The sequence below is a fragment of the Bolinopsis microptera genome, chromosome 3, assembly GCF_026151205.1.
Source record: "Bolinopsis microptera isolate Bmic1 chromosome 3, MBARI_Bmic_1.0, whole genome shotgun sequence".
Taxonomy (NCBI): Eukaryota; Metazoa; Ctenophora; class Tentaculata; order Lobata; family Bolinopsidae; genus Bolinopsis; species Bolinopsis microptera.
This window is the reverse complement of record NC_087074.1, coordinates 19,203,723-19,347,901: the sequence shown is the minus strand read 5'-3', so window position 1 is coordinate 19,347,901 and position 144,179 is coordinate 19,203,723. Positions and strand designations below refer to the sequence as shown.

Here is a 144,179-nt window from a genome sequence, read left to right as displayed (position 1 = left end):
AAGAGCAACTACCTAAACGTGCAGAAGTGAACACATAAAATACTAGCAATCCTTTAAATTCGCAATGAATAAATTTGTTCAATGTCATAAAATTCTTAAAACCACATCTACGTGACCAGTAAATAATTTAATCAGTCTATAGACTACTGTATAAAATTCTCAATATAAACTTTTAAACAATAATAAATTAATTAAAAGCACACAACAACCTTTGGTGTGTAAAAATGATTAAACAACCTCATTTTGACACAAAATATCTTTCATAATATTATAGTATATGCTATAATATTAAAACTGTTTAGTTGAGTTCAGGTAACAGAATTTAACTGTAATAGCACCTTTGCTGTGTTATCTATTGTTGAGATGTAGCCATATTTTCGTCAGGTCTAGCATTGAACCCGGCTCATGAAATATATACTTCGTCCGGTCTAACATTGAACCCGGCTCACTAATCATAGGGGTGGTGTAGTATAGTAGTTGGAATATGATCAACTTTTTATAGTTTTATCTCTATTCGAAGGAATTCTTCTGCATCCTTTGTTATTCTTCTGCATCCTTTGTTAACAGTATCTACCACGCCCTTGACTGTAAACTAGGTGGTTACGTTAGCATGCGCCACAACGCTATTAGAGATTCTATCTTTTTGCTGGAAGATGCTGCAGTGTTTACAGGAAACACTGACATAGACGTAGAAGGAGCGAGCGAGCGAGCGAGATGGCTAGTGACCGCAAACTTTGGAGGGAGATGATACGTCACAAACGGGAGTTCATTGGTGCAGGCCACTCGAATGATTGAGGAGACCTAATCAAGTACAAGTAAGTATTGTTTCTATTAACTTTGCAGTTTTGGAATCTGATCTAGAACATGCAAGTCTCTTCTTTTTCGCCTCACATAGGACAGGCACTGGTGTTTGATCTGCAAATGATAGTGACGCTTTTTTTTAATAACAGTGTCCCGTGATAAGGTACATTGCAGTTATATTTTTCTGCCTCTTGTTACTGAGTGTAGTGTCCAAGTTTCTGATGATGGTGGCATGTTTTTTACCCATTATCATCTTAGTGTGCCATTTTAGACCTATCTTCCTGATCCAGTCTGGTAACATTACTGTTGATCAGGTGTTTGATTTGAGATTGTCAATGAAACAAGAAAGTTTTCAATGAAACAAGAAAGTTTTCAATGAAACAAGAAACAATCCTCATGAAAATGATTTTATAGTTTGTAGTTGTTTCTGTTTCTGACAGTGTCTACCACGCCATTTCCCATTGATCATTGATTGTAAATTAGGTGGATACGTTTCCATGCACCACAATTCCATAAAAGATACTGCAGTTTCTCTTTAGGAAGCAAAGTGTAAGGATGGAAGGATAGAACCTGCACTCCTGCCAGTCCAACCAACTTCATTCTCCAGGAAGACCAACACCCAGGATGAAGCCCGTCTTGATGTAGCAGCTGTTGGACTGTATGCACCCTTCAAACGTCAGGGTCACTCATCCTAATTGCTACTCAAATACGTTTAGGCCACTAGATAAAATCTACAGTGCGCATGAGAAAGAGAAGAAAGATCTCTATGAAGAAGAGTACTTCAGTCAGAGAAAGGGTCCTTTGTCCCACTAGTCTTTACAACATCTGGAGGTATGGGACCACTCTGCACTGTGATCGTAGATAGTATCTCTGAGATGATAGCTGACCATAATAAAGAAGTTAAGAGCCAGGTCAAAAATCACATCAGAACGCGATTCAGGTTTGATCTGCTACGAAGCACACTCATAGCACTCAGGGGAATCAGAGGATGATGCATCCTTCAACCCATCCCTCAGAAGATGAGCTATGAGGTCTCCTAAGTTTGTTTATGTAAATTTTATAGATAATTTATTGTAGCTTTTATATTATGTAAAATTTTACGGATGAAATGATCCCAGGGGAGACTCCCAACCCACCGCTTCGACGGGTAGTTTATACATCTTTCACAAACAAGAGCCACTTTGGTCTACTTGCTGTGAGGTGTCTCAGCTACATGGGTTGGGGGTCACAAGATGTCACCCAGAAGACAGAAGTGTTTGTATACAATATACATATGTGGACTATGAGAATCGGAATACTAGCTTGGAAGTTGGAATATCGCTTGTATTGTAAGTATAAGTAAGTCACGCGACGTGATAGTAGAGTGTAGAGTGAGTAGTCATAATTCACGAAACTGTGATGAAATGGAGCTACCTTAAGGCCAATAAATTTGGTTCACAATAAATTTGGTTACAAAAATTTTGGTTACCATAATTTTAGCCACACATTTTTAGTCTACATTAATTTTAGTCACATTTTTCAACTTTTCGAGACCATTTTCCATTCCATTTATTTTATTTTTCCATTATTTAGCTACTTTTTTCCCAGATTTTGCACATGATCATCAGTCATACTTTAAATTCATACTTTAAAGTTTAACGGCAGGCATGTTGATTAAATGATTTGTTGCATAAAGCAATTTATATTATTTGTAAACATAAAAGCAATGGATTGCATGTGTAATAGACAATAGTCTAAGTATTTCAGCAACTTAGCAACGGTGATGTCATTATATTAATTATAAACAATGTAAGCTCAATGATATTCATGTCATATATGCTCTACTGAAATTTTGGTCTACTTTCAAATTAGTCGCTGAAAAATTTCGCCTCAATAAATTTGGTTGACTAAATTCATGGTAGACTAAATTTGTCGTTCTTAAGGTATCTGGTACATTCTTATATCCATAACTTCAGGGGGGGGGGGGGGGGGGGGGGAATCATGAGTATTTTTGAGAGTCCCGACGAAGATGGCCAAATTCTCAAAAATTATTTTTGAGTACTTTTGAGAAAAGGCGAAAAACTCATTTTCAAAAATTGATTCTCATCTCAATTGGACCACATTGCACTGATATGAAGAATGATTTGGTATATCACTATTTTTGAGTGGACAATTTTTGAGAAAATTAAAAATCCATGCTGAATTTCTCTTTTTGAGACATTTTTGAGTATTCCCGGCGAAAATGGTAAAATTCTCAGATTCAAAAATTCTCAAAAATACTCATGATCCCCCACTTCACCCAACATGAAAATCATTCACCATTTTGCACCATTTTTATTTTTATTTCGAAATATCAAATTGAAATATTATATGTGTATTCTGGTAAGTTATACGACAATACCAAGAGCTCGGTTTCCATCTACCTACTCACCAAGTTCACTATAAGCTTTCTCTCCATTTTCACTAAAAGTTACCAGTTTTGATGTTCCAGTTTTTGAGTACCATGGTCATCATGCTTGTCATGTCTCTCAGTAAAAGTGGAAATGCCTCATACAAGTATTATCCTTTGATATGTGGAGTGCAAGTGTCATGACTATTGACTATAATGATCTATATTCTATAATTATACACGCAGACTAGGTCGGTGGAACTTTTAAAACTTTAAAACTTTAAATAATATAACTGCTGTATTAAAAAGATTACCTTTAGTAGGTAATGAGTGAATCAGTCCCAGAAAATGTGACTAAATCATCGTTTACCCCTAAATATTCAGGTATGTTTTCTGTTTAATAATGTTAACAACCTTCTGACAGATTTAGTTTAACAGAATAATGTGATTTAATAATATCAAACTAACAATATAATTTATTTAGAAGACCACATAATAACTGAATATCACTTCAATATCTGTTGCAATGATAAGTAAAAAGTTCTGATAACAAATAAGTGCAGTATAGAAACATTTCCAATTTTCCGAATTTTCCATCATGCACATATAATTTATTGTTCATGTGAATGTTAATTAATATGTCATGGATATTGAATATTGATGTTACATTTATCGAGAAATGTGTATTGTGATCATAATGTCACGTTGTTATTCGTCGTTATTACTAAGTGTTTGCTTATTTATTGCAATTAGAGAATATGGTGTTGATAAGTTGAGGTTATCTTTTTGTTTCTGCGGAACTTTAAACATATTCTAGTATAATCAAGATTATAAACTCAAAGGATCAGGATTATGTCTGCTGTAATTAGGACTTATTAACCAAGTTAATTTTTCAGACAAGACTGCTGAACAGTCATTTTCTGAGAGAGCATTATTTGGTAAGTCAAAGACTTAGCACTTGCCTAAGCATGCCCAGTAAAACTAATTATTCTATAAAAATGCACATATTTTTTGTGTTACACAGCTTGTATTTAAATTAACCCAGTCAGCTTAATCTGTCGACAACGCTGATAACAGCGTGATAAGAGCTTTTGTTGGTTCTGGCCAACTTTGCAACATCATGTATTATGACAACTCTTTTCGGATAACCTTTTATTTATTTCAGTTTTTAATATTTGCTATGATACAACAGAATCTGAACTGAAAGAGTTATTCCTCAGATTTGGACCTGCCAAAGTCAAGTATGATATTTACTGAATTTCATTGCTGACCGTCTACAATTTTCTTATCTATCGAAAAAGCCATGATTTAACATTATACCTATTCTCAATTAACATCAGTACCAAGTTAACTGTAATTGGCTGTCATGCAGGTTAATGATGACAGAGCACTCCAGCAAGAACAGAGGACACGCATTTGTTGAATATCACGACCCTTCCCACGCCAAAGAGGCCGTTAAACATCTCAATGGGTTCTCTTTACAAGACACTAAGATAAAAGTTCAGTTTAACACAAAGCAACCTCCTTGGTACGCCGGAAATCACAACAATAATCGAAGTAAGTTAAGTAAGTTAAGTAAGTTAAGTAAGTTAAGTAAGTTAAGTAAGTTAAGTAAGTTAAGTAAGTTAAGTAAGTTAAGTAAGTTAAGTAAGTTAAGTAAGTTAAGTAAGTTAAGTAAGTTAAGTAAGTTAAGTAAGTTAAGTAAGTTAAGTAAGTTAAGTAAGTTAAGTAAGTTAAGTAAGTTAAGTAAGTTAAGTAAGTTAAGTAAGTTAAGTAAGTTAAGTAAGTTAAGTGAGTTAAGTGAGTTAAGTAAGTTAAGTAAGTTAAGTAAGTTATGTAAGTTAAGTAAGTTAAGTAAGTTAAGTAAGTTAAGTAAGTTAAGTAAGTTAAGTAAGTTAAGTAAGTTAAGTAAGTTGCCATTTTGAAATGACCTCACAGCTCCAGCGTGTCTAAAAGTATTTTTACATAACTTACCTTCAAGTGATTCGCTATTCATCCCAAAAATGTGTTAAAAGGCGAACTTTTTATAACTTTATATAAGGCGTTTTTCATGTTATTTATACGTCATCAACTCTGCGTCATAGCGTGTAAAATATATGGCATATTAGCACACCCAACAACACTTTACATACCTCACGATTCAACTATTCGGATATCTTAATTTTCCTACATGACTTTTATGGCTTAGCTTCATTAAAAAGTCTAAAAAACTTGATTTGTTTTTAAAAACGTGATTTGTATTAAAGAGTGGTTTCTTTATCTAATATCTATGTATTTAATCAAAGTCTGTCTAGTCACTACATTGACTAGTCACTACACTGTCTACATAAGCATAAATTAAAAATGCAAGTTATTTGTTTAAATGTCTATCCCTGATACGCTAGATTTTTGTGGTTAATATACTTAATTATCACATTGTTATGTTATGAGGTGGTGCATTTTTGTTACTCATGACATCGAATTACGAATTTTATTGGTCATCAACTAATCACTGTTACTTGTCAAGAATTATGCTGCGTCTCCCTTATAAATATAGTAGTCTATGGTGAAGTCTATAAATGAACTACGAAACTATGTCAAGGAGTGCAAGTGTATTTGGTACATAATGCTATTCTTAGAATCCTGACCAGCACCAAACTCTAGCTACATAGATTTAGTTAGCACCTGTGGCCAGCTAGTAACTAATATTATGACGTCCGTCAATTTTGCTTACTTCTTCTTTCATAGATACATAAAAGGTCGGTACCTTTGACGCGACAGTAGAAACATACCCAAAGAAGACACATTCAAGCCATTCAAGCGTGTCCTAGTACGGAAAAAACAACACTTAGTGAACTTAAATACTTTGCTAGCCAGCAAATTATCATACTAAATACCTAACATACACATCACAATATTGACTGTCACGCACATTTTTTGTAAGATGCCATAAGTCAAACTTTAGTACATCTAAAGCGGTATTTTCTTGTTGTAGCTGGAAGATATGTGATGAGACGTGGTCCAATTCCTTCTATTTTTGCGCTGAATCTTTCAAAAGATCTCTTTACTTTGACAAAGCCTTTAAAGATATTTATCAAAGATAAATCTATTAGTATTAATTTAGTAGACTGTGGTGTTAATCGCTGCTTACCTCACGGTTGAGTGGCTAGGCTTTACAGTTTACATTAGAGTCAAAGTTTTATATTATGTATCCGTGTAAGTCAGTCAGTCAGTTAATATTATTTTTTTATTTATATCATATTGAATTATGTCCAATCTCATTTTGTTTTAAAAACAACTTTTACCAAAAAAATCACCGTCGTCGATCAATTTGTAATTGTCTTATTCAATACATTTAAGTTGATGTTTTCTTCTCCTTTTCTAACGGTTAATAATTTCTACAGATAAGAACGACAATCCTCCATCAAACTCAGTTTATGGTTAGTTTACTTTTCAATCATTTAAATTTAATAATGTTATTGGAAAAATAATATTATTACTGTATAACGCATATATTTAAACGTAATATTTAAAAATGAATACAAGTTCAAACAAAAAACTCGAATATGCGAAGAAAAAAAAATTAATTTATATTCTATTTTATATTCGATATTACGATTCTATTTTATATTCATCCATTGCTGTACTTAGTAAAATTTGAAAAGTATTTAATAAAAAAAAAATGTTCAGTTCGCAACTTAGACAACTCAATAAGTACAGAGGACTTAGAAGGACAGTTTGCACGATTTAATCCTCTTAAAACCAGGTAAATTAATTAACAAATTGTGAATTAATGTGCGTTTATTTTAAGCGACACCCTTAATCCTTATCATCCTAACGAACGGACTTGTTTTGCTATTTAGTCTCGTTACTTTTGTCTTCGTAGTTCGTATATTATAAATATCCGTTCAGCAGTAATGACTAATGAAAACTCTTTGTTATTGATATATGTTCTGGCAGATGACCATACTTTACTGTTCAGCAGTAATGACTAATGAAAACTCTTTGTTATTGATATATGTTCTGGCAGATGACCATACTTTACTGTTCAGTGGTAATTACATTAGTGGTAATTATACTAGGTAATTATACTAATATACTAGTGGTAATTACTAGTGGTAATTATATTAAAAGCAATGAGTTTTAAACGCTTTATTAAGTTACAAATATACGAAAATATGTGACGCAACACTCTCGACATAGGTGATCACATAGCATTCCTAATTTTCGCGTCATTCTATATTAAATCACTTTCATATCCCTTATATATTTATGCTCGGAGGGTCCCAGGACTCTATTATTATTATCATTCGTTTATTTCAGTTTGGTAATCGATCACGTGACGAAGCGAAACAAAGGTTATGCTTTTGTAGATTTCCATTCCATCGAGGACGCAGCTAACGCGATAAAACACACTAATGGGGCCATGTTCTTTGGAAGGCAGCTACACGTGGAGTTCAGTAATCGTTCTTCCAATCTAGATTGTAAGTGTTAAATTTCCACCGCGACCGTTCGACCTTACCGGTTACTTTGTAATTGTGGCCGTTTATTGAATTGTTTATTTATCTTTTATAAACGGATTTGAGTGTTGCTGCTTTTGCCTTTCCGAATTCCATTATCGCTTCAAGATGCTGAGTGTAGGCCACCTCCGTAAGTTTTGGTTGATCTTATCTATAATTTGAATGTTATATCATCGGCTGACAATAACAGCAAGAATTGGTCTTCTAGTCAAACATGGAATAATTAACTAATTGAATAAAATATTCGATTGATTTGTCTTGTAATAAGTAAGCAGCGATTAGTATTTAGTTGTCATGTATGTTAAAATATATAATAGTGGGTATAATGCCCTCAAATCTGGAACTATTTTTACAGGATTGCCGCGATCGTGGTACCAGCCCAGCTATAAAATTGTAGCTGACAGTTATTGAAGCTAGACAAAATACTTTCCAACACTTCACACTGCTGTTTTCACAGTCGTGTTGTTTTCATCACTGCAATTTTAAAATTTCCTATGACAAAAAATGTGGTTGGATACTTCATGGAAAGTATTAACCGTTATCGGCGATTAGAGTGAGATAATTGCCTCGTTGGGTAAAATACGATACAACAAGTGTTTAAAAGAAGGTGCCGTATTTGTACCACAGCACAAAAGAAGGTGCCGTATTTGTACCACAGCACAAAAGAAGGTGCCGTATTTGTACCACAGCACAAGTTAAACAAGGTACTGAAGCTCGGAGGCCAGGCTCCGTGTAGACCAACTTACTTACTTACTTACTTAGGTGCTAAATCTAAATTTTATAAACTTTAAAAAACCAATAAGTTACATTCCAGCGAGTCACACACAACTCCCAATAACGTAGCTAACTTAGCCTTGGTGTATAAAGATAAATAATTGTAATTGAAATATGAATCTGAATTTTTATTGTGTATGTGGAGAGTTGCTGTTCAGTACGATAATTATATCCAAGAAATCCTAAAAAAGTGGGCGATAAAGTTTCAGAAATGAGAAATTCTCAGCTTCAATAACATGCGAATATTTGTTTGTATCAAAAGAAGTTGATTTGTGTCAACTTGCCACCACCGCGCCGACCGGTATAGTAAAGCAATTGTATAAATTATGATCTAAAACTGCAACTGCTTTGAAGTTTGAATGTTCTCTTCCAATTTGAGATACGAAATGAATCTGTCAAATCTAATAATTGAAAAATATTAAGATAAAAAACGCATGGTCTGGGCGGCTGAATGAAATAATAATAATAATAAATTGAATTATAAACACTGCTTTTAAGTTGAAAAACTTTTACTCAGCTGTGTGAGAATAACTACAAAAGAACAAACTGAGATAAGTGCCACAAAAACTCTATCCTAAATTAACAGCCTTCCCGGCAATACACGATTTAATAATTTGTTATTTCAGCTCGAAAGTCGGAATCAATCAGCTCGCTGAACAGTGATTTTGACGACCTGGAATTGATTAAACTGCGTCAAGATCGTGAACGTCTTGAAGAAGAACTTTTCGAAAAGAAGGGAGAACTTGAGGATGCAAAAGCCGCACAGGTAATGTTAATAGGACCAAATAAGGTGTGGGGATAAAGGCCCACTGTGATCTTGTTATGTTCCATCCGGGTATGATCCAATTATCTTATCAGAGGTTGTGTGCAGATGTTTACAATTTAAATTTTACGTGAGATTTTGCGCAATTTCATCAAGGTGACCCTTCAATAAGTACTTTCGCATGACTTTAGTAATTTATAGAATAAAGGCGCTTATTTTGGCACTTGTTGTGCTTCTTACTTTTATGTTCAAGCGTTGAATTCACGATAAAATATCTTATTGGGGGTCATAAAACGCCACGCGCGGCGACATTTATGTGACGTAATGTTTAAAGCTTACGCTAAGTTTGTCCTAAAACTCTCGATTTTATCACGCGCAGCGCTGCAACTTGTCCGATGGCTGTCCTTTTCTCTGCATATTTCTTCTCTCCAAACCGCGTGTGGAGTAATATTCAGCCATAACAACTCTATGTTACCTTCTTATCTCCTCCAAACAGTGCGAAGATTCGATCCAAGATGTCAGAGAACACATTTGGAGACTCCAAGATGACATAGCTCGCATTAAGTATGTAAAATATTCAGGATTTGCATTTTAATTGCCTCGGAATGTTTTGATGAATGCATGAAACTACACATTGCTCGACTTGGTCGAAGCCATATTCGACCTGAATTTTACTGTGCAGGTTAACGGAGGACTATCCGCCAACCAAACTAAGATCAAGGTCGCAAGACAAACGGAAAAAGAAGCGCCGGTCGGACGAAGGTGATCTGTATTATTCAGACGAACGAGAAAACACGCCGGGAGTAGAAAGATCCTACACTCCTACCAGTTTTGGAAGTAGACGATCTCATCATCGTGGCAGCATTTCCTCTAACAGCGTACGTTAAATTCTCTGCAACACGAGACAGTGGTTTAAAATGTTACCATTTCACACTTTATTTAAAGTCCTCTGGCTGATATGCACATATTTTTTGATACTTTACACCATTTTGGTACATTGCCAGTCTGTGCACAGTTTGCTGCTGCATGAAACCTTTCATTTTTTATAGTCGCAAGGTGACGATGGGTACCTGGAACACCGTGTTTTCGTCGGGGGTCTCAATCACACCACCACCCCTGAAACCTTTAAAGGGTTCTTTTCTAAGTTTGGTAAAATCAGCAGCTACTTTCTGAAGTGGGATAAGATTTCAGGACGGAACAAGTATGTGAACTGTCTCGTTTATGTCTTTACTTGTATGCTATTTTTATTTCTCTACGCCCTGTAATCAATGTTTACTGATCACTGATGACTGCTCTATATTATGGCGGGATACTATCAGCGGGATACTATCATCTTCAATGAAATAACATATTTGGTGAATTAATAAATATCTTCAGGGGATTTGGCTTCGTGTCCTACGACACAGCAGACCAAATGGAGAGTCTACTAGCAACGCACAAAGATAACAATGTCTGCATAGATAATCATGTGGTCAACATAAAGCGGGTCTTCCCCGAGTCGGTTCGTAAAATTAATTTGGGTACTTTAATACTGTAGGATGAACAGTTATGAAATGCTGCAAAAATGAGACAAACTGAAGAAAACCAGACTCAATATTCTGTCAAAGATAATCAGTTTAAGTCTATGACGAATAACAATAATTATTGGGTTTCTGGCCTGGTGGCAGGCTCAAAACGCGATATAACATATCGATCATTTGTTACGTTCATCTTCAGTTCCTTTGAGAGTAGCGAACAAAATGAAGGATTGTCAGACTAACGTGATCGTTTCGATAACTTAAATAAAAACACTTAAATTATGAATTACATGCCTCCTTAGTACGTTTCGCCATTCCCTCTGAACATACCTCCAATGCTATGTCGGTCAGCTCCCCACTTCACGGATCCTCCTTCCTACTGTGACGAACGGAACCCTCTGCCTGATGATCCGAAAATAGTGGAGTTCTTCTATAACCTGGGAATTCACGTGAGTCCTCATTTCTTTGCTCGAGCTTCTCAATTTATAACTAGACAATAGACATAACTCTACAATATTAAGTATGTGTTTATTGTATTTCAACTGAGCGTTTACTTCAGCACTACAATCTTCTCCGTATAAACGTCTACCACTGGAACCTGTTATTCCCTGGTAACATGTTTAGTAACTCTAAAATGGATTCAGCTCCTCCCACCCGACAACCTTCCCCCGCTCCTCCGCCCTTCCCCGCTCCTCCAGTTAGTCTTACTCTTCTTAAACCTATTTATTGGTTACCTTTTAAAAATATATGTCTGGTTAGACCTCAAGAAATGACTTCGTTATTTTCTAATGATTTGATCAAACTTACAATGTTTCTATAATCTATGTAGGTATTTCGTCAGGCGATGCCAGTGTTTTCGAATTTGGAGCAGCAGCACCGGCCAGCAAGTCACATGGGTCCGATGATGCCGGCCCATCTCCAGAACCACAGGAACATGTATCCTCAACAAAACAACTATCCTCGGCACAACACTCCTGTATTTCACGACATGATAAACATACCCAATAAGTTCTACAAGTAATACATTTTATAATTTCGGCTAAGCGGGGATAAATAAATTTTCCTTATTTTCATTTCTACCATCATAGCATCCAAATTCTACCCATAAATTAAAATTTGATAGTTTTTAGAATTTTCACGCCACCTACCGACTAGTTCATCCTCAAGAACAACCCACAAGACATCACGGGCTTCCACTCCACAGCACTCAACCGCAGCTGCAGTAATTATACCACCTACCAAAACCGTACCCTATCAACCACCTTCAAAAACCGATAAAGATTTGATTAAGAAACTTCTTATCTTCCAAAATTTGATGATGCAGAGGTTTGTTAGATACAGCATCTCTTTACAGAAGCAGGATTTAGCTGAGCATCTTCAATTTTCATTTCATTATCATTTCAATATCATGTGCACATTCGCCGTAAGATCGTTGAGATAGACCTTTGATTAGATATGATATTATGATTTATAACTTTTGATTAAGTTACTGAGCAACCTTGTGAGTCAAGAAGATGAGCCACATATATTTGCAAAGAATGTTTGTGCAAATCGACGTACGGAATTACTGGCTCATCATTCATAAGTTAACTCACCGAAACTAATTATATCATGATCATTGTTGGTTTAAATACTGGTTATTGTGAGGGATAATATAATGATTCAATTTCAGTAACAATAATCGCGGAGGACACCAATTCACAAACAACTCTAATAACAACAAATCGAGAGGGATTGCGAACAACTTCCATAACAACAATAACAACTATTTGAACAACTTCCACCATAACAACAACTTCCACCATAACAACAACAACAGGTGTTTGTCAAATTTTGGGCAAAATGATTTAAATCAACCGCACATTAAAATCAATTTAATCAACTCATGTTAGTTAATATTGCTGATAAAAATCAAGATGTGAGTAAATACCCCGTTGGAAAGTGATTAATGACTGTCCTTTCAGCCACCACAATACACACAACACGAACGTACGGTCTCCTTTGGAGGGTTTGCAGCAGCCAATAAGACTCCAGCAACATGATAGGAGAAATCATGTCGACCATACTAGACCTCCTTCAAACAAGGTTCTAATCATTTTAATTAGATAATTTATTCCTGGAGATGAAATTAAGACACTAATTCGCCAAGCTTAAAGTCTGTCCTTCGTAGGTTTTTTCTATAGGTTTAACGATACTATATCTCAGAGTGGTCCTGAAAAAGTAACTAACGGAGCCCCAGTTTCCTTCTCCCCAACTCATTTCTCCCCTCAATCAACGTTACAAGCTTTCTCACCGGAAATATTCTCTCCGAGCAAGGTAACGAACAGTCCGGCTCACTCCTCGCCTCCCCAGCAGCACGCTCCGACCCACCTCGCTCCCCCTGTTTCCCAACTACCCAACTCTATTGAGGAGAGCCAAAATAACAGCAGTTATGGAAGTCACGAGGATACGCTTACCTACGAGGTGCTTGACGTTTCTTTTTTATGGAACCTTCATTGAAGTTGTTCGATTGAAGCTCCGATCGGCGTAAAACGTTATCAAATTTGAAATTTGACTTGATCAAGTTTTAAATTAACTCCCCACGTGATATAACTGACTGACAATTCCCTCAGCCCAACGATCAGGTGGAACAGGGTTATACCCCAGGATACCAACCTCCCATCCCCTCCTCTCCCTCGCTTCATAAATCTCCAGCTCATCCTCTACCAGTCCAGGTTTCAACTACTACCACGTGTCTAACCGTACCGGAGATACTTATATTTTGTCTGTGGCAAGTTTTTCTGTAGAATTAAAAACGAGAAAAAGGTTTGTAGTTAAACGTTGGTATCTGAAAGTCTCCTGGTCAAAGATATCGTAACAACTTTAATATGAGTTACACAGATTGCATCTTTAATTGTTTGACAAATCTGTCTGTCAATTTGTTATATTCTACCCACCGTATCTCTGATGTTTTAAACAGAACATTATTTGGTTGTTAGTATAAGTTTCTAATTGTTACAAAAGAATGGCGAGGATTTGAGCGGGTTCTAAAGCCCTCCGGGTGTGTTCATGACACTATTGTTATTGAGCTTGTAGTGAAGAGTTACTTACGAGCGGTAACGTGTAGCTCTCCTAATTGGAGCTTGGAGCGGTATCTTGCTATTTATTTGAACATGTGGTGACTTGACTAAACTGGTGATTTTAAGTTGTCGCTTGCTTTAACTCCGTACATGTGATCGTGTCAGATTATTCGTGAAAGCAACATGATATAATGAACAAAATATATAGAGTTATCCAGACATCGCATATTCGCATACATTATGTCGACTATTGAGTCATCCAAATATAATACAAACCGTTTATAAACTGTTTATGCCATCGGTATCTAATAAATAAGTTGTGCGTAAGACAAGCAACTTTGAGGCAAGGTTGAATTTTACTGAAAGTGATAAATTATTACGTATGTCAAGTTGTGATATCACAGACGATCCCAGTCAAATCCAGAATTTGAAATCGCGAATAACACGTAACATATTTCACATATTTTACTATCCTTGTGCTCGAGAATGAAGAAGAATCATACGTTTATTCACAGATTATGAATATACAGGAATTTATAATTTTCAGAGCGCAGCATCGCCACATCAGCAGCCACTAGTATCCAATCAGCAGTCACAGACAAGTTTGCCCCAGGAGCTAGCTCTATCACCACCTCCCCTGGCTCCTAGACCCCTGGAAAGGTCCCGCTCATCTTCCGGATCTTACAGTGAGGTAACGACTAATATTGTGGTAATATTGTGGTAATATTGTGGTAATATTGTGGTAATATTGTGGTAATATTGTGGTATGATGCTATCCCTGATTGTTAGGTCCTGGTCATCGACTACAGTGGGAACCATTAAAGAGTAAATATGTCACGGTAATAATCTCTAGGGAGATTCTAGAATTAATCGCGATCCTTCGATCCAGCTGACTCAGACTAACTATTTCAGAGTCTGAACGAGAAAAGTAACACGATCCAATATTCTCACTCGGAGAAGGGGGCACAGCCTCAATACACCCACTCTGACAAAGTGACACTGCACCAGAAACCCCCACACATGACCCAAGCTCAGCTCAATATGTACTCTCAGATCCACCAGAATGTCATGCAGCCCTCTCACCGGCACCAGGTCCCACCTCGACTTCAACAGGACAAGTAAGTTTCGCTTTCTGTTGTTGGAGTTTTCCTTTTTATTTCAATTTGTGGTACAATCATGAACACTCCGGTTTGGAAACGTGTCTTTAAATGCAGAGATGAGAGTATATTAATTTATTAAACGTTATCTGAGTTGATTAAATTTGCCGTTGCCCGCCCCGACTAAACAGTTTAAAAATCTCTCAATTAAGTTTTATTATCAGGCACATGAAGCAGCAACCTGATCCAGGACCACAGGCCATCCACCCTAACCCCGGCCATCCCCACATTCCTGAAGAACTCAAAATCCACTTGAGAAACCTCCAGCAGCAAACTGGGCCGGGATTCCATGGACCTGTCCACGGACCTGGGTTTCCTGACTTCCACTCAGCGGACAAGAACCAACGTATCGATAGCAGGTCCCCTCACGGGCTACCTCCTCCTGGGTCTGTCCAGCAACGCTATAAGTTTGAGATGATTTGGTTTACTTTTCAAGCATTTCGTGATGTTCTTGGGAGACGGTCTCTACTCTCTTTGAAGAGACCGTCTCAAGATAGGCCATGAATCTTAAAGAAATCTGCCATGATATTAAAAACCTGAAATTTGTTGTGAAATGTAGAATTTACTGAGCTAAACGGACATCTTTCAGGTACAACCCCATACCATTTCTGAACCCGCAGCTGCTAAATTCGGCAATGAGCTACATCCAGCTGAGACCGGGTCTAATCCCCCAACCTATGCCACAACATCCTCTTCCTCACGCTGCACAGTCCCGGTTAGTCTTATCTATCAGCTGAGTGGGAACTTATCCTAGATTACTTGGTTCTACAAGATGTTTGGCGCTAGTTGGAACCTCTTTTTGCGTCTTTCAATTTGGCTTTGAGGCTTTTTTGCCCCCGTATTTATCAGGTTTGACTTAATACATTTCCCATTTTTAGGTACCACAGCCCACCTCCATCAGACGACGAGAGCGAAGATGACAGCAGACAATGACGAAGTCATAACTTGGGGTGATGACGTTACAATTTGAAGCGATGACGTCACGCTACGACGATGACGTAGTTCCATCATCAATCAGCGCTCTACCAAATGCAGCCAGACTCTTACATCAGCTGCTTTCTTACTTTGTTTGTTGTGTGTGTGTGTGTGTGTGTGCGCGCGTGTTTAATAGATGTTCATTGTTCAAGAAGAGAAATCATTTGACCCACGATTGGAGTGTCTGGTGACAAGATGTGTCGTGTGATCCCAATTTAGCGGATATTGTCAAAATATAAACATCAAGATAAATAGTTCTGTTAGTATGTATTGACAGGGGTCCTTAGTCTGGACAATGCGGCGCAGTTGGGTTTAAAAAAGGTCGTCTACTTGCTTTGGAGTTGACATTTGTTAACTTGATTCTAAATAAATTGATTTGCTTTATAAGTTGATCAAATTTTCATGTGGGATGATTGGTTTTTGGTTTGTAAATTTACTCATTTACATTTGAAACTATAAGTTTGACCATCAAAGTTGGTACCTATGATTTGAAACATTTAGGACGTCGTAAAATAATGGAAAATTAAAGTTAGTGTCAAACAAATTTTTAACTTTATTTATGTTGATGTAAATTATTTTTAGGGTAACTTATATTTTTAGTTTTTCTACTTTAAGCGGGAATCGTACATGTACATGACTTTTCTACCCTCTAGATACAACGACATTGTAATGTGTGTCATATAATATGTTTAGAAACGTTTATAATACATATTGGTTTTGATAGAGCTTTGAAATTTATACGATTTTTAATCTAAAAGGAGGTTTTTTATAGGGAAATCATTTTCAAGATAACTGGCGCCTTTAAAAGAAGCCATGGTTGATGAAAGTTCAATTGCGGTGCAATCAAAAGTGTTGATGATACGATCTGTTGTGGAGATCCAAATATATATATAATGGTTTTACTTTTAACATCTTTTTGGATGTAGTTATTTAAAAGAAGCGCTTTGATTTGAGCATGTGGTCGATCTTCTGCCTAAGTAATAACTTATTACTACTTTAACTTGTGTTGTTGCTTGCCAATAAAATCTATTACTAACGTTAATGTATAATCATCAACTTAAATTGTGCCAATATAACTGGTTTTAATTGTGATTTCTCATATAATGCCAATCCGGTTTGTTCTGTTTATAATACTTAACGGGCATAACAACCCTTCAGTCAATTTCACGATTAGATTTCTAGTTGTACGTTAATAACCTACCAAGACCAATCACCCGTTGATTTCTAGTTAACCATGAACTTAATAAGCCAGCACTGTCTGGGAAGGAAATTCAATTTGAAATCCCAGGAATAGATAAAGTGGGAGTATAATTAACAGATTTTTATCAAATTAGTAATACAAAAATTGTAAGCTAGTGATAGTCTTATCTCGTAACCTTTTTTAATTAATTCCACCAACAACCAGCGACCAGCGTGCGCCGTGCTGTACCCGTTGTAGGTTTACAACCTACCAGGACGTTGTATCACGTTGCGACCCCCACGGTCGTTTCACCCCTTTATCGTCCTGACGATACAGGGGGAGCCGCGCACTTCGTGCGCGGCGGGTCATACAAAGTATGACAACCAGGACGCGCGCAGAGTTGGACTCGATATTTTACGAGTATCACCCGTTTAGTTAATGTACCCGTCTCGTAGTCGTATAATATAAAGTTATAAACCAGACCCGCATTATCATCATATTTACATATTAGGTTTCTGAACTTCAAGTGAATGCTAAAATTTATGCGAGATAAATCATCAAGTTTGAGGATTCCTTGGTTAACGAGGTTTGTCGTGCCACCCTGCTAGCTTATCTAACATTATAACTTTCCTGGTGCAGTGGTAGTTCATGCTAAAAGTAACCAGCCTTGCTCCAGAAAGTTCCATTTTATCGCCTCCGAATACCCCGGACTAGTTAACATAATAATTCTACATTCATTTCATACTCGAACCTCGAAGGTATGTTTCTCTTGTTCCTTTGTGTTATTTACCTGCCTGTATTTGCATCAACTGATAGTGATAAGCAGTACAGTGCACTGCACTTTGGAACCTCTTCGAGCGATCATATTAGTTTCAACTATGACATGGCCCCATTCCGAGATTCTCTGTCCATATGCACGTGGATCAAACGTATCTCCACCTCATCTTCACACCCGATAGTGTTTAACTACTTAACTAGCGTTGACGAGATTTTGATTGCGCCTAATGGCGAATTTAACAGAGTAGTAGCTGATACAGGTTTGGAAAACAGACACAACCTTTTCACAGTACCAGTTGGAAAGTGGTTTAGTTATTGCATAACGTGGTCTGTAGCGTCCAGGACAATAAAGTTATACCTGGACGGTGATTTGGTAGCAACAGACCAGACTACATCGGGAGGAGGCTGACAATGGGAGGGCAGTTATGGTTTGGTGGTCATTATCATTATGGCCGTCATGGATATTCTGGTCATGCGTTAGGAGGAAGCCTTTATCAGTTCAATGTATATTCCAATGTATTGGAGTCGGCTGAAATAAAGAAAATAGCAGAAGGGGGACTATGTTTTCATTTAGAGGAATTTTCCGACACTAGGATCCTTCGATGGGAGGATATTCTGGACAGATCACGGAGTGGGTCTGTGAGTGAGGTAAAAGTGTGTGAGTGGAAAAGGAAACTAGATACTCGGTTGAGAGAGTCACAAGAGAAACTGGCAAGTGTGACTGGAAGGCTGAACGGAACAGAGGCTCAACTTAGTAGGTCGGAGGAGAAAGTGGAGACACTAGCCAATCTTCTTAATTCAACTCAAGAAGAGTTAGAGTCAAGTCAACTGAATTTCACTGAAGCTAAGAAGCAGCTTAATGTAACGAAGGAAAAGCTGGTCACTGCAGAGGAGGAGCTGAAGGGGGTAACATCTGATCTGGAGGAGGTGACTGCTGATCTGGAGGGGGTGACTGCTGAGCTGGAGGAGGTGACTGCTGATATGAACAGGACTGAAACTGCATTGGAAACAGTTACCGGAGATCTAAACTCAGCACAGGCAGAACTAGGAGCTGTAAGTGATGACCTGGAGACTTGCTCCGCCGGCTTAAAAGACATAGGGAGAAAGTTTAAAGAATCTCGAACATTCCACAATGTCACCAGATGGGATGTCCTGTTTACTACCCCATATTTCAACAAGGTCTTCTCGAATGAGCTGTTCCGACAACTCACCAACAGTTGGAAAATGTTGGGTAAGTGATGTTGGGTGTGCAACACTTCTGTCTTCTCTGTTGTTATTGTTACTACATTCTTTGTTTATTTATTTATTTTATAATCAGTTTTTACAAAATTACATTTACTATACGATTTACTGTAAGGTTTTTGCGAAGTGAACTTTAGACTTTGACATTCCCGGTGTTCACTGCATCTAACATTTCAGAAAAGTTCGTGGGCACGAACATGACGGAGGGTGTTATACAACATTTCCGGCATTTCCACCGAGATGAAATGTGCGAAGCCTTCGAACTCATAATGATTGGTAAATTTCGAACAAGCGAGTAGATAAGAATTTGTGATACGTAGGAATATAATATGATACACTTGAACAATCAGTATATCATTTTGTGGTTTTGCTATCAGTATCAGGCTATTATAAAGTACTGTACTAATAATATCTTATGACCATTTAATACTGCCCCCGACCAATATAACACCATATTATTATTTCAGAGCACTTTAAGGATACCGAGATGACAACAGGAATTATGCCATTATGGCTCACTTTATGGAAACTCATTCGAATGGGTGTAAGGAGTGAGGACGACACCGATTCAATACTCATAGACCGGGACGCGCGCGCGCGGACGATCATAGACCGGGGACGACACTGACTCAAAAACCGGGGCGCGCGGGGCCGGGGACGATCCAACTTTTGTTGTTGTTTGCTAAGTACTTTTCACCCAGTTTTTTCGAGCGTACTAAATCACTCTACAGTCGATCTTCGAGATTGTTCTAAAAGGGCCCTCGACAGTTGAAACCAACTTCAATCGATGTATTTTCGGACGCTGATTCCAAATCACCCCCCATGACATAGGGTTAAAATGCTCCCCTGACGAGATATAGGCGAAAAGCTGCCTCGATCACGTGATATGACCGTATAAGGAAGTTAGTCTAATTTCTCGTTAGGGTTAGGGTTTCAGCATATGCTTTTGTTAAGGATTGGGTTAGGGTTAGGGTTGGGATCAGATAATGAGGGTTAGGGTTTCGAATAGTCGTTCAGGACCAGCTAGAGAACGGGTTGAAAAAGTCACGTGACAGTCGAGTGTAGAGTGATTAATTATCATCCCAGTTTTTAGTATGTGTTATGATTTTGATGGTATCAAAGATCTTCAAGGTGGGTGCTACTTGTGATGAACTCTAGAAGGATGGGGTGGTAATACTCGGTCTGGCCGTCTGGAAGCCCATAGAATTCCAGTTCAGAAACCGAGTAAGGAGGTGCGGCTACTGATGAGAAGCCTCCTTAAAGTTTATTTGGGTTAGAAACGACATCTGGGTCCCTACCCTCGCACAAGATTATTCTCAATTTTCTTGTTGTGTTCCACAACTATACTTCTGTATACTTCAGTGATTGGGCTGATGACTCCAGTGAAAGGGCTGGTGACTCTAGTGAAAGTGCTGGTGACGATGAGAAAGACCATAAACCAGGGATTCCTTCGGGAGCATGTAAGATTATATCCAAAGTTTGTTCGCCAATGGGGTGTGTCTGGGTGTCAAAGATCTTCAAGGTGGGTGCTACTTGTGATGAACTCTAGAAGGATGGGGTGGTAATACTCGGTCTGGCCGTCTGGAAGCCCATAGAATTCCAGTTCAGAAACCGAGTAAGGAGGTGCGGCTACTGATGAGAAGCCTCCTTAAAGTTTATTTGGGTTAGAAACGACATCTGGGTCCCTACCCTCGCACAAGATTATTCTCAATTTTCTTGTTGTGTTCCACAACTATTAACATACTAATTATTAAAGTTGATGAGCCTGTAAATTGTATTCATCTTACAAACAGTTTTACATTATTTAGAGGAATAATCACTAATACACTAATAGTAATGGTTCAATACTAACACTTTCTCACGTTATGGTCATGTGAGCTTAGAGTAGTAAAAGGTAATATTGATTACATATTTGATTCTTGAATTTAAGAGTTATGCAGTATTGATTGTTAAACAAATGTACTCAGTTGGAATTTGGGCACCACATATTTCCATGCCATCATCGTACAATTGATGATCTAGACAATTGTGATTATTGGGGTTAATAAAAATATTGCAATATTCACTGTTAAATGTGGTTTAAATTGTTGTGGGAGATGTGGCTTATTATAAAGCATAATCAATAACGGTATCTATATCTTGTGATTGATCGAGAAGCTTTTTTCAAACAATTACTTGTTACATTTATGATTTCAACTGATAACGTTCTTAAATACGCAATATAGTTTCACTGTATTGTATCGAAAGTTAATACTTCAAAATGTATGAAAAATAAATTTAGAGCAACCAAATTTGTCAGTAGCTTTGTTTCCTAAAAATACGTTATGAGTTGCTCGTGGAAAAGACAATTTAATTACGATAAGGTTCCCTTAATCGCAAGGTTCCAGCCACTCCACCTTTTCTTTCCAGTAATGTCCATCCCTAGTTTATCAAAAAGGCCCCCAAGTGATAAGTGTTAATAACTCATGATATGTAAGTCATATTTCTAGATAACCATCACCTTCCATGAACCAAGCCTATAGATCTATATCTATATCTTCAAGTTGATCGGGATGTGATTGAAGGCTATAACGCCGCTACATGAATAACTAAGATTCTGATTGGCTTCAACCACGCCTCAATTTTATGAGCATTTTAATCAGGCAGATTCGGAGTTATAATTTCTATTGCAGACTAAAATACCATAATTTTAGTGATTTGCTCACACATTGGATTTAGGCCCAAAGCCATGTTAAACAATGTTAATGACTTAAATAGTTTCAGTTCGAGTTTATATGATCTTTGTAAGCTTTTTGATTTAGTGCCGAGAAAGACTAAGAGCAAGAATCAAGATGTACAAAATTAGAGGACAGCTGTTCGTTCAGATTCTCCGAGCCAAGAAACTTCACGGCGAGCTGAAGAAGAAGAAAAACAAACCGGACCCGTTTGTTAGGATCACAATAGGAGAGTCGGTTTTGGCTGAAACGAAGGTATTTGTTCGTTATACGTGTCATTGTGTCCAGTGTTAACTTTGCAGATTCAATTATTCTTGCTTTCGCTGGTTACGCGGAAAGTTCTTGGTTCTATATGCTCTCTTAGGTAGTCCAGCGAACGTGGGATCCACGGTGGGACGAGTTCTACTTTTTGGATGTTTGCCACCAGGGGGACACTCTTGATTTACAAGTCTTGGCCGAAACTGAATCAGAAGATACAGATCTTGGGATGCTTAACATTCCCCTAGAGGTAAGCATGCCTCCCAACTTTTCTAATTTAAAAAAAAATACAAACTATTTCGATACTCTCATGGCGTCAGCTAATATTTTATAGACCACAGTATTAGAACTTTAGGATAATATTAAAAATAAATACAAATATTATTACGAAATTTGTCACTCCATTTCAAAATCTAACAAGCACTCTGACTGTTTTCAGAGAGTTTTGGAAGGAGAGGAGGTAGAGGGAGAGTACCATCTGACGATAGGTGGTAGGAAAAGTCCCGGGCTGATATTCTTTAAAGTCATCTTCTTCGGGATGGAGGATCTGGATAAAGCTAGTCTTGTTGAGAACTGCTACTTTGAGCAACGTCCTAATTGCAAGGTTTGCGAGATTTCAATAGAATTTGTGGATTTAGACTATCCAGCAATCCACAATAATCTTGCCATGTTATGCAGCTTTGATATTTGTTGTCAATACATTTTGTGTGTTACTGTTTCTGTTTCTGAGTCTCGTCTGCCGTGGCCCGTGTCTGCGATACATCATTTTTCATTAACAGAACGGTAATTTACATGTTCAAAGTTTAGTGAATTCCAGACCGCACTCTCCAGTTTGATGTAGGCGTGTTGATGATAGACGTGAGCATGATGGCGGAGATCGCAAGTTTATCTAGACACGTTACATAATAAGGGATCGTTCACATATCCTAACCAATCACTCACATACTCTATCCTCTTATTATAGCCCAGGTTTATAGATCAGACAAATTAAGGAATATCTTGACCAAGTTGTCGGACAGGATCTGACAGAGCCTCCGTGGACTGAGCACCTTCATTCTGACGAATCTGAGACACAGCCTCTATTTGAGACATAGCCTCAGTATCAATGACAATATCAGTGTACTCAGGTGGAGCGGTTGTCTGCAGCTGGCTCCCTGAGTACTGTGGAAGAGGCGGTTCGGTGTAACGTGGTGGTGGACGGTAGACAGGTGGAAGAGGCGGTCCGTCCCTCATCATACCATTTTCATAATTCTGATTGATCTGTCTCATGTTGTGTCTCAACGCCTGTCTCCTTTCCCAGGAGTCTGAGCCGGGCTGTCTCACCTCGCTCAGGGCCCCTCTTAGAGCTGTAAGTCTTGCCTCTTGATTCCGCAATCTTCTAGAACCAGAAGGATCAGGCCTCGGGATGTAAGGAGGCAGAGAACTGTGGTAGGAAGGAGGAGCAGATATCACTGATAGCGTCTCATCCAGAACCTCTCCTCCGCCTCTTAAAGCATGATCCTCACCTTCAGCTCCACCATAACAAACTTTCCACAAACCAGTACAGCTCCTCACACCAGTACACCAATCATGCAGAATAATGCAGCAGTTCTGAGCACAGCTGTACACACAAACCAAACCGGACAAGAGCCAGTAACATATGAGATAAGCAAGGGTCAGGGGAGCGCAGATGTAGACAAATATGGTGCAGAAGAAGATGGGATACCCCTCTGATAATATCACGTTCCTGATGGGGTTGTCGAATAGGTAGAACAGGAAGACTGTTATTAAGTTGAATAGCTGAGTCAGACAAACTCGCAGTACAGCTTCTCTCATGTTGAAGTGACCAGATGTGCTGCTGGGTTATAGTCTCATGTAGATAATGCTTCAGTAGAACTGCACAACAAGGTGTAGATTGAAAAGCTAAGAAATGAAAGTGATATAAGAGCAATCTGATATTAATCTGAATCAGCGGTAAAAAACTCATTTATAACGTAGCGATATTGTTCGTGTAAATCATGGTATAAATATCCGCGCAATACTAAAGAAACAAATGTGTAGCTCAACTAAGCTGATAATGTAAGCTTACCATGTACATTTTAAGTGTAACATTACTCAGTTATAAACTGTCAGTATTGAGGTCTGGACTCTGGCGTAACTTTTGTAGTGAACCAGGGTCCTGAATTTACCGTACTATATGCTAATGAAAGCGGTAAAACTAGCTGTTTGTATCAGGGAAGATTAAAGGACTTCTTGGACTCCTCTTGCTATTTAGTAAGACCATTCCTTTCTAGACTAGGTTGATGTATTTTAATTGAAACTCTTTGTAGGTAACTCTGATGGAGAACGATGTGAGTGTATTCGCAGCTCTAGAAGCAGCTACAGAATTTATCTATGTGTCTGGTTTTTGTGTGACCTCCTCAGATCTGGAACAAAGGTCTCAGCAAACAATGAGTAAGAACTTGTTATGTTCGGTAAAACTTCGTACCAGCTAAATTCCGCACTTTATTGCTTTGATAAAGTGAAGTTACATGGAAAATTTATTTCGAACCAACTTATTCTGGTCGAAAGTTGAAGTTTAAACTGGTACGGAGTATGAAGTCAGTTGATTGATCAAAAATTGTCCAAAAAGTAATTTATACTTACAATTATTATTATCTTAATTAAGTTAATAATCCAAACCGAACTAATTTATTTGATTTTTATGGACCAATTAGCGTTCAATTTTTTAGGAGATTTGCTTATTTCAAAAGCTGCGAATGGAATCAGAGTGCTCATACTTGTTAACGAAGATGATGTTGAGAAAGAATCCCTGAATACGCTTTTTGCGTCGAAAGTAAGAGAAAATTTTAAACAGTTAATTTATAATTTCACTGCAAACGGTTGTTTACAATTGACATTAAAACCGATAAAGATTTATATTCGAAAGCTCCAATATTCGGCGTTTTAATAAAATTTGACAAATAAGGACGCATAGTTGCAGTTCAAGCAGAAGGTCAGGTGATAAACTTTGTTTGCAGTCAAACTCATCAAAGCCTCATCCGGTTAAATGCTCTAGAATTAGGTCACAATCTATCATGTGTTCTATTTTTCTAGATTTCAGAGCATGTTTGTGTTGGATGTACGTGTTGGAGGGGTCCAGCTGATCTAATTTGAGCACTGGAGCTGGGCCCCCCAATAGGGGTCCTGCTGGTGTCCTGGGCGGCCCCCGGTCTGTTGTATACTGGGAAGAGTCTCACATTGTTTACATTCCTTGAGATGCCCACACTTCCTGTTGTGTGGTCAGCTCTCCTGCCCAACCTCCTCAATCCTCCTATCCTGCTGAAATAGACTATCGGGTTAACTGCAGCATTCAGAGACACCGACAGCCTGGAGACAAATATGTGGATATATCGAGCTGATTTAGCTCTGACCCAGGCCTGAGGGTTGAGTTTGCAGGCGAAGAGATAGAGATAAAATAGCCAGCAGGGCATGTTAAAGAGGATATAGACTGCTGTCATGATGATCATGGTGATGGAGACGTGGCGTGTTCTGCTTGCAGCTCCCTCTGCCTCCGACTTCTTCAACTTGGTTCCTGGTCTCCGAGTGGTCATCTTCTTGCGGTTCCGGTCCGATCGGACCAGGACAAGAATAGACACGATACAGGACACCACCACGACTACACCCGGTACCAACCAGGGTAGAATTATTGTCGTGTAGGTGATAAATCTCCACACCCATGTGTTTCCTTCCACAAAACTTAATTCAGAGATGCCCCACGCACACTGGCCCAAAAATCCTTCGTAGTGATACCCTTGTGAGCTGAAGAAAAGCGGCAGGCTTGCCAGCACCACATTTATCAAGAAATAAGCCAGCAAAGGATAAAGGTATTTCTTCACATGCACTGTTCTGAAGGGAAAGAGAAGAGTCAGTGCCCTAGCCAGCGCCAGGATAGCGATCTGAAAAACTGACAGTCTGGCGGAGATGTTGAAGACAAATCCGGAGACAGTGCAGAGCGCTTTGTTTGAGAGGAGCATTTCCCTGTTTTGGTTCATCATGCTGAGAGCGGAGGGGAAGGTGGAGACGAGAGTCAGGATATCTGTTATCACGATCAGGAAGTAGAGCAGGGAGGAGACGTGCTCTTTGTTTTGGTAGAAGTAGGGCAGGGTCAGTGGGTTCAGGAATATACCGATAAGGACTGATGTTAGCTCGGTTACTCCGTACACGAAGTCCAGCGTACTCGACATTTTATCAGCTGGAATAAGTGTTAACGTTAGATGATGATAAATCAGGTATTAGTATACAGGGTGACCCAACATATGCTATGCATGTCAGGTGACAAAATCACCATTCTGATCGACCGTATCAGTTCTGAGTTCTCTCTACTGATAAGGAGGGTCATAACTATAATGTTTGATCTGTAACTGTAAGATCAAAGCAAAGATTTATATACTTATAGTACAAAAACTGTATTTATGATACTGCACGCTGCAACGAAACTCTCTGCCGAAGATCAGCTGTGCCAACATCATATTGCTGTCTTTATAGCTTGACTAATTAATCAAGGCCTAAGATATTGCACACCAAAATCGAAAATGAACTGAAACTAAGCTCAAAGTTATGTGATAGCACAGAGCTTGAATCAGGTCTTAAATATTTTGTATTATACTCCATTCAGAGTGGGTAAGTATTGATTAGATATCGTAGGGATTATTTACTCCTGCCTAACGCCGTGAGCGCATGTAATGTGCACAATTCAACACAGCTGGAAAGTCAGCTAGATCATCTGTTTAACATACAGCCTCAGCAGATCAGCTCGTATGAACTTACAAGGCTGATTTGATTAAAGCCACGTACGTCGCGCACGTGTCAAAAAACTGCAATATTTATACGGTGCCCTCGGCCTTCTCAATTTCTTTGAGATTGGTAAAAGATATGTATGAATAGAGTTCAGGAATCCCTTGAATATAATATGTTTTTAAAGACATGGATTTATTCTGATCATTATAGAGGTCCTTATCACGGATCATTGAACGATAATATTGAATAGAACCTACAAACAGACATATGCGATATGATGGTCACGAATGCAACAAACGTAAAGTGAAGTTTCCTCGCGATATTAATAACATTGCCCAACATCATCCAATTTCTATTATAGACTGTTCAGGTCGCACGAAGGGTGCTTAAATCAGCAGAGGTTACGATATTCTAGCGATAGAGATTAATGACTTCTGGTCCTTTATTGTAAGAAAGATGATGCTCCATATCAAACCATCTAAATTTCAGCACAATTTCATCATAAAACACCCGGAGTGAAAAGTGCCACGCGTCTGTGGTATCGAAGTTATACTTGAGTGACGTTTTGTTAAAATATGTTTAATATGTTTAAATATATTAAAAATGTTTGAATATGTTTAAATATGTTTAAATATGTTTAAATATGTTTAGATATGTTTAGATATGTTTAGATATGTTTAAATATGTTTAAATATGTTTAAATATGTTTAATGTTTAAATATGTTTAAATATGTTTAAATATGTTTAAATATGTTTAAATATGTTTAAATATGTTTAAATATGTTTAAATATGTTTAAATATGTTTAAATATGTTTAGATATGTTTAGATATGTTTAAATATGTTTAAATATGTTTAAATATGTTTAAATATGTTTAAATATGTTTAAATATGTTTAAATATGTTTAGATATGTTTAAATATGTTTAGATATGTTTAAATATGTTTAGATATGTTTAAATATGTTTAGATATGTTTAAATATGTTTAGATATGTTTAAATATGTTTAGATATGTTTAGATATGTTTAAATAATAAATATGTTTAAATAATAAATATGTTTAAATAAGTTTAAATATGTTTAAATATGTTTAAATATGTTTAAATATGTTAAAATATGTTTAAATATGTTTAAATATGTTTAAATATGTTTAAATATGTTTAAATATGTTTAAATATGTTAAATATTTGAGGGGGTCCCGGATTAGCATTGCAAATTTTGGAATTTGGCCGCCAAATTTTTTTAAAGGCCTAACTCAAAATTCTGTCCCAAAACTTAAGGTTATGAGACAATTCTACGTTCATTCTGATAATTTCATGAAAAAATATTGAAACCCTATTGAGTTCTATTGTTTTGAGCGAAGTCAGTTTCGCAAATATCGTGAACTGAGATATGGGCGATTTTGTTCATTTTTTGCGATTATTTGAACACAGAATCCACACTTAGGTAGATATTGAGCTGACAATCATAGAGAATGTGTAGTTCAGACTTACCTTTCATATAAAGTTGGTTTCATTCAAAAATATTGATATTTGCCCAATTTATGGGCCAAATTCGATCAAATTAGGTGCGTATGCCCAAATATGGTCTTATGGTTTTTGGCTCATAACTCAGTCATTTTTCGTCCAATCTTGATGAAATTTCATATACGAGTTCAGGAGACCACTAGCTACAAGTAAAGCACCTAAAATCTTGATTTTGGGCATGTTAAGGGTATTTGGCTAAATTGGGCCTAATTTGGACCAAATATGGGCGTGGCTGCCCCGCGGGCACCGTTTGGCGGTTGGGGTCCGGGACCCCCTCAAAAGTTTGGTCACTGGTCCTAGTTTGTTGGTCAACTGGCTATCTCGAAACCAAGTTTCACAAAAAATCAGGGTGAACCCCCCCCCCCCCCCCCCCTTAAATATGTTTAAATATGTTCAAATATGTTTAAATATGTTAAATAGTCTACATGATCTGCAATCGATGGAATCGTTGGAGGGTTAAAAGTGCGTTTATTTCCTCCCCTTTTTGGGCTCAACCCGATTAAATTGAACCTACAAAATTACAGGTAAACTGTGTGAAAGTAACGGAAAAAACGTCGCGTGTAAACCAAATGACGGTCTCGTGTGACGCCCCTGGCAGTTACATAAAGCGTCGTGTCATCAGCTTCTTCGGGAAAAACAGGTAATCTTACTTTTGTTCTGGGATCATTGTTTCAAAACACAAAACGATTTTTGCCATTCCAGCATCTAAATTTAGTGATTACCATTAAATTTAGTGATTATCATTATCGGTAATCTTTCTTCACTCTTATGAGTGGGTCGATCATATATTAGTATATAGTTGGTCACAAAGTGAGACTGAGAGTCGTTGGCGAAGATGGCGAGGATGCCGAATGCGATTTATAAATCCGCATATATAGTCTAGGCCACGTAGATACCACGTGACACCAGCTGTCATGATGTCATGCAAAGATACAAGTGTCAAGTAGCTATTATGATGTTCAGCTACTTTTCCTCGTTACATACCTAACCTTTTAAGTTTCAGGGATTTGAACAACTGCTAATGGCAATGAGTGGATACAAATTGAAAGATTTGACTATTACTATAAAGCATGTAGGGCGTTCATTTTGGATTGCCATGCTTAGAATAGCGATATCAATCAACATTGAGATTGAAAAACAATGTGTGGAAAGTGCCAAAGCTGTTGTTATAAGACAATATAAACGTAAAATTATCATTTCTGAATGTTATCATTATGACCAGGAAATAAGAGGTTAGTTCAGAGGTTTCCTTCGAAGAAATGAATTAAATATAAATGTCAAATTGTGACATTCTATGACCATTGTATTGACCATCCGTGACCACATAATTGATAATATATAACATCAAGTTTCAAAATTAACCTTAAGCTAAAATTGATATAGTCGAACATCGCTACTAAATGGAGGTCATTTCAAAATAAAACTTAACCTTGGTAACCTTTATCTTGGTAACCTTGGTAACCTTTATCCTTGGTAACCTTGGTAACCTTTATCTAGAGCGAGCATATATCGTTTAGAACCCTCATATCAGTAATGAAATGAATAAAAGTGATACTGATATTAGTAAAACTCAACGTGTATAGTATTATAATAGATTACGCTAAAAGCAGTCGGCTTCTTCAGGACTGTGGAACAATTTCAGGCCTCATTTCAACCATGAGGACCTCCTAACTTACACGTATGAATAATGAATTAAAGTTTACAGAGGCTAGTCTTTAACTTACAAAAATGAATGATAATATGTTGTAGTATGCATCAAATCCCACGATAAGAAGCAAGACATTATAAGTATAACTTACAGACATGAATGATATGTTATGCAGTAACTCTTAGAACTAAAAACCGGAGCTGAAAAGCTGAAACATTATGACAAGCCAAAATACTTCCCAGCTCGGTAAACTCCTGTTTAAGAATATTCCCCGCGACAAAGAATCGTTTAGGTCGTGTATGCACATACATGGATGGAATTGGGTGCCGTATTTGCAATGCTCAGTAAAATCGTTTAATTACCTTATATTAGTTGTAGTGCACGTACGGAACGTTCACTAAAAATTTTCTGTATATGCGTTCACTAAAACTCATCTCACGTTCTGAACGTTATGGATAAATTACTAGTAGTGTTCAGTATGCAGTAGCATAAATACAAAAGAGTTTTTAAGATTTCAAAAATTTTATTTTCATGAATTTTTGTTTTTGATAATCACATAACGTTCAATAACGTTCACTACAAAATGACTGGCACGTGCGTTCAATACGTCAATATCCACCGTTCACTACAGCTAAGTTAATTACACTGCGCTCACCGTGTAGCCTTGTGATACAAGTTAAGTATATCATGGACGATATGGAATTATTAGAACGTTTGTCAGCTCGCTCTGTGTATGTGACTGGAGCGCATCAGGAGTTCCATTTTTGGATTACAGAACTTGAAGAAGCCTCAAACTGTGATGAATCAGAGTTCTCAGCAGAACAATTTGAAAAACTAGGGAAACCGACTAAGAAAGTTATGTCAAAGTTATTGTACAGTGTGTACAGAGATATGAAACAATTTGTCAGAGAAGCTGTCAAAATGAAAGAAGATGTGGAGGAGTTGAAGAGCTCTCTTATTCGGTCACAAAATTCGGTGATTAAACTGCAGAGTGAACTTCTTGAGGGCAAATCAAAGCAGTTGGAATCTGTTCAGACCACCGTAAAATCTGCCGTTCAGGAAAGTGTACAAGCTGAGATCAGGTCATACAGTAAAGTTGTTTCGAAGGTCCCGCCGGAAACTGCACTGACAGAACAGAGCTTGAAAAAGGTAGTTCAAAGTGCTGTATCGAAAGAGGATCGCAGTAGGAATTTGGTCGTCTTATTGGTGTGGTATTATTTGTTGTGAGGACAAGATCCTAGACTAATTTAAATTATTTACGACATTGTCATAATACATGAGACACTTTAGTATCACATTTGGGTCACAAAACCATCCATTAAAACCATTACCACCGGCCGATTTAAAAAACATTAAACACTGGTAACCGATAATTTCTCGCAAGGGTTGCTGCAGCGTATTATCAGGACAGACTGAGAGTCAATTATACCATGCCAGATTGGGTCCAATGTTACCAACAATGTTTAAGTGCCCTTATGTTGGCCTGCGTCACGTTTCAAAAGCTGCCTCTTAGTCGCGGATCTAATTGTCAATTATAGTTATGCAGATTTTATTTGCTTTGCACATGAATCCCTCGGTCCATCGGGTCACGATTGTCTTGCCAGTTATACTTATTGTATTTGTAAACTCAGAGTGGCATCGCCTCGACTTCTAGACTGTTTATTATATATAAGAAGAATTAGCGGTTCCTGTACTAAGTTGCGGGAAAAATCTGCAAATTATCAGCTCTCAGTGTCGACGAGTTTTAGTGCATATAATTGCCGGAAATAGTCATAAACATTCGACCCTCGTCCTACTCAGTTACTAGCACAATCTACAACATCATAATACTATTCTTAATAGTGTCAATACATCATATTTTACAGTACTAACGTTTCAGATTGCAAGCTAAAATAGAGGGGAAAACAGCACTGGACGTGAAGCAGCACTTCGAGGAATTGTGGAGGAAACACGGCTCACAACAAGTTGAGGCACTGTTTCATCTGAACGGGTTGGTGAAGTTGACTTGCTTAACCTTTTACGTGTAATCATGCGATCTCTTTGACAATTTATATTTTGTAAGTGTCAGGTAAATGCCGGAACGATATTCTGCATTTAAAGCGAGAAATCTGAAATGAACTTAGCAAAATCCCCTTTTAAAGCAACATTTGGTATTATTTTCGTTTGTTTCGTCAAGTAATAAACCCACAAGTATAATGACTAGGTACCTGAGCCAGTCGCTTAGAAATAATCGCTGTGATAGATATTAACCAAGTCTTATGAGATGCAATGATCCATTACAGCGAATCATTTACGTTTGTTTAAGCAAAATGATTTCGGTAAAATTATATTCAAAGAAATGCTACTGACGATATATTTCGAGTTAATCGTATCCATGACCATTTACGACAATTTATATCCCATTATAATACCCCTTAATGCCCCATACTACCCCATAATGCCCCATAATACCCCATAATATCCCCATTATAATACCCCATAATACCCCATAATACCCCATAATACCCCATAATACCCCATGATATCCCCATAATATCCCCATTATAATACCCCATAATACCCCATAATACCCCATAATGCCCCATAATACCCCATTATAATACCCCATAATACCCCATAATGCCCCATAATACCCCCATTATAATACCCCATAATCCATATAGCACGGAAGTATGAGCTGCATAAAGGATGCAGTTAAAGTGTCCTGCTAGACATGAAAGTCAATTTGACAGTGCACAGTCAGCAGAAAGTTTTATGATCTCGATTGTGGTGCAATACTTAGCGGCATACGACTTGTAAATGTAGTGAAACTGCTTTTAGCGAGTTTTAGCACAAGATATTATAGAGTGTTCAGTACCATTAAATTGCAATATCGCGTCTGATGAGAGAACAGAGAGCAGTCCATGTGATATACTGATTGTACATTGTGAATACCTGGGGACCTCCAGCAAACATTGAGAGTACAATTATTATATGCGGTTGCAGGTTGCAGATACTGGCTTGAGATGAGACATATTGGGTCACGTTCTAGGAAAGCATGGAAATTATTATTTATTTGACAGCTGGTTGCATTCAAAAGTAGTAGGTATTAAATTTAAATGGGCAAAATGTATCGAATTAGCAGGTTTGAAACCTACCTTTTTCCAAAACGGCTAATGACTTACGGCTGTGACTAATGGCTGTGATAGAATGATACACTGCAAAAGGTTTTGAGCACTTAAAATATGCTAATTATCTATATTTCAGGGCATTTTTTGATTTGACTCACAAGTACCACGGACCAGATCAGTGGCACTGTCAGCTATTTAGGAAAGTTTGTGAAAAGTCCATCTTCTTCGTTGACCCTACCAGAAAACAGGTTCATTATGAATACTCTTTATCATAAGTTATCTCGAAACCTTTTCAGTTTAATAAGATTCGTTTTTAAAATGATTTTTCTGTTTGGGAAAAATAACTGTTTTTAAACTCTGAAATTTTTCCTTAGATTTTGACCCGTGAAAGAAATAATTTGTGGGAGAATACACTTCACAAAGCTTATATACACCACATTCGGCGAGCAAAGCGTTTCATCTACTTGGAGACAGCGTGAGTTCCAGTTATATCGCTGATTGGTCTGTTTATCATTAAAATTATCACATCTTTATTTGTAATTTTTAGCTTATATTAATGCATTTAGATTTGTACGATCGACTAGATTTAAATGGTCAATTACAAGTGTATAATAATTGCAACTAGCCACCCCACTGAAAGTGGGCACGTGCATCTTGCACCTGAGAAATATAATATATAACTTACGCAAATCATGTGCTCAACCACTATAACTCTATAAGTATAAGTTAATATTAAACATCTTTATGATGCTGATAAATACAGCTGGGGACAAGTCAAATAAAATGAACAGTTTTAATTAAACAACGTTTACAGATGCTTTGTCAACTGTCACGATAAAGTCCCAGCTCGGTGCTCTGATAATAATCTGGTTCCTCTCGAGATCGCCATGAGAATTGTGGATGCGATAAAAAAGGGGGAAGATTTTGTGGTTTATGTGGTTTCTCCACTTTCCTCAGCCACCCAGAATGAGGGTTCGGATAATGTGTATATCAGAGAACACTTGAAAACAATCAGAAATATGTATAGAGTGATTGGAGAGGCTGTGACCGAAGCGAATTCTGAGAAATCACCCTTTGATTTTCTTGCATTTTTCTGTTTAAACAGAGACTCTGAGAGTGCTCTTCAGAATTACGCCGTTTTTGACGATCAATACTTCCTATTCGGTAATATTAATTATTTAATAAGAAGGATTTTAAGGGGACATACACCAAAACATTTTTTGCCGGGACCCTCAATTTGACTTCATATTATGAAAATATAGATAAAAACAATATGATTTGACACAGTAGTCGCGGGAAATTGGTGTTCGCGGTAAATAGAGGTTTGGATCGTTCAAATTTATGTGTTCAGCATGGATTTGGGCCAATGAAATGGGCACGGTAAATCGGGCACGGTCAACCGGAGTTTCACTATAAATATTTGTACCTCCAGGGAGTGGTGGTATGAGCCCAGTTGATGAGAGTAACGTAGAACTGGGACTTGGAGCCTGTCAGACAAACTGTGATAAACAGAGTGTTTCAACTTTCAGAAAGTCGCTACTTAGGGGCTGTGTTGAACAGGTATCAAATCTCTTTGTGCCTGACTTTATCTTACTGTTCCAAGCTTAACATGCCCTGTGTTTTATATTTCATCGCTTTGTTTTCGTTTAAATTAGAAATGAACTGTTCACTTTATCAGTCTGTCCAGCTATGGGAAGACGCTCCAGATCTACCATCAACGCTCAAAGAAATAAACGAAGAAGCTCTTCAGAATTGGAACAAGCGTGATAGTGACATGGACACTTTCCCGGACAACGTTTTGCTTTCTCCTTACCAGGTAGTTTGTTAAATTAACTGAGTTTTTATAGGACAAAATTTTAACCCTCGGTATCCCATAGTGATAAACATGGCTGTTCACAGTTCAGTATAAAAGAAGCTTCAATATCCAATCTGAAAGATACAACAAAACAAAATACAATCAAAACTTAGTTCTGACAGTTTAATTTCTCACAGGAGAGAAGTGACGGACTTATTTCGCTCTGTACTTACAATGAAGACGCGGACGACATTGACGATAGTGCTGATATGAAGGTTTTAAATTCCGAAGCAGGAGACCATCCGGTAGAAACTGATCTTGCAGCTGAACTGGTCGATACTGAGATTGAGCATATCGGGGCTGAAAACAATGTTCAGCCAGTTGAAAGTGAAGTTGAGCCGGTATATACTGAAATTCAGCCAGTTGAAAATGATGTTCAGCTTGATAAAAATGAGGTTCAGCCAGTTGAAAGTGAAGTTGAGCTTACTAAAAATGAGGTTCAATCACCTAAAAATGAAGTTCAACCGGTTGACAATAATCTTCTAGCCGAATGAGATCCGCAGCCGATGAAAAGTTTATATAATATTATATATACGTACACCAGGTTTCACAGCCCTGATTTAGATACTATAACTGCCACGGAGAACATGATTTATGAATCTGTTACCTTATACTCTACTGTAGTGGAAAAGGTGGTGAAGGATATTATGGCCCTGTATAGCCCTGTTTCTTCAGGACAACTCAACATATTCAGAAAACAACAAAAAACATATGAAACCGTTGCATCAGGATAGATTGGTTCACTAGCTGGGTTTATTGATCACATCATCGGCATTATGATTGGCGAAATGATCTTGGAGCTGCTACTGGAGGAGCAGAATTGACTACAACTTTTCCTGACTGACTTACTTACACTATAACAGAGTTTACTAACATTTAACATATAAGTATGATGCGACAATCACGCGATCTGTCAGCATAGTCAAACCGAAATGTAAACCGACGGAATTAATCGATATAGCTGACGCAACGCGTTCTTTTAAAAAAATGGACCTCATGTCTTTAAATGATGTCAAAAGGTTGGTCGACGTATTTTCATATTAGTCTTTAAAACTAAAAGGAAATGTAATAAAGATAAATGTTGTTTCATTTTTGAACTGAATTCTTGAAACAGCCATGTTACTAACTTCGGATAAAACGTAAAGCTCACATTTGACAGCTCTCCTGATCCCAGAGTTCATAAATTTCCGAGTTGCCTCCCCCTTCCAGCTCTTATAGTTAAGAAGTTATCGATTCCCCTAATCAAGTTTGTATTAAACGATTATAATAAACTAATACATATGATAAACTAATTGATATAATAAACTAGATTATCAAGTTATTCATTAATACAATTTTACGATAACTGATTCGATTTAAGTATACCCTTTATTCCGTACTTTTATTTTCGGCTACTGTCATAACTTAACTATTATCTAATTTGCTTCGTGCTCCTTGATCTTTACTTCCGGAGAAACCTATATCCTTTATTAAAGGAAAAAGTTGAACGTTTATTGTTTATTGTTTATTATTTATTTATTTCATACCCCAAAAGTGGCAAATTTTTCAAGTTTCTACATAAAATTTTGTCTGGTCAGTCACCTTTTATAGGGTATCTGATCATAAAATGTTATCGACTTGTTTCATAAATGTTTTTTTTAAGAGAGGCTGAGCCTTGGTGGCCCACGAGAGGATAAAATGTGGATGCTTTGCCTGCCTCTGAGGTGTGGCAGTATGCCGGAGAAATCAGAGTGTATAATAGAGGATGATGTTATGAAGGGGATGATTCATGATGGTACGCTTAAGTGTCAGCTGGGTGTGGAACAGAGAGATGAGCCAAGACAACATGTGAGTAGTCGCTATGTCACACTGGTCTGGACCAGCTCCTCTGGCACAATTAAGCGTTTGGTGCGGTTTGCGAAATTGACAATAGTGGAGATGTGTTGGTTGTAAAATATGTCATTGACAGAGAGCTAATTGTCCTGGAAATATTGACCTCTTATTTGGGCAATAGCCGGACAAGTGAATTCACTGGTTGTGCCATTGCCAAGCTTGGCCAGCTCATCTGCTAATTTTTCATTTCCCCACAATCCGATGTGTGCAGCTATCCATCGGATCTCTAGAGTGTTAGTGGATCCGAGTGCATTGAGGGAGTCATAACATTCTGTAGTAGTTCTACTTCTCGTTGAAAGTGAGGAGATAGCTTGTATAGAGGAGAGACTGTCAGACCATAATATCATGATATGTGTGTTCATAAATGTTTTTGGAAGTATAGAGAAAGATGTTTGGTCTTACAAGGTCGATATTACGTCGGGAAAAACATCAATATAAAATGTTAATGGACCGCTGCGGTTATCGGTTTTATGCAACGCATCCTTAAAACGTTCAGCTCCGTGAATAAAAGGACTTAGGGCAATTTGGTAATCTAGCTAGGCACACCTGGGGCACACTTGGGGCACACCTGGGGCACAAAATTGAATTTCCTGGGGCACACTTGGGGCAAAAAGTTACTTGGGGCACACTTGGGGCAAATACAGTTGGGGCACACTTGGGGCACATTCGAGGCAAAAAATTACTTGAAGCACATACAGTTTAAGTAAACTAAACATACTTGGGGCACACTTGGGGCACAGCTGGGGCAAAACGTTACTTGGGGCACACTGCACTTGGGACACACTTGTCAATTGGGGCATAGTCAAGTCATTTTTTTGCCTCGACTGTGCCCCAAGTGTGCCCCAAGGGATGATGAAATATCACTCTACAGTCTACACTCGACTGTCACGTGACTTTTTCAACCCGTTCTCTCGCTGGTCCTGAACGACTATTCGAAACCTTAACCCTCTAATCTGATCCCAAAAGCATATTCTGAAACCCTAACCCTAACGAGAAATTAGACTAACTTCCTTATACGGTCATATCACGTGATCGAGACAGTTTTTCGCCAATATCTCGTCACGGGAGCTTTAACCCTATGTCATGGGGAATCCCCATGACATAGGGGATTGGGGGGTGATTCGGAATCAGCGTCCGAAAATACATCGATTGAAGTTGGTTTCAACTGTCGGGGGCCCTTTTAGAACAATCTCGAAGATCTACTGTAGAGTGATTTAGCACGCTCGTGCCCCAAGTGTGCCCAAGTAACTTTTTGCCCCAAGTGTGCCCCAGGAAATTCAATTTTGTGCCCCAAGCATGCCCAAGTGTGCCTCAGCCTAGCTACATTATCAAACTGCCGAGACTTTTCAAATAGGTAGAAGTAGAACTAAGAAGGTACAACTACAAGTAATTTATGTAAACAGATACATATCGCTGTAATTTGTAAATACTTAAATGCTCAGTTGTGCACTTCCTATCTTCCCATGGGCATGACGGGCTGACGGCGTTACAAAATGTATTGTGGGTAAGCGACTATTGAATTGAATAATTACTTGCTGGCACAAACCATATAAACAGCCCATAAATTTGGTTATTTTCGTTGTGAACGATTCTAAAAATATACGATCACACGGCAACTTGCTTGTTTCCTGGGATTTGTGTAAACGTGTCACTGTCTTCAACCCATTAAACCATTAAACCATTATACCAAATTCTCTGTCAGTAATTTGCAAACGAGCTTTTGATTTGTGGTTGGAACGGAATGTGAAATTGTCCGTAAATTTTCCACGGCACATTTTCTCCTGCTCCTAAGTTTGATCCTTGGTCGTGCCCGAGCTCCCACCTTCAAATCATGTTTGTCTTGCGTTATGTTTCGAGTTTCTTGATAATCTCTTTGGGGAAGCAGCACAGTTTAGTAAAAAGAAGCGCAGGAAATGTAGGCTATCATGGTAATTCATCAGATGAAACTTTACACCGATCTAATCTCAACGATACGGCTACGCAGGCTCAAACAAACTCAAAAAACAATTTTTCACCCTCCATGTCAGTTGTAATATTGAACAATACTGTCCAAAACTCTAATTTTATCAGACCAGAATTGCTTTATTATGATGGACAAACTAAAGCCTTGAATCGGACTAATCAGCAATTCAAATCTCGTAGAGATAATTCTTCTTTGAGTAGACAAGACGCATCTTTCGAGTCAATTCAAATATCTGCTGCTGTTGCGTAAGTTTTATGTTTATTAATATTCAATCACATTATTTTTCTGTGCCTTTTCATTGATTACAAAATTGACTCAGAAGTACATACTTGCTTCAAGTACACAATTACATATTATATTCTCAATATCTCATGGATTCGAATCAAGAGAAATTTAACGAACGAAAGTAGGTCATAGAAAAAGTGCCAGCTTTTTTATCAATTGGTACAATTTCAACAATAAAGTCAATTCTGTGCTATTTAAAGTTTAATTATTTTAGCCCCTGCAACAAAATAGTACTAGCAGCGTGCAGCAGCCCCAAAAATATAGATATATTTCAGGGTGTCAGTAACTATATTTCTTATGGTGGTACTAATGTTGATAGTTCGTCGTCGCATCGCCCATTTCGACTGGTATGATACATTCTGTGGCCAGAACACCGACTTCTAATCCACGTATCGAACACGAACTTAAAATAAGTTATTCCTGAATCTTTAGATATGAGTTTGTTTTTTTATTGCTAAGCTAAGTCATGTTTTTAAACACTTTTCCTATCCTGAAGTTTTATGTTTGACCATCATATGTTTTTGAGGACATCAGTTTTCATGTTCGTTTTCAGTTACTGTTTTAAGTTTTGATTTATTTATTTTGTTTGATTCCGACGACAGATGTGATAATTAAATATATAATTTCAGTTCATATTTCCATTTTAATGCTTGTTGTTCTTGAATCAATCCTAATCCTTAATGTCTAAGTGTATAGTATTACAAACCTGTACTGGACCACGCTATGTAGATTTACGTTATGAATCCGTAATCAGTTACGTATCCATCTTCCGTCTTATATCTCACTTTATATTCCTTGGGGACGTAGTCCCTGTCTGTTTCACCGCGCAGCAAGCTCCCTGAAAAGTGAAAATGGGCCCACAAGCACTCGATGATGAGTTCATAAGTCAGTTGTCCAAGTAAATGCTGGATGCTTAACGTATCGGTATATGTCTCCTCATTGGTTGAAAGGAAGAATAAACCAAACCAACTTTGCAATTTGTGTATTCTCACTACCGATATAATTGTTTCCTAGATTAACGAACAATCAACAAACCTACACCTCACCTGGGAGAGCCACAATTTCTATTGAACAATTATATGGTATTGTTAACATTAAATGCTCTTTTCAGCTGATTCTTCGGCAACTTTTCAATCGACCGCTGATCAGAACACTTGCATACGTTTATGCTGATATTAACCGTTTTACAATTGAACGTTGTTTTTATTATATCTATAGCATTAAGATTTAAGATATATGAAAATATTTTCAATTAATCATTACATATTACTAAGCGTTATGTTTTGCCAAAACTATGAGCACTTCTACCTACCAGAAATTGTATACTTTTGAGGATTGAACGTCAGTAAATGTCAAACTTTTCAGACAGTTATTCTACAAAATTATCTTGTTTGATAAAGGAGTCGCATTCACTCCACCGCTCAGCTTCCATTCGCTAGTAGTAAACACTTCTGTTCCGTTTGATATCTTCTTCACAGCTACCCGTAGCAGAGTTCCAACCTGCAAATCATGTTTGTCTTACGGTACATTTCGAGTTTCCTGATCGTTTCCTTAGGGGAGTTGCGCAGTGTTATGAAAAGTAGGACAGGAAATGGAGGCTCAGATGTAACTTTACAGAGATCAAGTCTCGACAAAACGGCCACACAGGCTCGAACCGACTCAAACCACAATCTTTCGCCTTCCATTTCAATTAGATTGAACGATACAATTCAAAATCCTAGTGATGTCAGATCAGAATCGCTTGATGATGGCCAAATCGAATTTTTGAATCGAATAAATCAGCGATCAAGTTCTCGTCAGGTTGCTTCCTTGCTTCCTTCATTCAATTCAATTGAGATATCAGCTGCAGTTGCGTAAGTTCTAGATTTACAAGTATTTTTTGAAATTGCTTCATATATACAATAACACATGTCATTATGATTTTCATTTATGACTCGAATCAAACTCAATTTTGATAAACGAATAAGGTTATACTTATAGAACTAGAAGTATAGCTCAGCTCATTTTGATTTTATAATTACAATTATTAAAATAATTTAGCTAGTTCTAACTGATACTCTACGCTAGCTCTAAGGTATTTCTAAATTTATTGTTTCTAGCAATAAAAGTTAAAACACTGCAGCAGAAAAACAAAAATTAAACATTCATAGAAACTTGAAGTCTAAGTCAATTTGGCAATTCAAGTCTCACTAACCTGAACTAACACAAACGTTGATAAGTTCAAGCTAGAAGAGGGTAAAAAATTATATATTTCAGGGTCTCAGTAACAATATTTCTTATGGTGGTACTAATGTTGGTAGTGCGGCATCACATCGCACATTTTGACTGGTATGATACATTCTGTGACCAGAACAACGATTTATAAGTTATAACAAAGTGTGATAATCTAATTGAATTGCAATAAACGGGTGCCTTGGTGATGTTATCGCCTTGCGTTCATAATGTCAATGATACTCTTGCCACATTTGGACCATCAAAAAAGAATGATTATCGCATATCAGTTTCACACTTTTGTCCACTACTGTAAGTTATTTACTGAAGACCTTTTTCATGATGATTATGCTCAATATTGTGATCGCAGCATCTATAAAGACTTCTGTTTCAAAGCTGAGCAATCCCGACGGGGTTGCTCTTAACGGTACCGGATCTGGTGCTGTATGTCAGTGAGATATCCAAACCATATATGTTGTCTCGCCCACGCCTCGTCGTTCTCTGAAAACAGACAAATCAGAATTCTACATGATATTGAGTCCATAAGTCGATGGTTTACTGATGTTTTAAGATTTGATTTAATTTTTTCTCTTCATGATTATTGATTATTAGTTAGTATAGGGGGATTTGTAGCAATACAATTTGTTAAACTTTTAATTCGAGATCACATATTTCTCAGCGTTTTGTTTCGACCAAATTCTTAATAAGCACTATAGTGGACATTAGTTTTAATATCCACTAGTGAACGTCATAAAATTTCAAATAAATTTTCACGTGACGTAACACGTTGAAGATTATTTGAAACGTATTAATAGTAATACATAACGAATATTTTTGGATTCATGACATTTTAAATGCATGCTGATAGTAACGTGGTTTAACGTGGTTGTAACTTTCATGACGCTATATTGACGTAATAAACATATTTATTTAATATTCATATTTTAATATTTATTTGATGTGTTGCCAAAATGTAGCACTCGTATCCGAAGATTTTTGGTGATCATTTGGCGAAGAATTCCTGTCGAATATTTATTATCACGAGGCTTAACTTTTTTATCTCTGCAGTCTCGACAGATAACTGCAATCATCAACAATTTTAAAAGCTTCTGGCGGGATTTAAACGGATGGCAACTAATACCGTTACACATGTCTCATCTTGGAATCACATTTAAGACTTGACTTGAAGTGAAGACTACGTAACCATAAATAGCAGTATTTATATTATTAAATAACGGCTACTTACATGACAGCAGAAGAGTGCTTTGAAGCAATCTTGGAGTTCTTTAATGGTGGCAAGAAAGATGTATGATTGCAGAGCAAATCCGGTCATCAAAACAACGTTGACGGCTAGCGACATCCGTTTCGAGACCATCAGTTTCTGAGAGATAAGTGTTTATTTTATTTCATTTTTTTACAAATATAAGTTTTTATTGAAAACTGTAGTTTAGCTGTTTGGCCGGGTTTTCTACTTTATCAAACTAAATCAAACTAGCACCGTTCCGACTTTAAAAACTTCATGGCAAAATCAAAAATCAGACTTTTTACTCTTTACTTAAATTTTCTTTTAAATTGAATTTCTAATTTCTATCAAAATTGTATTCACATCATTTGTTGACCAAATTAAAATGTTTAAATTTATATAATACTCACAACTCCAGCTAAGTGAGTAATGATGAAAACAATCACAGGAACATGTGTCCCAGCAATGTTAAGGAATGTTAGAATGATCATTATCGCCAATCTGAAGTCGCTCTTTCTTGAAGGCATTTCCAATCCATGTTCTTGTTCGATGGCTCTCTTCATCCTAAAAGTATCACGACACGTTTTGATCATTGATCACTTTTACAAAGTTAATTACTATAACAAAGATGATCTCTATTTACATAACAGAGTTTAGAGAGGCTTAGCCACGTAAACTCTATTTATATAACAGAATTTAGAGAGGCTTAGCCACGTAAACTCTATTTATATAACAGAATTTAGAGAGACTTAGTCTTAGCCACGTCAATTGTTCGTCTACAGAATACAAATGTCACTGCGCCAACTCAAACAAATTGAACAATTCACCCACGGCATATGTGTAATATAATGCATAATATGCATAATATGCATGGTATGTTTCTTATCCTAATCCCTACCTGATTCTCTGGCGAGACATTCTCAGTATTTCTGCGTACGCAGCAGTAATAATGAGCAGGGGCAGAGCAAAGGTTACGACAAAATACATCGGGAAGAACTTGGATCCTTCAACCTCGATGCCAACCGTGAACGTCACTTTGTCAAATCCAAATTCATCCTGTTATAACGTTTTAAGTGTGCTCATTACATTAAAATTCTAACGTTGACATATTATATTTTATTGATGATTATTATTTTCAGTTTTCATAGAGGTGTTAAACCGAACTCAAAGGAAGTGCATACCTTGATCAATGGATAGGAGCAGAAAGAAAAGGAGAGGACCCAACACAGTACGCTGGCAACTTTGAAGAAGTTTCTCCGCTTGCAGAGTTGTCTGTAGGCTAGTGGGTGCCTTAGAGACATGTATCTGCGGGAACATTTTCAGAGTTATTGTCAGTATAGCTGCAAACAGCGCTTAGAACATTAACTTATTCTGTCCGCACAGATAAAATGGATCTGCGATAAGTGATAACTGCTCCTTGGTACTAGTTTAATTTGTTCCGGGTGAAGCATGACCTTACAGTTACTGGTCAAGACAACATCGCTTCCTAAATGGGCCAGGGTACTTTAAATGACCATTTATTATTTAAATGATCATTTATTGTACAAGTATTTATTTGAGTTATTAAACGGAAAGCTATATAAAACGGTTGATTTTTGGAAATACCTTTCACCAGCCGACAAGACTAGAATCCAAACACAACAGACGTAAAGAGAGTTGTCCAGGTAGCCCGTGATACAGATGAGTTGTCGGGGCAGTACCCATTCTCTTTTCAGGACTGATATGTAGTTTATTGTAATGGTCCACATGCACTCCAGCAGACATACCTTAAGGAGGAATTTTACAAGTTTATAATTTTTAACGTGAGTGCTGAGTAAAATCTGATTAGATTCGAGATTTATGTGAATGGGACCTCTTGAATAGGCGAAACCCTTTATTTGGAAATAATTTAGAACAGTTTCTTGGTAATTGGATTTATTAAATTATTAATCTATCATCTACTATCAAGCTTGATACAACTTACAGCTGAAACTTGTCTGATCAGTAGGATAAGGTTTGTCGTTTTCTTTCTGAAACCGATTATCGCCAGCAGGTTTCCGAAAATCCCCACAATCTGAAGAAAAATAACTTGAATTTAATTATAATGATTATTTAGCTCAGGTCGTACATGTTTAACTTGATGCTTTTAGGTAAAACTATTAATGCTATTAGGTAAGATTGGTAGCACCAACTTGACAGGTTTTAATTATTTCTACAAAATCAATTAATGGCTTTATGCAAATATTTTCTAAAGCACCCCAAAACTTTATTATTTATTATCTAACTTTTAAAACAATCTCGAAATAGTAAAGAAACATCTTAAGAGACTGATAAGTGCCCAAAAAAACATAACAGTTCTCTGAAAAATAAAGGTTTAAAATTATGAGGTAAATAATTTTCTCCACAAAACTCTGTTAGAGGCAGTAGCCCTAAGATCATAAAGATCATAAATATCACGTAATGGTAGGTTTCTTTTATTCAAATCATTTATAATAAACTTTAAAAGATTACTTTGGTGTCGACCAACACGTCCTTTCATGGTAAATAACGCATTAACAGCAAATTGAAGAGCTCTCTGAGCTGGTGATGAGCAGTCACTGCGAAGGACATGTCCAAGCATTTTCCAGCGAGCATATGCCACTCGCTCTGACAACGGTGTTACACCACAGCGTTCATAGAGTGCTTTATTACTGATAATAATGGGATAAGTCATCTTCAATATTTGACGCAGGTGTCTTCTATGACATGCATCAAGTTTGTCAAATAGGTTCTGAGGGGTAGCCCAGCTATTGCAGTTATAGAGCATAACAGATGTAACGTATGCTTCGTATATCTTAATCTTGGTCTTCAGATTAATCTTAGATCCTTGCATCCAAACTTTCTTGTATTTTTCGAATGCAACATTTCCAAGGATTATACGATGCTGTATGTCTTCTTTACTACATAGCTTAGAGCCTAGGGACACACACTTCCTCCAAGGTTCTCTATTTCTTAGAGGTTCTCCTTTTTCGTCCTTCTCACTACTTCCAGCCAGATAACACTTTACAAACTCGGTTTTAGATTCATTTACAAGCAAATTCCATTCTGAGAGAATTTCCTTGCAAATTGGAAGGAGCTGGTGTAACGAATCCTCATCTTCATCAGCAAAGTCCACATCATCAGCATATTCCCATTCTAAAGGAAGGGAGCTTTCAGATATGGGGGGATTTGGGCGTAGATGTATAACAACAACTCTAAGGTGGTAGAGTGCTCCAGCTATGTACATGGTAAACAGCGAGCCAGACAAACAGTCGCCTTGAAAGGCTCCTATTGTGACTTCGAACTCTCCCGATGTCGTCTTTTTGATCTTAATTCTGAGCTTGGTGTTAGCGAGCAGATATCTAACTAGTCTTATGTCATCTTCTGAGCATCCTGCATCTTCGAGTAGCCTGAGGATAGTTGACCGATGTATTGTGTCGAAGGCTGATGACATGTCTATCCCCATTTTACTAAACTCCCAATGTTTCTCCTTGACAACAGAAATAAGAACCCTTTGTGTCCAGACAATATTAGAGCAGCTGTGTCCTGATTTATAGGCATTCTGCCATGGCCCAGTGTAGTCTGCTATCTGTTGTTGAATACGCTGGAGTGTTATCATGGAAAGGATTTTCCTAGTTCCATTGAGAAGGCACAAGGGACGTAGACTCTTAACTGGTCCTTTTGGTTTTCCAGGCTTCTGTAGGGGGGTAAGATATCCCTCAGTGAACGATTGAACGTGCTCTTGTTTTTCAAAGGACTCATTGATAAGTGATGCAAACTTCATGTAGAAAGAAGGAGGTGCATACTTAAGGAATTCGTTAGGGAGGTTGTCAGGACCAACGGCTTTACCGTTCTTTAGTTTCTTGGCTGCTGTCTCAACTTCAAGTGCAGTTATAGGCGTATCTAATGGCTTAGCAGCTCCAACAAAAGGTTCTAGTGGGGGTTCTGGGCCTGTGTAATGTTCCATGAACCAGTTCTTGACTATGTCTGCCTTATCTTCATCATTGAGAGCAAGTTCTTCTGTTTCTGGTAGGAATACTGAAATAGGAGGAGTGTCTTTTGTGCTTGAAATTGCTCTGGTTGCTTCGAACATTCTTCTGGTATCATCAGTGGAGTTGATCGTCTCAGCTAGAAGGTCGGCATGAGCGGTTTCAAGTGTAATAAGGCGCTTTGCAATGTCATTCTTGAGTCTGTTGATTTCCTTACGCAGGATAGTTCTGTCACGCATTTTGTTGTCGTTTAAATGTTGTAGTAATTGGTGTCTCTTTTCTGACATAGAGACAACTTGTGGGTCTGATGTTCTGTGACGTTTGGCTGTGTTTCTTTTCATACCCACTGTTTCAGATGCAGCAATTTTAACCGCCTCGAAAAGGTTGTTAAAACTTTCAGTGACTGACTGGGCAGATGTATCAGTTTCAATCTTCTGAGCAGCATTTTGTTGAAAAGAACTTTGAACATCTTTGCTACAAACCAATGAGTTGGTGTTATACTGCTTGACTGTGTGTTTGGCAGTACTGTAAAGTTTGTAACGTTTACTGAGGTCAAAAGTTGCTTTTACAATTTTGTGATCAGATTGAAGTTTTGCACCAGCGTAAGACCTAGCGTCAACAAGCAGAGGAGTACTTCTAGATCTACATAAAACATAATCAATTTGAGAAAACCAGGGTACAGACTTTTTGGATCTACGGTCTTTAATCCATCCTGTAAAAGTGTTGGTGTGTCTGCTCGCATGTGAAAATGCAGTGTTGGCTGCATAGAGTCCATTAGTGATCATGAAAGCTAGCAACCTTTCGCCATTTTCGTTACGCCGACCAATACTATGTCTTCCCATGTTAGTTTGAAGACCACTTTCAAAATCTGATTTAGTCCGTTTCCCTAGCCTAGCATTAAAATCACCCATGATGAAAAGTTCATGTCTGGCAGGAATTCTGATAGCTTCCTGGAGCTCACAGTAAAACTCATCAGCAATGCGTGGGTTTTGTATAGATTTGACATTAGTTGGACTGTAGCAGTTTATAATACGGGCTTTCAGTGATGGTTTCCCATGACACTTTGATGGTAGAGAAAGGTCCATGTATGCTACTCTGTCACTGATTTGATGGTACGAGACAACATTTGATACAAATTTACTGTTGATAATAAAACCGAGTCCGCCATGCCAAGACAACTTCTGGTTAAACAAAAGAAACCCCAAAACTTTACCAAGCATAATTCCAAAATAAGATAAGACATTAATTACATTCGATTTTATATTTTATTTATTATGCGTCAGCTATAAAAAATTACATGATGACTAAACATCATTGACACTTATATCGACACAGAAATTATCATACCAATTCTTACCTCCCATCACCGAAATTAAAGTGGCAAGCTAAATCAAAATCGTAATACCTGTAGGATGACCATGATAACAAAGAGAAATATAATCTCAGTTTGAGAGTATAGGGATGAGATCCGCTCGTTGGATATAGTGTACATGACCAGAACACGGGTCGTGTACACTCCAGGGCCCTGGGTCGTCATGTTCAGTCCGGTACCTGCCATTTCACTCACAGATCCGCCAGTTGATGTAGCCATCTTGTTAAATAGTAGACTGTTATTTAGCCATCTTGTTAAATAGTATTAAACCGCATTCTACAAGGTGGAAAGGTTGACAACTTGTGCCATTACTGTGATATTAGTTTAATTCGCTTTATTTGCATTTTACTGAGTCTGAACTACTTATACGTTCAAGATATAGTTGAAACATTTAAACAAGTATATTGCCAAGAAATAAAGGAATAGGATATTGCCTTCATGCTTCAGTTAAGCAGGTGGCTGAGTAATTAGCTAGGATATTCAATCTCCTTGATAGATGATAAATGTATTCGTGTTTCTTTTAATCTATTAAAACAGCAAGCCTGTTTCACCTCATATATTCCATAAAATCTTGGGGTACTTCATCATGATATCGTATGACGTATATCATTATCAACAGACGGTTTTACCATTTACAATATTCTACGTAAGTTAAAGTAAATTTAAGAAAATATCGATTATGTGCGTAGAAAACTTCGTACGTGCGGTTTACGATCATTTGCCATCATTTTTATATGTTATTATAGGTTTTATGTCACAAAGAACCTCCAATTGAGAACACAGTTGCCCACATGATAAGCGGTGGGCACTACCCTTAAAAACCCACTAAAACATATTATATAGAAACAAGCTAAAAGCATTACCTCAAAAGAGGATCGCTTACAATCGCCGCACTGTAAGAGTGCAATAAGTGGTGTCCGCTTATTGGTAGGAATGGGGAATAAGACTTGTTGAAAATATCATGAGTACTTCATTGACAGTTGCCATGGACTTCCTTGTAACCAACACGTTTTAAGACGCGACGCACACCAATTCAATTTGGCCAAGTGAGATCTTCTTGGGAGTGAATTAGATTTAGATTATAGCTCAGTGAAACAATTCTAGCGAAGATTATTTAAAAGGTTGCTATAATCAAATAATCTGACCTACCATATTCCTAATTGTTAATTACTTGAATCGAAGCACTTTTGTCAAATTCCGGCCAAGCTGTCCTACTGTCGTACGTCACAACTCACGAATCTCAAATCTGGTGCAACTTAAATTGATTTTTAAATTTAATATATTTGTATACATATAAAATACTCGCTGGCACGACGATGGGGAAGAATTTTATAGCATACCTTTGCAGTTCCGATTCATAGGAATATGATGTTTCGAACCCACTGGCACTAATCAATCATAAAATAATGGAATTTAAAAATGTTTGTGAAAGAATTCAGGATACAGTTGTTTACAATTCCCTAGAAAGAATTCCTGTTAAATGCAAACTTAAAATTTGGAAGCCATCTGGAGTTTATGATAAGGAAAATATCGCACGAGATAATGAAATCGCGAAATATAACGGTTGGAACTGGAAGACTCAAGACACTATACAGCATCTTTGCAGACTTCAGGACGTAATATGTAATAGGCGAGTAACTACTTAAAAATTCCTGCAATAACCGGGTCCTGTTCACTTAGATATTTATAACGTAATTAATGATGCTTAACCCGAGTTCTTCCAGTTTTCTTGTTTATCGTGGTTTGCAACATTTTGATCTTTATTAAAATCTTTATTAAAATGATTTAACTTTTTAACTACTTTAACTTTTAACTACTATACCTTACGAGACATATTTAAAAGGTACAAAAGTCAGTGGTATTTTCAGACTATTATTGTTATTTTTCACGTATTTTCTTTAATTATGACTTTGTCGATTTACTATCAATATAGTAAGTTATAAATATGATACATGACGGTTGGACACGTTCCATTAGAAGTCAGCAAGCTCTGCTACTATAAGTATAATTTCATTTGCCACGGTGGTGAAATTTCGGGAGTAGTAGAGGATAACAAACACCGGCGGTCTTCCATAATTCCGTCTGGAGGATTGGAAGTCAAGTTAAAACAATTATTTTTGTAAAATAGAGAAATAAAAAAATCCCCAAATACCATGATTTAATTTGGGGGAAGAAATACGATGGTTTTCGGCAAAAAATCCCATATTTTCGTTCCCAAATCATTTAGGTCACCGGAATTATGTCGAATATATAAATATTTCTCGTAAGGTATAGACTACAATAGCGTAACGCGGATGGAAAAGCAAAAATCAGTTGCAGTTTGTGACTAAAGAAATGAAAAAGTTGTATATGATAAATAATAGTTCAACTGTATAATCTGAGAATCAGTTTTATGATGACAGAACCAAATATTTAGTCTACAACAAATTTAGTACAATTTTTGACTTAAATTAACCAAATATTAGGCGACTTAATTAACTGGCGTATAAATTAATAGCCAACTACGATTTTGGTAAATTATAAATACGTTAAATTTTGACAAAATTATTTTGATTATGACTTCACATGCTACTAAATGATTATCATCGGAAATCTATGTCTAAACGTTTTTTTAAAGTTTACTAAAATTATTAGGCAAAACTAAAATGTAGGTAACCAAATTTGTGCAGCCAAATTTGAAATTAAAATCACTAATGTTCCTAACGTAATATAATTATTATGGGATATAATAAAACTCTTGAAACTGAAACACACTTCCCCCGCGAACATGAGTAAAACACTAAAACAGGTAACTGAACAATTATTTCAGGAATCTTCCCGGTTATTACCTGATAACCCGGAGATAACACGTGACATATCACACGTGATATAAACCACAATGTTACTCTTCGTGGACATCGTTTGTATACGCAATTTATATCTTGACTTTGAGTGTGCCGGTGCCAACTCGTACGAACGTTAAATAGTTGGACTTTTAGACTCATAATTTAGCCCTACAAAGTCTAATAAAAGGTACAATTTTAATAGGGAGGATCACGTCATTGGAGTGGACCCCAGAAAACTTTCCCGGTAAAATTATGAAATTTGTCTAGCGTTGTAAGCTTAGTCAGCATGTTTTCTTCTACGATGTAACACAAATTTATACTCCCAGACTAAAAAGTTACAATATTTGACAGGTTTATTTAAAGTGTATTTTTAGTTAAATTTCATGAGCACGACTGCTTATACACTGCCTTTGCATCCAACTAAATATGCAACATAAATTGCCTTAAGCCACGTGCTAACCATCGAAATATAAAATCAAATCCTGTCTGGGATGTTTAACTACTACTAGGGCAGGAGACCCAATGATGATTAATCCTTTAAACATCTTGAAAGGCTGATACGGTCCCCACCCCCCAATGGGGACCCCATGTGTAATGTGTATGCTTCTATTAATATTATTACAAATATTTCTTTTTGCAGAATCTGAACTTTTTGTTTGTAATCCAATTTTTCCCACAAATTTTGTCAACGATAAACCAAAAATAATACTTTTTTTTTAAATGTCCCGATTTAAAAAAAATGTACGATTATCTAATTACATTAGATAAGGTCATGTTTTCGGCAAGTATCGGTTCAGGAATCACTCTGAACTGATGTAATTCAAACGGTAAAACGTCAATAATAAAACAATGCAGTAATCTGATTTTAAAGTGTTCGATCAGTTCATTACAAAGACCCACAAAATCATATCAAATAAACTTTCGTTCGGATTGTCAAAAATAAATTTTAAGGAATTTGATTGTTTTATAAATATAAAGTTATCCCACCTTAACTGACACGTAAATAAAAGTAACATTGCATGGTACGTGTTAACTTGGTAACATCATATTTCTGAATAAAATACTGAATTTGGTCACTGGGAAAACCACGCTAGGTCATACGTCCATGCCCGTTTAATTTCATAAGTTGTTCAATATTTATCGGGAATTCGACCGGCATGGTGCGACCTTAGGCTCAACTGATAAAGAGTCTTATATTACACTCTTGTACGATTTCCTAACTCTCATTTGTTAATTATTTTCCTCCTCACTTCGAATTCTACCTAACGTGATTTTGATTGGGTCAGAAACAAGAATAGCATGCTGCAATTTATTGAAACGGTTTGAAATATTAGGTATCCTTGGCAACATACTTTCTTAGACAGTTCACCATTATTATCCGTGATCTCATTTCACCTCTCAAAGGTATTCAGAGACGGAAGCTTTTGTCTTTGAACTAATGAACAAGGGGTGATAAAATCGTTTTGATTAAAATTTAACTCAGATAATAGACTCAGTGCAAGTAAGACGATTTCAGTGGCGTTTACATTTCCTTAATCTCCTTGTTGGTTTGGTCGGGTCCTCAAGGACACTATTGGACGTGATCTTTTCGAGGTAAGTAATCAATCGGTTAACTTTATTTTAAAATAATTTTTAGCGGCAGATGTAGTTGTTGAATGCTGCAGTGTCGAATCTTATCTTAATTTGGTTGATAATCTATTTAACCTTTGGTTACATTGTTATGCTGAACATGTATCCACTGGACTCGTATGTGGATGGTGTGGCACGAACAAGCACGTAAATATCAGGCTTGTCTGAATGTGAGAAAAACAATTTTCTATTTGATCCTTGTTAATTAAATATTAATATTTATACAGTGATCTTTTAGGCAACCTGATTGGTGGTGCGAAAAAGGTTTTGTTAACTGTCAGAGCCGAAAAGATGTCTCGAAATACTTCATTCCCTGCGATAATGGAACCATTCTGGATGGGGTTAGTTGATAATCATTTCGATTTACACCACTACCATTCTTGTCATCTTTGACATTTTGTTAACGCATTTTGCTTACCTTACCGGACTTTATAATTTGAACGAACATTAAATTAACTCTGGAGGCCCTATCGTTCATTTTTAATGTCCGTTCAAATAAAGTCTGTTTGTTTATAGTCCGTTCAAGTCAAAGTCCGTTCAAATTTGTTCCCAAAAATATTCCACCATGAGTATGAACTTATAGTTATTGTCAAGGATATGACTACTTTTTAATTTCGGTCAATATCAATTTCTATCATCGGACTAAATCATACCTTCATTCTAATAATACCCTCGCTTCCCTTGCGGGAAATATCGGCAAATTATCAGCTCTCATGCAGTGTCGATTTCATTTCATAGTTGATAGTGTCGGGTTTAATAGTCAGGTTTCGATATTTAACGTCAACTGTCAAATGCTAAAGTGCAAGAATTTGTCGCACCCCTAAATTGTGATATTTAAGTTAACTCGGAGACTTGAGAAGAGCCTTCTTTAATAATCAGGTTGATAATTTTAAATCGAATTGACAGGAGTTATGTCATAATTTGAGCGGAATATTGATGGCTAGAGCTATCGGTTAATACCACAATATTGCGAGAGCTGCCCAGAATCTGTCGTATCAGAGGTCGTAACCTCCTGGTTCAGGGACAATAGGATTTCGCGATTATTTTGGCCAAAATTCGCGATACCGCGATTTTTAACAAACTATACATTAAACTATACATAAAATTTGTCGCAAATAATGGGAAATTCAGTTCGATGACCATTGATCATGTCAACGGCAACGATTATTATCAGCGTTCACCAGAAAGCATGAATAAAATAACCTAATGCCAATGGTCAGCAGTGACGCAACTAGTAATGATAATTTAACAAAGATAATTTTACGGATTTTATATTCTGTAAAAACATAAGCAAACTGAATATAAAATAAAGTATAAATAAAAGAACAAAATTTCACTTTTAACATAAGATTCACCCTACATAAGGATAAAAGACAAAACCAACGAATATGCAGGCTGCAGCTCATAGTCATATAAAATCTTTGATATGAATGCTTTTTATATTGCTGAGAAGGAAGAAGCTCTGAAAACTTAATCACCATGAAATTACCCGCCGTATGGTTCTATAAAAAGTATGGATCCCACTGATCAACTACCTAACTTAAACTAGGCTACTACTCGGTTCTGGGGAAACCAGACGGTCACTTTAACAATATAGTCACCGGGATTTTAACGTGAAATTGTTCGAAAACATAACCCTAATAGAGTTATGACTATTATATTGGATGCTTCTCTTGAATTGATACACTTTAAAAAATGATTACACCTCGAGACGAATTCAAACTGTCTGGTTATCGTATTAAGTTAAATGTTTGCACTTGCACTTGCAGTAAATGAATCAAATAATTCTGCTGAATTATTGAAATGATGAGTTGAAATCCATGCTAAAGTGCAAAAATTTGTCGCACCCCTAAATTGTGATATTTAAGTTAACTCGGAGACTTGAGAAGAGCCTTCTTTAATAATCAGGTTGATAATTTTAAATCGAATTGACAGGAGTTATGTCATAATTTGAGCGGAATATTGATGGCTAGAGCTATCGGTTAATACCACAATATTGCGAGAGCTGCCCAGAATCTGACGTATCAGGGGTCGTATCCTCCTGGCTTTCCAGGGGGAACTGTTGCCAGGGGGAACTGTTGCCAGGGGGAATTACTGTTCAATTCAGTTGGATGACCATTGATCATGTCAACGGCAACAATTGTTATCAGCGTTCACCAGAAAGCATGAATTAAATAACCTAATGCCAATAACCTAATGCCAATGGTCAGCAGTGACGCAACTAGTAATGATAATTTAACAAAGATAATTTTACGGATTTTATATTCTGTAAAAACATAAGCAAACTGAATATAAAATAAAGTATAAATAAAAGAACAAAATTTCACTTTTAACATAAGATTCACCCTACATAAGGATAAAAGACAAAACCAACGAATATGCAGGCTGCAGCTCATAGTCATATAAAATCTTTGATATGAAGGCTTTTTATATTGCTGAGAAGGAAGAAGCTCTGAAAACTTAATCACCAATAAATTACCCGCCGTATGGTTCTATAAAAAGTATGGATCCCACTGATCAACTACCTAACTTAGACTAGGCAACACAGTAGTGCGCAATAGAAAACTCAGTTCGTGCTCCGAAACGGATTCTTTCACCGTCAGCCAAAACTGTGGCGGGAGAGGCTGTGCAACCTGTCCCCAACTGTTCAACTCCAACGAAGTTATCACTGTCAATGGTTTGGATTTAACTCTGGATTTCCGGTTGACATGTAAGGACAGCAATATAATTTATGTCGCCCAATGCCAAATTTGTAATAAACTTCCCCAGAGCCTAAAAGACGATACCTATTTCGGCCAAACGGTTTCTCCATTTCATATCAGAATGAATGGACACAGAAACAAGTTCAAAATTGATAATGAATTGTCATTTGAGAAGTCGGCACTTTCCATGCATTGTTTTCTAGCGCATAAATCTGATTTCACTATGGGAGTTTTTAAATTAGGTGTAGTAAGAAAAGTCCGACCAACAGCACTTGATAGAGAAGAGAGCATTCTTATTTCAAAATTTAGAACTAATATTTTTGGGTTAAATAGGATTGTAGTTACTCGCTGAATAATCTGTTATGCTCTGTTGTCCATTCTACCTAGCACATTGAGCTCTTTAATAAAGTTTCAGATTAAAATCTGTTTTAAATTTTCAAGTTGTTAACTTTTAAATTGCTTTCATTAGTCTAACCTAATTTTATTTTTATAGGCTAGTGATGTAAATATACGAAGAATTCACCTATATTTGTGCTGTCTTACTATGTGTCCAAACCAAATTAACTTAGACTAGGCTACTACTCGGTTCTGGGGAAACCAGACGGTCACTTAAACAATAGTCACCGGTATTTTAACGTGAAATTGTTCGAAAACATAACCCTAATAGAGTTATGACTATTATATTGGATGCTTCTCTTGAAATGATACACTTTTAAAAATGATTACACCTCGAATTCAAACTGTCTGGTTATCGTATTAAGTTAAATGTTTGCACTTGCAGTAAATGAACCAAATAATTCTGCTGAATTATTGAAATGATGAGTTGAAATCCATATACGAATGAAGTGGGCCACTATTGCACTACTTTGCTATTTTTCTGTCTCACTAGGTGGGGGTACGTGACATATAAATAGGGTGGAACATTTTAATTGGGCGAATGATTGATAGAATTTGTGACCCATCGTATGCAAAAGCTTTCCTCGAATAGTTTTGGCTTCGACAAGAATTGAAAATGCCCACGAATAAAGGTGTTATGAAAGTCAGTTTTTTAATATTTAACGTCAACTGTCAAACATGCTGAAATCCACGCTTAAATCGGGATATTGAAGTTAAATTGGAGACTCGAGAACAGCTCTTTAATAATCGAGATTGCTACCTTTAAGTGGAATTACCTTACTCGGGAATATTATGACTGGGATAAAGTGGTGGTTTTTGGAAAATTCCGCCATATTTTTCCCGGTCATTAATTTTCCCAGTCATAAATTAACCCGCTATAATGTTCCCGAGTAAGGTAAACTAATAGTAATACATTTTGATGCTTGGTGGGTTTTGGAAAATTCCGCCATATTTTTCCCGGTCATTAATTTTCCCAGTCATAAATTAACCCGCTATAATATTCCCGAGTAAGGTAACAGGAGTGGTGACTGATTTCGGAATTTCAGTCGAATAATGATGGCAAATGCAACCGGTTAGTACTATAATATTACAAGAGTAGCCCAGTAATCCCTGACACCTACCAAATTCACCGCATCGTCACTCCCGCCTGACGTGGCATAGCCCAATACAGTCACGGTCACGTGGCACAAACATTTGGTGCTGCTGTCTACTCAGACCGGAAGTAGCCTCATATTTTTAGAAATATGTTGCTGGTTGTTTGTCTTACCCTGCTTTCTCTACTAGGGCCAGCACTGAGCCTCACTGACAAAGAACTTGCAAGTTTTGTTCCTAAGACATCTCCAAGCGGGGCCAAATTACAAAGTCAGCTGTTCGCTGTTGACAACGAAGATGGCTCGGTAACAGTGACTACGAACGGTGTGCCATCACACGCTTTTGGAAGATTTGCCGACCCCGTTCGGGAGAGCTGGAACTCTTACACAATGTTCAAAGAACCCATAATGAGAGCTGAAGGGAAGGAGTTGACCTGTCTACCCTCGGGTCCTATTGGAATTTCAGTGTCAGGAGCCTATATTTACAGCTGGTGGCAGACTGGTAAAGGTTGTTTCTACGCTTCTGAACGTGAGGAGTTTGATGTGTGTAGGGGTACCACAGCTCCGGATAACACCTACCACTACCGCCAATATTCTCCCTGTGTACAGATGCCTGTTTGTGGAGGGGAATCCCCTATATACGGGGTAGCTCTGGACGGGATACCGATATTTGGTCCTATCGCAGAGAATGGTCGACAGCTGACTCGGATAGATCTGGACAAGTGTGGTGGGAGATACGACGACAGCGGGAGGTATAAGTATCACGTGACTATGGACCCTCCTTATTTTCCCTCCTGCTTCAGAGGCGAACTGAGAAAGGATCTAGGCCGACCTGTTGAGGATTTCACTTGCTCCTGTCCTTACGATGACTCCAAGATGGGTACAGTTGGTGGGGAGGTAGTTTGTGATTTTAAGGGGGATGTCAACATGCCAGCAGGGTGCGAAGATAAAATACCTCTTAATGCAACCATCAGTAGAAAATGGGAACAGATTCAAAGGACAATCGGGCTAGCTCCTTGCTGTCCATTTGGTGAGAAATGTGGACTGAGCTGTGAGACGGAGAAAGGAACTAAGGAGATTTGTCAGGTTGAAAAGCGCCAAGTCGGAGTCCTCACCAACCTACCCAAGGAAGTGTCCTGTTGGGAGGGCTGCTATGTGGACTGCTCAAAAACTGACGGTTGTAATTGTAAGAGGAAATGTAGGAGGCAGTGTATGGGAAGGAACGGGAGCAGTGATGGAAGGAAGAAGCGGGAAATTTTCGGGAAAGCAGGGAAGAAGACGGCAATGCGGGATGGTTGCAGTAGTAAAAAGAGGAAAAGTTCCTGATTACAAGACAACGGAACATTAATTAATTTGATAAACAAATGTTAAAAACTTAAGGTCTTATCAAAATGTGTCATCAATTTTCCGATAATAGTATCAAGGTAAATAACTAGTATAGTTGATTCATAAAAAATTAGAATCCAATCAATTTTGATGGATATTATCATAGCTATTATTATATTTAGGAATTGGGGTATCTATAAGTTTATTTAAGTTTTTCACCGAACAGTATGGTTATTGCTTATTGTTTTCAGATTATTAGTCATAAATATAGAGATGTAGAAAAACAATAAACTATTTCAAGCTTGATTTATGAATTAATATGCGTCCCTTGGAAGTTAACAAATAAAAATACCTCAAACGGATATTTTCGAAACATTTTCACATCTGGATAAATTCCACAAAAGCAGGATTTTTCGTTTCATCCTCAAAACAGATGTGGCCAAATTCAGTGACAGTATCATTAAAGGATGAGGGGACCTTAGAAAAAGTTTTTTTCTCGTGCAAATCCTTTTATTACATTAATCGTATAAACCACTTTAGTGAAATCCGCAAAGTTGTATTTCATTCGCGCGCCGAGATATCCCGCCAAAACAATTTGAACCTGTGACGTCAATTATGTGAGTTGCTCTGATCCGCGCATATAGAAATACAGGTAAAATGAGCGTGCGGGCCGACTAAATTACTAATTAAAAATACATTAACAATTTACGATACTAACGAGCCTATAACCAATGGAGAGGAGACTTTTTATGACCGGTTGAAAAAAGAATTATCACCCTACGATAACCATGAGCCGAGATACACCTGAAATAAGATTGAAGTCACACAGAAAGGCATGTAAATTATGTATAGTTATAGCTCCCAACGTAACACCTAGCAACTCCCTGTATCGTACCACAGTTGATATATCAACATGTCATATCAACACAACACGGTCCTAATAAAAATGGATCGGGTAGGTATGAAATGCATGTCTTCAATCCAGTCGGACAAGCACCAAGCACCAAGCTTTTAAGTTCTAACTCACTATGTGACACTACTTATAACGTAAGCAAGATTTGCAACTATCACACCAAGCAATATTATACCAAGCATAGCAGACGAACACATCCACATTCGTTACGCTTTACACTCAAGTCACAGCAAACTAAAACGGTAAATTATAAATGAGTGTACAACTAAAGGCTGGTACACGCCGCATTGTCAAACCGCACGTGCGCACTCAGATAGGACTAGAGGCGCCAAGGGCCAGCTAGTAAAATGTCTTCTACTACATCATACATTCAATCGATTTTTAGATCTTTATTCTTGTATGAAGAAATATGCCGATTTTTAATTGTGTCCATATCGGGTTTCAAACAAGTCAAAACAAAATAGCAGTTTGTGGTTTAGTTAGCGGATGCTACTTATCTTAGCTATTTATAAATAGAAATACCTACTACAACTACAAGAAAGCCTTTCTGAGTTACATTTAACTATCAGTATCAAGGAGAATTATTCGTAACTTAGATCTTGACTAATTCAGTGCAACCAAAGATACCGCTCTCGCAAACGCCAAAGGTAACACGACGCGACGTAATTAAAACAGCACAGAACAAAATGCTGACACAAGCGAAGGGTGCGCGCGCACGTTGGTCTTAACACATAAGTGACGTCACAGCCCAAAATTGCTATCAGCCAATAGGAGCGCGGCGTGATATTGCACGAATTATCGATTTCACAGTCCGGCGTATTTTTTGATTCTACACACTTTCACAGGACTTAAACGCGAATATTTGGAAGTAAATTCTAAGGTCCCCTCATCCTTTAATTTAACCGGGTGATACAGCAACCGACACTGATAAAATTGTAAAACACAATGTAAACAATGTTAACACGAGTTGTGCTAACACAGATATAATGACAATGTTGGAATACTGTAATAAATGGGAGAGGAAGGGTGTCCATGTAGATTGTAGCTGAATGTTGATGAAATAGTTGAACTTTATAAGCTAACCTTGTTCAAATGATTAGTTGCACTTGCTGGACGGGTATTTGTTCATTAATCAAACTTGTAGCTCACCACGGGTCCAGATTAAAACTTAAGGGGGCATACACCAAAACAGTGGTTTATGCCGTCCAGACCAAATGACCTCATAGGCAGTTCAGTGATCTTCTAGCGCACCGTTTCCACACCAAAAAAAATCATTTTGAGAATACCTATTTTTTGTAATCGAGCATTTCCTGGTTAAGAGTGCAATTTTCGGGAAAAAAAGCTTTGCAGATAAAAAATCACATTTTCTCCCATAACTTCAAAGGGAAGCATTTTAGGGTGTTTTGTTGTTCATAACTCATATATAAATGTGTTAGTTGCGGTTATTTTGCACCCTTCAAAAGTCACTAGCACATTCCTATCAAAATTTTAGAAAAATCAGTAAATATTAAAAACGAAAAATGTGCCTAAATTTGTTGTTTGGCTTTGAGGTCCAATAGATCTGAAGATAAATGAGTAAAAACATTTTTGAGGGCATCAAAAACTGCGCCAGAATTCAGAGAACAATTTGATGTCGAGCATCAAATCAATCCGATCTTCCCTGACTGACTTTTTGTTAAGATAAGCCTGAAAAGGACAATTTTAGCTTTTTGACTTTAACAAGAATTTCGCCGCGGTTAAACCACGCACGATCAATTTTCCCTACCATGTACCATTAATTCTTTTGAGTGAAAAGTGTGACTGGAAAAAAAGTGCACCATATTTACATACTATGTTTTTTATAAATAAGTGGGATTCGTGCATGGTAAAAATTGACGATTTATTTGACCAATGCAGCGCCGCGCATCAACAATAAATGAATCCAGAAAATTGCGGAAAATAACTTTGCGAAGGAGGAATTTCACTGCAATTAATTAACACATGGCTAGCGTCGCGCGCAGCATAACAGATGCTTCCTATACACTTAATTATAGGGGAGTGGTCTATATTGCGAAGGAGCAGACTTTTGTCGTCATCGCAGGTCCAACGGGCCACTTTATATATCCAAACCCGATTACTTATTTCCTACGATCTTTTTGCCTTCGGCAAGAGTAGGGAAAAAAATTTATAACACACCAGCCTTTTTAGATACGATATCAAGATTTTACACACACCTTGAAATAGATGTGAATAAACGGCGAGCAAAATTTCAACCCGATACCTCAAGAAATGATTAACTTATAGCGTCTCAACCAAAAAATTATTTTTTCCGAAAATTGCACTCTTAACCAGGAAATACTCGATTACAAAAATAGGTATTCTCAAAATAATTTTTTTTGGTGTGGAAACGGTGCGCTAGAAGGTCACTGAACTGCCTATGAGGTCATTTGGTCTGGACAGGTTTGGTGTATGCCTCCTTAAATGTATGACTGGAGCGACTTTTCTGATCCACAATACCGAACAAATATATGACTACTAAATACTTAAATTAAATGCCCCACGAAAAACCTCACCGAACCTCCACGCGGTGTGGGGTGGGTGGCTCGAACGGGAGGTGCATGGGTGTTTCTAACCTATGCAAAGGAAGGGACTAGCCATCTCTACAACAAAGGAAAGGCTCTAATAGCCTCTACTAACCTTAGAACCGCAGCATAACCACTTTTCCCACAGGCAAATAACACCTTCCGCAGGAAACTATAACACGCTCACAGGCTCCCACATGACGTGTAACCCCAGGATTTGGTTTTGGATCGGACACTCAAAACAACGATAGAGGAGCGGTCTACACGCTCACAGGCTACCATGTCTCGTGTTACCCCAGGATTTAACACGCTCACAGGCTACCAGTACCACGTCTCGTGTAACCCTAGGACTCTAACACTTAACAGACTCTAACACGCTCACAGGCTTCCACGTCTCGTGTACCCTAGGATTTGGTTTTGGATCGGACACTCAAAACAACGATAGAAGAGCGGCCTACAGTGACGTTACAGGAACATTGCATACTCCTAGGAGTTGCACGTAGTAGGCCATGACCTCCCCTGGAAGTCCCTGTCTCTCCGTCGTTAACCCGGCGGGGTTGCACCAGTGGCGGTGGTAACAGAACTTCAAGACATATCTATGTTTAATATATTTATGGTATAAAATTTGGGAGTCTCTCTCTCTCCGGCAGCAGGAGTTGGAGAAAGTCCACCGTAAGGACTAAGGAAGGCTTACTGTCGACGCCGACCAATCAAAAGAAGACTTAAATTAAATATCAAACTGTTTTTATATGGAAACGCCTTCATCATTATTATCGAGTATACCAAACATAGTAGTACCAAGTTATGATTATATATGCAGTAAGTAGAAACACCTTAAAATTTGAATTTGCTCATGATTTATTGTCGTGCCGTACAAGAGTTTTCGTGTTTACTAAATTACAATTTAACCTGACAGTTTAATACATGACAACTGCACCACAAAAATTAAAGCTCCCTTTTCGGAAACAGTTGAATATTAGATTTGTAAACGCACCAAATTGTTGTTCGAATGTTTATATATTCGATATCTTAATGGACCTGGAAGAATATGAATGATTCGTATTCGGAAGGTCCCCTAGTTAGGTATCGTTGGTAAGAGAGTTTGCTTGAAAAATGAGTTACTCATCCTTAAAAGCAAATAAATGTCAAACATTCGGCGACATGAGCGACATGAGCGACATGAGCGTGACGAGAATTAACAATCAGCTTGTTTACCTGTGACTTTTAAATCTCGGCAATGTTATATTAATGAGATCAGTATTTATATTAAAGTTTGCGAGAAATACACTTAAAATAAAATATCATAATTTGACTTCGTGGGATGAAGCACATGATAATGAAGGGTTACACGTGTCTTTGCCGTGATATTTGATTGGATGGTTATTGGTTGACACTTGACTGGGCAAGTTTTACAGACAAGTGCTAAAAGCATGAGACTTTATATCGTTCTTAATTGCTTACCTGTTTTGTATAATGGTGCAATTAAGAGCCAACTTCAGCAAAATTAAAATAAAGATTGATGAAATTTGTAAGTAAAATTATTTTATAAATTTAGGTAAAGTTAGAAAACGGGAGCGAGAACTACTTTTTGGTTTACTTCAAGCTGGTATGTAAAGATGATCACTTCGACTTGAACCTTCCACTAGCAAGCTCATGTTTCTTCCTTGGTGCTTCATTCGGTTGGTAAGATTTAACATTTGCACTTAGTATTATCTGTAAATGCTTACGTCACATCATTAAAAGAGTCGTAAGCGTCTAGTCGCAAATAAAATTCAAAAAATCTGCAAAGATTTATTTGATATTTCTGGTACCATTTACATGAGATCACATTATAAGCGGTATTAATAATATTCATCAAAGAACAGCAGTAGTCTGCTGGGTTAGTTTACCGCAGAATGATTGTACCGGTACAGATCTATTAAACACATTTAATCATGTCAGCTATAGAAACACGTGACTTATATTCATAATGAACTATCCTCACCTCTGTACGGTAAAAATCATTGATTAATTTGCTTGCACACATGCGCTGCACCACTTTAATCTGATTTCACATCAGCCTAATATTGAGGGTTACTATGAATTAATACTATGAATTTACTATGAATTTGTGGGTCTATAACACAACCATTTTCATTCTGACCCCTTAACGCATGCTCCGTGTGAGGTTGCATTTCCTCGATTTCATATTCAAATTGAAAATACTCCCGTCAAGTTATTGGGTAGCCCTAAATCTTGATATTCAAAACGTACAGGAGGATGTTTGCTGGGGATACTATCGGACACGAAAGGAAGAAGGTTCACGGTGGTGGTGTCACTAGTTGGTGCTCTTATCTCCTCCCTCCTCACTGTATTTACTCCTCTCATTGAGATATATTTACTGGGACGGTTCTTCGATGGGGTGTTTTTTGGAGGCTATTACATTCACTCCTTCATCATCTCCATCGAATATTCTAGACCAGGTGAGACTTCTTTGGAGAAAGTTACTTTGACGAAACTTTATTTCGAGGAACTATTTGATGTGGCCTCGAAACATTTTTTTGCAATAACGTTTAATTAGTAATTACCTTTCATAAAAATGAAAATATAACTAGGGGTGGTTTCAAATTTAATGGTGATCATGAAGTCGAACAAATTTAAACTGGAATACATCGAGCTGATAAAGTAAATAGGGTAAATAGTGACATCAATGGTGATGAGTCACGAGAAGTTGATGCCGTTGCATTCATTGACAACCTCCCTTCATAATAACAATAACAGGGGTAGAATCTTCCAAGGTTGGTGACAAATAATCCTGAAATAACTCTAAACCCAGTCGGAGTCGGTATGTTCCATTAATCCTTATTGGATATTATTATTCCGCTATTCGCATGACCATGAACTGCAATGTAGGATATTGCAACTCTTGCACAATGTTCAAATTTCAATCTAGATTGAGACATGCATAATTCGGACCATTTTTAATAGTAATGCACACGTGGTACTAGTACTACTACTAGTAGTAGTGTAGTGTCTTCAGAATTCCTCAGAACTACGGACGCCTAGAAAGAAATAATTCGGTTGAATTAAAGTGACTTTTATGCAACTATATAATAAGTGACATTGACAATCGTGAACATTTTTGTAGTTGAAATTTCTACGCCTATCGTTTATATTGTACCTTATTCCTGAAGTTGGAATTTATTGGGATGATATTGATACTATTATAAAACTATGTCTCAAAGTATGGCGGTACAATAAATCTGGGTATTTGGGCGAAGAGTCTCACTATAAGCTTCGACCCCCAGGAAATTTCAACTACAAAACCTTTGCAAGCTGACGTCCAATACATGCGGCAAAGAGATTTTGAAAAGTATATTGTAATAGTGTAATGCTGTTGCTGAGAATCAATCGAGTATTTACATCTTCCGGTGTGAAGTCTTTTAAACGCAGTCGATGGTTAGATTGTAATAAAGTGGTTACTATTATATCAAATAATATCCCGTAAAGATTAAAGAAAATACAAGAATATCGCAATTGTAGAACTTTTAAATGGTAAAGTTTAACTCGATATTCAATTCGTAAAACGCGTTCACAACAGACAAATTAATGAATGACTCTCATTCCCAATTCCCATAAAAGTGCAGGCATTTAGACTTAACTAAACGAAAAAGGAACTTCAGAGATAAAAGTTACTATCTGGTTTCAGGTGCAAGCGTTCCTTTATTAAAATCTGAAAGAGCGACTACGGCTGCAATCAATTTTCTGGGGTCACTCCCAAAATTGACTGTATAAGAGCTTTGAAATAGATCACATGGTTCGATCGGTGTGAAATCAGAAAGACGTGGTAAAATCTCAAGCTTAATCGATGTTGTCGTCTCAAACCAACACAGAGCGGCTTAGGTATAATATTGAATTGGATTTGTAGACCTCTGGGCCGCTCCAACTAATCGAAGGTGCTAATGCAACACTAATACCATCATGATCAAGTTAGATAACATCTAGACTTGATTTGGGGCGCTACCCTATTCCCCAATCAGATTTAACACTACAAATAATATTTGTTATGGTATATTTCCCCGCATTAAACAATCCGTCAATCCATCTTGCAGTCTCAAAGGTACAAGGTTGTAATTCAAAGTTTAATTACGTAACCTATAAACATCAAAGTGTGGTGGGCAGTATTTTTTCTGCTAGAGGCCGCTCCTACTAAATCGCTCGCCCAAATTTTAAGAAAATTCTTGTGAAAAGGCCCTTTAGGCATGACCGTGATCTGGATCGGTGTATTTTTGGACGCTGATTCCGAATCAGTGAATCACCCCCCATGACGTAGGGTTAAAATGCTTCCCTGGAGAGTTATGGGCAAAAACCGTTTTGGTCACGTGACACGCTAGTAAAACGTGAATTCGATTATTTAGGGCTCGGGTTAGGGTTAGGGTTGTGGTTAAGATTATGGATAGCTTCGGGGTTATGGTTAGGGTTAGGGTTGGGATTAGGGTTTATGTAAAACCGTTTTGTACGGCTGCAAAACCAAAAAAACCAAAGTCACGTGAAATTTTTGGGCGAGCGATTTAGTAAGAGCCGCTAGAGGCGGTACAAAATTAAAAACAAATGATTGATTGGTTTAAATATACGGGGGGGGGGGGGGGGGGGAATGTAATTGCACATTGATATCAGCATGATATCATCACACAAACAGGAAGGTTTTAACTATGCATGTGCATATATGACCAAGACTAACGCGCGTCACGAACATCAAACATGGTAAGAGCTAATTAATTTAGAAGTTTTTTTAATTCTGTAGAATATTCCTACAGCTAAATGGACCGTGATTTGTAGTTAAGTTTTATATTTTTTAAACAATTGAACTCAGTTTTCGGCTAAACTCAATTACGCAACCTTATAACTATTAGCCCTAATTTTGAAATTGGGCGGACCAAACTTGTATCACGTTGCGACCCCCACGGTCGTTTCACTATGGTCCCCCTTTATCGTCCTGACGATACAGGGGGAGCCGCGCACTTCGTGCGCGGCGGGTCATACAACGTATGACAAGACCAAACTGTGTGAGATTGTAGCAAAGAACGGCCGCCGACGATTGGGCGACATCTGTCTGACAGCGACATCTGTCCGACAGCCGAATTAGGGATTTCGGACAGATGTCACTGTCGGACATGAGTCGTTTTTGGCGACATCTGTCCGAATTTCGGATCATATTGTAATTTCGGTTCACATTCGTATTTCACAAGCTCACGGGTAATCTCGTGACGTTGCTCCCATTGTTCTAATGCTGATGTGACCCATTGAGATCTGATCCATCGATACGTGATTGACTATTTGAGGACAGGATCGTGCTAGCTGTACACTAACAAGCTGTAACAAGCTGTCGAGTGTCGATGACATCACAGGACACACTACACAGCCTACATGAGTAAGACAGCGGTATGGAGATCAGTTATCGCAACCTGCAATCTTCAGTTTATCCCTGGACGCAAACTCGGAGATTGCCTACGTACGATCGACAACTAGTGATTCGTGAACTTCAGAGAATTGTAGATGATTACAACAACTACAGCAACCTTAAGGATTTCCTAAAAGCTATTGGAAATTTGACTATGCCTTAGATTTGATTCTTTGATATTGTATTTTATTGAATTAATTTATATAAAATTTATATAAATTTAAACTATTGTCCAATTTATCGACATCAAATGAAAATAAACTATGGTACTGGTGTAAACTACGGCTCAGATCATATCTCAAATTGGAAATGTTACGTATACAAATTAGCAAGTAAAAGTTCAGATCATGTTTCTATTGGAAATATGTCGTATTGAAATCAGATCACAATTTCGGACATTTTTTCTGGTACCCTGGGTCGGACAGATTTCGCTGTCGGACAGATGTCGCTGTCGGACAGGAGTCGTGTTACCGCCGCGGACCATGTGCCAAGAATTTAATTCAAGACTTTAGTGCCATTGAGAACTTAAAACGTTCATTGAAACTAAGGATTGAACACAGTGAGCAGCTGTAATCATGTGAGCAGACAAAATTATGATTAGGTAACGACCAAACCAAAAAGTTTTTGCCGAAAACAGTCGAAACCCGAACCGAACCAAAATTTCGGTCGTTTCCTGGTCATAATTGAGGGTAGATGGCATTTTGCTCAAATAAGGGTGGTTCAAATTAGGTCAGCTTCAGATAAGGTACCTACCAGATCAGTAGATCAGACTTCTAAATAGTCATCGTTTACAATTCGAACATGGCTGCAGGTTTGAAATTAAGTAAGTTTGTTTTCGTATGAACTTGTGAATGACAACCGTTAAAGGATATTGCTAAAGATTATTATTATTTAACCAAACTGTTGCTTTATATTTTAATTTAACATTCTATTTATATCCGTTGCTCTAACCAGAGCCCTTTCGCTTGCAGTAGCGCGCGACCGCCGAAACAAGAGTGTCATGCAGTACGCGTAGACACATGGCTACGTGAATTATATCCGTATTCCTCATGTTCAATTCAGATAGACGGTGCTACTGTGTTCTCAGCTACTTTGTTATGTGGGGACCTGCCATGGTCCTAATGCTCCTCCTTGCCGGACTCCTACGTCATCATACGTAAGCTAATACATGTATCTTACTTTGATACTCAGATAGCTGATATGATTTTGCATATTTAAGTATTTTAAGTGGGGAAGATGTTTAAAGTAGAATTATCTTTTGCTGGTTCATGTTATTTAACTTCTTTTTTTTCCTTCAGATTTAACGCATCCTGTTCGTTGATTATACTTATAGTACACAACTTTCTTCATTGTTCAATAGTTCAATTCACAACAAATCTTGTGCAAACTATAATAGTGCACCGTTTAGAATTGGCGGTTGAGATCTTAGTTAATCATATTAGAGGACCACGTCGTATGTGTAAGGCTCGGAACTCCCCACAAACAGGTCCGGTAATGATTGGATTGATTTTGATGTGTATTGTGACTGACAGTGACTCAACTTTCTGAGAATCCTCTGAAAAACGGCCAATTTTAAATCGTTGCATCATAGTTGACATCACTTGCAGGAACACTTATACATCCCCTAAGTTACCTTACCTAGTTACCTACCTACCTACCTACCTAGTTACCTACCTAGTTACCTACCTGGTTACCTACCTACCTACCTACCTAGTTACCTACCTGCTTACCTACCTAGTTACCTACCTACCTACCTACCTAGTTACCTACCTAGTTACCTACCTGGTTACCTACCTGGTTACCTACCTGGTTACCTACCTAGTTACCTACCTACCTACCTACCTAGTTACCTACCTAGTTACCTACCTGGTTACCTACCTAGTTACCTACCTAGTTACCTACCTAGTTACCTACCTAGTTACCTACCTAGTTACCTACCTACCTACCTACCTAGTTACCTACCTAGTTACCTACCTAGTTACCTACCTAGTTACCTACCTAGTTACCTACCTAGTTACCTACCTAGTTACCTACCTAGTTACCTACCTACCTACCTACCTAGTTACCTACCTAGTTACCTACCTAGTTACCTACCTAGTTACCTACCTACCTACCTAGTTACCTACCTAGTTACCTACCTAGTTACCTACCTAGTTACCTACCTAGTTACCTACCTAGTTACCTACCTAGTTACCTACCTAGTTACCTACCTACCTACCTACCTACCTACCTACCTAGTTACCTACCTAGTTACCTACCTAGTTACCTACCTAGTTACCTACCTACCTACCTACCTAGTTACCTACCTAGTTACCTACCTAGTTACCTACCTAGTTACCTACCTAGTTACCTACCTAGTTACCTACCTAGTTACCTACCTAGTTACCTACCTACCTACCTACCTAGTTACCTACCTGGTTACCTACCTAGTTACCTACCTAGTTACCTACCTACCTACCTACCTAGTTACCTACCTAGTTACCTACCTAGTTACCTACCTAGTTACCTACCTACCTACCTACCTACCTACCTAGTTACCTACCTACCTACCTACCTAGTTACCTACCTAGTTACCTACCTAGTTACCTACCTAGTTACCTACCTAGTTACCTACCTGGTTACCTGCCTACCTACCTAGTTACCTACCTAGTTACCTACCTGGTTACCTGCCTACCTACCTACCTAGTTACCTACCTACCTACCTACCTAGTTACATACCTAGTTACCTACCTAGTTACCTACCTAGTTACCTACCTAGTTACCTACCTACCTACCTAGTTACCTAGTTACCTACCTAGTTACCTACCTACCTACCTACCTAGTTACATACCTAGTTACCTACCTGGTTACCTACCTAGTTACCTACCTGGTTACCTACCTGGTTACCTACCTAGTTACCCCTTAGTAAACACTTCTCAGAATATACCAGGTATACATTTTGACAGCTCATATCTCACCCCCAGGTGGCAGATACAAGCCCTCATAAGCTCACTGTTAATTCTCCTCCTTCTCATCTCCAACCTGTGTCTTGGTGTGGAGAGTGCAGCGTGGACCTTCAGTGGTACAACAAAACGCCACCGTGAGAAGTATGGCAGCCTTATCAAATCTATCGCCAAGGTTGGCACCTGCAGACTTCTCTGTATCATGATTTGCACTTTCCTCTGTCATTTGCAGTTTCTTCTGACATCTTCAAACGATATAACTTGATTCGTATAACCAAGCGATCGATTTCAACTTAACTATCCTATTCGTATTAATACTTACAGTTACAGTTTAAACTGATGAATTTCAGTGAGTTTTGTGGAATGAAGAAAGTTTATAATCCCCCGTTATTAACTCAGATAATCAAGATGGAAGTGGCAAGTGTTCCCAACGACCGTTTTCACAGATCTCAGTCTACCCAAAGTTTACAAGATGTGCTGAGAGGTCCCCGATACAAGAAATACAGACAGTCCGTCCTCTCACTGCTCTACATTTGGTAACAAATCATAAGTGATATATTGTCATAATGATTTATATCTTTTGGCTTATTATCGGAGGAACTCAGGTTCAGATCTCAGAATCAGCGGATAAAGATTAGAGAGAGGCAGTAAAAATCTACAAAACGTGCGAACTAAGCAATTCAGTATGAATGAAAGTTTTAATCGAGAGTCTAATAATTTAACTTACTGGAATTTTACCCAGGTTTATAACAGCAGTGGCATACTATCTGAGTTACTACGAAGCCTTCTTCAAGCAGAGTCCCAAGGATCTAGGAGTCCCGGTTTCTACCCTAATCCTCATATCAGCCGGAAGCAACCTTACCGGATTTCTACTCAGTATAGTCCTAGCTCGTTGCCTCTCCCGCCGTCACGCCCTATTTATTGTAACCCTCGCTGCTGCTGCCTCCTCCTTCGGTCTTATCGCTCGCAACAAATACTCCGACTTTGTGCTGTTGTTGATTGGTAAAATAGTCACCAGTGCTCTGTTTGCCCTGGTGTATCTTGTAACTGTGGAGCTAGCCCCAACTCCGGCCCGGGGCCTTGTAGTGGGTCTTTGTTTTGGAATGTCCCGTTTGGGGGCCACATTGGCCCCACATGTCAACTACATCGCAGATATTTTAGATGCTTTACCCCAGGTTACCGTGGGGACTGCGCTTCTTACTTGTTTCATCGCAGCCTGGACTTTACCGGAAACAAAAGACATACAACTTTTACATGATCTTTATCAGACTAAGGATATTCAGAGGCATCTCAACAGATATAGAGCTAGAGATCTTTCCAAATCTCTAGAGAGCTCTATTTAGCTAACAGAACGTTTTCAGACTACCAGTATTGGAGAGTATTGATTGAACTTCACATTTATTATATTAATCTGATTAAGTCTCATTTTATGATTCTTTGAAAAATTTGTGATTGTTTTTGATGATGTAAAATCATTCGACCGAACTCTGAACTGAAAAAATCCGAAATTTTTAAAAAAGAATCTTATTTTTATTAAATTTACCAGATTTTGTTTTTTACGGTGTATGTAAAATTTACATACACCGTAAAAAACAAAATGTACAGTATGAGTAAATTCTTGTACTATAACCTTATAACCACTCGAATCATTTCAGTTTAACTCTGTTATCTGTAAGTGTAAAAGTAATATGACACGGTATATTTTAAACAAATATTAACCACGCGGCCAACCTATGTTCAGTTCATGAACTTTGTTATTGAACAAAACATTGCTGTTTAACTTGTGCTAACTTTGACGCATCATATGATCAACGAACTACTATAGTGCTACTCAAACGCTTATTTTACAAAATAATGTCAAACAAACATCATTGTGGATGATTATTTAGAAGATGCTAATAGTTCTGACACAGTTTGAGTTACAGTAATGACAAACAACAGCTGCTTTTGTTATGCGTTATTGTTTTCAAGTTTTGATTTTCTCGATAGCATGGAGATTGAACTCTTTGAATAAGACTGGAAGTGGAAGTGGTAAGTGAAGTATTTAGATATTTAAATATTTACACCGTGCCCCGAAATTCAACTCACACCGGAACTGCATCAGTTTCTGTTTTCTTCGATCTCAGGTCCTTCACAAGCCCACCTTTTTCCTACAAGTACGGGGGGTGAACCGTTTTATGAATCTTGTCAGGTGTTATAACTTGACAAATTCATAAGACGAATTCGATTAGGTAATTATTATTAATCACAATCCGACAATTTCAACGGCAAAATTTTACACCGTTTGTGGACTAAGCTATCATAATCATTAATCAAACAAAAATGTAAATGTACGAAATCGATCAGTGAAGGATTATTGATTGTTCACAACTGAACTCTAATAGTTCAACAAATAAATTGCATAGTTTCAAAATATGGGAATTTAATCAATAAACGGGCGGTAAAAAGGATCGACACTACCACAAATAGACTGGGCTATGGATACTGAATAGCTCTATACTTGATAAATTTAAAATGTAACGTCATTTATGAGATCGTGAAACTGCATTTGTAATATAAAATCTGGTGCCTTAACCTCGTGGACGTGACTCGTCGTGTGAGGATCAAATCTGTTCAAATCAGACTTCATTATGTTATACTTAGATACTGCTATTGCCTATTCGTTAAACTGATCGATATTACTCTCTATCGATCAGTTAGGACTGAGATCAAAACATTTAAACTGACGAAACCACATTTACAACCATTTCTGTATCATTTCTATAGTGATATAGCCCAAGAAAATTTGTCGAAATTTGCATGATGAGGGGCAACAATGTCCAAGAAGTTGGGATTTTGACCATCAACAACTTGCGGGCGTTACAATCAAATTTGTGCCAGGCAACCCAATTTAATTTTAACTGTTCGGCGAGTTGAGGTACCTAACGTAACGTTAGGAGCTATTTCAAATTTAAGCCACCTTTAATAGTATTAGTATACTATAACAGAAACCCGTCTAACCCTAAAGTGGTGTTAAGAGACAACAATATATATATTTATTTTGTGATTTTTGCACCACTTAAGGATACTAATGTCGGGACCTAAAGTTCTCATTCATCGGCCAATTTTTTATTTCCGCATAAAAAAGTGATAAAAGCACTCAACCCAGCCGAATAAGTTTTAATGGTATATCATTGTACTCGCGTTAAACTGTTAAAGTTGATGCCGTGGTGTCAGTAAAATGGCAACAGATATATCATTATTCATATATGTATAATTGTCTCGGTTTATATATAGTACGATTAGTATTATCATGATTATTAGTGACTCATTTAAATCAGCCATATCAGTATCACAGCCATATAACATATTAATATAGATAATATCATGAACAAAGTTATAATATATTTTATAGACGATAAATTATAAGTTACTCAATTTCAAGTATAATACAGGGTGTTTCAAAAATCTTGCAGGATGTACTTTTTGAATAACTTTTATCCATTTATCAAATAATGGAGTAGTTCGCTGTTTATTAGTCTCGTGATTGAAATACTGAAATAAGAAATACTCAGTATTTTATCCATTTGTCCAAACATGTTGTAAAAGGTTACTGGTAGTTCTGAGGTTTAATGTTGACTCCTGAATTTTGTACGTTATCACGTCAACCACAATCAGTCTCCTAGCAACCGAATGAATGTGCACGCAACGTCCGTCTGCTTAAAGTTAAACAATATGAATAACATCAAAGCTTTTACTAAAAAAAGAAATGATATCAATTTTAATTGCCGTTCCCAAACGCAAAATGATACCGATACATGATTCATTCAAGACCTGCAAATTGCAATGAGTTTATATCTTTATAACATTGAACATCAATCACACTTTGTCGAAATCTCTTGGGTTGCTTTCGGGAAAGCTGTCGTACAATTTAATCAATCATAAATTGTAAAAGAATGGGACAAGCGGGCGACCGATTCATTCAGTTCGGAATCATTTTGCGTTTGGGAACGGTAATATAAAATGAAATGATTTTTTGTTTGTTTGGAAAAAGGAAACACTTGCGATAATTTAATAGAAGCCGTCTTTTGGAACTGATATACAAGCTATTCGAGGGGAAGTCTAATATGCATGAATGATGGACAGTGGACATGCAATTATTTTGCTCAATATGCTCCTGACAGTGACACTATATATTGACGGGCGATCCCGTCTTAATTATGAAACATAATTCTATCGAATTAATTAAATGCCATGGCCATGCCAGCAACATCAAAGAAATTTAGACTTGTAATCAATATTGTAACATTTGCAATTTGTCCATGCTCCTCACTAAACGGTATTTTCAAATGTGTCAGTGTGTTTCTTGTATTGTCCTAGACTATATACTAGACGGTAATTAATAAGATTCACGTGCTTCTCACAGCCACGGCGCACGGGATCGTAAAAGAGCTATGACTATGAACTGGGAAAAATTGATATTGTCAATATTATATAATATATTGAGTTCAGTACAATATATCGAGTGCTGATGCAGTCTAGTAACTAAATAGACAGTTTCCATGCTGTTTTGAGTGATTACTACGTGTGGTGTCGTGGCTCTTTCTGCAGAATATTATTCTGTTTTTGAACCAAGCTAAGCTAAGCTACTATACTATACTGGCAATGCAACTGGATCGTGATAGATCTTGTAATGCGTCCTAAAATTAAATACTTCAGTTCCAAAATAATTGGGCGACGGCCCTGGCCCTCTCGCACGTACAAATTTTTCGCTTTCAAATTGATGGCAATGTTTTCCCCAAATACACAGTAAATAGATGATACATTTATATTTTAGGGAGCAGTGGACAGTGGGAGGAAATAACACAAAACTGCTACATTGACTGTGAGCAATGTCTCGCCTCACCCTGCATAAGAACCGTTCACTTAGAACACAACCCTGTGTACGTCAGCTACAGTGGAGTGCAAGATTCTACCAGATATGTTAACTTCTATGATCGACAGGGCGACCACATTGGCTGGTTTGTGTGGGATATCCGGTTAGGTCAGTGTTTAAAAAAACATTTTTCCCCTATTATTTGTTTGCAATCTCCAACTGTAAATCCCCTCAATCAAACGTCTCAATAGGAAGGGGAGCTCTCCTGAAGAAATATTATTTCCAACTTGATGAGAGCTTTCTTCGAGTAGGACTCCACCAAATTGGAACGAATTTCATTTTTTTAAAAGTGCCACCTGGATTGCGAATGCAACAACACATGAACTCTGATTCATTAGATAAAAGGGGCCTACCAGTAAACTTTCAGTTTTAAGGGTTTCACTAAATTTAAAGTTTTCTCATTAAATCTGCAGTAATATCATGAATTAACAATATTTTAAAAACCTCTTTATAACTGAGTAATGAGTTACATACTCACTCTCAGGCGTGTACGTACACCGCTGTGGCACCTGGAACGCAGCCACGTTTGTCTCAAACAGACAGTATCAAAATGGAAAAAACGAAGTCTTCTGGCGTGAATGGAGAATACTGAAAAATAAAACAAGTTTTTCGCTCTACTTGAACAAGGAGGTGGTTTATCACCTCAATTTTGAAAGGTAAAACTTGGTTCATGATGTTAGGGCCCAGGCGGACCCTTAACCCCAACTTTAAGCCACAACCTTTTAAAATTAACGGCTAACAGTTACCCGTACCGAAACTCTACCTTAACTAGGGCTCGAGGCACTGGCAAACAAATAGCTCCAATACAGGGCAGAAGACGGTTACCGTAAAACTTCGTAACCAATTCCAATGTGTATTTGATAGAAATGAAAAGGACTTCGGACTTGGACGCGAGTTGACACACGCTGCAAGCCCTTTTTGCGCGCGGCAGCCGGTCTTGCTACTAACATACGTGTCGATGTATATAAGTATAACTATAACTATATTATAACTAATAGTACTAGTAGCAAGACACGAGTCAAACTGAATGTCATAAGATTGACGCATTTAAAAAAGCGTACCATTGACGTGACCTATTAGAGTTAGACGATTAGCTTTCCCGTAGTTAAATGGCTTATAAGTAGTAAGTGAGAGCTTATTTTCTGTTAGAGCTTGAGTTATAACATTGACACATGTATCAAACCTGTCTCAGTGGGAGAGTCCCACAATTATAATGTGTAATGGAGCTCAGAAATGCTTATCTTGTCTAGTCAGACTTGCTTGATGAATTACCAAAGCGTGCGTGGGTCGTGGCTACGATGATCACCCTAGACAATCGGTTAATAAAAATAAAAGTCCACTTTGCGTAATATGCTTTAACTTTAAGTTTAAGGTTAATACTTTTAATTCCACTGCGATATCACAAGATCAAGACACGTGCACGGGCACGTGTGGGTTCTTTCAAAACTAGAGGAAGATCATTTAGTTCTTAATAAATTGTTTTTTGTGCAGACCCTGTCAAACTGTCTATTTCTATGACATATTGTGAGTTTAGCGCTAGAAGTGGAACTAAAAGTAGAACTGTGCGTTAACCGCGACCGATATAAATGCTGCAAATGTTTATATCTATAATCGACCACAAGTGGCGGCCCCAGCCCCACGAATCACGTCGCACTTCACGGGTGAAAGGCGATCATGTTGATGTAGTAAAGATTTATAACTGAGCACTGACTCGCAGTCAGAGCTGCTACCCAGTGGGAGGGGGGGGGGGGACGCCAATAGGCAACGTCACGCCACTGCTGCTACCTGCAAGTGCAGCTCTCAGTTAAAAATCATTGCACAATAAACAGGTATGACCTGCGAAATTGCAGTAAGCAATATTTTCAGCGGAGGTGATGGTTGTAACGCGACGTGGTCAGGAGAAAAAGTAGGGGGAGTGGCGTTCAGTGGTCTAACTGGAGCTCGGTGGAGGACCGAATACCGGGAGATAGAACCACTGTCTGGTGCACCTGGTGGATTGGTTACGAGACTACCTGTTACCAACTACTACCAGCTAGTTATTGGTAAGGTGCCAGGCGTGTCACGGGGTACTCATATTCATATCACTCATAGTCATTGTTTCATTATATATTTGCAATGTCAAGTTGTCAACCTAAGCAACAATTTATAAACCATGTCTCCAGATATTGATCAGTTCGGTTGAATACCACTAGTTATATGATTAAGGTTTAATGAAATCAGAAATAAAGCACCAGTTTAGCTGAGCACAGCGTGAGATATTTGCTTTATGGTTTATGATTTATAGCATTTTTGACAAGTGTCACTTGAAGAGTAAAATACACGTTCAACAGATGGGTTATTAGTCTAGAGATCGCCATAATCTGTCAGTTAATAAAACCGAAATAGGTTTCTAAGAAATGTCTGTTTATGCCCAATTTTCCTAGGGTTGTGTCGTATCTCATTTATCCTAATATCATATATATGTAAGATAAATAAGGTTAATTCAATGTTTCCACCGTTCTTAGATACTACATAATTATATATATATATAGACTAAATAATAAGCTGAAATCTGTTTCACAAAATTCAAAAGAAATATTTCAACAAAACCATAATTCAAGAACTCAAAAATAACAATAAACCCTCAAAAACAAAATCCTTAAACAAGATATCTCAAACAAGTTGGACAAACTGAAAGAGTCATCAAACTTTTCAATAAACTCCGGAAGAGTCCTTTAACTTATCTCCCTGTCAAAACACCTGAAAACTTTACAACAGCGGTCGTGAGGATCAGGAACCAGTCTGGGAAGTCGACAGTGAGGTGGCGGGAAGGGTCGACCACACCGGTTAATGCAGGACTCCCCTCCGGAGACGCAGTAACATCTGACCTCACAGTCTTCAAACAGGAGGTCTCCTTCTGCAACCATCTCTCCTTCAGGTGACATGCAATCTGGGAGAGTGAGGGGTTATTGAGGGGTTATTGTGGGGTTATTGAGGGGTAATTGTGGGGTTATTGAGGGGCTATTGCGGAGTTATACAAATATGCTAAAATTGCGGAGTTTTTATCCAAAATTTGTTTTACAGTCAAGAACTATCCAAAAGAACCATCAGAAACATTCAGAAACAATCGCTGACCCCAAAACCTCATTTTGGGGACCCCTTTAAATGCTGAAATTTGTCATTTTTCCGACGAAAGTGCTGAAAAAGTTCACATTCTTTATCGGACCTAAGCATATATTTGTCAGAAGATGGTAGAATTCTACATGGAATGTGAGAACAATGAAACAGAAATTGTCAAATGCGAGGTCAAACACATCTTAAAATTCGACAAAAATAGGTCAGAAATCAACAGCCGATATGAAAATTCACTAACGTGTTTCTGTATTTCCAGGAGTAGTGCTGAAGTATGACGTCACTGGGCTCTCACTGGTAGGTTTTATATCTCTTGTGGGGAGGCAGGACACGGAAATAAGGAGCAGGGAGGAGAGGAGTGTGAGGAGAAAGGAGGAAATAGTCCTCATCGTCATGTAACGATCTTTACCTGCACAGTGCACAAGTGTGAGACTTCGTAATTTTAAGATTGTGGAAATTAGTCAAGAATCCTGGTTAATATGAATAGCAATAAAGTGCACAACTATTTACTTAAATAAATTGATTCTGCAAAATGTTGAGTTTATGGAACCATCGTTTACCGATAGTTTATAAATAAACTTTAAGATGTTGGTAAGTGGTGGACTGTATACCATCAATATAAATGTAGTTAAATATTGTGATCATGCATGGTTAGCTTATAAAATTGACGTATTACAGCTTTAACTTTTCAACGAAAAAAATTGCAAGGAAGAATCCGTTGGCTGCTCATACTGCAAACAGGCATCAAAATACAAAAATGTCCACGAAAGCGAGTTCAATAAAAAATAAGTAAATCTAGTTATAATAATAAAACAACAAAGTACAGCATGTACTCGGCTACAAGAAACGAGCTAATATATAACCAGCTGTCACAAGAAAACTCAATTTCATGATACGCACAGGTACACACCTGATGCTAAATCCGGAGTTTCGTGTGATTGTAAGTCAGGAGTCTGTAAACAACTACAGCTGCCCTAATGGAAATTCTTTGCTGGACTGGGGTATGAATAAGGCGGTCGAACTATTCAATGACCCAGTAGGGGAATCTACGAATCTCTCCAAAGTATCCGAAGTAAGAGTCCTGGTTATGGCTGTAGAGAGGGGCTGGAGTCTGGTTTTATCTCCTCGGAATCAGTTTTTCTCGCATGAGGGCGGCGGCACACCCTCCCTAACCACCTGGGATATAATTTAGTCTCATTACGTCGTTATATTAACTAATAAGTCACTTAAGTGTCGGAGCTAACCAAGCGGGTCGGAGTATGATGTTGTAGGAAAGTTAAAACTTGTGAGTCTGGGAGAATTTGACATTCTTTAGCTGGCATGACATAAGTTGCAGCTGTATGCCAGATTCTATTTAGATCAAGCATGATCTTATCACTTGTTTACATCCAAAAAGTTAACAGTACAGTGAGCTACTATTTTTGGTGAGGTCTTATTGACAATAATGTGAAACTGCGTAAACGAAGTGCCCTTCTTAAATCAATTTATTCTTGATACATAAGGTAATTTATTCTTTTTAATCTCACATACAAGTACCAAATTATGATACACATAAATAACACATGTCTTATGCTCTTTTCAAGAATTATCCGGTCCTTAAAAAAGTTATACCCGAGGGAACCTATGAAGACAACAATTCTTGTCACTGTAGTAAAACGGAAAAATGGTTGGCAAATAATAACAATAGCCGGCTGTTACGGTAACAGCCCCTTAACAGCCCTCTTACAGCCGGCTAATAGCCATATTCCTAACCAGATAACTACATTTGCGAGAATGGAGAAAACGGTTCCTCGCCGTTTACGCTATTCTTGACATAAAAACCTCGAATGGTTATTGGTTAAAATGGTGTAAAACTAAATGGAACAAATGGGCATGTATTTATCATGCTCAACTGATTTGAGATGACCTGTTTATATCTCTATTACCAGCCTCTTAAAATCGCGATAGGATGCGAGTTGCTGAAATTTCATTTGATGACAAAATAACCGGGGAGTTAACGAGATAATTGCTCATGATTATCGTTGACATTTAGTATTCGCTATACTTTCAGGTTCAAGTGGGCGTTTTGATCATACGTTAGGTAGCTATTAGTAACAATTATATAGTAGATCTTAACAATAGATAGTAGCTGTAGTAACTGTGGTTCAGGAAACATATTGGGTGTAGGTCGTTTGCTTAAATAGATCAGAATTTAATATGTATGTGGTATTTATGTGGTATGCGGGGTATGTCCAAAATATGATGGCCAGCTTATTAGTTTATAAATGATCATGTAGGATATTAGGCAACCTGATACGGGCCAAAATTTTAATAATCTAGGCAGCTGGGGTAAATGGTTCTACAGTACTTTTACCTCCTGTCTCAATTTCTGAGGTGTCAAAAACTGGACGCTTTATTTCGACGGTATTTATTTCTGAACCGCGCCAGATGACGTTATCTTCTCTTTATCTTCCGCTTATTTAAAAGACATAATTAATTGACACCCCTCCGTATGCTTAAACCAACCTATTGAATGCTTAGCATTCTTTGAATAGCTAATATCCCGTTACGTGTACGTGACACAGTTGAAATTGCAAAGAAATCCCGCTCCCCGTACAGTTGTATGTACCGTATTAGATTTGGGCATTGAATTTCATTTGTGAATGGTTGATACAATGTGTTGGTTGCCATGGCAGTCAGTTTATCGGACACCATCCCTTTGTTGTTAGCTGTTTGGACTATATAATTGTAGTTTATCCGCCCGTTTCACTTGATCCTCGCTTTGATCTCTACTTCGTTGTTTATTGGTTGATAAGCTTGATTTGAAAATAAATGCGTGAAAGCACGTGTGAAGATAAACCTATATTGGGCGATGTTAATGGACCTGTGTCCTGTGCTGTGCACATGAAGTGAATTGACACTTTTATTTACACTGTCTCCGAAATACGAGTATTTTCAGATCCCTAGATTACGATCGTATCTTTTATATGGCATCTCCTAGTGCTAAGCTACATAACCCATTACAATAAGACTTTCATGAGATTGACGCAGGCTGCAATGATTACCTGATTTAAATATCACAAAAGTTACACAGTTAAAGTTGACTGCTTCAGTACAAACCCGTGCCAGATCCCTTGATATTATTTTCTAACCGCTTAGCGTATCGGAATGTCATTTAACCACCCCATGGCTAGTGTGGCATTGCTCCAAACTGAATTTAATATCAATCAAGCATGAGAGTTTCTTGGGGAACTGGCTTATCAAGTTGGTCAATACCATATCCAGATCACTGCTAACTCAATACATCTCGTATACATAATGGAAAAAACATCGTTTTAAAATATTTTCCTCGAGGTAGATCTCCATCACGTCTGCCCAATAATTAAACAGAGCTCAGCAGAGTATTACACGTGCACATTGGACAAAAAACACGAGATAAGAAGTTAAAGTGGAGATTATGGCACGTACCACTTGGAGGATCTGAGAAGATATACAGTATCTCGTGATATATCTCGGACTATCTGAATATGACAAGTCTCGTGCTGACCACGTTGAGAAAATTAATTGGATAGAGCAGTGGGAGAGAGAGAGAGAGAGACTGAGAGAGAGACGTATTATACAAGTCAGCGACACTTTTAGCTCACTCCTTAGCATACCCTGCTGTGCCAGCTCAATTTCATGTTTCACTTTTTTTGAAATATTTTGTTTGGTTATGTTGTATTGTAGGGTGGTGAACTTGCTGAGCTAGTCCACACAGGGACAATATGCCGGTGAAGAAAGGAAAGGGGAAGAGCAAGGGGAAGAAGAAGAGTAAGCCGAACACACCTAAGAAGCACATGGCAGGGGAATTCCCTCTTACCGAGGAACAGATCGCAGAACTGAAGAAAGTTTTCAATCTCTTCACCAAAGGAAGTACGGTAGAATCTTACTTTGATTTGATAAATATATACTCACACAATTTATTTGGTAGCAGAACACCACGTAAGATCAAGTATAATTATAATGCAGCAAATGGCAAATTTTACATGCGAGTCAATTTGTAAGGCACGCAAAACATTTAGCTTATAATATTTGTTTCCAGAGGGAGGTCACATCAAGCTGGATCAGCTGGGTCAGGTGATGAGGGCGGCCGGCGGTGTGCCTAGCGATCAGGAGATCAACACTGTGGTAAACGAACTGACAAACATGGACAAGACTTCAATATCATTCCTTGAGTTTAGGTACAGTTGATTTATGATCAAGAGATTGCTATTTCATTAGGTACATTATCTGCAGGTATAGGGATAGGTTGCAAATTCATGATAAAATCCCACTTGGATCTCAGAGAGTTTTGCATTTTAGAGTCACCGGTCGCCGGTCGCGGTCGCGACTTACAGTTCATCCCTCATATTCTAATAATTATTAAACGGATTTAAACACTTCACGTTAGTTCGCAGGGTCAGAAGCAACATGCTTCATGCAGGACTGTCTACACTTCGGACATGTTGGTTATTAAAATGGAAGGTTATAGACTGGTGGACATGTCAGTTATCTCAACCTGAATATTATAAAAGTTATAATTTTATGATTTTCAGTGAGATTATAGCGGAGCACAGGAACAGGCATGGTTTCTTGGATCAAGAGCTCAAGTAAGATATTTTTAGAGTCACAATTGTATCTAGGTTAACGAACTGTATAACTAATATTTATTACTTCCATGGAAGTAACTATTTAAATATGTCTCGCCGATGTTTCTGTTACAGTTAGCTATTGATTAAGAAACAGCAAAAAAGGTTACGATCCTTCCAATTTTCCTGTTATCATTCATCATGGTAACTTCTCATTACGATATAAACCTCATTTCATGTTAGAACCGTCCCAGTGAAAAACAAGTCGTCCCATAAAATTCGCAAAACTTCAAGATTTATCACACTTCCAAAATTACCCAAATTAAATAATTTCAGGCACCATCAATTCTAGATTCTCATGGGTCCCGGAGAAATCCATTATCATAAAATCAATTATTCAATCATTGACGTTCACAGTAACTGAAGGTATTGTCTGTGGACCATGACTAGAATAACTGTCGCACATATCATCATGTTAATCTAATGATCATTCGTGGTGCGGTTTGGATTGCTCCTAGCTCTAATTATAGATGGATGAAATTTGTTTCTTGATTTTTATGCAGAAGCTCTAAAAGCAGTTTTTTAAAAGAAAGAGTCTTGAAGGTTATCCATAAAGCAGATAATTCGTGAAAGCATGATTATGATGATGGCTAATACTAATCGGCTATTGTATTTGTATGGTAATCAGTCGTATTTTCAAGTCGGTTTGGGTATATTTTATTACAACCCATACTAACGACACTCAGTTCCTCCTTATTTTCCGTTTACAAATTACCGCTATGCTCATGCAGTTATACCGTTATTAGGTTATTAGTATTTCTGTAGCACTAGATAGCAGTTCACCAGACTGTTGACCAAACCCTATAATTACACAGCTGTGGGGCAGGGGGGTCAAGAGAAGCTAAATCAATAACCACACATAAACTGCATCTACTATCTAGCGTTATAATCGGGCTTGCCAAGGAACTGAGCCACAAGGTAAAACCTTGTTTGTCTTATAGCACACGATAGTTTACCATTACACACTACACCAGGGAAGCGTTCGAGATATTTGACGACGACGGTGACGGCTACATAGAGTGTTCGGAGTTGATAAGAGTACTGACTGCTATAGGAGACACCCTCTCGGACAAGGAGGCTGACGAGCTGATCAAGGAGGCTGATCTTAATGGAGACGGCAAGATTAACTATGTTGAGTTTGTGGGCATGACTTGTAAACCTAAGTGAGAGCAGTTAGTTTATAATGAGATGAGAGATCAGTTGCTCATCTGGGCATGTGAAGATTATTGAGAAACCAGAACAGTTCTTGATGCATATATTAATATATATAGAAGATTGAGATGGTAGCTTTAAGCTTACAGAGGCTAGGGCGTGTGACTTGAACGCCAGCTGCTCAATTAAGAGATTCATATTCAGTAGGAGGAGACGTCATGAGGAACGTTTAGTCTTTAGATGATAAAGATATGGAACTCAAACAGAGTTCAATTGCAACGATTTTATACTGTAGCTAATTTAGCTGAACATTTGGTTCGGGATGACTTTAAATCAGGAAAATTGTTGTTAATGTGGTCGATTAAAAATGGTAGACGGAATTGAAGATTTGTGTTTGTCTAGTGTCTACAATAAATTGAATTTCCAGCGGTGGCTATAATTAGGTATGAGATATGGATTCTGATGGGAGTTAAGGCATATTTGTTTAATTTATACACGAGTGAAGAGCAGAGTACGAAAGCAGGATTAAAAGAAACACAAAGCAGGTAACCAACACGAAGAAACAATCATCACAAACGGGCCGATTCGTGACCCATCCCGAGCAACCGATAGTAATCGAGGTGTTACGTCACGTGACCAATCGCGTAATAGGAGTAAGTTAACGGACGTTATCTGCATTTGTTTACCTTCCTTATCTGCATTTGACCCTCTGTTGAGATGGTTATTAGATATTTGTGCAGCAACTAAAGAGTTGGCTGAAGAAGTAATTTCGTTTCTCGGAGGCGGTTTGTGGTGGTTTCGACACGTAACATTATTTGACTCGTTTTATTTAGCTCCCCGATAAAATACAAGTCACTGATGTTGTAAAATGAAAGGTACAACTTAACAATAACATAACTTGTAATATTGAGGTAAATTAATAATAGGGTTGAGTAATTCTTTAGGTTTCTATAACAGTTTTTACTGGTGATTATATCTGCATGTAAGCGTCCGTTTAAAGTGATTTAATTAAGATTACACTATGACACCGACAAGGGTTACATTTAGTGTAGCTTTATCGGTGGTTTTAATCTTTAAGAGGCACTACGTGTTGAATTGAGGACGTGGCCAGTGTCTAGACATGTGTCTAATTAATGGAGTTCACGATTGTGTCACTGTCAGTCCACCTGCAGAGGGCCAGAGTTTATATGGGCTCAGTGGTGTGAGGGCCTTTTTAAGTCTTGTTGAAGAGTGAGATCTCTTGTATGTCATTTTCACAGTTTTTATATTTCACCGAATTTTTTGGATAACTTTTTCTCTTCAATTCCAATTAGCTTAAACTTAAAGTTTGTAGTGAGAAACGATAGACGCCCGTTGCTCCCGTTACGTAACACCTTGCTATTGGTCCCTCGGGATGGGTCACGAATCAGCCCGTTCATATTATAATTTAGCTGTGATGATTGTTTCTTCGTGTTGGTTACTGATTTGTGTTTGAAGTTGAACTGCAAAATTTTAAGGGATAATTAAGCTTTATTGGGTTCTGAAACCTAGTTTAATAGATTTTCGTGCAATTGTAGGCGAGAAATAGTCCTCAAAACGAGTAATTAATGACAAGGTCGGTTTTAACTTTTTCCGGTTATTCTCAAGCTCTCGATCAAAATATAATTCTAAACTTTCATAGATGATAGGGGGTAGCAAGAGGTACAGTGTACAGGGGTTACAAGAGTTACAACAGTCTGCATCAATAGGTCTCAATTTATACTCCAAATTGATCATTAAAATTCTAAAAACTTATTTGGCTGTGTATATTTTCCTATAGCTTTACTGACAGCCTTATTAGATTGAAGTGGCTCACACTGTTTATATCTCTTCAGGGAGATTTGAGGTCTCTCAACCTTACTTAGTTGAGTGTGTCCCACAACCAAGCACCCCATGTCTAGAATTCCTGCGTTATGTAGTATAATGATCCTGGATCTAAGTGGCAAGTAGCTGTATATCAACAAAAAATATATATATATATTAGATTGAACCAACAGTTTATGGGCCAATAATGCCGATATAAATAGTACGTCCCATACCTACCACAAACGAGTCCCTTATTATGATGGAAGATACCTCAGTAATTCGTATTACATATGATTCCCCCTGTATTTGATAACAGCGATAAACTGCAACAGACCATGGCTTCTTTGTGAAATATCACAGAGACAGCCCTTTCAGTTTTCTAGACAGAGAGACCTTAATTTGAGGACCAGGTATGCCACAATCATTCGCTGCACGTGCTCATATGACGGCCCACGTGCTCCGCTAATGGAAACGTGATTACGCGTCACAGAACCACGTGATAATATGTCGCGACCTTCACGACTTTGCGTTAACAGAAACAGTGTCAACATCAATTTGTAACTGAAAACCTCGCAAGCCTTTATAATGTCTGGGACGCGCTCTAGTTTCTACCAACAAATACAAGTGCACATGTGTCCCGACTCTGCCGACGCCACTTTTCCTCGCAGAAGTATATTTCCGGGACCTACTTCAAAGATATACGTCCGAACAACACGCCGTGTTATCAGTAGAGCCACGCAGAAGTTAGCCCGATAACCCTTCATGGTGATAAAGTTAGCCGGCGGTCATGCTGCTAGCTGGGCCGGGTCCCGCTCCTCTCAATTTCTACAACAATAGGGCTGGCTAATTAGCGGCGGGGTAATGATCCCCTACAAGCCCGTGTCTGGGCACACACAAACACTCACTTCTGAAATCCTAATTAGAGAATTATTGTATTCCACCAGACTCTGTCTGGTAAGATTAGCGGATGACGAGTGGGAAAGGTGAAACGTTATCACGTGACGGGGAGACGGGGTCAGGTGACCTGATCACGTGCCGGTAATTACACCACAGAGACCCGCGGCGGGGAGCAGACGTACATCACACAGTCTGAGGTCACTAGTAGCCCGGGACACTGTACAATATTTCCCTGTTCCTGCCCTGCCGTTTTGTGTGGAACAAGGTACTTCTTTTCGAGCTCAGTTTAAAACTTTTGTCAAAGCACGATCCTTGAGAAGGTTCATAACGGGAGTTGAGGCATTTTCACGCCTTTAAGACCGTTATTGTTTCTTCGCTTTGCCAGGAATGTGGTTAGCTACATGAATGTATGATAACGGTGTTCCGTTTTTGTAACTTATGTTCACGTGGCCAAATCTGCTCTTGAGTATCGCTATCAGTTCTAATATTGCGCTCCTTGATGAACTGCAGCGGCACCAACTCGCCCCGTTCTTTCCTCATGTGTTCCTCTGTTATTTACTGTGGAATGTAGGTGGACTATCTAGATCAACGAGTTTCTTTCATTGTGCTATTTCTCATTGTGTTCTAAGTGAGGTGCTGGAGATAAGATTAATATAGTCCTTCCACAAGGAAGTGACATTCTTGTCATTCTATTCCTGGATATTTCATGGTAAATAAACAAGATCAGAATTGAATGATCCTGCTGGAGAGGCAGACTCATGACACTCAACTTTAAGTCTCGATTGAACGCGAGAACTGTCTCATATCGTTATGTCTCACCTGAGTACCAGCCTGGTGAGAAACCTACACCTGTTGTAAGTACCCACTTAAATGGACCAAGTCCTTTAAAACCGCAAATTTAACATAAGTTATAATGCTCATAATGTATACCTTCATAATATTGGAGATTAAGTAGTAAGTACTCAATCTTTAGCTGTAACGTCTAGTAGTTCTACTCAGTACTTTAATTGTTCCCAGCGGATCAGTCGACCTACGTCAGTATTCATATTAAATTTGATTGGCGGGGGACCGGCCCATGCCTCATCAGAGGTCTAGACTCAGTCTGGCAATGGATTATAACAATAGCGGTCCCTGCTCATAGCTTCTCGTACGTTGCTGTGTGGATCTAGTGACTATGTCATGGTTTGTACAATATACTCCGCCCTTCAGGCCCAGAATTAGTTTTCATCCTTTGTTGTTGTGACGTCGTTGGCGGGACGTTTTACTTTTCAGTACTGCTGCATAGAGTTCAACATCAAATGTGGACATATATTTGATTGATATAAGAGTTGCCTCAACTTTGTGAGGCTCTAAATGGGTGTTACCAAACCGCACAATACTATTGCTGTGGTGGGCCATGAAATTTTGTATAATTTAGCACAGCTGCAGCGTGGCTCGATCTGAACAGTCCGCTCTCTAATGACTCAGGTCTCTTGCAGAGGCCACTTAAACCATCAAAGCAATATAGATAAACACATCCCAAATTAAGGACGATCCGGAGTTACTGCTCGACGGCCGGTCTCCGTAAGTTGGTCCTAGAATCTAGATCTGGATTATGATAAGCGAGGCTCAATTAGAATCTCCTACTGGATAATGAGTTCTATTTCGGGCAGGGGAAAGAAAGAGCACACATCGTAATTGCTATACAGATTGATGGAGCCCTTAGGCCAGGTCATCTGACTAGGAGGCTAGCCACGTGGCACTGGAGTTGCATACTAAACACTCACGTGACCGAGAAATGACCCCCCATTGGGCGGGTTGGGGTATAACCGCATCATTAATCTCGAGAGAACCATACAGAAATTAGCCTTAAAATGAGCCGGGAGGCTGGTATAAACAGTCCCATGCAAATCAAATCACAACAAGGCAGAGTGTCTGTTCTCTTACTTCTATAGTTGGAGTTGTCCTGCTACTTTGCTCTGTTTTGTAGACTGGCTGGCGGTGTGAGCGAGCACTCTCTTTGCTCATGCTGCTGGTGTAATAAACACACACCCTCGCTAATGGGAATCCTCTTAGCATGCTCGCGAAATGTTGCCGCTAGACTGCCTGTCACGAGCTTTCGACTGCCAGCTTGAGCTCTAAAAAAGCTTCTTTGTTGTGCTATCGGTTCTAGTCTAGCAACGTGTACAATGGGATTCAAGCTAGGATGATAACACCGAATTATCAGTTTGCAATTAGATGTATCATGGAGGCGGTGCACCTTTAGCAACGTGTAATTGCCCTGCTTGTATTAAGATTGCAAATCGCCCTTTTCACCTCATTAATACCCCGCTCTGTTGAGCTCTATTAGGTCCCTTTGTACGCCATTGTGCCACTCTTACACACACACACACACACAACACTGCTGCCGCACGCTGTTTCGTCGCTTTTGTTATCTTCGTTACCACTCCAGATCGTCGATTGATGTTCTGCCATTACACAATTCCTTCTCTCGTCGTACCTCCGCTTTCTTTTCGGAGACTGAATGACAGGTCTTCATTGACATGACATATACCGTCTTGTTTTGTTGTGATACTATACATCTTTGTGTGACAGCATGGGAGACTTGTCTCTTTGTATCAGTTTATGGTAGGAAAGCTCGGTGAAACATTGCTGTGCTTAGGATTCTTTCAAAAGACGTGTTTGACAGGGCATTTCTCGGAGAGAGGCTTGTGAATTAAATAGCCAATTGTTAGCTTACCTTCAACTATTGTTCGTTAGTAATAGCTGTGAATTGCGATCTCTTTAGACTGTATAGTCTACAAACTTGCATATCAGACTTCACCACGCCATCTAATTTGTATTGATACGCAACTTTTAGACGTTAACTCATCAGTAACACCGATATGAAACCCATCTATTCGCCACTCGTTACGGGTTGAGACGTTTGCTATGAGGAACACAAACCGGAAAACATTCTAGATTTTGCTATCCGGCTGATAATTGAACTTGGCGCCCGGAATCCTCCAATAAATGAACGAGGTCTGAAATGGACCTTGAAGTAGACCGTCTGTCGATGAAATATTTGAAATAGTTGAGCTTTTTAGCCAGTGGTCTGGTCACGTCTGAGCGAACGCAGAGCACTTGCTGCCACATTCTGTTTGACAGATCCTGTTTACATCTGTCATCGACCCAGCAATATGCAGTTCTAGTTCTGTCTGGAATACTCAGGTCCAGCGAGTATATTTGAAATATATTTAGTTCGCTGCTCATTTTTGTTGTTATATAAATAGAGTTGTTATAGCAGTTTGGCTGATAAAGTTGTGCGAGTGCAGCTGTGGTAAGGCATTTTACGATTACATTTTACCCTAACCTCATGAATCATGATATACCCCTGTAAATTAACCAATACAATTTATTACAGAATGAATTTCGAGCCAGCTGACCCACCGTTATTAGACCCGTTTATTCTGGAACGATTCACAGAGGAGGAGATTAGGAAACAGGAACAGACGCTCAGACATAAATATGTTCTTAAAAAACTCGCAGATTTTCTGCCCAAACAGAACAATTCAGTGAAAGAGAACAACGTCAAGCAGCAAGTTCAGGACCTGATCCAAGATTCAGTGAATTCTCATATCAGCAACCAACTCACTTCTCAGCTCTCAAATCAGCTCTCGAACTTTCCATTGTTTCCCTACCCCGCCGGTCTATTCCCGCCAAATGTGCACGTCCAGAACTCTCCAGCACCCTTCAGTTTTCAGTCCAAAGACTCTCCAGTCCCCTTCAGTTTTCAGTCCAAAGACTATCCAGCTCCCTTCAGTTTTCAGTCCAAAGACTCTCCAGCTCCCTTCAGTTTTCAGTCCAAAGACTCTCCAGCTCCCTTCAGTTTTCAGTCCAGAGAGACCCTACCCCTGTTATCAATGTCACAACAGAGCCAGGTGACGAACATAAGACCTCCATCACCACCGTCACCCCACCGTCAAGCCAACGTGATAAAACCTCGTGCTACCAAACGCTTCACCTACTCTCAATCAGCCGTGCTGGAAGAGTTCTTCCAGAAATACGGGAGTGCCAGGATTGTGGACCGTATTGCCCTGGCTCAGAAACTGGGCCTGTATAAGAACGATGTGATCGGTTGGTTTCAGTCGAGGAGGAGAAAAGAGAGGAGAGCTACCAGTGGGGGGAGCACTTACTCGCAAGCTACTGTCGATCAGAACAATTTCGCTCAGAACGGAAATATCGCGCAAATATGTTCGTCAGGAGTTCGTTGAAATCCGTTTCGACAGAATGCAGCAGTAACAGTCAACACATTATTTGTTTTAACAGCAGCTCAAATTTTGATGATGAAAAGTTCGAAGACTTGTAAAGTTTAATAATAATGCTACGAAATTTGATCTGAGGTGTACAGAATGGGTTTTAATTAGATTACACACCTTTGGTACAGAAATGTGACATAAAACCGGACGAAGATTATGAAATGTTATTCAGTAATTTTGCGGCAGGGGCAGTTCGAAGCTGTCTGTTTTATTGGCATGGTTTTAATTTTGCAGTGTAAATTGTTGTGGTGCATGTATTTTTTTTCCTTGATGTTAGTTAAGCTTATTTAATTTACATTTACTACAAACGTTATTCAGAATTCAACAGTTTTAATTTTGTTCTTCGTCATAAATTATCAGCAATAAAAAGTGCTATCTTTGAAATCGATAACATTAAACATATATTACAAGTTACGTCTATCGACGTATCTTGCGAATTATCGAAAAGGAAAGATAATGAATGCAAATCTTTAAAACTCCAGAATGAAATATGAAAACCACAAGTAAGACTACTCTGTAGCGCATGCTTCTAACAAGGACACATTAGTGGTGAGGAGCTTCACTGTTAAGATGTGATCGAATTTGGGGCAGCTCTATATGGCCCGATAAACGCATTTGTAACAAGTGTAACTCGAATTATTCACCGTCGTTATTTTATTTTATCATGCGGTTCTGCAATTTGAAGCCGGTACAAGTCTCAGTACTATAGTCTGATTTTATTTTGTTTCTGGCTGTGATTTTATTTCGTTTCTGGCTGACTATGCAGAGCCATTCTGTCTCTTGGTTTCTTCTGCGGAGTTGATTATATTGCATTGTTGTTGCAATTATAGTTATGATTGTCTTTCCGCGTTTACACCATTCGTGAATGGTGAACAATCATTGAAGTATGTAGAATTGATTGGACGATTGTTTTGAACACTGTTTACTGTACGTGATGTCGTACATTCTAGAAGTTTCTTACGAATAATTCGTTGCAGTTAATGGGTTTTATAACAAAAATCATCCAAACTTTTCGCAGATCAACATTGGAAATGGAACAGCAGTATTAAATTTAAACCCAGGTCCCAGACAGTGAAAATTTTACCATTACGAATTTTATTGTGATCAGGGAGTAGCACGCGTCGAAAGATATTTAGGCTTATATTTGGGTTAATAAATGTTCGATTAAACTCTAAAAGATGGTGGCGGCTGAATCAAACAATAATTTTTTAATAATTGTCAACTATGGAAAATGGAAACAAAGGGTTGTTAAAAAGAGAAACGATTAAATCGGTTCGAATGAACAGTCGTTAAACTTGAATTCGTGTTGACTTGAATTCGTAAAAAAAATACGATCATTACATCGGAAACATGGCGCCTTAATTGACTGTTACAAGATCGAGAGTGCCACCACTGTTGGTAACAGTTCCAAATAGAGTGCAAGATCGTGCACAGTAGAGTAGTTACAGTAACACAATGAACAAATCATCCCACAGTTGTTATGATTTAGGAGTCATTGAAACTGCTTGAGTGCATGCTATCATACTATAACGGACCTCTCAGAATCTCAGATTCACAGCTAGAAGACCAAACAGAAAGCTTTAAGCTGTAGTTTGCACTTCTTTATCTTCCCATTGAATGGTGTTTTATCGGTAGAATGGAAAATTTAAATTCCTGCTCATCAAAATGGAAAACAATTATATCCATTGATGCATGGCATTATTTTGGACCCTGTTTAAATATAACTGAACAACAAATATAATACTGACAATGGAAATTAATGCTCACAGGTGCACATATTTCAATTTCTAGTTAATTTACGTTCTTAAACAGTCTGCCTTTCTTTTAACAAACGAAAATGGTTTTGGAAACTATTCTGGAAGACTCCGAGCTAGGTTTTAATGGCTCCGTGTCCGAAATTAAACCTAAAACACCAGCTGAATCAACCGCCAGATCATATCTACCCCGCATGAGAGCCGCAGTGACTTTGGTAAGAATTTTTAAGGATTTCACTCATTTGACTCGGCAGGATCATAAAAATGCAGTGGCTACATCAATATATAAATTATCACTGGCTACATCAATATAGCCAGCCTGAATACCTATTTGTTTTATGTGAGTACTGAGTGTATTCATTTTCAATCTTTATTAGCACGAACATAGAACTGAGAGTGAGAACTCGGCCCGCTGTGTGCTAATTAAGAACAATAGGTGGTGCGTCAATAAACAATAAAGCAATAAGTGTTAGCCCAGTAGAAGTAAATGTATCTATTATATTATCTAATCAATCTATTATAACTTCGGAGCTACTGCGGCGGCTCTACGGTCTACACTCAACAGCCTACATTATCTAAAAATACAAAGTTGGTATTCAATGATATTCACTATTCATGACTTATTATAAGTTTCATTTATTATGTACAATCACAATCAAGGCTGAAGGCACAATTTATAATTATAACATAATAGTTTTAACACATCGTGCGTCTCAGGAATTAGGACTAGCAATGACGGAGGCGATAATAAGTGGGAACCAGCTTCACAACGATATTCTTGACGGCAATGAAGAGAAACTGAAAAATGTTTACAGCCAATCTCTGCCAACTATTCACAAAGCTCACATTTTTGACGGTATAGATGTTAGTTTCATCGAAAGAGACATACTCAAGAAAAGCGCACGCTGTAGAAAGAGTCCATTCTCGGACTCCAGTGGTCGGACGAGGGGACAGAATCGAGCATCTCGATCCCTCGCTGCTTCGCCTTTTGGACTTGGAGACAGAATTCCCAAGACTGAAGAAATCGACATGCAGAAAAAATTCAGAGAATTTGAGAAGGACCAACATTTCCAAGTATCACTGACCCAACTCAAAAGACACCCCCCTCCACTGAAACTGAGATCAAGAGAGAACCCCACCTCCTACAACGACTTCCTTACCCTAGAAACCGAGCCAGCAAGACCCCAGGTCCGATCTCCACTTCCTGAGATTACCGTCAGTTCAGTCAAAATGACATCAGAACTGGACCAAACAGAAACCTATCTGGATCTATCAAAAGTTCGAGAGCACGTGGACCGAATTAAGGAGCTGTTGGGGAGAAAGGATTTGGAGAAAGGGAGGACAAGTGAGAAGAGGGGTCCGCTGAGCGCGAGGAGGGGTCTAGTAAGTGGGGGGAGGAGGAGCGTAGTGAGCAGGCGAGTTAACACGGTGGGACCGGAGGTGCTCGGTAGTTGGGATAGGGCCGGATCTGCTCTCTCTACACGACCTGGCATTAATTGAACCTGAACTTATTCCAACTCATTGGAGGACTTCTAGATCATTGAGTTTGGGGTCTGAGGAACTAGCCGGCAGGAATGAACTTTGGTTCTTAATCTTAAGAAGCATTTCCATTTTTACAGTTGATCTTGAAATGCCGTGAAGAAAAGCCAGATTTGATGAAGATTGAACCAATGTCTGTAGATGGGGGAGTGGCGTTTAATAGACATTGTCTGTTAGGTCAGTTATTAACAGTGATCATAATGTGGTGTCCCATATCCTCAAACTGTATCTATGATCAAATTTATGTAATCAGAGCTAAAAATGCATGTGCAGTAATAGTCAACCCAAGATTTATACCAGATTCTCATATCTCACGGACCACAAGCACTGATATTTAGACTAACAATCAGTCAATTGCCTCACATCAGACAACGACACTGTCTGTTTTAGATTATATTGCTATTATTAAGTCCGGAGACAATAACTGTCCGTCGATATTTGTGGTACTGCGGTTTTTACCGTTTATCATTGAGATGGAGCGAATTATTTAAAGTGCATGATACTGATGCACTTTTGGTATACAATGTGATGTTATACTTAAACAAGATCATGTATTGTTGTAAAAATCAAGAAAGTTTGAATGAGATGTGCAACTTACATTGTTCAAAGCTCTTGAAGAATGACCCCAAATCATCGTGAACAATCCGTTAGCTCATTTGACGCTATCTTTGTGGTGTGGGGCATTTTCGTGGTGGTAATTCGTCCGCATGATTCTAGAAACTAGAATTAAGTTAAAAATGATTACATTCAGAAAATTATCTTGTGGTTGCCTCATCAATCAAATTTAAAACTTTGCCACTCCGTGAACGAATTGGATACAATGAAGAATAACATTGGTGCAGTCTTCGACACGTGAGATTTCTTTAAGATTATAATTCCCGTTTTTGTACCAGATGTGCATGTCAGTTTCAGTGTTGAAGCAGTAAAAGGAGTATTTTGAAACAAAGAATTTGTCAGTTATTTGTTGATATAAACAAACTCAAGTGATAAAAATAAATATTCCACGAAGGACATCCTAAATTGCTTAATCTTTATTGCTTGATTAAAAAACAGTCTATAATCACAGGTCATGACGACCAATAATGTTTAGATTAAATTCAATCCCTGACACAACAGTCGGCTCAATACATTTAATACAATTTTCGCTCTTTATAAAAGGTTCTTAGCAATGTTTTTGAAGCATTAAGAAAAATGGGTTAAAATTTGATCATGTAACTTCCATATTCTTACTTTAATCAGAGGAATTCATGGCTACAATGAATCAGATTAGGAGTGTTACCGGATCATAAATAAATATTTAATAATCTCAAACAAAACTTTAAAATTGTACACTTTTAAGACATAAATCAGCAGTTCATAGTGTTTTTAAATAATCCATCATTATTCCGAAACAGCTCGACTAAGTTGCTATAATTCCCGGTATCTTTCAACTCAATATTATAACGAAACAACGTAAATACAATAGGCAATCAAGTTAACTATAATGATGAATCTGACATTTAACATCTTAGGATAAAGGAACAGAAATATAAATTCTAAGAATCTGAGAAGCTATCTTTAACCGGACATTACTCTCACGAAAATTATGTTCACAAGAATATAAAAATTCAACACTTTGTTCCCCAAAGATTTCGTAGTTTATCTGCTTACCTTACTGATGATTACAAACCTATTGTCACTGTGATTGTTCGATTGAGTTTTTATACAAAATGTTGTTAAAATTCCAATCCTAAACGCGGGCTAAAAACCAATTAAATTATAAATTAAAATCACTGCAAAGTTCAGCTCTTAGCCTTCCCACTTCCTGATTCAGGTTCACACTCTCTGATGTGAGAAACGAAGGTTGATTCCTTGTTGTAGACTTTCCCACAAGTTGCGCAGCAGAACGTGGGTGGGGCCGAATCGTGCTGCTCTTGCACGTGCTCAATCAGATCGTCTGCACGTGGAAAGTGCTTCTCACAGCTCTTACATAAATAGCACTTCCGACCGTTCACCACAACACTGTGACATTTGAGGCGGTGCCGAGAGGCGTTCTTACAGGAATTAAATTTCTTGCAGCAGAAATCACACTGGAAAATCTTTGGTTTTCGGTGTACTTTAAGGTGGTTTTCGAGGAGAAGACGCTGGTTGAAAACTGCGTGACATTCCGGGCACTCAGCCTTGACATTCTTCTTGGAGCTAGACTCATAGTTACTTCCGGGTAACTTGCTCTCTGCACATCCTCCGTAGTAGCCAACATTTGAGAAATTGTGTTCCAATTTGGAATGGTACCACCAAGCTAAGTACACTGTAAATCCAGTGTTGCACAGGATGCAGGCATATTGGCGCTTTGGTCCATGAACGCTTTCTCCAAACATTTCGTCTGGTATTTCAGGACTTGTACTAGTCAGTTCGGGAGTGTTAGGGGACGTTGAATCTGCTGAAGATACCGCCAACGTGCTGCTAGTACTGGCAGCAGAGTTTTTGAAACCTAGCTTCTGTTTCTTAACAACACCGTTTGTCAATGATTCTCCAGGTCTCTTGATTCTGATAGCTGGGTAGATCGCCTCAGCTCCGTCCTCTGAAGAAGGCGGCTCTTCCTCATCTTCCATATCACTCAAACCGTGATCTCTGTCACCTGTTAGTGCCCCAAAATCAGACTCATCGGAATCATCACTATCACTGTCGTCTTCATCAGATGAAATTTCATCGACAGCATCTTCGGGGGTGATGAAGTGGGAGAGGAACTCTTTGTGGTAGTTCGTATCGTGTTCCTCGTGAGCATGGAGCAGCATCTCCGGGACATTCTCGAAGTCGATCTTACAAAACTTGCATTTGGCACTTTCAATCCACTCCGGTTTTCGTTCACAGATCTCCAAAGAAAGTCCAACATCAACAAGCAGCCCCTCGATAAATCCTGGGCTCCTGGAAATATTGGAGCGGGGACTAGCAGGCTCCGATATCGAGATTTCAGCATTCTCCAACTCATTCAGAATGGGCTCACTGTCCTCTGGGATTTTTGTTTCTGTCACCGAAGTCTCGACAACCACACCCTCCACCAAATCATCTGGGTTCACATGTCGCAAGGGTTGCGCGTTCTGGTCAAAGTTATGGAAAGTCTCCATGTAGTTTTTCGTCCTGTCACCAGAGATCTTGTGAATATTGGTGAGATGTCTTTTGACATTGTTGTAGTTCTTGAACTGAAACTTCTGGTTGCACAGGGTACACTTGAAGCCCTCTTTAAGATGTTGCTTACAGTGGACCGTGTACGATCGAAGCGCTCTGAAAGGTAACTTGCATTCCTGGCAGTAGTAAGGGGCATTTTCCTCCTTGATCTCGTGATGTCTGCAAGGGTTCTCAGTGGTGCAGATCATTCCTCGGCTGCATTTTGGAGGCAGTCTCGGCTCTCTGGGTGGTGGCGGTTTCTCAGGCTCCTGCTTTGCATTAGGAGGAGGCACGATTGTGATCGTTTTGTGGCTCCAGGTTTTCTTATGCCACTTCATCTGCTTTTTGTCCTCAAACACACAATCACAGTCTAGACATACAAAGTTCTTTTTTGTCTCCGGGGATGACTCACCATCGACACGTTCACCTCCAAAACTGGCTTTTGAGTGATCTGCATTAGAGTTGGGGTTATTCAACATTTTCTCGGCGATCTCTTTGTGCTGAAGGGATTTCTTATGGTTCCACAGTTGTTTGTAAGATTGGAAGTCGATGTGGCACTCATCGCAAGAGTAGTATACTTCCATGTATCCCGGATCATACTTCTTAGCAAGTTGGATGTGAGATAAGGTTCTCTTGTGGTTGTAAAGCTGTTTGTGGGATTTGTAAGTAAGGTTACACAGTTCACAGACGTACGGACCTGCAATCGGGACACCAGGCGTTCTTTTCTTGTTGCTTACATCCAAAATAGATTGACTCTTATCCGGGGTAGCGAAAGGTGGAAGATTTTCTGCTTCTTCCGTCCTAGAAGAAACAATAGATTCATCTATCTCTTCAAGTGCATTTGTGGAAAAGTCTTGAGGGTGGTCAACGAGGGAATAACTTGAATCCATCTCTTGTTTGATTGGGGTGCTTGTTTGATGAGGAGTTTCAGTTGCTACCTCAGAATGATCATCTTCAATGATAGGCTTGGTCTCTGTAAACGGTTGTATTGATACCGACACGTCATTATCAGCTAGTTTTGACAAAACTGACAAGTTCCCACCCATGGGGTCTGACAAGATTTCAGACAAGGCATCTGGAGACCTCAGAGTACCTACACGGGGCTGAGGAAGCTGACGGAGAACGATCTCTGCGATGTTAGTTCGTCCATCATGGGCGATCTTCTTATGCCAATGGAGCTGCTTCTTGCAGTTGTATCCCTGATCGCACTGATCGCAGAGATGTTTGCCATGACTCACAGCGGTAGGTCCTTTAGCTAACAACTCCATTGCTAGGTGTCTCTTAGTATGTTTGTGCCAGTAGAGTTGCTTGTGGGACGCGAAGTTCAGTTCGCAGACATCACAGTACATCGTTTCAGTTCCACTTCCAGAGACTGGCTGGGGATCTTCAGACCGAGAATTACTGACATCAGTGACTGAGACAGTGTTTGGGGATCTAGCGACCATGGACGGAGTTCCACTAAGAGCCGACACTGACTTTGTGATCTCATGCTGTGGCGCAAGGGGTGCTGTTGCAGGTATCTTTCTTGGAGGGGATATTTCCTTCTTTGGCACAGGAACGATGCAGTTTTGTCTAGAGTATTCTGAATAAGGCATGGTTAGCATCTTTGCAGGGATGATGTTTGCATAAGACTCAGGTCTAGGTCTTTTCCTTGTATTGTAGCTATGCGGTGAGATTGGGAGTGAAGGACAGAGAGCACCATCAGTAGTCGACTTCATCGGAATTTCCATAGGCAGATTCTCAAGCTCGTCCAATGCACTCTGGTTCATACTCTCACCCATCTCGTTCTCCGACTCATTGTCAAAAGCCTCTTGGTGGTCCTCTGTAATGGTGACAACGGGAGGGACTGATTTACCTTCCGAGGGCTGTATCTCAGAGTTCTGTCTAGATCTATCAGAAGAGGAACTGTTTTCAAGGAGTGAGTACAGGGCATTGTCTTGAGAATTTGAGTTTTTGATCTTGAATCTATCACGACAAGCCTTTCTGTGCTTCTGGAACTTTCCCTGTGAAGAAAAACTCTTGTCACACAGTTCACAGTAGTCTGCCACGGCGTCACTTCTAGACGCAGTGTTCGATTCCAAGGCAGCTATATACTCCTCAGCTGCACCATGAACCAGTAACAGGTGGTTCTTCAGAGTGGCCATGTCTTTGAACTTGAAATTACAGAGACTGCAGGGCTTTCCTCCAAGGATATGAGCTTTTGTGTGAGAGTTTAGATTAAACTGGTTGTTGCAGAGCTTCAAACAAACAGAACACTTGAAGGTGGAACTGTTGAATGGAGTCTCGTTAAGGTGTCTGGAGGGGTCGTTTGGAAGGGCGTGGGTGTTCATGTGGTTCTGAGTTATGTGCTCCTTCATATCACGGAATGTACCAGACTTGGCTTTGCAGAAGATACAGTTGAACTGTTCAACTGATCTGTGGATCAGATATGCCCATCCAAGGATTGTTGGGTCTCAACGGTAATGTTGCAGAACCCGCAAATATTTTGAATGTCAACAGTGGATTGTGCGAAGGTGAAGGCATCGTTTCGATGCATCTCAATGTGAAACTTGAAGCTTCTGAATTCTCCATACTGTTCGTCGCATAACGTGCAGGTCCACTCTTCGTTGGGTTCATCGCTGTGAACTCTCCAGTGATCCTCAACATGATGGGTGATGGTGAAGAGGAAGAAGCACACCTGGCAAGGAAATATGATCTCCGACTCTGGAGATATCCTCGGGGGAGGAGGCTCGTTCATCCCAACAACATTCACCCTCTTGAAGAAGTGTCCGAGTTGTGTAACCTCTCGATGCTAGCTACTCGCTCAATGTCGTCACTTCCCAGCTCGACCGGTCCATCTTCCTGGTTGTTATAAAGGGGTGGTTTCGCAGAATGTGGGATTTGATGCCACCGATGGTTGGCACTGTCTTATCACAAAATATGCAGACAAAGTGATCCCACTGTCGGTGTTCGATGAGATGCTTCTTGAGGATCATACTTGTTACTTCAGCATCGCAGAACCTACAGTTTCTCACCAACTTAGAGGTTTCTTTAGGAAACACGGAGGAGGGCTGCCGAAGTGACTCATCAGAGAAAGTCAGTGACTTGTTACAGGAAGTGTTCAAGAAACTCTCATCATTGCCAGAATTAGGGGTAGCTGGAGCGGATGCAGGGACAGGAGAACTTGAGGCTGAGAGGACATCATGACTGTGTTTCATGTGTAGGCTCCGCTGGTAGAGTGTCTCGAACGTTATCTCACACCACTTACACTTGTATGGCTTCTTGTGGTAAGCGAGGTGGTACACCGCAATGTGTTGGATTAAAGACTCCTTGTTTTTAAAGGAGGAAAAACAGTACAAGCAGTTTATCTCAACTTCATTGTGGATGTAACGGTCATGTTTGTTCTTCAGCTCAAGAGAAGGGAAGGATATGTTACATTTCGGACACAAGTTACTTTCTTCTTTCAGAGACTCAGCTGACTTCTCTGGAGTGACCGTCACTGGTTTCAGGGGGGAAGCAGTGCGGTTTGTGATGTTGGCAACATCGCTGGAATGGAACTCCTTCATATGAGAGCACCTCTTGGGGATTGATGTGAAGTGGGCATCGCACCAGCGACACTTGAACAAGCTTTTAGACCCACTGTGTTCTGTTTTAATGTGTTTGGTCAGCTCGGTCCTATTCAGGATCGGTATGAAGCAGTAGAAACACACAATAGACTGGTCGTTGTGCACAGACTTCTCATGTTTCCGCTTTATCTTCGAGTTTTTGAATGTCTTCTGGCAGAACCTACACATAAGAGACAAACCGTCGAAATCAGTGAGTTTGGGACTGATGTAAGAGGGTTTCTCAACTGGGGGACTTGGTTTCTCTGTGTTATCAGAGATTTCCGGGTGATCGCTAAGATGGACATTCTCAAGGTGGCCTAGTGCAATAGGCGGGGTTGGCGAGATCTTGGTGCACAGTATGCACTGGAAATTGATACCATGAGGTTGGGAACCGATGATGGTAAACATTTTCAAGAGTATTATCTTGTTGGCCTCGCGATGAACGTCTGCACAATGAAGCTGAAGATCCGTGTAGGAAACAAAACAAAGCTTGCAGAAGAGGCAGGTCACATTGATTTCGTTCACCTTGGTCTCTTTATCTGGAGACAGTTCAATCGGTTTCACAATCACTGGTTCTGGCTTCTCTTCCACTTTGATTTCTGTAGGAACCGGGGTTGATCTCTGGCTGGAAGGTTTTTTCTTTTCAGGGAGGTCATCTTCAGAGAATTCGAGTTTCTTGGACGACCTCGATGATGTTCTCTTTTCTTTCGGTTCATCTTTAATCCTGGTAGGTTTAGGAGACGATTGTTCCCTCTGCTTTTGGATTACAAGCTGGGCTGAAAGTTGCGCTGACAGCTTTGCTGAATTGAGCAGACGTTCTGAAACTTTCATTTTGCCATGCACTTTTTGCATATGCTTCAGGAAGTTGGACTTCTTATAAAAGATGCTCTTGCACATTTCACAAGACCACGGCTCGTGCAATTCAGCTGCTTCAGTCTTGGTGCGGTTCCTGTGCTTCTCCGAGGTGTGACGATGAAGAAGCACTCGGGTCTTGAAATATTCCCCGCAGTGCGAGCACTTGAAGTTCATGTCAGTTGAGGCTTTAGGTATGTGACTTTTCTGAAAATGCTTTTTGAGCCGAGCTTGAGAATTGAATGTTTTCTTGCATTTTAAACAAGAAAATATTCCCTCGTCTTTCTTCAATATGTCATCCATATTAATCCCCGGATGCATGTGAGCGATGTGTTGCCGCAAACCGAAGGTGTTGGAGAAAAGCTTGCTGCACACTTTACACTTTTGGAAAAAGAAGGACTTTTCTTCAGTGAAGTTATAAAACTCGTCCAACTGTTTCCGCTCAACTTCGTCCTGATGCATACCGTCGGAGAGGAAGTCATATTTTGCAGACATGCAAGGATCCGTGACCAATACGGTATCGTAACCGATGGGATCGTAGAAATGATCACAATCAGTCATCTCGATAAGACAGTCAGTGAAGGACCTCTGACTTGACCAGCTTTTCAGCAGAACAGATAGTTTGCTACGTTGGATTGCGGGGAGTTTAGAGATACTCTCAGCAGCATCCTTGTGAACGAGGCCCAAGTTATGGAGCACAGATGAGAAGTTGTAGTCACTTTTATTCCATACAATTCCCTCCTGAATGCTCGCATCTAGAGCAGTAAATTCTTGTTCTGGAAGATAAGTGGGTCCATCTGGTTTAAACGCGTCAACAGACTCGTCAGGAGGGACATAGAAATACTGCCCAGCTCCGTCAGTGTACTCGATGAGCTCTTCCTTTATTATTGGTGTAGATGATATCATAGAGAGGGTTGAATCATGACGTTGCATTCCATTATATGCATCTGAGTCCTGGCTGAGTGAAGACATGCTGTCTTCCTGAGTGAAACTGAAAAAGTCATCAACTCTAGCTGAGGAAGCAATGGATCCAAGGGAGTTGTTCCTGGAGAAGGAGGACTTGTTAATCGACATCACTTCTTCTTCGTCTTGTGAGGAACATCCCGGATTCGCATCATTGCTTTGATATACCGGCACCTTGGAATCCTGCATGGCAGTTTCATCATTTAAAGTGAACTCTCCTTCATCAGCAAATATCTCTTGAACTGTTTTAACCGAGACTCCCTCCACTACCTCTTCTTCCTCCACTACCTCCATAGTCTCGCTCATCTGTTCTGACACGGCAGGGGAATCATCAGACTCAACAATTCTAACAAAACCACCATTCTCCAAAGCTAAAGGTGTCTTCACTTTCGTCTCCTCCAGTGTCTTTACCGAAACTTTCGGTTCGACGACCTTCGTTGCGTAAATTGAATGTCGATGAGGAGTGTGCTTGTTTGATTTGACACTATTAGGAGGAGTATCAATGAAGCCATCATAACTTTCAAACATATCCTCAGTCATTTCCTCAACCTCCTCTTCCACAACCTCCTGCTTCTTCGCACCCTCTGTTCCATCCTCGTCCTGAGAGGATCCTTCAAAAGCTGAAGACGAACCCCTCTCTTCACTAAACTCCGGATCACTTTTGTCCTCCAGAGTATCTTGGTAAACTGACTCGGGGGAAGAAGGAGCGGACTCAGTGTAAGCTGACATGAGCAGGGACAGTCCTGAGGACCCGGACACCTCCATTTCTCCCACGACCTGAAGAGGAAGAGACGTTAGTAATAATTGCTGAGTAAGACTATTATGTAAATTAGACTGGAAGTATGGGGTAAATAAGACGCGTGACGTTCTGAACCAGATGCAATGTATAAGTGCGGTGGGTACGGAGTCACAGAAAGTTCATTACTCTTATTACTATCAGATGACAAGTTGATAATGCAACGACTTTCAGTATTATCGATGTTTAATTTAAAAAACAAAAGAGGGTGAATTTTTGCAAATGAATAACTCATCAAGCTGGAACTTAATTCATGGCCCTTTATCTTATACACACAATGTGTTGGAATCTTATTTTGTAAAGTTACAATATTGAATACTCCATTATGCTGACGACCAGCTCAACTAACCCCAGCCATCCTGCCTAACGGTCACAAAACTTCTATGAGGGTAATTTATATTTAGACATCATGAATTAACAGGACACTCAGTGTAAGACATTAACCTTATTATAAGTTAAACACAAATATCATGTAAGGCAACGTTATATACTACGCTGTTGGATAATCCAACCTAAAATTGCCAAAAGGCTGCGAATTTAGCGAATTGTTCAGCTTAATTGCTTTTGTTTGGGTAAATATTTGCCGCACATAAAAAATCTAGGCATATGCGGAATCGCACTATTAACAAAATATTATCGAACCTACATGTTACCTCTGTAATGTAATCTGAACTTTTACAGCATGAATTTGTCAATAATAATTATGTTGTCCAATGTCCAGAACAGGAATTTGTCAGTAGGCCAGTTTATCGACCAATAAATGTCGCACTGAGAAACGTGGCAGTGACAAGAGGTTATTATTTCTGGCTCATAGAATCGAATTAATTTTTTTCTTTCAAAACCTAGATGCTAATACAGTACTAGAGAGACCGAGTCAAGGTGCATACATTTTCCCGGCTATAAACCTAGATAAGATGTGTACTGTGCAGTTTTTGATTAGGAGTTAAGAGTTAATCTACAATAATGGACAAACTAATAGACGAAAAATATGAAAGCGAATTTGGTGGTACAACTATGACGCACATCCAGCAGATATCATCAACATTTAGAGATAATGTAATGGCCACTTAACTCATCCACTTTTGAAATTCCGGGGATGAATGGTGAATAATGTCGATCCCGGACAACATTTTCTTCTACTAAAAATAGATTCCCCGTCACCACAAGCAGTCAACAACATCTGGCAATGACAAGCATGGGCGTAGGCACATGAGCGTAAATCTACTGGACGGCTCCAGTCTCTCTCACTCCGCCGTGAAGTCCTAAGGTAGGCCTAGGCCTACATAATATGTCAAATTGTAACTATTTTAGCTACGACTTTATGGCATTTCTCGGAAAATTGAGTAAAGAACATTTTACGTAATGGAGAAAAATGACAAAATCGTTTATCTTTTCGCCCCGCGGAAAAACTGCAGAAACACTGGAGAAAACTTCACTGAGTTGCCGACGGGCACCGTAAAATTGTGTCTAAAATCTAAATTGAGGGATACTATTTAGTATTTATTTTGATATGCTATTTTGGTACCTGGTTAGTGGTTATGGGGTGGAGTTTGAGGATTGGGTGAACAATTTTTTTAACGGCGAGGTGCTGATGGTTGGGAGGGTTTTCTGGCCAATAAAAATGGTTACGTGATGAAATCCACAATTTTGTGACAATTGGTGGATGGTACGGGTATTGTTGGGGAGGGCTAACCTAATTATGAACCCTTGCCAAAATTGTTGTTAGGAAAGCACAAATTGCTAGGAAACGGTTTATCGCCGGAATTTGACTTAATTGCTCTTCTTAAATAGGACGCACGCCAAATATTTGTGATCTCGCTTCAGAATGTCAACATGCCATTTCATTTCTGTGCAGCGAGGTTTACATCATAAGTTCACCGCAAAGCAACACAGTTAATGATGTATTCTGTCCACCGTGGATAGCCCCCCTTTACAGGACAAAGATTAAAGATGCCAATGTTATCTTACCATGGTCAGGCAGTGTACAATGTATAATATACTATACATTGTGCACTGGGAATATTTTCATGGGTACAGTATATAAGTATGTTATACAAGACGTTGCCAACGTTTTGACGTGTTATTCATGGGCTGATAGTAAGAGAGCCGGTGTTGAAGCTTATATCTACTGTTTGTGATCATTACTGATCACTATAGGTGTTAAAATATACTGTCTCATTTCCAGGATGAATTAAGAGAATATGTTAACTAAGTTTATCTAGTATCAGTTGCTTTCAAATTCATTATTTGCTAGAATAGTGAACGCGAACGATATCCCAATGAGCGGAAAACTATGAACTGCCAAGTGAAAATTGAAACGGCGTCATTAGTCATTACATGGTACATCTTCCGAATTTTGGATTAGACCATCATAATATGTACGTTATTGATATTTATGAGAAAGTTAGATATTTGAGCAGCTTACAGTACACATACAGGGCAAGTTACAGAGGTTAGTTTCACATTACGTGAGTGTACTGCGATTTGAAGTTAGTACTTACTTTTGCAGTAAAATGTATCAAGCATGGATACTGGATAGTAGCTTTAAAAGTGAATTTCAGCAGCCACATTTTCAATAATAGTCGTTGAATTAATATTACGTGTTTAAAAATTGTCGCAATATAAATAAAACTAAGCACTACAAGTTATACCTTACAAGCCCTGGCAACTCCCATTTTGCATCAGTATCAGTACTTACAGTTAACAGTATACTTAAAAACTGTTAGACTTAAGAACTGGCGAGGTGTTGCGAATTTGTCCATGCAGGCATGAACGCGATATGTGAATTTGACTGTTTTTCGCAACGCTGCATGCTAATAGGCTAATCGCAGTCTGGCGTCAAAACTAATTTTCAGTCAGTGCACTCCCTATCAGTCTGCAAGTCCGATTCTGTTGACATATGTGGGCTTGTAATGGATATTGTTTTGGACAGTTCACTTGAAAAGAGATTACGTTCGTGCAAGTTTTCGTCGGAGTCAATTCTCCATCCCAATTTCCGTATGAAGGAGATGTTTAGGTCTGTTCCATAGCAAATCGTTGACAAGTTATGTTTTAAATCTCTTAAGAATACCCTTTGAAAGATGCCGGCCAACTCTAGTTTAACTGTGCATGTGGTCGAGACCAATAATAGGCCAATTCACCAAAAAACTTTTCTCGCTGATTGTCTGAAACTCAGTCAAGAAGCTGGCGTGACAAAAGGTTTCGACGAGCAGCGATATGGAGTGACTTGTTTCTGATGAATTATTACTATCGGTTGTATACAACGGCTCCTTAATTACGAGGACTGGTTCAATCTGGGCCACATGTTCTTCAAACTAACAACAACAACAATAACTTTAGAATATACTTGTTACATCAAAATATCGTGATTAACGTTCACACTAGATCGGCGAGCTTAATTACCTTTGAATCTTATATGGATGAGAAATGAAGCAATTCCTGGTCGTCCTGCTCCGCCACCTGGATAAATAATGTTGATATTTTGCTCTTGAAGAAATCAATCTGTGTAGGATTTAAATATTTGACCTTACAACATGCAGATAATCCATGTAATCGTTCACAGTCCTTTGTCTCCACGAGTAAGGAATATGCTGAATGTTTTACATAGCAGCAACTGTCAGAAATGCATTCTAAGGACTAGCGAAGTAGCACTTACGGGAGAGCAACAGTCTTCAGCAACCAACGTATCTGACCGTTCTCTTGTATGCTATTTTCTCGACATCAGCTGTTCAAGTAGAAGATTGTTAGAACGACACGTGACAAATAAATATGCAGACACGTGACTAACGCGCGTCGTGCGCGTCGTCATACTCGAAGCGCACTGCTCAATACTTTATTTACAAATTGTAAGGAAATGTCGAGTCTACCGAAATTGCTTTATTGGCGAGCTCTATTCTCTAACCGGTCGTACTGCGTCCATTATGCTAAATTTAAAGATGATCTTCGAAGAATTGTATGATGCTGAGACTAAGACTTCGCGATTGAATGCCGGTGAATGTAAATTAGTGAAGTACTGATACGGAACACTTTAAATGCTGAGATGACAATATTCCGACTGGAACTGAAGATCAGTTTCTAGAGTCACCGAAAATACGACTTATATTACTAATAAATTATAAACGGTGAAGCAGAAACTGCCCCAATTTCTACGGCTTACTCACCAAATGGCATGTTAACGTGAAATGTAAATGATTCAGAAGGAAAGAACGATAAATACAAACGTTGTTTTTTATGGATAGAATTAGTAATAGGTTTTTGTATAACAACCGAACGAACCTCTCAGCAAATTAAATCGACGAGCCAAACATAAGAAGTTAAATGAAATTTTGATAGAATCATGAACATGTTGCCAAACTTTAAACGTTTCATTCGACGACATCTTCAACTTTCAGAACACCTTGCTATAATATCTGTACTTTTTGGAGAGCAGCTCTATATAATATCTGTTTCCCCGACCTACGCTACATGACTGTATACAGCACAGAATCATCACTAAGGATACCTCTCTCTCTCTCTACACACTAGAAATAGAAAGCAGTAGAGACTCCCTTCTGTTAAAAGGGGCCACCCCATGATAACAATAACATACACCCAGCATCCCGTCCACCAGTGTAACAAACTATAAATTCCACCGCATTAGGCTCCCATATACTCGCATGTGGTAATCCCGTTGGGTCAGTTTCAGGACAATTGAAACGGAGAATTGTGAGCCCCTGTTGTTACTACTGATTCGGGACGTACCATGTATAAAATATTCATAGCTCAAAATTATAAGGACCCGTGTTTCCAAAACAAAAGAAGTAAGGTGTTGAATGTTAAATGGAACAAAGGAAGCAAGCTCTCTTGACTGTGTTGATCATGACAAGCCATGAGATGGGAGGCTGCAGACTTTACCTAGTTCCGCCGTTATTACCTGTTATAACAGTACATGTTGCGGTAGAGAAAAGTAAGCCGTCTCTAGATTGGCTCAGGTTACAATGTGCGGTATATGGCGTATGGGAACACCTCTTGAAATATTAGTTCTACAGGGCGCTGTACATTCCGACAGCGGCACATCCTGTCATTTGTAGCTTGGTGGTGTCGGTGTGCCTATTATAATAGGAATCAGAAGAAGTTTCTTCAGCCTCATTCCTACTGCATGTCTGGAGACGATATAGCGCAGAGTGAAAATCTGTGTGATGATTCACATTCCTCGCCATTGGCATGGTAGTATAAAACAAATAGTTCTACACGGCCAAACATTTGTTGTTTGTGTTAGAGCGACCAAATTTAGTTCATCACTTAAATTTGATTTTTTGAATAAACAAACATTGATTTGTGGGGACCAACTAAAGAGACTGATATAATTTGATGATGTGGCCAGTAATTCAAAATTAATAGAAATATACCCATCCTATTTTCCAGTACCTGGTTCCAGTACCTGGTTCCAGTACCTATTTTCCAGTACCTATTTCCCAGTACCTGGTTCCAGTACCTGGTTCCAGTACCTATTTCCCAGTAGGTACCTATTTCCCAGTACCTGGTTCCCAGTACCTGGTTCCCAGTACCTGGTTCCCAGTACCTATTTTCCAGTACCTGGTTCCAGTACCTATTTCCCAGTACCTGGTTCCAGTCGCCGTATAACGTCACAACAAACCGTTGGACACAAGCTCCGATGTGCACCGTACCCCCACAAGAACAGCTAGAGCAATGTACACGGCGAACATGTACTGCAGTGGGCTGGAGCGGAAGTGTTAAACTCAACATGCATGAAAAGGGTTTGGAATGCGGCCCTGCCTGGCTCTCCTCAGCTGAACTTCATTATTAATACACCATTTCCTGGTAGATAGCGGCCAGATGGATGACATGTCTTCAGACTCTCCCTCCCTCCCTTGCACTATTCTCCCTCACTCAAACACTCTCTCTCTCTCCCTCGCACTATTCTCCCTCACTCAAACACTCTCCCTCCCTCCCTCGCACTATTCTTCCTCACTCAAACACTCTCTCTCTCTCTCCCTCGCTCGGTAACTAAGAACAGTTCATTTGTCATCCACCCCATCTGACTCCCTTGTTCCAGACACGGAACAAGTTAACGCTCTCCCTCGCTCAGCTCCAGGCCCCAACTTTCAGTGAGAGAGAGAGTGAGAGAGAGAGAGAGAGAGAGAGAGAGAGAGAGAGAGAGAGAGAGAGAGAGAGAGAGAGAGAGAGAGAGAGAGAGAGAGAGAGAGAGAGAGAGAGAGAGAGAGAGAGAGAGAGAGAGAGAGAGAGAGAGAGAGAGAGAGAGAGAGAGAGAGAGAGAGAGAGAGAGAGAGAGAGAGAGAGAGAGAGAGAGAGAGAGAGAGAGAGAGAGAGAGAGAGAGAGAGAGAGAGAGAGAGAGAGAGAGAGAGAGAGAGAGAGAGAGAGAGAGAGAGAGAGAGAGAGAGAGAGAGAGAGAGAGAGAGAGAGAGAGAGAGAGAGAGAGAGAGAGAGAGAGAGAGAGAGAGAGAGAGAGAGAGAGAGAGAGAGAGAGAGAGAGAGAGAGAGAGAGAGAGAGAGAGAGAGAGAGAGAGAGAGAGAGAGAGAGAGACAATGACACAAACATTCTAACATTCCAGAAAGAAGCTCTCTATCGGGTGAGAGTGCGATATCAAACTGCTCACATCATCACACGACACCTCCAGCCAACACACGGACAATAGACCTCGTGGTGGCCCAGCTTTACGTGTAACCACGCGGTCTACTCTATAATACGAGGCTGCCCTCAACTGGGAGAGAGGGAGAGAGAGAGAGAACTGAGAGCTCTGTATACCCCGCTAATTACATTGCGCTACACAGTCAGAGACAACAGCCAGAGCTGGAAATTGAGCATATTATGTAACTCAAAGAAAAAGACATTATATTTGGAGGGGCCTGGTCGGGAGATGATGACCTGACGCGGACTGGTCTTTGTGTTGGGAGGAGAGAGAGAGGGAGAGAGGGAGGGGGTGGAGAAAGAGAGAGAGGGTGCTGTAGCAGTCCAGTAATAGAGTGCTGAGAGACTCTTTTGTGCTCCAAGATAACAGTACACGTTGTGGTAGCGTGGTGCTGCTGTGGGGTAATAGCCTGTGTTTAAGAGGGTATAAAGGGTCCTTGTACTGGAATGTGAGGTTGTAACCCTGCGGCTGGCTGGAACGTGGGTATCAGGTTGGGACCTTGGGGTTGAAACGGGGGGAATCAGGAGAAAATCGGATCTGCTGAACTTTTAAAGCGAGCGAAAAGTCTCACACTGCTTCAGTGCAGAGACGGTTTTACATCCATCACATTCACTACACTTCATTAAGCATTTCTACACCACGTAATACAATTCATCGTAATTACATGAACCCGCAACATGTATTCTCATATAAATTAACAATTTGCCATTCAAATTATGACAGGTAGCAGTGATAGCTAATTTGAATCCCGGAGAACATTCCATAAACACTCGCTAGGTCGTAAAACATTACGTGGAAATTATTACATTGCATTAGATGAAGTCTATCCAGCAGAACGTGTGTCTTTCTGGGTGTCAAATTGATTTGCCACCCACCCGGTAATACGCACTTGCAGACAATTATCAATAGCTACTGCTGTATAACATCTTTGTGGCATGGTGAATGGTCTCATCTTCGAACAATGCACTCTGTGGCAGATCTCTTTAAAAATTAGTGTTTTTTCAATGTTACGAAACGTCCCATGTACAGTGTAAAGTGTGTGATGTTGTACTGTTCTGCTATAACACTCGGCACAAACTGTTAAAGTATTTTTAGCATCTCAACGTGTTCTGACAATCAATTGAAATTAATTTCTATTCGAGTGTGCATTTTTTTAGTTTTCTATCGGTTAGTTTGATAACCCAGAATTGTGCTCATCGGTCTAAATTCAATTAAAAAACACGAAAGTGGCCGGATTAGATTTAAGATATCAACAAATCATTTAGTAAAAGCAGTTTTACAAGACAGATTGAGTTTCGTGTTTAGAATGTATGAGGTCCACTTTAAAACTGACAGCAGAAGCACTTCACATAGCCACTTCACCCGATAACGGAGTTAGACTAATTAAATTTTACTATTTTAACCACTATCAGCACTGGATCAGTACTGGTCCGTTTCTACGGATACACAATAAGACCAAGTCAGGACCTTCGAAAATTAGTTCTGTTTAGACGACGATGGTTGATTTTAAATCCATGTTTATTGATCAATAGGAATGCTGTATGATAAATGGAATGTGTAGCCAATACAGACGGAGTGAGGACCATTCTAAAACTTCCGTATTTTTCATTTTTAAATTTGTATGTTATGATTTTTCATCAAGAGACTCGACGATTTTTACAGTTTAAGTCGGTGATTTAATAACATTTTATAAGATCATCTATATAAGGTCTGATGTTCTTTCTTCATTCTACCATGTTCAATGTTCATGACTAAACACTTTTCACCTTGAAAAACCAAGTGTTTCCCCTAAGATCTTTGAGCAATAAGTCAATAGTCAATACCAGTCATGACACAGTCATCAGAGTTTACTCTAATTCACTCTTAGCATGACGTTTAGAACACATCATGAACGTATCGACTTATGAAAACCACGATATGTTCCGGATGCAGATGTTGTCTGGTATTGCTGGTAATATAAGAAGTGTCAAATATGCTAGTTTTAGGAGTTGAAATTATGGAAAAGATTGGGTTATATCTCAAAATGGCCGCTTCTTTAGATCATCAGCTATCATTAATTCGATAAAAAATGCAAGCTACCATAAAAACTTTTAATACAAGATTGATTTAAGCTGATCAGGGTCAGAAGTTAATTACTAAATAATAAAATTTGAAAGGCACAATCGAAAATACATTGTAAAAGCAGCCGACTATCTATCAAACTATATTAATTAGTCATCTAAATATATGAGATAGGTATTCACACCTTGACTCAGAAGCGGGCTGAAAGGAAATTTCCTTGAGGAAACAGAAAGAGGTAGAATCTGTGCAAGATCGGTGAGATCTTGAATTAAGAGGAATTTACAAGGAATTTACAAGGAATTTACAAGGAATTTACAAGAGTGCGCCTTTGGCCGGGGCAGCAGTCTATAATTAGAGGCCCTTCCATAGACTGCTGTCCCTGCCAATCTATATATTCCAAGGATAGATAAAATAAATGGGTGTTTGTAGATTACTGTAAGTAGATGAGTGTTTGCAGATGAAGAGAGTAGATTAAATGCCTGTAAAGTAGATAACATGAGACAGCCCGGTCCCCAACGGTCTTACTTCCTGTTCAGTCAGCGTGTACTGAGAGAGATTGGTGTACACAGCGTGTAGGTGTGCGGTGTGTCTCACACCTTACCTACAGACACTCTGAGAGCTTAATTGCTCTGAAATACCTTCTAAAATACGTACAGTTCTAAAATACGTTCAGTTCTAAAATACGTTCAGTTCTAAAATACGTTCAGTTCGCCCTTTTACTCCGATCTCCTTGGTAGCACTTGAACATCTTATCGAAATATGAGTCGGTTCCTCAAACAATAAGACCCGAGAAAATTGGCATTTAATTGAACTGAAGATAACATCGCCAACGATTTAACCCTATCAGCCATAATAATAAACCATAATCTCAACCCCTCAATACACCTCCCCACAATTGAGAGCTGATCACGTGACCTCAGTGTCACATACACCACCGCGTCAGATTATTCTGACCAATGTTCACCCCAATACGTGTGTTGAGCTGCAAACCACAAAGCTACAGTCGTTATTATTAATCAGACGCCTCGTCCCTCCGCGCATTACATCAGCTAAATAAACCACTCCTCGCTGCTGCTCCACATTTTGGGCCACATTTTAGGTTGGGTACCATGTGTTGACCATGTCGGTGGTAATAATCACAGGGCCCATGCCAGTCCCAGGAGCAGAAACTGAGCCACATGTGCGGCGTGGGGCCTGGTTGAGGAGGAGTGCTCAGTGCTAAAGATAGTGATGATCTTACTCTCTCTCTCTCTCTCGGATCTCTCTCCACTTCAATTACTCCAGGATTGTGCCTGATATTATATACCCTATACTACCTAGTTACCCTCCATCTCGCCCTCATACATTACAGCCTTGACTATCGGGGCGTGTCTATAATCAAGAGTCGTGATTTAGAAGTTATACGATGAAATAGTGGAGAGGAACAACAACCCGGAACATAGGTATTAATTAGGAGGGATCAGAGGGACAGGTCATTTACCGGAGGTTAGCTACTCTTTTAACAGATTAAAGTTGCAGGACAGGAGAGGGGAGGTTGTATGTGTATTATTGTATTCCTAATTAACTAATTACAAGAGAATATCAGCTACAATTTACACTACACTTACAAGTATGCAAGCTGTCTACATTGTGTCTTTATAAAGTAGAAGTGAAGTAGAACATGAAGCTAGTCAGTATTGAAACTGCAAGGTTAGCAGTGGTCGACCGGGGGCAGGATTCTGACCGGGACCGGGGCCGGGGCCGGGGAGCCCCAATATAGCCGGGAAATCTTCCATTTTGCCGGGGCCGGGGCCGGGGGTAGTTTACCAAACTGTAGTCAGAAATTGAAACGTGAATTTGATAATAATTTTGAAAATATTAAAAAAATTTTTGAAAAAATAACTTTGAATTCTCATAATAACTATTAAATTGTGTTTGATTTTTTTCAAAAATGTGCCAAAATCATTCATGAAATCCCCGGCTGTGCCCCCGGTAAATGCATGGTTTTTGGCCGGGGCCGGGGGTAAATATATTGGCCGGGGCCGGGGCCGGGGTTTACCCCCGGCGAATTGCCAAATTTTAGCCGGGGCCGGGAAGGGCCGGGGGTTGTGATTTTAGCCGGGGCCGGGACCGGGGCCGGGGCCCCGGTCGACCACTGAAGGTTAGGTTACAATTCTACAGAGTTTGCGCCAAGAGACTCCACACAGTGCGGGGGGAAGGCTGCTGCTGCAGGTAACTGGTGTTGTTTGTACAGAGTGCAGTATAATGCAGAACACATAAATATGATATATATTCTATGCTGGATAGTGGATATATTAGTATGTTATGGCTACTGTTATAAACATATGCTCTGTGTGTGTGTGTGTGTGTGTGTGTGTGTGTGTGTGTGTGTGTGCACAGCAGCTAACAGTTACATGTCCATCATGATTACGGGAGCTGAGCGAATCTTCCCAGATCGATGCGAATTAAATGTTTACTGATGGCTACCAACTCTTGAAATGGGGGTACGTAATATTACGTTTGATGTAAAGCTGATCAAATATAAGTTGGTAAAAGATAAGAAGACCTAACAATGCAGCTCCATCTCCTGTACTGTGAGCTGTGTACTGTGAGCTGTGTTACCTGAACCCTTGTTTTCCACTAATAGTCTCATGCAATAATAATGAGATGCGACTTTCATCTGTCTTAACTAAATAGTGGCAATGACCGGTAAAACCTGTCGGCGCTACCACTGCGGAACATTCCATGAAGAAGATGAGAGAGAGGCCCGTTACCCGGACGAGAACCAGAGCAACGATAACAAGTCAGATGGCAGCTGGTAACCGTATTCCAATAAAACCACACCCGACCACAGTATCCCGGCCAGGAGTCCTCTCTTATCTGGAGGGAGGGAGACCATGTGATATGCCCTCTCTCCAAAGTGTGTGTAACACTACTCTCCCAGTCTGTTGTCAGACATGGTCCCCAGAAAGATAGCACACATTGTCTCATGTGTCTCAGGACTCACTGCATGCAAAGAGTCCACCTCTACCGCAAGCACGGCGTTTGAGAGAGTAGCTGCTAGCCGTGCCTCTCTCGCTCTATTAATCAGCTGTCATCGTCCGAGACTGCTGGCAACCAATGGGCGCGCTGGAGTGCCAGAGCAGGCCAATAGGAGACCACGTGCCAGGTCACGCGTCCGGACCAGGTGATCTCAGCAACGCAGCTCTCGGGTCTACAAAGAAGACTTATTAGAGCAGTAGTCTGAGATCTTCTAGTGCAACACGTAACGGATGTGATGCCCAAATAAGGCATAATGAGGCTGCTCTCTGAGTACACACAGCAGTGTCGCAGCGGTGGTTGATATGTATATAATATATAGTGTGTGCCAGGCTGCGGATAGCTGAGTTGCGTGAGGCTGAAGGAAATTTAATTGTCAGTGCGAGAGAGAGGGTTAGGGAAGCAGAGAGAGCACTCTCTCTCTCTCTCTCTCTCTCTCTCTCTCTCTCTAGCTCTCTCTCTCTCTATTAATACTCCTGGAAGAGGGGAGACACAGTCGGGGTTGTCATCAACATTCAGATACTGGTGTAAAGTTACACTCCACAACCCTGATCCGGGTCTCGTCTCCCAGTGAACACTCAACCTCCGGTGAAGGGAGATGTCTCCCAACCCGTTACTTTACCACAGTGGGATAACTACCTTACCAGAGTTACTAATCGCGTTACCACGGTTACTAGCAGCGTGACCACGGTTACTAGCTGCGTTACCATGGTTAGTAACTGCATTACCACGGTTTACCAACTGCGTAATACCAAGACTACTCTGCCCCTTTCTCCCCTCTCTCTATGCGGTCACAGACAAGTTGTTCACGGAAGCAGCGGGGAAGAACCTCTCACTCCCTCCCAGAGAGACGTGCTGTTCGGCCAGTAATTAGTGTCGGGTGTTAGGAAGCTATCGGGAGATAGATACCGCGGGTGGAGTGCGAATGTTGTCCTTGTCTTGCGGTGATGTGCCGTGACTAGCTGATGCGTTATAACGCGTATATATAAATATATATATTTATATACCATGCGGACTATTCATTATTTACCTAACCGCAGCTTCAGATGAAGTGAAAGGCTAATTGGCAGCGCAGGTTCGACTGGCGTGAGACTTTGGGCTGATTGGCAAGAGAATTTACAACTGTCTTATTTTAAAAGCGATGCTTACAATTTGAGACCATCTGGGCATCATGCTTTTCATCTAGCTGGAAGTCGGCCGCTTTGAAGGTCGCAGCAGCTATTCAAGTATAATTCGAGCGTGTGGGGGTTATTAAGTACCGTTAATAATGTACATTAGGTAGCGAGAGTGTTGTTTAAAATAACCTCCGACCTAAAACTAGATTTAAAGTTTGCTACTTCAAAAGCGGAAACATAGCTTTGAAGAGTAAGTTTCTGGTGTCATTGAATCTCCAATTTCCCCAACTTCTTAGACTTTAGAGTGTCTGATAAACGGACCGACAGAGAATTCCACAGTTGACAAGTTTCCAGACACACTGAAACGGCTTTGTTAATCTCAACTCCCCTTTGGAGAATCTAATAGAGGCAACATGAGACCATAGCGAAACTGCGGAAGTAGAGCAATTGGGTTTCAGTCAAAGACAAAAGGTTGATTCCACGAACTATGACATACGACTTACAGTGGTCTAGACCCTGTAACTGGACAACAGGTAACTTAGTCCGCGATAAAAGATCGAAACTCCGAAGAATGTCTCACCACGTACCGTTGAACCTCGTTCTTACTGACGTTCCGCAGAAATAGGTTGATTTTCGTGAATGACCCTGAAGTTTTATGACGGACACAATTCCTCGATTATTGTATCAAATTCTGCGCTATTCTTTACATTAATTAAGGTCAGCTTCACTATATTTTGAAAACCGTAAAATATGTATTCTCTTACTCTGTAAACGTTACCACATAACCATTATGGTAGAGCGCAAATTATTGATCATAATCATGAATCTAAGATTTTATAGTAATACGTAGAAAATGTCTTCAGTTGAATGTTCGCAGAGTTGTCGCAGAGTTGAACACTATAAAACCCATTTTGGTGAAAAGATGTAACTGAGGTAAATGACTCATATATTAAAAAGCTCTAACAGTTAACCGAATTAGGTCATATTGATTGATTAACGAAACGTACAAACAAACAAAAACGGACAATATACTGACAAAGAGAAGAACATATTGTTATTTATACGATGGAACTTTAGCTTTACGCAGATGGTTATGTGGGTGATGATACTACGGGGAACGCTTAGTTCCACAATATCTTTTCAGTGTGGTAACTTTAAAGGTACACGACCGCGGAATATCAGCTATTTTCAGAACTACCAACTAAGTATAAGTAATGATTAGTCGGAGGGTATATAAATAGGGTCACTGTAATCACGTACATTAATAACAATACACTGGCTCCTGTGAAAGGTGAACATTCAAATTTTCACGATACATTTTTTACAGATATCTTTTGACAATTCTGTACCACATGACCCATGTAATGTGATGTGTAACTTGTAAGATGTTTTTGCTTCGTAAATCATCATTAGAACAGAGGCGGGAGGCAGTTGTTGTCAAACTAAAATATTATGTTGCCCACAAATTATAAGAAATTGTATGTCCGCTCCCCGTGTGACTGAGCAGGTATTTGTAGAGGCATGATCATGGACTTCAACAAGTAGTTAATTCTGGGCCAGCATTTGGATTTTTGAAACATTGCACTTCTAATTGCATCAAATTATTTCACTTAAGAAGACACAACAAGGAAAAAAAACCTTTAATCCGTTCTAAATTCCGAGAATTAAAAATCTACATCACATCGATTGCCAATAACTAATTTTACTAATATTTAATTGAACACGATGAAGAAACGGTGAAATAAGAGTCAAATGAGCGACTAGCAATCTACACGGCAGCCTGTCGCATCACTAATGACTTTGGATAAACGACGTCGGTATGAGGTGAAACGGTCTCAGTATCAAAGAAAACATGACCATCGCAAAGATATTCTTCCTCCTTTGTCGTAGGGAGTAATAGCGAGGCGTTAGTCGCTTCTCATTGGCTAGCAATTTCGCGTGTTTGCGGAGTAACAGCGCGCTCGCTCAACTTACTGGACAGAAAATGTTACTGCGCGGCGCGGTAACGTTTCAAACTTTTATTTGCCAGACGTTACTTTTTACTTGACACGACTCATTTTCTCACCATGTATTTTAATTGGGTCAAGAGAGAAGTTTTATACGCTGTGAAGTTATTTTAAATTTCATACTCTCCGAATACAGATATGATTAAACTTAATTTTTTGATTAGTGATTAAGGATCGTTCACAATTCACATATAACATATTAATATTACGTAATCACTTTTTGGCCAATTTTTAAAAGAATTATTTTTTTGCTGCATCAATACAATTAATACAATCATCATACATCAATACAATCATCATCAATTATGCATTAGTGCACAAGTCATTACATCGCTTTATATAAATTTGTGTTTTTAAACATTAGGCCTGGATTGCCCAGGCCAGGTAGCAACAGCTGGTCGTGATCGTTAATGAACGTTGTACTCAAACAGTAATTACTGGTTAAATTAATAATAGCAAACAGCACGAATTGACGGATTAAATTGAAATGTGTAATTAATACTTTGCTCCAGTGTCTAGTGTCTAGGAAGTTCGTAAGTGACATGACTGTATAGTGTACGTTGAGAAGTAAGAACCAATCGTAATACTGGGTAAGCGTGGAAAGTATTTGTATTAAGGTTAAACATGTTTTAGTTTTGCCCATAATTCACAGAAGCTCAACAGATGTGGTTTTTAATTCACTATCAGACAAGAAAATTTGGAGCATGATTAGTGATTACTGATTACCGTAGTGTTGTTACACAGCAAAACATTGACCATAAAACTAAATGAATTAAATGTGGCCAGGAACGTATACCTTTTTTCTGATTTCACAAAAAAATAGAAACAGGACCTTAATTTCAATTCTCACAAATCAAGTTCAGATGCCACAGACTTTGTTTATTTATCTATTTGGAATGAAGTAATTTAGAAAATTAAAACAAATCTTAATAATTTCGACGGCAAGTGAGTCGTTAAACAAACAATTATCATAACATGAACAAAATTTGCCAATAAAACCAAAAATCACTCAATTTTATTGGTGTCCTATACAGTATTCAGCTAGTATTACAAGAAAACTAATCTACTTTAAACTTCATCGTGTAATTAATATCATGATATTTAAAATACTAAAAACCTAACGCATCACATATAATATAGAAAGAAGTAGCCCAGTTAATTGAAGAATAGTGTTACGGCTGTCAAATATCCCAGTGTAGCCGGAATCCAGGTAGGTATGGGTGAAAGATGCAGAGCAAATCATAGAGTTGGGCAGATACTTATTACGGGTTATCAGAGAATGGAAATTATGCGGTTTATGGTAGGTAGTATGTAATATGTAATATGTTCCTTTGCAATGATCTCTTGATTTCACAATTATGGTAAAATAGATACGTATACATGTTTTAATTCCCATGACTTTTAATTGTGTATCGTTGAGTAATGTGATGATGCATGGGAAGGGTGGCTTCCAGCGACAATGGGAATGATTCTACCAACAAATCTATCATTGAAATTATCAATACAACACAATTAGACTTTCTCAACTGAAATATACAGAAAGGGGAATTTACATATTCGCAATTTGCTTCACTTAAAAAGTCTTAATTTCCATACAATTTACTTATCGCATTACAAATATAATATAGATAGCGTCAAACTTATCGAATACAGTTATACAATCTAATACAATTTACAAGCTTGCCAACATTAATTTAAAAGTCACTTAGAACGGTTATTGAAATTTAAAACTTGTATATACAGACATTATTTAGAAATCCAGCCACAAAATTAACTCGGATTATACAGACCGATACCACTATACTAGATGAAGATCAATAAACTGACTTCGAAGTGTTTTTTTCCTGGTTTTAATCGAGAGATTTGGTTTGGCAGAGTTCCAAGAATAACTCTAATTCGTCCCGTAGCTTGGTGGTGTCCATAACCTCGACAGAATAGACAGTGTCCCAGTCATCATCCATGACAGATACATCCAAATCTACTCCTGGGGACGTTCATTTTAGTGGCAGTAAATCAATAAATTATAGTAAAAAACACAGCGGGGGTGACTGATACTTTAAAGGGACTTATGAGGATTCAATTTTTACAGCAAAAGTGAAGACTTATTCGATAAAAGAACAAAGAATCTCCCGCAAGTAATGCCAATAGAGCAATTTAACCAAAACCCGGAGTCATGGAACCCTTGTTTGCACTGTGTTCCGGTTTAATCGGATCTAGACCATTACGAAACGCAGCACAGTATCCCTGCTACAGGCTACTATGCGACAAAAATGAATTCAATCAAAGGTTAGCCGAGTCAAACATTTAACAAGTGCGTAGCAACCCATCACTAACTCACCTATTTCATGTAATTTCTCCAGTAATTCTGCCAGTTCCCGCTCGATCCTGTCCAGTTTCTGAAACCTGGTCTCAAAGACAGCAACATCATCTTCCATACTAACTGCTAGAATAAAATGTACGCTTTAAACACTGATGTTGATAAGATATGAAGAAACAAGATATGAAGAAACAAAGGAATTGGAGTTAGGAAGTTAAATTCCTGATAAGCTCAAACTGCGCTGGTCCCTGCCAATGAAATTACCATAAACGAATTCACAGTCGATCTAGTCGTACACGCGTGGTCGCTGCGCGCGTCGATATAAATATATGTCAAACGATACTGTCTGAGCGCCTTCCACCAATGTTTATAAACTGTGTGACCGATAACATTGGATCTACGGATAGAAACAATCCAAGATTAGATATTAAATTATATAATTGATAAGACCTGTGAAGCAGCTAGAGATTATAATTTAGAATTACGACTTCCCTTAGGAATCAAAATAATTGACTATTTACAAAATACGAATACATTAACTGTACAAACTACAAATATAGTATTTCTGGTAATAATGTTATTAGATTAGAGAAATCATTGAGAAAAATCATGAGAAAATCATTAACACCCAAAGTCCCAAACCCATGGCTACATGCATGGGATACCGAGGATTATAAACTCTTTACGCTCAGGTTTAGTTACTTAATGACGTCAAGGTTGATTCGTTGTTAAGGGAGATTATTGTCAGGAGACGAATTCGTTAAAATAAAAAAATGAAATTAAAACATTAAGCATCATCTCTAAAGATCATGTCCTTGTAATTAAGGTCTGAAAAATGTATAAATATATTAAATTTTATACTTTTTATTTAATAGCTAAAGTCTATGAGTTGCACCAAATTTCCATCGAAGCAAGAATGCATATCCAGTAAGCTTCCTCCTGACCGCTAAATCCATTCTGAGCTGCCGACATGCTATAAATAACAACCCCTCTGATCCCTAACCACATTCCACTATCCTCTAGTCAGGGTCACAGTGACCACATTCCACTATCCTCTAGTCAGGGTCACAGTGACCACATTCCACTATCCTCTAGTCAGGGTCACAGTGACCACATTCCACTATCCTCTAGTCAGGGTCACAGTGACCACATTCCACTATCCTCTAGTCAGGGTCACAGTGACCACATTCCACTATCCTCTAGTCAGGGTCACAGTGACCACATTCCACTATCCTCTAGTCAGGGTCACAGTGACCACATTCCACTATCCTCTAGTCAGGGTCACAGTGACCACATTCCACTATCCTCTAGTCAGGGTCACAGTGACCACATTCCACTATCCTCTAGTCAGGGTCACAGTGACCACATTCCACTATCCTCTAGTCAGGGTCACAGTGACCACATTCCACTATCCTCTAGTCAGGGTCACAGTGACCTCGTGACATTTCCTAAAAGTGTAGTCTGTAGCGCCAAGATGGAACCAGCTTGGTAACTTCTTGTACATGTCCAGACCGCGACCCAGGATAGCAACCCACACTACATGGTTGTCATTCTTAAACCTTATCTGAAAAAGTGTGTACACTTGGTAAGATGCTACTTGAATAATAGTGAAATAATAGTGAAAGAATAGTGAAAGAATAGTGAAATAATAGTGAAATAATAGTGAAATAATAGTGAAATAATAGTGAAATAGTAGTGAAATATTTTTCAGACATATTCCCAAGACGAACAATAAGAGAGAAACACACTGACCTCCCTATCATGAAGCGTTTCAGAGTAGTTGGTGACCAGTGTTACTTGTCTCTCTTCTAAACTGTCCCCCAAATCTCTCATACACTTCTGCTGCTGGGTCCTTTGGTCGCCCTGTTATCAGTTCATCCGTTAATTAAAACCAAAAAGTATGCATGAACAGAATATAATATGATAAGTCCATGAAATTTGATATCAAAATGAAATTGGGTGTTTTTCCAAACGAATTGAAGTTTTGCAGGGAATAAACTGGTACGTATACCATACTCAATGCAATCATTTTGTTATCAGGCATATGAATAAAGAATCGAGCTGAAAATGCGGTATAATTTGAACCGAGAGTAGCAAGCCCACAGTTCTTTGCCACAATAAAGCCAATAACTTTCAACTTTACAATTATCAACTTACCGGAGGAGCGGTGCGGGTAATAATCCTGATATGAGACACAGATCTGACACGTGCAAATACCTCGCATACCGAGACCAGGTTAGAAAGCTACCTGCGGGTGTTACAACCAATATCTGCTTTATATTTGAGAAGAGTTACAAGATTCATTATATTTGGGCTCTTCAACAACAAGATGAGTCACAGTACCTAATGATGTCTGCTTTATTTGACAGTAGTTCTTAACATACTGCTCAAATGCAAACACATCTACCATTAAAACCGATAAAGAAGAAGAGACAATCATAGTAACCTGATGTCTAGCGTGGAGGTAGGGGTCTTGTATTCTGATGTGAGTGGGAGAGTCTGCGAGGGGTTTGGTGAACAACTTGGCGAATGACCAACCAGTTTCGTCGTTAGCTATCCTTATCTCTTGTACTTGTGGTACACTTGCTGTGGGGTGGGTTACGGTAATGTCGTGAAAAATTCTAGCTATTTTAGCCAAAATAAAATCTATGATTAAAGAATTTATCATAGTTCGCGTTATATATTTGACAACAGAAGGATTAAATAAGTTTGTTTACTAAAAAGTTGTGCATCTTGAACATGTGATTTAAATGTTCTTGAATTCAGGTTATCATCCGATTACTGACCTCTACTTTTCTTTTTCTTGATAACCTCTGCTCGGGAGAGGTACGTACTCAGTAAATTCTTGTAGTGATCTTTCTTCTCTGATGATGTCGGTTCTGAGGGTTTATCAATTGTTAACGGGGAACATTAAAATTTAAAATTTTGTATCGGTAAATTCACAGCCCCAGTCAAAATTTATTTAGCAAGTCAAGAAAAACGTAAGTAACTTTAATCTTCATTTTACAAATGATAGATATTTCAGTCAAACGATAATCTTCTGATATTCTCAGACTCACGTTTGAGTTTCTCCATTAGTTTCTCCAGGCCCTGCTGGTAGAGACTGAAGGCTTCATCGAACTTGCCCTCCTCGTCCTTCACCCGCCCCGCGTATAAAACTTGCTCAGCATCCTCCATCTTCTACCATCTCATTTATACATCAGCTTGTTAACTGGTAGACGGTTAGGGTTAATAAATAACATTTGTAGTTGTGGTAGTTGCAATAGTTTAGGTAATAAGGAATGTGAGGGTCAGATCACAGATGGTCCGTTATGTTGAGTAGATATGAGGAAATTCCGTTTAGAAGTGACAGTTAGCGAATTAACTAAAAATAAGGGGAAACAATAGTCTCGAAGATATCCAGAAAATTGTGTAGTATAAAATGATCATACATCCATTTAAAAAACTGTAAAACTTTAAAACCAAAAGTCTATGCTGACAACAATATATATTATGCAACCCTTTTAGTTACAAAGTCAATACAATTAACAAAAATCTCAGTCACAGCGACTAGATTATAATTTGGTAAAAGGTAGATTATGTTTGACAGACAGAAAATTATGGTAATCAGTAATGGTTATAAAATCAAATTATAGCATGAATTTAATAACAAATTTATGAAAGTTCAAGAACATCACTCAAGCACAAAAGGCTAAGATCTGTAGTTGAAGTGTGTTCGTTATTCGATTCTTTCGATCATGCCTTATTTGTAATGGGTATAACGCCGACGGAGAAGACAAATTAAGTTTAAACACACAATTTTGATTGGCAAAACATGCTTTAATTAATAAAAATATAACTGTCACCAAGATGAGAAATTAGGTCTCACGACTCACGCAGGAATTAGGTCTCACTCAGGCGCGTGATATATATAAATACACTGCGCCTGTTTGAGACCTAATTCCTGCGTTCGACCTAATTTTTCCGTTCGACCTAGTTACATCTTGGTGAAAGTAATGATCAGAGTCAAATCATCGAAACTTAGAAAAGCGAGATAATTAATTGTATCCCGAATGATTGCATATAATATAGTTTAAAAATTCGTAGGGCTTTGACGGACGTTATTGAAGAAATGAATGTAGAAATGCAGATTGATCAAGGTAGCACATAATATTATAATCGTGTAACTGTAAGTCTTTAGCTGATGATAAAACATACGAGTCTTACGTGTCTATCTTCATTCCATATTAATGGACGAAATTTCCATTGCACCGACCCCTCCCTACTTTCTAACATATTCAAGTGCTCAACTGATTCATTATGGAACTTGATATAACCCCAATTCCAGTAAGTCTTTGTATTGTCACATGTTGGTTTACCGCACCAAGTGAGAGGGTACATGTGACACTTATTATCAAAATGTCTCTCAAGAGCAAAATGCAATTTGGGATGATTGCTAACTTGACTTGTATCATGTGAATCTAACAAACCCCACTTCCAACCGAACGAATCCGGATTATTGTCCTGCATTGGGGTGGTTGACACCATAAACTTTTGATTTGCAAACTTTGGATCTGAAATTTCAAACCTGATATCGGATTGATTACGAAACATCTTCTGGACAAATTCTGACGGAGCACATTCCAGAATCCTTGTTCTTTGAAATTCTCTATCTTTCGAAACAAGCGCATCACAGATCTTAAAGCACTCAAGCAACGGGTGACTATGCGAAGGAGGAATGCTAGTAGTTTCCAGCACAGCTTCAACGTACTTGTAATGAATCTTACTCCAGCCACGTTTCTTTTTTAAGTCGACAATTTTACGTAACAAAGCTTGACTTTCAGATCTACATCCAATTATGTTGACACTTCTTAACCAAATTCCATCAAAAAATGTATAGAGATTATCAATATCAGTTCTCACAGCAAGCATATCAAATACAGTATCAAAGTTCAGATCTTTAGACATGTACATATTGAATGATCCGAGATTAGGTACAGGCGAAAAAGAATTACTGACACGCTCTAAAGTTTTACTGACAGGTCCTTTCCTGCTAGTAACCTTCTGGTGCATTTCTAGGAGGAGCTGAAAGTCCTCTTTTGCTATGTCGTTTAAACCATAGAGGACAGCAAACAATCTTGTATGTATTTCAGGATTTTCATCAAAACACAAACCCATATTTAAATTCTTGAGAAGATGCCTGCTATTTTGGTCGAGACTGTTACTTTCGGGTTTTTCGAGATGAATAACAAGTGACTCGACAAGAACTTGTGGGTTCGAATTCATAATCGCTAAGCAGGCATCAAGTTTGTATGTGGACAATGTCGACAGATTAATCAGGTACTGCTTCATAAAGCTATTCCGTTGATCAACAGATATAGAGATCATCCTCTTTACAACTAATTCAAGGAAATCTCTTTTCTTCATAGCAGACAGCAGATAAACAGCCTCCTCTACAGCAAACAGCATATCAGGGTAGCTACTCTCACTGTCTAGTTTATCCAGATACGACACAAAGTACTCCTCACATCTGGCAACAAGCCAACTAACACCAAACACACGACTCATCTTGTTCACGTCTCGGAAGTTTCCTACAGTTACTGCCTCTATTTCTCCTGTGTAGGAAGCCTCAATAAAACAGTCCACTGCCTCCCTGCTAAAGTCCTCAGCTTCTAGTGACGTCAGGTGAAGGTTTGTTGTCAGGTCATCTATAATAGGACTGTTCAGGGACAGTACAATGGAGTTTGCTTTGATCTGAACTCCATCTCCTAGGTTGAAGGTAAGATTACCGTGACTTGGTGCTCCAATGTGGTGTCTACCAAAATCTGCCGGTACACATACTTTAGGAGCCATAGTGAACTATCCTGAAAATTGGAGGTTTAATTTCTAAAATTTTGGTAATATTAGTTAAAAATAATATTATGAAATATTATTCAAAATTTTCGAGCAGAACGAAGATGTTACTTTATACGTTATCACTAATTATAAATTTATATATACTTAACAATTCCTAAACATGCTCATCAGCTGAGAGAAAGAAATTAAGTTGCTTTACAAGATCCGATATAACCTATTCCTCGCAGATTTCTCGCTGAAGATGTACCACTAAGCCTTGAATTATGGACAGTCTATAACAACATCCAAGTAGATGCCTTTAATGTTAGGTACTGAAACTGAAAGTGCTAAAAATGTTGTTCTTTTTAAACTGTGACATGTAACGTATTGGGCCCAGGTAAAGTTTATATTATTTCGGTTGATATGATTTGATTTGATTTGAAACTTTTACAAATAGTACATATTATACAATTATACAATACAGCAATGAGAATAAAAAATAAACGACATCATGAGGCATTATGTTGTATAAAAGTCGTAGACCATATTGTATAATTAATACTAATAGCATGGGTAAGTGGTACAAGTTCTATATTGTAACTCAAAATAAATCTTCCAAGCAGTGCCCCTTTTGTTTCGTTTCTAACATGCCTAAAATTTACCATGACAATTGTATGAGTCGAAAGTGACTGCATTTTTTAAATGAACAATTTTGGGAAATCTTGATTGAAATTGAGTACTCAATAGAATAACACAGAAACGCTGACAGTAAAAAAGTCACAACTTTTGTTAGAATAAACATTTTTAACAGGTTTGAGGAATTTGGTTGATCGCATTCTCCCCTTTGCTTTCTAAAAGGGTTATATATTCCACAACATCAAGACCAAGTCTGATATACGTAAAATACCACAGATTCTTCATGGTATAACAAATGCAACTAGTCGGCACTTGCACTCATTAGTTTGGCATATTTCAATATAATATTTCAAGTCGACAAGACACTCGCCTCCTAAATCCATTTCTAATTCATTCATCTCTTTATCATGAAAACTGATGTAGCCCCAGTTCCAGAATGTCCTCGTTTTGTCACACGTTGGTTTACCGCACCAGGAAAGAGGGATTATAGCAGATCTAGAACCGTTCATCCTCTCAATGGCAAAGTGAAGTTCTGGTAAATCAAGCAATTGTTCCGGATCCTGACCCAGCAATTCATACTTCATACTGAATGTGTCTGGGTCTCCTCCCTTTATAGCAGTGGTTGTTAAAACAAAACGTTTGTCTGCATATCTCGTTCCAGATACAGGAATGTCAAATGCACTGTTTTGCATAAAAATCTTCTTCACAAAGTCATCAGGAGATAGGTTATCAGTTATTGTTACTTTGGAAATATTCTCATTTGAAACAAGTTCATCACAAGCCTTTAAAAGATCTATTAATCTTCCAATGTCATAATCCCGGTACAGTTTATCAAGATATTCAAAGTTCACTTTGTCCCACTTACGTTCCTGTTTTGCAGCGATCATATCCGATATCAGAGATTCCGGGAGAATAAAACCACCTTGATAAACTCTGCAAAACAGTCCGTCAATAAATGTATAAAGATTTTCAACTTTTTGATTAGAAACAAGATTTTTGAAGGCAGTGTCAAACTCAACACTATATACAGAAATCCTCGAGTACGGCAATATACTGACAAGTTGAGATGTTTGAGGCAGAGGTTTACTAGTGAGCTGCTTATTAATCTCTAACAGCAGCTGGAAATCCTCTTTACCAACACTCTGAAGGCTGGCTAGCACAGAATACAGTTTTGTGTGAAGATCAGGTGATTTCTGGTAGCAAATTGCCAAGTCAACACTTTTCAAGAGATACCTTGTGTTATCATCAAGACTGATATTACCCTGCTGTTCCAAATGCAATATCACTATCTCTATCAACACCTGGACATCTGATTTCACAATAGCAATACAGGCATCAATCTTATAATAAGACGAGTCGATAAAATCATCCAGGTACTCTTTTATGAAGCTATCTCGCCTTGTGCTAGAAATACGAACACATCTTCTTGACAACTAATTCCAGGAAATCTCTTTTCTTTACAGTAGACAGCAGATAAACAGCCTCCTCTACAGCAAACAGCATATCAGGGTAGCTACTCTCACTGTCTAGTGTATCCAGGTACGACACAAAGTACTCCTCACATCTGGCAACAAGCCAACTAACTTCAAACACACGACTCATCTTGTTCACATCTCTGAAGTTCCCTACAGTTACTGCCTCTATTTCTCCTGTGTAGGAAGCCTCAATAAAACAGTCCACTGCCTCCCTGCTAAAGTCCTCAGCTTCTAGTGACGTCAGGTGAAGGTTTGTTGTTAGGTCATCTATAATAGAACTGTTCAGGGACAGTATAATAGAGTTAGCTTTGATCTGAACCTCTTCTCCTAGGTTGAAGGTAAGATTACCGTGACTTGGTGCTCCAATGTGGTGTCTACCAAAATCTGCTGGTACACAAACTTTAGGAGCCATAGTGAACTATCCTGTAAATTATAGGTTATGACATAACTGATTATATAAATCTAGCATATTAATTAATATACAGCACCTGAAATGTGCTTTCAACTTTTAAACAGCTAAACGTGCGAAATTTCACTGTACATTTACAAGATCCCTAGTCATAAAATCTCTTGAAGAGGTTCCACCGGATCATAAGTCATGAACACTGGACAGTAACATGAAATGTATCAGTTGGTGCCACAAATCATCATGTTGAAGTACCATCAAATCAAACTGCTTCGAAAAATTGTACGAATGATGAATATCGCATCATCACCCTGGTTTAATACTTGCTAGTCAATGTGGTAACCAACTATAACCTACGTAGTAGGCAGTTTCGTGGCAGCGCCCGAAACTGTTGTCCTTGAATTTGAAGTGATTGATAATACATTTTTACGACTACAAAGTCCTACCAACCATTTATAATTGTATATTTTATGAACACGAAATAAAACAAGAATGGATTAAAAGGAAAAAAGTTAATGAAATAATAATAAAATTGTATGGTACAAAATATATAAAGACAAGAAGTTTAGATACTCATAATTAAAAATTCAATATATTAGCCAGTATCATAAATTTTACAAAAGGTTCAAGACGTAGTGATCAGGAGTCAAGGGATATCATTAATTTGTTATCTTAATTAAGGACCAACTAAACATAGTTAGTGGTTACCACCACATTGGCATCGTCAGTAAATTACAAGAAAAAATTAAAATATCAAACACAAATTTAAATTAGATTAAATAATTAAGTGATTGAATTTTAATAAATAAATAAGTAACAACAAGACGTGGTCAAATGAAACTAGTTGGGCTAGTTATGTCACCAATGGCCAGGGTACTGATAGATAGAATGCATGTTAAGATCGGCAAATTTGAAGTCTCAAAACTTCAAAGGATGGAAATAAAAGAACACTTATCACAGCATAGGGGGGGGGGGGGGGGGGGGGGGGGGGCAACGCAGAATAGTAGAATAAAGAAGAATAAAGTAGCGTAGAATTCGCAAAAAAAATGGATGACAATCTACTTTTATCTACCTTAATCTACAAAACGTTGGTGAATAAACTCAGCTATGAAACATGCATGACGTGTCAAACTTAACTCTCATGTTTGGATATTGTAACTTTGTAAGACACGTTTTTGGAGAAATATTTTGTAACACATGCATATTTCAGAGTTCAGCAGCTCATATAAAACGGTTCCTAAATACATCTAACACAGTTTGATATTTTTGTATATTTTGTAACACATGCATATTTCAGAGTTCAGCAGCTCATATAAAACGGTTCCTAAATAAATCTAACAGTCAAATGTTTTGATATTTTGTAAAACATGCATATTTCAGAGTTCAACAGCTCATGTAAAACGGTTCCTCAATAAATCTAAAACAGTCAAATGTTTTGATATTTTTGTATATTTTGTAAAACATGCATATTTCAGAGTTCAACAGCTCATGTAAAACGGTTCCTAAATAAATCTAAAACAGTCAAATGTTTTGATATTTTTGTACGTATGCATGTAAGACATAACATACGTATTTTATGTACAGTATCTAACTTTAAACATGCTTAAATGTTTAGCTCAATTGTTCATTTGATTACAGTGCTTAACCTGTGAGTTCAATTGTGTCGTTCAAAATACCGTACCAACTGTTATAGTTAAAGAGCTCACTCAATAACAAAGAAAGTCAATCTAACCTTGTCAGTTTCACTAATTGTGACACAATAATTCCAGTTAACGTAACCATCAGCCTCGCCAACCAGCTCTTTCATTACTTTCGGATCAGTTGAGTTAGGATATTCATGAAACTTGATGTATCCCCAGTTCCAGTATTGCCCAGACTTGTCACATGTTGGTTTGTTGCACCAAGTCAGGGGAAGTATTTCCCATTTCTCATGATCTTTCGACCTTTCTAGAACGAAGTGCAGATTTGGAAGGACCTTGAGAGAGGAATTGGCAGCAGTATCAAACAAACCCCATTGCATATCAAATGTTGCAGCAGCATTATTGTCGTTCATAGCAGTAGTGAAGAGACCAACTTTCAGATCTGCACTCTTTTGACCAGGTATATGGAAGGTAAACGAGTTGTCTTTGCGAAATATTTTATTCACAAAATCAGCACCAGTGTATTCAAATACAGTCCCTGTAAAACTGTCCTGAGAAGTGGAGACAAGCTTACCACCAGTCCAGTTTCTTATAGCTACCATAAAATAATTTGTTTTAAATTCTTTTGTTAACATTCTGTCAACATAATCTTTATTTATCTCACCCCAGCAACGCTCTTCCTTAATACCTATGATTTTATCTACAATAGCATCGTGCCCAAAAGCGCACATTCTCGTCCCTGTATAACTCAGAATACACCAAATCCCTTCAATAAATGTGTACAAGTTATCGATGTCTTCTCTACTATTTTTCAGCCTATCAAATGCTTCATTAAATCTCCAATCTCCATATGTGTTAGACTTAAAGTTAAGCAAAGAGTCGACTAACGGGCCGTATCTAGCAACTGGTACCAAGCATTTATTTTCTTTTGGAAGGGACTCCTCCAAAGAATTCGACTTCTGCTTGTAAAAAGTCAGAAAAAGCTTAAGATCCTCTTTAGTAACATCAGTAAGATTTTCTAGGACTTCCAACAATTTCGTGTGGAGATCAGGCTCTTTCTTGAAACAATATTGCATGTCAATATTTCTTAGAAGATGCCTGCTCATTTCATCAAGGCTTCTGTTTCCATTTTTCTTCAAATGAGCTAACAGCAAAGTAACCAAAACATCGACATCACGTTTGGCAATTTCAACACAAGCATCAATCATGAAATTTGATGATTTTGCAAGATCGCTCAAATATTCCTTCATAAAGCTATCCTTTTTTCCAGCAGATAAAATACACATCTTCTTAACAACTAATTCAAGGAAATCTCTTTTCTTTACAGTAGACAGCAGATAAACAGCCTCCTCTACAGCAAACAGCATATCAGGGTAGCTACTCTCACTGTCTAGTTTATCCAGGTACGACATAAAGTACTCCTCACATCTGGCAACAAGCCAACTAACATCAAACACACGACTCATCTTGTTCACATCTCTGAAGTTTCCTACAGTTACTGTCTCTATTGCTCCTGTGTAGGTAGCCTCAATAAAACAGTCCACTGCCTCCCTGCTAAAGTCCTCAGCTTCTAGTGACGTCAGGTGAAGGTTTGTTGTCAGGTCATCTATAACAGGACTGTTCAGGGACAGTATAATGGAGTTAGCTTTGATCTGAACTCCCTCTCCTAGGTTGAAGGAAAGGTTACCGTGACTTGGTGCTCCAATGTGGTGTCTACCAAAATCTGCCGGTACACGCACTTTTGGGGCCATGATCGATGTCTATCCTGAAAGTCAATAAATTATGATCAAGAAGACAATAAAATATTTACTTGTTATGGAGAAATATGTACAAATTATGCTCATTAGAACCCACTTATGAATGGAACCCGTATTTCAGAACCAACTGAACAATTTTGTTATTTAGGGTAGTACGTTAATATTCAAAGAAGAGGCGAATAATTACGACAATATAATTCCTCAAAATATTGTAAAATTTTAATAAATAAATGTAGTAAAATAAATACAAAATATCTGTCAGTTTATTAATTTATTTAACGATTCTATTTACAAATCACGTAATAATAATGACTGAATGCTAATAAGTACTATCAGCTTTGATATTACAGTAATAAGATTCTTCATTTAAAATTCTCAATGGAAAGTCGACGCAAAAATCTAAATTCAGTAATTGGGTAAATTTGACATAAACGGAAATGAAATGGATCATTGATCAAATACAACCATACAACTTGTATAATATAATTGATTAGTCGGTTTACTATTTAACTGTTAAGATAAAGTGGACACTGAATAGTTAACGGAGTCAGATAAAATAATTTAAAATATCTATGATATCACAAACGCTACAAGTCGGCACTTGAATCCGTCAATCACAGAAACATAATTCTTCAACTCAACAGGGCCCTCACTGCCACAAATCATGTCTAATTTCTTAAACTTCCAGCTATGAAACTTGATGTAGCCCCAGTTCCAATATGTCTTTGTTTTGTCGCAAGTTGGTTTACCACACCATGTTAAAGGTAATACGCGTGAAGAAGAGCTCCCTTCAGCTTCCACCATCTCAATAGCAAAGTGGAGTTTTGGTAAGTCTAGCAAGAATCCCTGATCTGAATCTAGCAAACCATATTTCATGCTGAATGTGTCTGGGTCTCCCCCCTTCATTGCTGTGGTTGTTACGATGTACTGTCGATCTGCATACTTTGGATATGGTACCTCAATAGTAAATGAAATGTTTTGCAGGAAAACTGCCTCGACAAAATCATCAGGAGAAACATAGTCAAAAATGATAATTTTAGATGATGTTACATTCTTTGAGACTAGTCGGTTACATGTTTTCAGAGCAGTAACGAATCCCAACGTGTTTTCAGCACTGTAAAGATTGTCAACATAATCAAAGTCCAACCCGGACCATTCACGCTCACGTTTTTCAAGAGCGATATTCTGTAGCAACTGTTTCAGTTTAGGAATCGGTTCGTTGCCTTGATATAATCGATATAATAGCCCATCAATACTTAGTGAATAAAGATTTATGGTATCTTTATTCACAGCTAAATTCTTTATCACATCATCTAACTTAACGCACTGATCGAAACACTTCAAGTAAGGGAAAACACTGGCAGAAAAGAATATACTTGAATGCAAAATTCCTTCTCTTTTAGCATGTGACCTACTAGTAACCTGTTTGGCTATCGCTAGTAACAGTTGAAAATCTTCCTTGCAGACACATTGAAGGTTTGCTAAAACAGAGTAAAGTTTGGTGTGAAGGTCAGGTGTCTGATCATGGCACGAAGCCAAGTCGACATTCTTCAAGAGATACCTTGTGTTGTCATCAAGGGAAATGGTGCCCTGTTTTTCCAAATGTAATATCAGCATCTCTATCAAAACATGAATATCTGATCTTATAATTGCAATACAGGCATCGATCTTATATTTGGATGAGTTTGCGAAGTCACTCAGATATTCTTTGATAAAGCTTGCTCGTTTCAGAACAGAAACAAAACCCATTCTATTGACAACCAAGTTCAAGAAATCTCTTTTATTTCGATATTTTAGCAAATGTATGGACTCTTCCACAGCAAACAGCATGCTGGAGTAGCTACTCTCACTGTCTAGTTTATTCAGGTATGACACAAAATACTTTTCACATCTGGCAACAAGCCAATCGACTTGGAACAAATGACTCATCTTGGTAACGTCTCTGAAGTTCCCTACATTTACTGCCTCCAATTCTCCTGTGTAGGTAGCCTCAATAAAACAGTCCACTGCCTCCCTGCTAAAGTCCTCAGCTTCTAGTGACGTCAGGTGAAGGTTTGTTGTCAGGTCATCTATAACAGGACTGTTCAGGGACAGTATAATGGAGTTAGCTTTGATCTGAACTCCCTCTCCTAGGTTGAAGGTAAGATTACCATGACTTGGTGCTCCAATGTGGTGTCTACCAAAATCTGCTGGTACACAAACTTTGGGAGCCATATGATTTTTTGCTAGGAGTAAAGCATTAGTTTGTATCATTCTTTTAATGAGAAAATCAAATAAATCATTAGTTACACTCAATTATGTAAGAAGCTTGCCACACAATATGTCTCTCTATTTTAATTTGTGCTCGTAAAAAGATTCAATATTTTGCAGGGCAACAGCTAAAATTATTTGACGAGTGTGAGTATCACCTAAAGTAACAACGCATCAACATAAATATGTTATGAATGTTACAAAACAATTTGGTTCATGATTAAGATATTAAATAAATGAAATAGGTGATGCGTAAAATGATTATAACAAATATTGTGAAGCAAGGGCAAATCATAGAAATGTACATCACTCAAGTACAGTTCACAAAGTAACGTTCACGATTTCTCACATCACGATCTTTAACAGAACACAGCTCACATATTATATAGAAATTCTCTAATCCGGATGATCTGAACCTGTAAACGCCTCTTCTTGATTATGCCGGATAATCTGAAATCTTTCTCTTGAACTGGTGACTTGATAGTCCGCTGGTCTGAGACCTCAACCTCTCTTCCTATTGTTACTCCTCAACCTCTCTTCCTATTGTTACTCCTCAACCTCTCTTCCTATTGTTACTCCTCAACCTCTCTTCCTATTGTTACTCCTCAACCTCTCTTCCTATTGTTACTCCTCAACCTCTCTTCCTATTGTTACTCCTCAGCCCCTCTTCCTATTGTTACTCCTCAACCTCTCTTCCTATTGTTACTCCTCAACCTCTCTTCCTATTGTTACTCCTCAACCTCTCTTCCTATTGTTACTCCTCAACCCCACTTCCTATTGTTACTCCTCAACCTCTCTTCCTATTGTTACTCCTCAACCTCTCTTCCTATTGTTACTCCTCACCCTCTCTTCCTATTGTTACTCCTCAACCTCTCTTCCTATTGTTACTCCTCAACCTCTCTTCCTATTGTTACTCCTCAACCTCTCTTCCTATTGTTACTCCTCAACCTCTCTTCCTATTGTTACTCATCAACCTCTCTTCCTATTGTTACTCCTCAACCTCTCTTCCTATTGTTACTCCTCACCCTCTCTTCCTATTGTTACTCCTCAACCTCTCTTCCTATTGTTACTCCTCAACCTCTCTTCCTATTGTTACTCCTCAACCTCTCTTCCTATTGTTACTCCTCACCCTCTCTTCCTATTGTTACTCCTCAACCTCTCTTCCTATTGTTACTCCTCAACCTCTCTTCCTATTGTTACTCCTCAACCTCTCTTCCTATTGTTACTCCTCAACCTCTCTTCCTATTGTTACTCCTCAACCTCTCTTCCTATTGTTACTCCTCAACCTCTCTTCCTATTGTTACTCCTCAACCTCTCTTCCTATTGTTACTCCTCACCCTCTCTTCCTATTGTTACTCCTCAACCTCTCTTCCTATTGTTACTCCTCAACCTCTCTTCCTATTGTTACTCCTCAACCTCTCTTCCTATTGTTACTCCTCAGCCCCTCTTCCTATTGTTACTCCTCAACCTCTCTTCCTATTGTTACTCCTCAACCTCTCTTCCTATTGTTACTCCTCAACCTTTCTTCCTATTGTTACTCCTCAACCTCTCTTCCTATTGTTACTCCTCAACCTCTCTTCCTATTGTTACTCCTCAACCTCTCTTCCTATTGTTACTCCTCAACCTCTCTTCCTATTGTTACTCCTCACCCTCTCTTCCTATTGTTACTCCTCAACCTCTCTTCCTATTGTTACTCCTCAACCTCTCTTCCTATTGTTACTCCTCAACCTCTCTTCCTATTGTTACTCCTCAACCTCTCTTCCTATTGTTACTCCTCAACCTCTCTTCCTATTGTTACTCCTCAACCTCTCTTCCTATTGTTACTCCTCAACCTCTCTTCCTATTGTTACTCCTCAGCCCCTTTCCGGTCTCCAACGCAGACATTAGTTTCACCAGCTCCTTGTTTTCGTTTTCTGGTAACCGCGGGTGGGGATTCACTTCGTCCCATGAGTCACGTGACGTTTGGATGATTTCTGAAAGAACCGCTGTCAGTTGAGTGGCTCTGTATATAATAGACAATAATATATTTGTGTCGATAATTCTGACATGAAAACTAGGTTTGTTTTATAATGAACATCCCAACAGAATTCATCGCTACTCGCTGGTCACTGTGAAAACTCTCTCGATTAAACGTTTGACGTTTCTAACTGGTTTTTAAAGTCAGAACATACCTGATAATGCATCGGACAGATTGTTAAGATCGCATATCTGTTGTTGTAGGTTATGTTCTGATATCCTGTTCACCTGAAAATGTTACAGTGAAGTTTGTTAAAGGAGGATTATACAGAGATTATATAATCACATACTATAATCACCGAGTACATACTATTACTAAGGCATAAGATTTTTATAACTAGTAAAAAGTTAAGTTATAACTGATCATATTACCTCAGTAGAAACGAAATGTTCCTTCTTCTCGATCTCCAGATCAAGTTTGGTCCTCAGGTAGTTGGGGAGACTGTCCTGAGCCAGGTAGGGTATCCGGCCCTCAGTAAGCTGCTCCAGGGTGGTATCAGGACCTGTTCCTGTGCTGGTTAGCAGTGGTAGTAGCACCAGGTTCTGTAGTTGGGGTGTCTGGAGGATGATAGAACTAGAATTAACATGTAAATTTATAATCTATCGATTTTGAAAAACATCACAAATGGAGACATAATTGAATTTAGACTAAGTGTGATGCAGATGGTCATCTTTCTGTTTAAAAACTCACATCTTCTTTGGTAAGGGCCTTCTGTAGGAAGTTGAGCTGTCCAGCTAGCGTGGTAAAGTTCTCATTAACATCTGGCCAAATAACCCCTCCCAACTCCAACTTTCTCATGAAGGTCTGCAGTGACCCCTTCACCTGGACAGAACGTTATTTTCAACTCTTGTGACAGAACATTTTCAAAGCTTCAAAGCAGTTAAATAAACGTTTTGCGCTTCAGTTTTGTTTTGAAAGCAAAGCAAAATAAGCAATCGCAAAGGTTAAACATATTGTTGCGTTTAAATTCTGGTAACAAGCATTCCATTTTACAAGCTACGTGCTATAATTACTATAATTAATTATGAAACAATTTAAGATATTTTAACTCTGGACACGACAAGCGTAACGGGTATTATTTCTTTCGAACTGATAAGTCTCTTGTTTAATGAGTTTAATCTTACCCCGTTCACACGTTGGAGGATGGTTGATAGAGCGTTGTCTACTTCCTTCTCCATTCTAAAATAATGGAAACTGCTTAATACTCTCTTTTTGAAAGTTTTGTAATTCACTCGGTCAAAATAAATTTCAGTGTTACTTTAGTACTTCGTTGGTTAAAGGAAAGCCGAAGACGATTCAAACCTGCATGACACCCACAATTGCGGGTAAAGCTCACATTTCAACAATCCATTTTAGGAAGAATTTTAAAACTGCTTGTCAGAATGGTGGGAGTAGTATGCATTGTATTTCAACTCGAAGAAAAGCTTTGACTTCCATTCAAATGAACTAAATCAGAGTCAAAACAGGAAAAGTTACATAAAACAAAATCAACTTTTTCAAATCTGAATAACTAGGTACACAATTTAAGATTAGCCAATTGGTATTCAGCTGATTATTGAAAAACGGAAAATTCTATGACTTATGCAATCAATTATAGAATCATTATCATTATCATCACTATGTAAATCAAATTTGTAATCTAATTTAGTTTAAAACTAACAAAATATACCCTATAAAAAGATGAATAAATTACTCGCAATCGCCTAATCAAACGTTGACTTAACTTGCATTATAAAAAATTGTTCAAGAGACAAATACAGTTCTCAATCAGAGCAAGGAGCAGCATCATTTCATCTCAGAAGCAAAAGGGAAGAAAGGTGAATGCTTATAGTGAGGTACAGCACAGGTTCTCCAGCCTTTAGGCCCAACTTTTTTGTACAGGTTATTCAGAGTTTCCACATCATCAGCATCAAGAGAGAAACCAAACACATTGAGGTTCTCTTCAATTCTGGACGGTGTCACACTCTTTGGGATCACTGCGTTGCCTGGAGTAGGAGTAACAGAGTAAGAAAAGGGGTGGTTTTTAATAAAGTTAAATATTATCTTGTATACGGAATGCCAGGAAGTTCATAAATAGCCAAACTTTTAATCGATACGACTGTTCTCACTGCTCAAGGCACGTGGTATTTATTTTCTTTACGATCCAGCAAAAACGAACAACCCGACAGCAAATTTACATCGTGCTGTATCTGAAGAAATACCTTTATCTATTTGGTATCTGATCATGACTTGTCCAGTACTGACACCATGTTTCTCTGCTATTCCCACCAAATCCTCGTCCTCTCTCAAGTCAACTTGCTTTTTGTGACGATATTCACTTCCGGGATTCCCTGAAATATAAAAGCTATTTAAGTTATTAAAAACCAAATTTAACCACCATAATCTAATAAATTCTATACTTCATTCGAGACTAAACGTTGTGCAAACTCTGTTCTATTAAATTTTGTATTATTTTTTACAATTAATGTCTGCAATAATGGATGTAAGGAGTTAGGTCCCGACGGATTTGTACAACTTTCTAATTCATATAGGAATTTCTAAAGCCACCCATCTCGATAAAATACTTCAATAAGCTATTTAAACAAGCTTGTAAAATCTAACTATGTTCGTGAATACAACAAGCAGCTTGAACAAAATCATCAAAATATTTTGAGAATGATGTCATCGTTATTCATGTCACATAATGAATAATAACCACACAGTTTTACTCACCTAAAGGGCTGTAAGCGACGAAAGAAATGTCTTGTTTCTTGCAGTATTCCAGAAGTTCCAAGTTAGGTAGATGGGGATGGGACTCCACTTGCAAGTTGGCTGGCTTGATGTTGGCAAAGCTCAGAACTTCTTCGATCTAAGCATTTTAACAGTTTTCTAGTGATCGATATTGTATTTGATATACTCAAACAAGCACACCAACATGATTTAAACATTTCTATTGCGTGGCTTCATGGTAGCTGCCAAATTACAGATAACATCACAGAGATTACCTGAGCAATATTGAAGTTTGAGAGACCAATATTTTTGCACTTTCCCGATTCAACCAGTTTTTCTAAAACTCCCCATGTCTCAGCGAATGATGGGGATTTGGTGTCCATGATTGATACTTGATTTTCATCCTGAAAGGAAAGATCATAGTCGATAGATAGGTGCTTTTAGTATAGTAATCTATCTGATGATTAATTAGACATTATGACATGCCTGATATGTTTTTCTTACAACATTTAAGATAAAAAGCACTGACTTATCAACTTTTTTTAAACGTTTCAGTCTAATTCCAGTTCTCACCATAGGAAACAGACTCCCCATCCCAGGCTCAAGAGCAATTGGCCAGTGAATCAAATACAGATCGAGGTAGTCTAGTTGAAGATCTGATAGACTTTCATTAAACGATGATTCTACCTGAAGGAATGGAATTATGTTCATAAAATATAACATAACAAACTCTTAAAAAAACAGAGATCTAAGATTTAAAATACAATAAATGGTCTATAACAATAATGACACTGATTGATCACCTCTTCAGCCCTATGAAAAGTGTTCCATAACTTGCTCGTAATAAACACATCCTCTCTTTTGATAACACCCTCGCTGAATACCTTGGAGAACACCTCACCAATCTCTGGTTCATTTCCGTACACCTGGTAATTGACTGGTAATTGACTGGTAATTGACTGGTAATTGACTGGTAATTGACTGGTAATTGACTGGTAATTGACTGGTAATTGACTGGTAATTGACTGGTAATTGACTGGTAATTGACTGGTAATTGACTGGTAATTGACCGGTTAACAGAAATATTATATTCATTTGTGTTAATAAAAAGGATCACCAATATGAGCAGTCATTCCCCTTATAGGCTATAGCCCTATCGGGGGGGGGGGGGGGGGGGGGGGGGCCGTGTCATGTCCGTCTATGTCCGCCTATGTCCTGTCCTTTTTGGATTCTATGAGACAACGGACGTGTTTTTTGGGACATTGGCGGACACGGACGGACATTGGCGGACTCGGACGGACATTGGCGGACTCGGACGGACATTGGCGGACTCGGACGGACATTGGCGGACCCGGACGGACATTGGCGGACTTGGATGGACATTGGCGGACATTGGTGGACATTAGCGGACAAACATTTTGAGGACTGAAGAGTACTGAAGAGTACTAAAGAGTACTGAGGAGGATGGCTGAGAAGGATGGCTGAGGAGGATGACTGAGGAGGATGACTGAGGAGGATGACTGAGGAGGATGACTGAGAGGGAGGAGAAGGATCAGGAAGACCCAGGAGGAGGAGGAGGAGGAGGACCCAGAAGGAGGACCTAGGAGGAGGAGGAGGAGAACTGAGGAGGATGACTGAGGAGGAGGAGGACTCAGGAGGAGGACTGAGGAGAACTGAGAAGGAGGAGGACTGAGGAGGATGGCTGAGGAGGATGGCTGAGGAGGATGACTGAGAGGGAGGAGGAGGAGGAAGAGGAGGAAGAGGACTGAGGAGGAGGAGGAGAAGGACTGAGGAGGAGAAGGAGGACCCAGGAGGAGGAGGACCCAGGAGGAGGAGGACCCAGGAGGAGGACCCAGGAAAAGGCCCCAGGAGGGGGAGGAGGACTGGGGAGGAGGAGAACTGTTGAGGACTGATGAGGAGGACTGAGGACGAGGAGGAGGAGTAGGAGGAGGACTGAGGAGGGGAGGAGGAAGAGGACTGGGGAGGATCAGGAAGACCCAGGAAGACCCAAGAGGAGGAGGAGGAGGAGGACCCAGGAGGAGGAGGAGGACTGAGGAGGACTGAGGAGGAGGACTGACGATGACTGAGAAGGAGGAGGACTGAGGAGTACTGAGGAGGATGGCTGAGGAGGATGGCTGGGGAGGATGGCTGAGGAGGATGACTGAGGAGGATGACTGAGAGGGAGGAGGAGGAGGACTCAGGAGGAGGACTCAGAAGGAAGAGGAGGAGGACTCAGGAGGAGGACTTAGGAGAAATGCGAAGGAGGACTGAGGAGAACTTAGGAGGAGGAGCAGGAGGAGGACTGAATAGGAGGAGGAGAAGGATGGGGACTGGGAGAGGACTGGGGAGGAGGAGGACTGATGAGAAGGATGAGAAGGAGGACCCAGGAGGAGGAGGACTGAGAAGAAGGATGATGAGGAGGACTGAGGAGGACTGAGGAGGAAGAGGAGGAGGATGAAGAGGAGGAGGAGGACCCAGGAGGAGGACCCAGGAGGAGGAGGAGGACCCAGGAGGAGGAGGACTGGGGAGGAGGAGGACTGTTGAGGACTGATGAGGAGGACTGAGGACGAGGAGGAAGAGTAGGAGGAGGACTGAGGAGGGGAGGAGGAAGAGGACTGAGGAAGATCAGGAAGACCCAGGGGGAGGAGGAGGAAGAGTAGGAGGAGGAAGCATCTAAATGTTATTTCCATTTTTGTCCGTTTTTGTCCATTTTTGTCCGTTTTTGTCCGCTCTATTTTTTGTCCGTTTTGAAAATATAGGGTACCGAACGGACAAAAAACATGATCCCCCTATAACAGCAAAAATTGAACATTTTATTTAGCAATTTAGGTGTCCATTAATGTCCGCCTATGTCCGCCTATGTCCGCCTATGTCCGCCTATGTCCGCCTATGTCCGCCTATGTCCTGTCCTTTTTGGATTCCCCCCTATCGCACAATACACTTCGAAATTGTAGCAAAAAGTCGCAAAACCTACATGAGCACAGTCGATGTGTTTGTATCCAACACTGAGTGCAGTCTCTACAGCTGCTCCAACTACACCGGGCTTACTTTGCCAGGTTCCCAGTCCAACTACTGGCATCTCACTCACTCCACATTTTATGGAGGGGATGGAAATTCCAGAGAGAGATCGCGTCAGTTGTTTTAGGCTTGATGTGAACTGTGAACGAAATAAATGCAGTGCCATGCTGTGTCAACCCGCGTCCTGCAGGCAATTATATTACAGAATACACTCATAATACATTTTCATATTGTCTAATTGTTTCCTCTTTCAAGAATTCACCCTACAAGTTAGTGTTAAGAATGTATAATAATTCGTATATTCGGGACATCATACCTCAATAGTGGTTCCAGTTATTTCATTTTATCGTAGAGTGTACTAAGATATTGTACATTTTGAAAACATTGACCCTTAAATGAGTTTTATCCATAGGTTTGAAATTTCTTTAAAATTAATTTTTTCTGGGTCTGAGAATGTAATGAAACAAAACTTCCGACTTTAGACGTAAAAAGAGTAAAAATTAAAAGATATAAAACATGGTGCGATCAAAAACTATTTCATAAATTAACAAAAAATTCAGAAATTTAACCCAAACATTTTAAAAATTATATCTAATTCAGACCCATAAAATGTTATAAAAAGACTGTATTGATTAAAAATATTGACAGAAAAATTAAACGAACAGAATTATCTATTTCATACCACAAAGCCTCTAGATTTAGATTTTTAATTCTGAAGCAAAGGGGTAGTAGGGCGAGTGTTTATAACGAAGGTAATTAAATATGCGATATCCGTTAGGTCCAGCCTTTTTGTAAAGGTTATTCAGGCAGTCCATATCAGAGGGATCCAAAGAGAAACTGAATATATCCAAGTTTTCTTTCATGCGTGAAAGAGTGCCAGTCTTTGGAATAACTGCATTTCCTGTACAAATTTGATGTCATCAATTTCTGGAAACTAATTAACCAATCATTGTTAAATAAAAAGAACTGTAAAATAAGTACGCGAATTACCTAGGTAAAAATGTCTCCTATCTTTGAAAGATTTCACCTTATCAGTATAACTTGGGCCTGTTTAGTGTTTACCTACCTTTGTCAATTTGGTATCTCAAAAGTACTTTTCCAGCTGTCACATTGTGTTTCTGTGCTATTTTTAGAACATCTTCATCATCTAACAAACTTATCTGATCTTCCTTCTTCCACGTTCTTCCTGGACTTCCTGAATACTGTATGTTACAATGACAAAAACATAAAGATAACTAATCTAAAAGAATTGGGTATGTTTCATCAACATTATCTTACTTTTTACATTGCAGGATGAAGTCATAGTAACAAAAATGATTTCATCAATAATCATCTTACTATATATAAAGCGAGACGATATATATATATATATATTTCGTGTTTTACTGTTTCACTGAATGTCTCAAATATATATATATATTTATCCGTGCCATTTTACTGACACCACGGCATCAACTTTAACGATAATTTCTGCAAAAACCGTAAAAGATATACAACTGAAACTTTTTTGACTGGGTCAAATGCTTTAATGGCCTCCAAATCAGCGTGAAAAAATAAAAAATTGGCCAAGAAATAGGAGTTTTAGAGCCCAAAATTTGGTACCCCAAGTGGTGTCAAAAACGCGAATTAAATAGGTAATAATTGTTTTAGTCTCTTGAGTCTTGACACCATTTTAGGGTTAGACGGGTTCCTGCTAGTTAAACTAATTGTTATTCATGCTGTTTCGCTATTTTATTTAAAATTGTTAAAAGTGAATACCTAAGGGGCCGAATGAGACGAAAGATATGCCATGCTTCTTGCAGAACTCAAGAAGTTCTGTGTTAGGAAAGAGGGGGTGGGACTCAACTTGGAGGTTTACAGGTTTTATTTTAGCACAATCTAAAACCTCTTGTATCTGCAAACGTTTTTAATCGTTAGTATAGTAAAGAAACTAGTAAAGAAACTAGTAAAGACACTTGTAAAAAACTAGTAAAGAAACTATTTCAAAGAAACTAGTAAAGAAACTAGTAAAGAAACTAGTAAAGAAACTTGGTTTACATACAGAACATTTACATTACGACCGAGTTAATCATATTCACTAATAACCGTTGTAATAAGAT

General features: G+C 38.7%; 10 protein-coding genes and 1 long non-coding RNA gene across 18 annotated transcripts in view; 6 read left to right on the top strand and 5 right to left on the bottom strand.

Annotated features, from left to right (window-relative positions):
• The window catches only part of LOC134812643 (putative uncharacterized protein DDB_G0291608), a 44,401-nt gene extending 28,075 nt beyond the window's left edge, over positions 1-16,326 (top strand). The window contains exons 2-26 of one of the 7 annotated variants that reach the window (XM_063820132.1): positions 3,488-3,553; positions 4,066-4,107; positions 4,335-4,410; positions 4,542-4,726; positions 6,553-6,588; positions 6,839-6,914; positions 7,472-7,632; positions 9,069-9,208; positions 9,702-9,769; positions 9,888-10,083; positions 10,255-10,406; positions 10,583-10,706; positions 11,025-11,171; positions 11,282-11,419; positions 11,564-11,739; positions 11,878-12,048; positions 12,395-12,541; positions 12,687-12,807; positions 12,928-13,185; positions 13,335-13,436; positions 14,329-14,472; positions 14,694-14,899; positions 15,103-15,345; positions 15,528-15,653; positions 15,817-16,326. In XM_063820132.1, coding sequence (XP_063676202.1) covers positions 3,496-3,553; positions 4,066-4,107; positions 4,335-4,410; positions 4,542-4,726; positions 6,553-6,588; positions 6,839-6,914; positions 7,472-7,632; positions 9,069-9,208; positions 9,702-9,769; positions 9,888-10,083; positions 10,255-10,406; positions 10,583-10,706; positions 11,025-11,171; positions 11,282-11,419; positions 11,564-11,739; positions 11,878-12,048; positions 12,395-12,541; positions 12,687-12,807; positions 12,928-13,185; positions 13,335-13,436; positions 14,329-14,472; positions 14,694-14,899; positions 15,103-15,345; positions 15,528-15,653; positions 15,817-15,871 — 3,348 coding nt within the window. In that variant the 5' untranslated portion in view covers positions 3,488-3,495 and the 3' untranslated portion in view covers positions 15,872-16,326. Of the gene's footprint in view, positions 1-3,487; positions 3,554-4,065; positions 4,108-4,334; positions 4,411-4,541; positions 4,727-6,552; positions 6,589-6,838; positions 6,915-7,471; positions 7,633-9,068; positions 9,209-9,701; positions 9,770-9,887; positions 10,084-10,254; positions 10,407-10,582; positions 10,707-11,024; positions 11,172-11,281; positions 11,420-11,551; positions 11,740-11,877; positions 12,049-12,394; positions 12,542-12,686; positions 12,808-12,927; positions 13,186-13,334; positions 13,437-14,328; positions 14,473-14,693; positions 14,900-15,102; positions 15,346-15,527; positions 15,654-15,816 lie in introns of all 7 variants that reach the window. The other 6 variants (XM_063820133.1, XM_063820131.1, XM_063820138.1 and 3 more) reach the window with 6 other exon arrangements.
• A 1,527-nt stretch (positions 16,327-17,853) lies between these two features.
• Positions 17,854-19,740, top strand: LOC134813274 (uncharacterized). Its single transcript, XM_063820964.1, has 4 exons — positions 17,854-18,165; positions 18,396-19,101; positions 19,290-19,388; positions 19,580-19,740. The coding sequence occupies exons 1-4, from the start codon at positions 17,854-17,856 to the stop codon at positions 19,738-19,740; spliced, it is 1,278 nt and encodes a 425-aa protein (XP_063677034.1).
• Positions 19,741-52,111: 32,371 nt separating this feature from the next.
• Positions 52,112-71,219, top strand: LOC134812932 (solute carrier family 22 member 16-like). Of its 2 annotated transcripts, none has more exons than XM_063820540.1 (8): positions 52,112-52,329; positions 52,604-52,706; positions 62,910-63,033; positions 63,610-63,816; positions 67,857-67,950; positions 69,758-69,911; positions 70,136-70,272; positions 70,479-71,219. In XM_063820540.1, the coding sequence occupies exons 5-8, from the start codon at positions 67,892-67,894 to the stop codon at positions 71,077-71,079; spliced, it is 951 nt and encodes a 316-aa protein (XP_063676610.1). In that variant the 5' UTR covers positions 52,112-52,329; positions 52,604-52,706; positions 62,910-63,033; positions 63,610-63,816; positions 67,857-67,891; the 3' UTR covers positions 71,080-71,219. The 2 variants fall into 2 exon arrangements, with proteins under 2 accessions (XP_063676610.1, XP_063676611.1); XM_063820541.1 differs by having other exon boundaries at positions 62,910-63,037.
• A 5,996-nt stretch (positions 71,220-77,215) lies between these two features.
• LOC134813304 (uncharacterized) lies at positions 77,216-94,574 on the bottom strand. The gene is made up of 4 exons (XR_010159997.1): positions 94,450-94,574; positions 78,673-78,938; positions 78,004-78,171; positions 77,216-77,580 (listed from the first exon to the last, which is right to left on the bottom strand). It is a non-coding gene; the product is annotated as an uncharacterized LOC134813304 (long non-coding RNA).
• LOC134813303 (calmodulin-A-like) lies at positions 81,505-83,921 on the top strand. Its single transcript, XM_063820993.1, has 4 exons — positions 81,505-81,653; positions 81,823-81,961; positions 82,316-82,369; positions 83,383-83,921. Exons 1-4 carry the CDS (start codon positions 81,506-81,508, stop codon positions 83,573-83,575), a joined length of 534 nt encoding a protein of 177 aa, XP_063677063.1. The 5' UTR covers position 81,505; the 3' UTR covers positions 83,576-83,921.
• LOC134813300 (uncharacterized) lies at positions 89,378-90,652 on the top strand. The gene has a single exon (XM_063820990.1). The coding sequence runs from the start codon at positions 89,623-89,625 to the stop codon at positions 90,511-90,513; it is 891 nt and encodes a 296-aa protein (XP_063677060.1). The 5' UTR covers positions 89,378-89,622; the 3' UTR covers positions 90,514-90,652.
• Positions 92,283-94,893, top strand: LOC134813299 (uncharacterized). Its single transcript, XM_063820989.1, has 2 exons — positions 92,283-92,527; positions 93,030-94,893. The coding sequence occupies exons 1-2, from the start codon at positions 92,396-92,398 to the stop codon at positions 93,810-93,812; spliced, it is 915 nt and encodes a 304-aa protein (XP_063677059.1). The 5' UTR covers positions 92,283-92,395; the 3' UTR covers positions 93,813-94,893.
• Positions 94,894-95,414: 521 nt separating this feature from the next.
• Positions 95,415-106,916, bottom strand: LOC134813297 (zinc finger protein Xfin-like). The gene is made up of 3 exons (XM_063820986.1): positions 106,846-106,916; positions 106,593-106,649; positions 95,415-103,171 (listed from the first exon to the last, which is right to left on the bottom strand). The coding sequence occupies exon 3, from the start codon at positions 99,350-99,352 to the stop codon at positions 95,633-95,635; it is 3,720 nt and encodes a 1,239-aa protein (XP_063677056.1). The 5' UTR covers positions 99,353-103,171; positions 106,593-106,649; positions 106,846-106,916; the 3' UTR covers positions 95,415-95,632.
• Positions 106,917-120,838: 13,922 nt separating this feature from the next.
• LOC134813301 (MIT domain-containing protein 1-like) lies at positions 120,839-123,565 on the bottom strand. Its single transcript, XM_063820991.1, has 6 exons — positions 123,418-123,565; positions 123,145-123,237; positions 122,805-122,944; positions 122,516-122,602; positions 122,111-122,221; positions 120,839-121,922 (listed from the first exon to the last, which is right to left on the bottom strand). Exons 1-6 carry the CDS (start codon positions 123,533-123,535, stop codon positions 121,767-121,769), a joined length of 705 nt encoding a protein of 234 aa, XP_063677061.1. The 5' UTR covers positions 123,536-123,565; the 3' UTR covers positions 120,839-121,766.
• An 11,934-nt stretch (positions 123,566-135,499) lies between these two features.
• On the bottom strand, positions 135,500-137,540 carry LOC134812830 (mediator of RNA polymerase II transcription subunit 8-like). Its single transcript, XM_063820406.1, has 5 exons — positions 137,478-137,540; positions 137,044-137,175; positions 136,725-136,910; positions 136,508-136,580; positions 135,500-136,309 (listed from the first exon to the last, which is right to left on the bottom strand). The coding sequence occupies exons 1-5, from the start codon at positions 137,529-137,531 to the stop codon at positions 136,164-136,166; spliced, it is 591 nt and encodes a 196-aa protein (XP_063676476.1). The 5' UTR covers positions 137,532-137,540; the 3' UTR covers positions 135,500-136,163.
• Positions 137,541-137,784: 244 nt separating this feature from the next.
• The window catches only part of LOC134813273 (uncharacterized), a 38,659-nt gene continuing 32,264 nt past the window's right edge, over positions 137,785-144,179 (bottom strand). Inside the window, exons 6-15 of the mRNA XM_063820963.1 lie at positions 143,839-143,974; positions 143,147-143,275; positions 142,782-142,981; positions 142,037-142,252; positions 139,866-139,988; positions 139,636-139,749; positions 139,338-139,466; positions 139,066-139,201; positions 138,555-138,683; positions 137,785-138,338 (exon numbers count right to left, since the gene is read on the bottom strand). Of these exons, the coding sequence (XP_063677033.1) occupies positions 138,139-138,338; positions 138,555-138,683; positions 139,066-139,201; positions 139,338-139,466; positions 139,636-139,749; positions 139,866-139,988; positions 142,037-142,252; positions 142,782-142,981; positions 143,147-143,275; positions 143,839-143,974 (1,512 nt within the window). The 3' untranslated portion in view covers positions 137,785-138,138. The remainder of the gene's footprint in view (positions 138,339-138,554; positions 138,684-139,065; positions 139,202-139,337; positions 139,467-139,635; positions 139,750-139,865; positions 139,989-142,036; positions 142,253-142,781; positions 142,982-143,146; positions 143,276-143,838; positions 143,975-144,179) is intronic.

What these genes read in the sequence shown, in the direction of transcription:
- LOC134812932 (XM_063820540.1), top strand. Translation starts at nt 67,892, where the DNA reads ATGTGGGGACCTGCCATGGTCCTAATGCTCCTCCTTGCCGGACTCCTA. An exon ending in TTATCAAATCTATCGCCAAG is followed by an intron (nt 69,912 to 70,135) that starts GTTGGCACCTGC and finishes TTATTAACTCAG; the next exon opens with ATAATCAAGATGGAAGTGGC. An exon ending in CTCTCACTGCTCTACATTTG is followed by an intron (nt 70,273 to 70,478) that starts GTAACAAATCAT and finishes AATTTTACCCAG; the next exon opens with GTTTATAACAGCAGTGGCAT.
- LOC134813300 (XM_063820990.1), top strand. Translation starts at nt 89,623, where the DNA reads ATGATATACCCCTGTAAATTAACCAATACAATTTATTACAGAATGAAT.
- LOC134813297 (XM_063820986.1), bottom strand. Translation starts at nt 99,352, where the DNA reads ATGAAGGAGCACATAACTCAGAACCACATGAACACCCACGCCCTTCCA.
- LOC134813274 (XM_063820964.1), top strand. Translation starts at nt 17,854, where the DNA reads ATGTTTCTCTTGTTCCTTTGTGTTATTTACCTGCCTGTATTTGCATCA. An exon ending in ACAACCTTTTCACAGTACCA is followed by an intron (nt 18,166 to 18,395) that starts GTTGGAAAGTGG and finishes AATGTATTGGAG; the next exon opens with TCGGCTGAAATAAAGAAAAT. An exon ending in CTTCGAACTCATAATGATTG is followed by an intron (nt 19,389 to 19,579) that starts GTAAATTTCGAA and finishes TTATTATTTCAG; the next exon opens with AGCACTTTAAGGATACCGAG.
- LOC134813303 (XM_063820993.1), top strand. Translation starts at nt 81,506, where the DNA reads ATGCCGGTGAAGAAAGGAAAGGGGAAGAGCAAGGGGAAGAAGAAGAGT. An exon ending in CAATCTCTTCACCAAAGGAA is followed by an intron (nt 81,654 to 81,822) that starts GTACGGTAGAAT and finishes ATTTGTTTCCAG; the next exon opens with AGGGAGGTCACATCAAGCTG. An exon ending in ATATCATTCCTTGAGTTTAG is followed by an intron (nt 81,962 to 82,315) that starts GTACAGTTGATT and finishes TATGATTTTCAG; the next exon opens with TGAGATTATAGCGGAGCACA.
- LOC134812830 (XM_063820406.1), bottom strand. Translation starts at nt 137,531, where the DNA reads ATGGAGAAGGAAGTAGACAACGCTCTATCAACCATCCTCCAACGTGTG. An exon ending in AACATTTCGTTTCTACTGAG is followed by an intron (nt 136,581 to 136,724) that starts GTAATATGATCA and finishes TAACATTTTCAG; the next exon opens with GTGAACAGGATATCAGAACA. An exon ending in TCTGTCCGATGCATTATCAG is followed by an intron (nt 136,310 to 136,507) that starts GTATGTTCTGAC and finishes CGGTTCTTTCAG; the next exon opens with AAATCATCCAAACGTCACGT.
- LOC134813301 (XM_063820991.1), bottom strand. Translation starts at nt 123,535, where the DNA reads ATGGAGGATGCTGAGCAAGTTTTATACGCGGGGCGGGTGAAGGACGAG. An exon ending in CAAGAAAAAGAAAAGTAGAG is followed by an intron (nt 122,945 to 123,144) that starts GTCAGTAATCGG and finishes CCCACCCCACAG; the next exon opens with CAAGTGTACCACAAGTACAA. An exon ending in ACCTCCACGCTAGACATCAG is followed by an intron (nt 122,603 to 122,804) that starts GTTACTATGATT and finishes ACCCGCAGGTAG; the next exon opens with CTTTCTAACCTGGTCTCGGT.
- LOC134813299 (XM_063820989.1), top strand. Translation starts at nt 92,396, where the DNA reads ATGGTTTTGGAAACTATTCTGGAAGACTCCGAGCTAGGTTTTAATGGC. An exon ending in TGAGAGCCGCAGTGACTTTG is followed by an intron (nt 92,528 to 93,029) that starts GTAAGAATTTTT and finishes CGTGCGTCTCAG; the next exon opens with GAATTAGGACTAGCAATGAC.